This window comes from Schistocerca nitens, chromosome 1 (genome assembly GCF_023898315.1).
Source record: "Schistocerca nitens isolate TAMUIC-IGC-003100 chromosome 1, iqSchNite1.1, whole genome shotgun sequence".
Classification (NCBI taxonomy): domain Eukaryota; kingdom Metazoa; phylum Arthropoda; class Insecta; order Orthoptera; family Acrididae; genus Schistocerca; species Schistocerca nitens.
The window spans coordinates 117,051,002-117,195,180 of NC_064614.1; the positions used below are offsets into that span (position 1 = coordinate 117,051,002).

The 144,179-nt window shown below is 41.4% G+C and overlaps 1 protein-coding gene across 1 annotated transcript; it reads left to right on the forward strand.

The window, feature by feature from the left end:
* Positions 1-1,074: 1,074 nt before the first annotated feature.
* On the forward strand, positions 1,075-120,791 carry LOC126193160 (hypodermin-B-like). The gene is made up of 7 exons (XM_049932706.1): positions 1,075-1,132; positions 18,432-18,517; positions 38,490-38,578; positions 81,020-81,158; positions 92,807-92,923; positions 111,618-111,776; positions 120,614-120,791. Exons 1-7 carry the CDS (start codon positions 1,075-1,077, stop codon positions 120,767-120,769), a joined length of 804 nt encoding a protein of 267 aa, XP_049788663.1. The 3' UTR covers positions 120,770-120,791.
* The last annotated feature ends 23,388 nt before the right edge of the window (positions 120,792-144,179 follow it).

The following is a 144,179-nucleotide window of genomic DNA, read 5'->3' on the forward strand; positions in this document are numbered from 1 at the left end:
GCATGCCGCTTATATATATTTTCTCTACACTAGTCAACCACTCAGCAAAATGCAAATTAAAGGTCTTCTGTGAATGAACTGTGCTGAAAGAATGTACTAAATCCTTGAAGCAGTACTTGGCCGCCGGCCGTTGTGGCCGAGCGGTTCTAGGCACTGCAGTCTGGAACCGCGCGACCGCTACGGTCGCAGGTTCGAATCCTCTGCCTCGGGCGTGGATGTGTGTGTTGTCCTTAGGTTAGTTAGGTTTAAGTAGTTCTAAGTTCTAGGGGACTGATGACGTCAGACGTTAAGTCCCATAGTGCTCAGAGCCATTTGAACCAAGTACTTGGCTGCTGGCGATCTGCACGTGCAGTTGCTCCGTGAGAAGAAGAGAGTAGCGAAATGAAAAGCCCTCCAACCTGACTGAAGTAATTGTGCGTGTAACAATTCAGTGATTTCAGAGTGAGCTATGTATTTTGAGCGGCAACACTACTGGATGACCCAAGAAACGTGTGTGTGTGTGTGTGTGTGTGTGTGTGTATGTGTATGTGTGTGCGTTACCTATTTTAAGTTTTGTGCTGCAACAGACACTGCACCCTATCAAATAAGCATTCGGAGTTCTGCGGCCGCTTCGTGACATATCCCCTGGGAGATATGTTTCGCAGCAAGCGGCCGTTTGGCAACCTGATGTTTCTTCAGCACCAATGGATGGCGTTCTCAAAGCATTATCCTCTGTCACTACTCGTGGACTGCGTCGTCTGTCGTTATCAGCTTAAACACCGAGAAGCTTTACAGGGATGGAACGATACATGTCAGGAAAAGATGGATTAGCTACTTACTCTACTGATGGATGGATCTGATAACAGAACAAATCGCTAAATGTAGTTTTACACTGGTGATAAATGCACTTTTATTCAAGAATAAAATTACATGTTTGCTTGATCGATGAGAACTTTTTTACGCTCTTGTAAGGATAACTTAACAGTGATAAGACCCTTAATAAGACAATTTCATCTACGGTTCATATCTGGCTGTGGTGGTTGTCGTTATAAAAGACGCTGTTGGTGTCTGTGTTGTAGCCACGTTAAGAACACCATGCCGCAGACAGCGTTGCTACTGTTGCTCCTAGCAACGTCCGTGGCGTGTGCTCCAGGTGAGATCTGCATTTATTTACTTTCGTATGTAGTCCCTGTGACTCACTCTTAATGTGAGTAGAGGAAAATCCTTTCTTTATTGTTCTATGTATTAAGATTTCTTCGATTTACGTATGGGGTACGAACAATCAGGTGCGGATCCAAGAAGTGTGGGGGTGTGTGGTTGGAAACAAGGTCCCTCAACTGCAAACCCCACCCCTCCATCCCTCCCTACAAAAAGAAAGTTCACTAAAGGCATTCATGCTTTTATGTATAACCGTTTGCACATTTCTCAGCCAAGTTTCGGGGAGTAAAATAACATGAACACTAACAGTCTGTTCGAAGAGTCCACGGGTATACTGCCGGTCCATAGTCTCCAATGGGCACAATATTTCGGCGATCAGACGTGTCTCCATCGTCAGATGCGCTGACAAACTGAGCTCCCGAAATATTGTGCCCGTTGGACACTATGGACTCGCAGTAGACCAGTGGACTGTTCGAGCAAGAAATATGCCGGGAGAAACTATAGAATCACACTAACGCTCTATGTTTAACCCAGGGTACTCTGTATTCTATACAAACACGAGAGGCAATACTGGCCGTACGACTTATCTTAGAAAGCAGGCTGAGGACAGGCAAACCTACGTTTACAGCATTTGTAGATTTAGAGAAAGTTGTTGGTAATACTCACCAGAATACACTCTTTAAATTTCTGAAGGTAGCAGGCGTAAAATACAGGGAGCGAAACGCTATTTACCACTTGTACAGAAACCTGACGTCAGTTCTAAGAGTCGAGGGGCATGAAAGGGAAGCAGTGGTTGAGAGGGTAGTGATACAGGGTTGTAGCCTATCGCTGATGTTATTCAGTCTGTATATTGAGCAAGCAGTAAAGGATGCAAAAGAAAAATCTGAAGCTGAAATTAAAGTCCACGTAGAAGAAATAAAATCTTTGAGGTTTACCGAAGAGGTTGTAATTGTGTCAGAGACAGCAAAGGAGTTGGAAGTGCAGTTGAACGGAATGGACAGTGGCTTAAAAGCCGCATAAAAGATGAACATCACAAAAGGAAAACAAGGGAAATGGAATGTAGACGAAATAAACCAGGTTGTGCTGATGGAATTGGACTAGGTAGCGAGTAGTAGGTGAGTTAGCTATTTGGGAAACAAAATAACTGATGATGGCCGAAATAGAGAGAATATAAAATGTAGAAAAGAAAAGACTTTCTGAAGAACAGAAATTTCTTAACATCGAATGCAGAGTTAAGGGCTAGGAAGTCTTTTGTGAAGGTGTTTGTCTGGAATATAGCCTTGCACGAAAGTGAAATGTGAGCGATAAGCAATAAGAAGACAATTGAAGCATCTGAAATGTGCTGCTACAGAAGAACGATGAAGATTACTAAGGTAGATCTTGCAACTAATGTGGAAGTACTGAACAGAATTGGAACGAAGACAAATTTGTGGCACAACTTATCTAAGGGATCGATAGGTAGCTCACGTTCGAAGACTGCTGAGTTCCGTAATGCAGTTGCCTGCAACTCTAAGTGTCATCTGAAGGAATTTTGCAAACCGGACAGATCAGTCTGGCCAGTATAATCTGCTCCCTGTCGGGAAATGTTGTAATTTTGTCTGTGTGGATCTCGACTTTCCAGATTCTTTGTTCAGGCAGATACTGGCGAGCATTCGTTAAGAGTAGATGCCTAAGGTAGCCTTGAGATACCGTGGTGAGCAGCCAATGGTCGCGGCCCGGGCGCATCTTGAAAAATAACAGGCGAATATCACCTCGTGCGCTTTGTAAGGTACTATGGAGTAAAGTACTTTCACGTGAAGATTGTGTTCGTCTCATTATTGTGGAATGGAGATAAGGCGAGGGCAGTGAGTCCTCCAGAAGTAAGTTACCAGTGTAGGACCAGAGGCTTGCAATTGAACAGCGTACAGGGTAGCCCCAGATCGGTGATCGTGTTCGCTTCAAGGGGGATAACTTACCTAAATCGGTGTGGGGGCTGGGTGTCATCGATCAGCTGTTTCCCAGCCTCGACTAGTGAGTGCGTAGGGTGTCATTGAAAACTGCGATTGGCAGATTAGAAAGGCCTGTTAGTGAAAGTGTGTGCCCTGCCCAACAGATAACAAGTGATGGGTCCCTTCTCAATTGCGTGGTGGTACACGTTGAACGCCTATCGCCAGCTTGCTTTTTGAAGAAAAAAAATCTCAGCTCTTAATCGCAGCTTCAGAACTTGTATATGTTTTTTTGTATTGATTTCCTAAGTTTCATACGCAGTATGAGAGTAATATTTTTGTTTTTATGCACTAACATTTATGTTAGTACCCTCCATGTTTCATACGCAGTGTATCGATAACATTTTGTCGGTTTTGTGTATCCTAATTGTTAGTATATTTAATTTTAATATGCCTAAATATTGTGTTCAGTTCTATTTTTATTGTTTTCCCTGTTTGGAACTTATGCTTCCATTTGTTGCTTGTTAAATTCATGTTTAACTTGTAAAATGCGAAGACTCATTTTAGAGTGGGCGTATGTTAAGTTCCTTAACTCACGTGCCACTCCATGTGCCATCTAGCGGCATTTTGCAAACCGGACAGGTCAGTCTCTCCAGTATAATCTGCTCCCTGTCTGGAAATGTTGAAACTTTGTGTGTGGAAACCTGGACTTTCCAGGTGCTTTGTTGACGCGCTCGCAGGTACTGCCGAGCATCCGATGAGAACAGATGCTTCAGGCAGCCTGGAGACACTGCAGCAAGTAGTGTCAAGATGACGTTGTGTTCCGGCTGGAGACTCCAACATGAAAATCATTAATCACTACGCCACAAAAGTTTACGGAGTTACATCAAGAGCCTCTATGGGGAGATGTTTGAACTTGTAAGGAAGTTGGATAAACTTTATAATAAGGAGAACTTGGAAATTGGAAATTTCTGGTAAGGTCTTATGGGACCAAACTGCTGAGGTCATCGGTCCGTAATCTTACACACTATTTAATCTAACTTACGCTAAGGACGACCCACACACCCATGCCCGAAGAAGGGCTCGAACCTCCGACGGGGGAAGCCGCGCGGACAGTGACAAGGCGCCTAAGACCATGCGGCTGGGGGAAGTTGCTGAGCGCCCTCGCTTTTCTACTGAGATGCGGGAATGAAGGTATATTACCTAAATTGGCTAAAACTGTTCATTACCTCGGGGCAAAAATGGCCAACAACATTAAGAAGCGTGGTGTTTGAGGCCGCATTGTCAACTATGAAATTCCGACGTTTCGGCCACTGTTGCAAGACGCCTTCCTCAGGGTCTACTGCTAACAGCTGAGTGATCTTTTTTTTTTTTTTTCTTTATTGATTTCCAATTCCCCCCGAAGAGGGCGGGCTGGCAGCAGCTTACTACGCTGCTCTACAGCCTACACACTTTTTTTAAAAAAAAGAAAGGGAGAAGAAAGAAACAAGAAAAACAGGCGATAAAATGGTGATTTAAAGTGGAAAATGGCGTAAAAATGCGGAAAGTTAAAACAGAAAGCAAAAGGGGACAGTAATGTTGATAAAATACACAGGTATCAGACAAGTAACATAGTAGACACACAATTAAAAAACATGGCGACAGTCCGGTTTCTGTTCGCAAGTGATAAAAAGCACACCCAGCGACAGTATGAGGGCTGTTCGCTACACTTCCCAAAAGACACAACACGGAGCACGCACTGGAAAACACACTGTAAAACACTGCACGGAAAAGGCGGCACAAAGATGGCACTCCCGATCCACGGCAGATGGGGGGGGCGGGACCTGGAGTAGGGGGAAAAACAAGGAAGGAGGAGAGGAAAAAACGAAAAGGGGGGGGGGGAACCAAGGAGGGAGAGGACTAATAAATGGGGAGAAGGGCAGACGCGAGACGGAATGAGAGGAGGCAGAGGAGGGAAATGTAAAAGGACTCAGGGGAGGGAATGGGGCAAAGAGAGGGGAGGTGTGGAAGAAAGAGGATGGAAGGGGGGGAGAGGGAGCCCGGGAAAAGGACAGAGGAAAGGAGGGGCTGAGTGATCACTTGCTTCGTTACTTATATACTGTGCAGGAGTTCTGTCATTGGATATGAGGGTGAGGAGGAAGGGTATCAGGTGTTCTTTTATTGGTCTTTGCATTGAGTGTTGTCACTGGCAGAAATAGGCGTTTTCCATTGGAGCTTCCTTTACTGCTTGCCATTGGTGGAACTCGGCGAATGGGAAACAGAGCGACTATTGCAGCGTAGCGATGTTTACTGACTGCCTAGTATCGACTAGGGCACGTCAGCACTCTGTGTACGCTGTGGCCTACCGTGCGCCTGTTGCTTTGCGAGAGCTGTCCTTCCGCAAAGCTGTCACTGCTGGCAGCCAAGACGCTGAGAGTCGGTACCCGTCTTCTCTATTCATGTTGTCGGGTCGCCTGGTTATTTCTATAGCCTCTCTAATACTCCTCTTCAAACTAAACGGCTTTTTCACCAGTACGCGGGCCTCTCGAAATTCGATCTTCATCTTGCACTGTTCCTGGTGTTCTGCCACCGCTGATTTGTTGAATTGTTTGAGACGGATATATCTCTCGTGCTCAGATAACCTTGTAGTCATTGGACGCCTAAATACACCAATCCACATTCGCACCGGATGCCATAAACTCCGTCGGCATGAAACTTGTCAATTGTATCTTTCGTCGAGCCCAGAACGTCTTTAATTTTGTTGTTGCTACGAAAGATCGGCTTGATACCTGTTCTACGGAGAATTTTGACCAGACGTTCAGTAACCCCTTGTATGTATAGTACCAGGCCGGTGTTCCGTGCTTCGTTCTGCATTTCCCTGTTGCCCTCCTCCTTTGACGCCATAGTTTTATGTATCATCCTCATGTCTTAGCCATTGGCTCCAAAAATGGACCTGAGGTTCTGTAGTTCGGCATTAAGATTGTAGCCATCGCTGATCCTGTAGGCTCTCTTAGTTAAAGTTTGCAGGGCCGATTTCTTTTGCGTATGATGATGGTGGGAGGATGCATGCAGGTACGTATCCGTGTTCGTGGGCTTTCTATAAAGTTTGTGTCCAAGCTTCGTTCTTTTCCATCTCCATGGTAAAGTGAATTTTTCTATGCTGCTGATTGAGATAATGGTGGAAATTCAGAAGCTCTTCTTCTCCGTGTGGCCAGATGAGGAAGGTGTCGCCAACGTATCGTAGCCAGCATTCTGGGCGTAATGGTGCGGACTGGAGTGCTGTTTCTTCGAATGCCTTCATAAAAAGACGTGTTGCAACAGTCGCCGAAACGTTGGAATTTTATAGTTGACAATGCTGCCTCAAACCCAGAAGAATTTTATTGACTGTGACAACGGCCGCGGAAGCCTACGTATACATCAGACGCAGATTGTTTAAGATAAGAACTGGATCAACTGAAAGCTGTGTTCAAGCAGAATGGTTATACCGACAATCAGATTCGTCGTTCTCCAGATTGGACCTTCGCGGGAACCAACAGAAGACACAAGAAAATCGGTGGCATTTCTACCTTTGGCGGGAAATAGGAAGAATTTTAAAGATATTTGATATTAAAAGTGTATTCCGTCCACCAGTTAAGACTAGAACTCTGCTGGGATCAGTGAAGGATGGTTTGGGTTTGAGGAAGCCAGGTGTCTACAGAATTCCCTGCGTTTGCAGGAAAGCCTATATTGGACAAACGGTTCGTAAGGTCCAGGATCGATGGGCGGAGCACAATCGCCGCATGCGTTTGTATAAGCCAGAGAAATCTGGTCTTAGTGAAGGACATAAAATGTTGTACGACGAGACACAAGTGGTTTCCCTTGCATAGCGTTATTGGAACTGTGTAGTGAAAGAAACTATTGAAGTTCGGCTGTCTGACGATATTATAACAGAGGTACGGGGTATCCTTTAATTAAGAGATGGAAACCTGTTTTGTTTGACATTAAAAGACAATGGTCTTTGTTTCGGTCTTCAAAAGCAGTCAATAGTGTTCGTTACCGATTTATCGTTTCCGCGAGTTTTCACCACAGGAGCGTTGTTGTGTCTTGCGCTACAGGACAGATATGTTCGCGCACGCGCGGTGGACCTACGGGCGGTGTATGCAGGAGCTGCCGCGGCGTGTTTGATTTCAGTTCTGGCGAGATGTCAGCCAGGCGGACCGCCGAAATAATAATGACGTTACGTTACGGCAGGAGCCCGACATCAACATCATTATCCTCTGCACTTTTAAGGTAATAATTAATAAAGTATTTTCATGTAATGGTTGTTTTCGTCTCATCATTTTGGAGTGGAAATAACTGGGGAGTGGGGCAGGGGGGGGGGGGGGAGCAATGAGTTCTCTTGTACTACACACTCCAAACTTAAACGCACCAGTGCAGGACCAGAGGCCTGCAAGTGAACTGCGTAGTCCTGCTGCGTCACCGACTGCGGGAAACCTCCCACGCGATTAGAGGTGTTGACCTGGCCCCACCTGCTGCTGGCGACCAACCCAATACGCTTCCTGAGTCCGCAGGTAGGACCAACAGGTCAGAGCAGGCTGAATGTCAGGCAGAATGGGAGAGACCCCACACTGAGGAGGAAAATAACGGAGACTGAATTTCTCAAACGTAGACACAAAAAGACGGAGGGTAAAGGCGTTTCCCTTATTTAGTCACTCGCTAAATTGTAGACTGCTGATGTATGTTCAGTACAGTAGAGCTTAGTGAAACACTGATACTGAAGTAAAATTTAGGTCTTGACGTTGTCGCAGTGGTGAGGGTTTGTTGCTACTATAGTTCTTAAATTAATTGCACGACACATGGGAATTTCATGTTTTGGACGAATACTTTCTTCAAATTCCGTATGTCTCCGAATTGCAGTTTCTTAGAAGTCAATTTAAAGGAAAGTACTAAGCCCTGATCTAAATGAATTATTTATGTATGGACCATGTTGGCTCACACAGTGGTTTCGGGTTTTCCTGATCTTCCGTATCGCTGTCATTCTCTATGCATTACTGTTTACGTATGGACCACTTTGAATCACACAGTGCTTTTAGATTAGTTTTCCTCATCTTCAATATGGGTGTCATTCTCTATCCGTTTGCTGTGTGCTTCCTTCAGTCCACCTTGTTCCTGTTTTTCATTTTATTTTTTATTTTTTTTATTTATATTTTTGCAACCTTGTTCTCTGACTATACTGCCCAACAGTTTACATTCTGTCTCAAAAGTTTACTGTCTACTACTTCCACTCCTATCTCGGTCTTTTTAACTTGTTGAATCTATGGTACAATCTTCAGAAAACAGTGGTGTGTGTAAAAGTGTGCTGTGAAAAACATAAGAAATGCGTAGTGCTGCAGAACAACTAAACGTTAGATCAAAATTATCAGTGCCTAAATCATAAAAACACCAACGATGTGCTAGCAGACGGTATTTCCCGATGTAAAGCGTGAAATCTAGCGAAAATCACTACCACTGATGAGGCTTTACCTCATTAAAGCGAAACGCGTCTGGTGAAAAATATCACCCATTATTGTAGTTGCAACGACAGCACAAAAATACTCTCAAGAACGATTCTTTAATTTTCCTACATGTGATAAAATGTCGTGTGGAAACCTTGTTGTGGTCACTATTTCAAAATGGCCACAAAGTTCCAGTCTTTTATGTTCTAACGTCTGAATGCAGGTTTAGTAATTTGTCTGTTACTGCTTAAGATTTCAGTCTGTATGCACCCTTCGTTTCCTCCTGGGCTGAGAGTTGTCCTCATAATCCTTCCATCTTCCTTCAGGTTGTTTTCCAGATCGCTGTTTCTGTTGAGAATTGAAGTTCCACTTACATACAGAACTTCAAGTTTGGTCGCCGTGTTGTAGTGTCTAACCTTAGTATGTATAAACATACACTTCTTGTAGGCTTCACGTTTTCCCCCATACGCTCTCTTGAGTTCCTGCAGCCGATCATTTCGTGCTTGCTTCTCTAGTCCCATTGGTTCTACGATCTCACCGAAATAGTTGAAGTGTCTGAACGTCTTCATCTTCCCGTACTTCGTGTTTAATTTCTGAACGGTAAATTTGGTGCAAATGAACTCAGATCTGCAGGTCAGCCTTTCACCGCATTGTTTGAATTCCGTGAATTTACTGTGCGCTAGAATTACTTAATCGCCTGCGAAAGCTAAGCAGGCGATCTTCACCATTAATCCGTCCGACTTGATCAGTCATCGAGAAATCTTGCTTTTGGATTCTTTTTCGCTTCCTCTAAGAACTTTGTTTGGGATGAGCAATGGAGACAGTCCAACTGGTTGGCGAAAATAGGTTTTAATTGCAAAGAATATTCGACTTGGTGTCTGTGAGTGCTTACTTTGAGTCTGGTTCTTGCCCCTTTAGGATGTCTAAAAGAGACAGTGAACCTGTATTGTTACAGTTATTATTACCTCAAAAAATTTATGTATTCTACTGTTATTGTAATTAGAATCAGAGGCCTATGGGCCACGTTAAATAACGGACTGACGGAATGTTATATTGCGCAGAGGAGCGGGATGGGGCAAAAACCAGCCGCAAAATCTGAAGCCCACTATCTCCTCCCGCTCCTCCTATTCGTCCCTCGCCATAAACGGACACTGGAACCGCATCTGTGAAGATGAATTCTTCTATGTTTCTCTTAGAGATCATAATAGCGTCATTCATCTTCACAATCTCTACGAAATCGATACAGTTTGCGACGCATAGGGGCGCACGCACTTGCGTACGTGTGTGGGGATGGGTGTGTGTGTGTGTGTGGTGCGTGAGGCGTGGGACAGCATGCTGTAGTTTGTGTCAGGAAAAGCAATTCTTGCATACTTCAAAACTAGTACAGCAGAATATACAGCAACGTTTTGGCAATGTTCGTTGATAAAGGAGTCTTCAGGATTTTGTAATATTAAATGACAAAATTTAACTACGAGACACTTTTATATACCTTTGTTTCTGACAATACGTGTTTCGGGCTTTCGTCAGATATCTTCAACACTATATCGTTTTTCTTCGAATTCACTTTGAACTTTGCAGCTACCTTTTATTCTGTAAGTTTCCAGTTCATTTTCACGCATTTATATGGGTAGCATAGATTTTCAGTTCCACCGATGCAGTGCAGCCACAAGGCGAATGGAACAGTGGGTTGCAGTCTGCCATGCTTTGTTGGCACAATTTATTTAACCTGTTGGAACCTGCTTGAATCTTCCAAATGATAATAAGAGCAGTTAAGGAATGTCCCCAAGACATTAGAGAAAAAAAGTAACATTTACTGTGGATAGTGAGATAAGAAGATATTTTTGCTGTTTTTCATTGATTCTGTCGTTTTTAAATGATGAGAAAGTTAGGTGAACTTGACTTGTATGTTCTGGAGCAAAAGATGTGTATTGCTTTTATTGCAGATTGTTCAGTCCGAGAGCTGCCGCTATCACAAGAAATAGTTTAAGAGAATGGCAAAGCTTATCAAAAGTTCTCTCTAACCATGAACTGCCCCTCACTCATCTTACTGAAATGTCCAAGTGAAAACAGTTTTTGCAGAGAATTAAAGTCTCAACAGTAATTGGTCAGGCAAGCTATAATAAAATCAATCACGAATGAAGGAAGTGAAGATCGGTTTTTTAACATCAGTTTCCATAGTATGTTTCCTTGTCGAAATAAATCTACCATTAAGAGGCGACCCTGAAGTACTGGGAAATCCAGGTAATGGAAAATTTTTAGGGCAAGTAGAATTAATCTCCAAGTTCGATCCTGTATTAAATGATCATATTAATTGTGTGGCTAAGCCTGGAAGGTTGCTTACTTACTTAAGGACATACAAAATGAAATCATTACCATAATTCCTGATGAGATTGTGTTTGTCACTAAGGATACTATACTCAAAAATAAGTATTATTCAATAATATTGGACTGTACACCAGATTTAAGTCACAAGGAACAATTAAGCGTGGTTTTAAGAGTGGTAGACGTGTCTTCCAAACCAGTTGCAACTGAAGCATATTTTTTGATTTTTTGAAGTGAGTGATACCGCTGGAAAAGGTCTTACAGTAATGTTACTTCAGATACTACATAACCACGGCACATCGTTTGCGGAGTCTAGGACAATCTTATGACAACGGGAACAACATGAAGACCAAGAAGAGTGGTACTCACGCTCATATAATCGAAGAAAATCCAAGACCTCATTGTATCCCTTGCTGTTTTTATAGCTTGAATTTGGTTGTTAGTGACACAGTGAAATCATTTATAATTGCACTACATTTTTTGGTGTAGTTCAAAGATTCTTCACATTATTTTCTGCCTGTGTAATGCGGTGGGAAGCACTCAAAAACCACTTAGCCTGACTCTGAAACCACTGTGTTACACAAGATGGGAGGCCAGGAGCGAAAGCGTTCGGGTTGTAAGATCTGACCTTAATAACATAAGACTTGTATTAACAGAGTTAAAGAGCACATGCGAAAAATGATCCAATGTGTTTCACTGAAGTATCTTGCGCCTTGAAAGAAATGTCGGAATTTAAGTTTTCTTTGTGTGCTGTGATATGCAATAATGTTCTTTTCCACGTCAACAGAGCAGTTCAGCAAGAAGGTATACAAAACAGTCTACAATGAAATTAATAAAATCAACTCTTAGTGGTACTGAAGAATATATATCCAACAGTTTTGAAAAGGCTAAAAAAGAAGCAGAGGAACTGCTTACATCTTTAAGAAATGTTGCTGAGTTAACAGAATACACATCTGTAACTATTAAAATGCAATTTTCTTACCAAAGTAGAGATGAACTCATTACGGGGGGAGAGAAGAGTAAACTAGTTCTATGTTGTGGCAGACACCGCTGTTATGTCTTTGAAGGAAAGTTTTCAGCAGCTCAGTAACTGCTGTGTCGTGTTATTTTTGACATTACGAACTTAGCAACACAAAAATTCAGTCTCAACAAAGGGTGCAGAAGTCTTTTAGACGCTCTGAGACACCCTAAAATGCATTCAGGAGACATAAACTCGCAGGATCTAAAAAGAAGAAAAAAAAAAAGAAATGCTTCCACAACATGTTTAGAAGTACTTCCGTGCGTCTTGGAAATGAATTGAGGATACGTTTTCCTAAACATAACAACTGCGTTAAGAATATTTTTGTGCACGCATGTGTCTGTAGCTTCTGCAGAATGTAGCCTTTCCAAGTTAAAAATAGTTAAAAACTCAAGTCTTCAATGAGCAGCTAGCGGCTAAGCAGTGGAAATACATGAAGAAACTGGTGGAGATCTGTGCTGATGAAATAGCAAGAATAGTGAAGATTTAGATAATAATAATAATGAGCGTATGGGATTGGTGGCCGGGAGACCCCTCGCGGGGCGGTTCGGCCGCCGCTCCAAAAGTTCTTCAGCGCCACTGCGGCGACTTGCGAGTGAATGAGGATGAAAGACACACAACACCCAGTCATCTCGAGGCAGAGAAAATCCCTGACCCGCCGGGAATCGAACCCGGGACGCCGTGCGCGGGAAGCGAGAACGCTACCGCAAGACCACGAGCCGCGGACATGATTTAGATGAATAATTTTTAAAACAATATCTTTACAATTTAATAGACTTTTCCCCGTTTTATTTATCGTTACACAGAATCTATTAAATTTTATGCCTAATTTTGCATGGTTATAGCGGTTCATGTAAAAATTATTCCTACCAAGTCAGCCGGGCTTCGCTCGCAACTATTGTGAACTGTTAGTAGTTATGGTCATCAGTGACAAAGCACCAGGAAAAGAAAAATTAAGAATAAATAAAAATACAATTTAACTTTATGACAACTCTCACTGGCTCCTTCTCTTGAATGTAAAAACAGAACAATGTTTCATGCAATCTGGAAACCCAATGTTGAAACAGCCGCTATTGCTTCGTAAAAAAGTTAAAAATTACGACGAAACGCCCAGTTGTTACAGCCGCTATAATATCTGCGGTAATCTGTGATTCCCTCAATTTATATGAAATACTGTAAGTAAGTTTTTTTAGTACATTTAAGAATCGTCATATACTTACTTGCTGCTAAATTTTCGAGTTAAAGAAAACGGTATATTTACTTTTTTTTCTTACTGTCAGAAACGCCGAATAAATTTTTAGATTCATGTTTTTCCATTTGTTCAAAATGGCTCTGAGCACTATGGGACTCAACTGCTGTGGTCATCAGTCCCCTAGAACTTAGAACTACTTAAACCTAACTAACCTAACGACATCACACACAACCATGCCCGAGGCAGGATTCGAACCTGCGACCGTAGCAGTCGCACGGTTCCGGACTGCGCGCCTAGAACCGCGAGACCACCGCGGCCGGCCTTTCCATTTGTATTTGGTATTCGTTTTAATTGCAGGCTCGTTCATTTCAAGTGCTGATTAGTATATTTTTGGTGCATTTTCGTTGTTTTAATGTATATTTAGGGTATTTTTGTGCATATTTTAACCCACAAGAGCTTACATGTAACACAGAAAAACCAACTCGACCTAGCCAGGGCAGCAGCACCATTTGTTTACATTAAAATAAAAGGATGAACAGAGATATTGTGAAATATGCACTATCCGGTATTCTTACAGCTGGAGGTTAACACGCTACTCTCCATAAATACTGAATGTGTTTTGGGCAATAAGCCCTAGCTTACCAGGCGAAGTCCTGGGTAAGCTCCTGGCCCGTCAGTACATACACGATTCAAACAATCCCCAGTTCGTGAATTTCATCGAGACTCTTTGAGCTGAAAAAAAAAAAAAATAGAACACACACACACATTCATAACAGTCATATACGCTGAAGCGCCGAAGAAACTGGTTTAGGCATGCGTATTCAAATACAGATATATGTAAAAAGGCAGAATACGGCGCTGCGGTCGGCAAAGCCTATATAAGACAAGTGTCTAGCGCAGTTGTTAGATCGGTTACTGCTGCTACAATGGTACTTATCAAGATTTATGTTAGTTTGAACGTGGTGTTATAGTCAGCGCACGAGCGATGGGATACAATAGCTCTGAGGCAGCGATGAAATGTGGATTTTCCCGTATGACCATTTCACAAGTGTACCGTGAATATCAGGTATACGGTAAAACATCAAATCTCCGACATTGCTGCGCCCGGAAAAAGATCCTGCAAGAATCGGACTGAAGACATAAGTGCAACCCTTCCGCAAATTGCTGCAGATTTCATTGCTGGGCCATCAGTAAGTGTCAACATGTGAACCTTTCTACGAATGGGCTTTCGCAGCACAAGGCCCATTGGTGTACCCTTGATATGACACAAAGCTTTACGCCTCACCTGGGCCCGTCAACATCAACATTGGACTGTTGACGACTGGAAACATGTTGCCTGGAAACGTTACGGGTGTCGAGAGAACTTCATGAATCCATGGACCCTGCATGCCAGCAGGGGACTGTTCGAGCTGGTGGAGGCTGTGTAATGGTGTGGGGACACATTAGCATCCGGTCTGATCGCCTGTATCCATTCATGTCCATTGTGCATTCCGACCGACTTAGGCAACTCCAGGAAGAGACTGCGACACCCCACACGTCCAGAATTGCTACAGAGTGGCTTCACGAACACTCTTCTGGGTTTAACACTTCCACTGGCCACCAAGCTCCCCAGTTATGAATGCTATTGAGCATAACTGGGATGCCTTGCAACGAGCTGTTCAGAAGAGATATCCACCCATCGTACTCTTTCTGATTTATGGACAGCTCTGCTGTATTTATGGTGTCTCTTCCCTCCAGCACTACTTCAGACATTAGTCGAGTCCATGCCACGTCGCGTTGCGGCACTTCTGCGTGCTCGCGGGTGCCCTAACTGATATTAAGCAGGTGTACCAGTTCCTTTGGCTCTTCAGAGTCTTTCCTAACATAAAACGTTTTGTTTGTAGTTGACTTAATAGGCATTTAATATTGGTATTTCGTGAATTTTATTCCGTCGTGTTGTCTATGTAAATGAGGTAGAATAAAATAACCATTTGCGCCAAAACAGTCTCGCTTATTTGGCGCGTGTAACAATTGCTCCAATAATGGAAAGACCAATTTCGTTTTATGTAGCAGACAGTGACAAAATAGACATAAATCGAGATACCACACCACTCTTACGTACTATTCGTATTAATAGCTTTTTCACTATTAGATGACATTTTGATTTTCCATGTAGCAAAACGTTTGACCAACTTTATTGAGGTAATAGATTCTTTCGTGGAAAGCTGTAGTAAGCTAACACAGAAAAAACCGCTGGGACCTAAGGATGGAAGAAATTTGTTCTGTCTTGCTTGTATCTTGTCTTTACTGGTTTTATGTTTCCTATATTTAATTTTATGTTTCACAAAAAAGGAAATTATTAACTAATAGGCAATGAAGAGTGCAACTTTTCTCAAGATCTTTTATTATTCCGGTTACAATAATCCCAAGCAGTATTAATTGTGAGTTTTTCAAAAGGGGGGGGGGGGGTAGGATGTCAAAACGGTCGACTGGGAGCAGGAGAGGCAGCACAGGACACTGTAATTTCCACTGTCTGAATATAGGTTAGATGGGATTCATGGCGGGTAGTCTGGGTGAGCAGATCATTTGCTCAAATTGCCCAGAATGTTCTTCAAACCAATCGTGAACAGTTGTGGCCCAGTGACAGTCCGCATTGACAACCATAAAAATTAAAGCATTGTCGGGCAACTTAAGAGTCCATGAATGGCTGCAAATGGTCTCCAGGTAGCCGAACATAAGCATTTACTATCAATGATCGTTTCAGTTCGACCAGAAGAACCAGCCCATTCTTTGTAAACATAGCCCAGACCATTAGGAGGATCACCAGCTTGCACTGTGCGTTGCTCACATCTTGGGTTCATGGTTTAGAGGGCTCTGTGCCACACTCGAATCCTATCACCAGCTCTTACCAGCTGAAATCCGGACTCATCTAACTGAGCCGCGGTTTTCCAGCTGTCTACGGTCCAATTAATATGGTCACGAGCCGAGGGGAGGCGCTGTAGGCGATGTCGTGCTGTTAGCAAAGCCACTCGCTTCGGTCGTCTGCTGCCGTAGCCCATTAACGCTAAAATTTCGCCGCGCTCTCCTAACTGATACGTTCGTCCTACGTCTCACATTGATCTCCGCGGTTATTTCATTCAGGCATACTTGCCTGTTAGCACCGACAACTGTACGTAAACGCGGCTGGCCTCGGTCGTTACTTTGCGAGTGTATGAGTTACACACCATGTATGATGTAGTACAAACTAACTTCATGCTTCCATGCAGTTGTTAACGTGAAACTGCGTTATCCATGACGAGAAGTAATTTCTCAGATTTGGTATTACGAGGTGCATTCTAAGTTCTAAGGCCTCCGATTTTTTTTCTCCGGACTGGAAAGAGATAGAAACATGCGCATTGTTTTAAAATGAGGCCGCGTTCATTGTCAATACGTCCCAGAGATGGTAGCACCGACGGCAGATGGAATTTTACCGCCAGCGGCGAGAATGAGAACTGTTTTAAATACTTAAAATGGTGACGTTTTCCTTACTTGAACAGCGTGCAATCATTCGTTTTCTGAATTTGCGTGGTGTGAAACCAATTGAAATTCATCGACAGTTGAAGGAGACATGTGGTGATGGAGTTATGGATGTGTCGAAAGTGCGTTCGTGGGGGCGACAGTTTAATGAAGGTAGAACATCGTGTGACAACAAACCGAAACAACCTCCGGCTCGCACTAGCCGGTCTGATGACATGATCGAGAAAGTGGAGAGAATTGTTTTGGGGGATCGCCGAATGACTGTTGAACAGATCGCCTCCAGAGTTGGCATTTCTGTGGGTTCTGTGCACACAATCCTGCATGACGACCTAAAAATGCGAAAAGTGTCATCCAGGTGGGTGCCACGAATGCTGACGGACGACCACATGGCTGCCCGTGTGGCATGTTGCCGAGCAATGTTGACGCGCAACGACAGCATGAATGGGACTTTCTTTTCGTCGGTTGTGACAATGGATGAGACGTGGATGCCATTTTTCAATCCAGAAACAAAGCGCCAGTCAGCTCAATGGAAGCACACAGATTCACCGCCACCAAAAAAATGTCGGGTAACCGCCAGTGCTGAAAAAATGATGGTGTCCATGTTCTGGGACAGCGAGGGCGTAATCCTTACCCATTGCGTTCCAAAGGGCACTACGGTAACAGGTACATCCTACGAAAATGTTTTGAAGAACAAATTCCTTCCTGCACTGCAACAAAAACGTCCGGGAAGGGCTGCGCGTGTGCTGTTTCACCAAGACAACGCACCCGCACATCGAGCTAACGTTACGCAACAGTTTCTTCGTGATAACAACTTTGAAGTGATTCCTCATGCTCCCTACTCACCTGACCTGGCTCCTAGTGACTTTTGGCTTTTTCCAACAATGAAAGACACTCACCGTGGCCGCACATTCACCAGCCGTGCTGCTATTGCCTCAGCGATTTTCCAGTGGTCAAAACAGACTCCTAAAGAAGCCTTCCCCGCTGCCATGGAATCATGGCGTCAGCGTTGTGTAAAATGTGTACGTCTGCACGACGATTACGTCGAGAAGTAACGCCAGTTTCATCGATTTCGGATGAGTAGTTAATTAGAAAAAAAATCGGAGGCCTTAGAACTTGAATGCACCTCGTATTGGCACGCTCTTGACACTGTGAATCGCGGAATATTGAATTCCCTAACGATTTTCGAAACTGAAGGTCCGATGTGTCTAGCTCCAAGTGCCATATTGCAGTCAGAGTCTGCTGATTATCGTCGTGCGGCCATAAGTACGTCGGAAACCTGTTTATATGAATCACCTGATTGCAAAAGACAGCTCTTCCCAGTGCCCTGCCCTTTTGTACCCTGTGTGAATGATACTACCGGCACCTGTATATGTGCGCACGGCTGCCCCAAGACTTTCGTCACCTCAGTGTAATGAGTGCACCATAGGCACTGAACAACGATTTGCAAAATGCTTAATTAAAATTACCTGTGTACTTGTACCAGATATATCGCAGAGTGGAGCACTGGCAACAGTGTTGGGGAAATATGTTTAAAAAGGTGTGTCATTAACGTGACATAGTTGTCGCTGCACCGATGGACATTAATATGGCTCTGAGCACTATGGGACTTAACTTCTGAGGTCATCAGTCCCCTACAACTACTTAAAACTAACTAACCTAAGGACATCACACACATCCATGCCCGAGGCAGGATTCGAACCTGCGACCGTAGCGGCCGCGCGGTTCCAGACTGTAGCGCCTAGAACCGCTCGGCCACCCCGGCCGACGACATTAACGTACTACAGAATAAATATCCATTCTTAGTAACGTACGTTTACCCCTGTGATTGTCAATAATGCCTACACGTTTACTCTATGAAGTACACATTCTAAAGGTACAACACGTTGCAGGTGGAGCACTACCGCGGAAGGCTTCTGTACTACAGGGACGTATAGTCAATGGCGTCGAAGCGGAACCAGGGGAGTTCCCTTATCAAGTGAGTACTGATAACCAAATAGCCAGAAAAATGCTTTACAGTGTAGAATATGTGCGCTAAAAGAGGAAATTCATATGTTGGCCGTTACGTTTCCATTGCCAACGGAAACGGACGCTACTCCTACTTATTTTGTTGCAATATGACTACCTAGTAACACTACTACTGATTATTGAATCTCTTATTTACTGAGCAAGAAGTAAGAAATGATTGAGGTATCTTCAGCTATACAGGAGGAACACAAATAAAACCGACAAACTGCAGGGACGGATTGCTAACTGGAAACGTGTCCGGAAATGTATCGGTGTTCCGGTATAGATGACGCTGACGAATGAAAGATCTTCCGACCTCGTCCTGTGTGTTCCTTGTATGTTGCAGGCTGTGTGATTGACCCAGCGTACTGTAAGCAGCAGAATGGTTCGGTATTCTTGTCGGGAGCAACCCAAGGTCGAGAGGTTGCACGGCTGTAGCAATACAAGTACCCTCACACACACCAACCACATTATACAACATTTTAAGCCCTTTTTGGGCGTTTGCGTGATTATGGGACCTTTCAGTCAGACAAACGCACAGGGAGGAAGCGGACTAGGTGCACACCAGATTTGGAGGACCGTGTTCTATAGGATATTGAGACGAACCCTAGAGCAAGCTCCAGGCAAGTGGCCCGACAACATGGTGTAAACCAAAGTACAATTATGTGTAGCCTGCCCGCCCGGTTGACCGTGCGGTCTAACTCACGGCTTTCCGGGCGGGTAAGAGCGCCGGTCCCCTTCACGAATCCTCCCGGCGGATTTGTGTCGAGGTCCGGTGAGCCGGCCAGTCTGTGGACGGATTTTAGGCGCTTTTCCATCTGCCTCGCCAAATGCGGGCTGGTTGCCCTTACTCCGCCTCAGTTACACTATGTCGGCTATTGCAGCACAAACAAGTTCTCCACGTACGCGTACACCACCATTACTCTACCACGCAAACATAGGGGCTACACTCTTCTGGTGTGAGACGTTCCCTGGGGGGTCTACCGGGGGCCGAACCGCACAATAACCCTGGGTTCGGTGTGGGGCGGCGGAGCGGTGAAGTGGACTGCGGTAGTCGTTGTGGGGTTGCGGACCACTGCGGCTGCGTCGGGGACGGAGCCTCTCCGTCGTTTTATGGTCCCCGGTTAACATAACATAACATGTGTAGCCTGCATGACAGGTGTGCGTGTACGCGTGCAGTGCATCCCATGGAGACCGTGTACGCGTGCAGTGCATCCCATGGAGACCACTTTGAACAACTGTTGTGACGCGGATGCGATGCAGCTCTGTATGGTGTTCAGGGTCGATTTTTTGTTGTTGCACGCACACTGTCCATTTTCAGACACGTATCTATACGACAGTTTCTCCCCCATTTCCAGTCCCTGGATTTGTCGGTTTTATTAATATCCACCCTGTATATCTTTTACACCAAGATCTCCTTGGAACTTCAATATTGGGTGCCATGTTGATACACTCTGAAGATGGAAAAACAGAAGTATTTAGCAAAATAATTGGAAACTATTGGCAAAGACTTAGCTGCAATACATTCCGAAATTGAAGAGAAAGACGAATTCAAGGGTTCAAATGGCTCTGAGCACTATGGGGCTTAACATCTGAGGTCATCAGTCCCCTAGACTTAGAACTACTTGAACCTAAGTAACCCAAGGACATCACACACATCCATGCCCGAGGCAGGATTCGAAACTGCGACCGTAGCAGCAGCGCGGTTCCGGATTGAAGCGCCTAGAACCGCTCGGCCACTTCGGCCGGCAGAATTCAAGGGACCTGGAATTTTTTCTTGCTGACAGATGTTTGTCACATAAACAGATTCCAGAGAGGGAGAGAGAGAGGGCGAGAGAGAGAGAGAGTCTGTTGTTACTTTTCTGGCTTTCCCGACGGATCTGTTGCAAATGCACTTCCCGAGATTGCCATCGGATAATATAGTGCAAACCCCACATAACTTCGTGGATAAGACTGTTCGACAGGTTCAGGTGGTGGTAGCTGCTATCACTGCTGCAAGACGTGACTAATGATAATCGCTCGGCCAGGAGCAGGAAATACGCATACGCGTGCAGGCCCTCACAGTTGGATGGAAGCGGCACTCATGGTGCCTCCTATCGGGAGCCGTAGAGACTAGACAGGCTCTCCGCACGTACGCTGTGGGAATGATTGAACTGCCGGACGCCCCTGTGGATGAAAGATAAATTAAATCTCTGCAACGCGCTGCGCCGTGCCGTGAGTGACAGGTTTTCTGATTCTGTTTTAATTTAATAGCAGCCAGTGCTGCATTGTAGGTGGACCTTGATTGAAAACGTGTATCCCTATTAACGAGACTGTCCGCTATACGGATCTGTATCGCCTCCTACTTCGACTAATGCCATTAAGGACTTGCGCCAAAAACCTGAAGTTCCCTCAAGACTGTACGGCCTACGAAGATCAGTAAGGTTGGGTCTCCTCCTCTCCCAGTAGTGAGCTACGTTAGCGCACCTGTCTCTGTCCTGATTAAACATCTTCTTTCACTGTTTGGGCTTTCACGCAAGCAAATGTGACCATCATATCCAGAATTCAGAGGACTTCATAGGGCCGGCCGCCGTGGCCCTGCGATTCTAGGCGCTTCAGTCTGGAACCGCGTGACCGCTACGGTCGCAGGTTCGAATCCTGCCTCGGGCATGGATGTGTGTGATGTCCTTAGGCTAGTTAGGTTTAAGTAGTTCTAAGTTCTAGGGGACTGATGACCACAGATGTTAAGTCCCATAGTGCTCAGAGCCATTTTTGATTTCATAGGACGCCTGAAGACGCTTAAACTACAACCATCGGGTTTTATGGTTATCTTTGATGTTGTATCTTCATTTACGAAAGTACCTCTACAGGACTCATTACAGCTTATCAAGAGCAAGTCTGAGAAAGATATTGTGTTTTGAACATTTTCTGAACTCAACTTACTTCTTATTTAATAACTAGTATTTTGAACAACCCTCATTCTGGCAACGGCCTTGCCAAAGAGGGCGGAGGAGTGGATAGAGGTTCAGGGTACTCTCTTGCTCTTGGTGTGAAAAACTGCCTCTAAAAGGCGCATAATCAGCAATGGTCAACGGCATAACGATAAAGGACGCAATGGAAACCTCTGAACCGAAGATACATAAAGTGTAGCCACAGGACGTGCGACAGGAGGTGCCCCCTGTAGTTGAAAAACTGTCTTGATGATATCTCCGTTGGGAAAAGATTCCAGACTTGTCCTCCATTAGGATCTATGTAAGGATACTGCGATGCGGGAGGTGACAATGAGAAAAGATTGAATAACCAGCTGAAGGATAACGTTCTAATAATCGGGGCGTGGAATGACAGAAGTTTGAACGTGGTAGGGAAGCTAGAAAATCTGAAAGGGAAATGTTAAGGCTGAATAGATAAATTGGGGGCGAGTGAAGTGAAATGAAAAGAAGAAGGATTTCTGGTCAGATGAGTGTAGTGTAATATTAACAAGAGGAGAAAATGAAATAACGGGAGTAGGTTTCGATATGAACTGGAAAGTGGGGCAGAGAGTGAGTTATTACGAACAGTTCAGTCATAGGGTTGTTCTCATCAAAATCAACAGCAAACCAACAATGACAACAACTCTTGCACCCGTGGTCTAGAGGAAGCGTCTTTGATTCATAATCAAACCGTCTTCGGTCCCTCGCTCGAATACCGCCGCTGCTCAAATTTTGATTAATAATCAGCATTGGCAGTCGAAGGCTTCCGGCATAAGAAGTCATCCTCATTATGCCAACGGCCTTGTCAAAGAGGGCGGAGGAGCGGATAGAGGTTCAGGGCACGCTCTTGGCCTCTGTGTGGGAAACTGCCCATAAAGGCGGAAGAATCAGCAATGATCAACGGCATGAGGATGCAGCAGGCAATGGAAACAACTGCAGTAAAGGCACGTAACGTGTATCCACAGGACATGTGGCCTGTAATTGAAGAAGTGTCATGATGATCTCTCCATTGGCAAAAGATTCCGGAATAGTCCCCCATTCGGATCTCCGGGAGGGGACTGCCAAGGGGGAGGTTACCATGAGAAAAAACCTGAATAATCAACGAAAGAATAACGTTCTACGAATTGGGACATGGAATGCCAGAAGCGTGAAAGTGGTAGGGAAACTAGAAAATCTTAAAATGGAAATGCAGAGGCTCACTCTAGATATAGTAGGGGTAGTGAACTGAAGTGGATAGAAGACAAGGATTTCTGGTCAGATGTGTGTATAGGGTAATATCAACAGCAGCAGAAAATGGTATTACGGGAGTAGGATTCGTTATGAATGGGAAGATAGGGAAGAGAGTGTGTTACCGTGAACAGTTCAGTGACAGGGCTGTTCTTATCAGAATCGACAGCAAACCAACACCGACAACGATAGTTCAGGTATACATGCCGACGTCGCAAACTGAAGATGAAGGGTCAGAGAGAGTGTTTGAGGATGTTGAAAGGGTAATACAGTATGTAAAGGGGGATGAAAATCTAATAGTCATGGGGGACTGGAATGCAGTTGTAGGGGAAGGAGTACAAGAAATGGTTACAGGAAAATATGGGCTTGGGACAGGGAATGAGAGAGGAGAAAGATTAATTGAGTTTTGTTCAAATGGTTCAAATGGATCTGAGCACTATGGGACTTAACTGCTGAGGTCAGCAATCCCCTAGAACTTAGTACTACTTAAACCTAACTCACCTAAGGACATCACACACATCCATGCCCGAGGCAGGATTTGAACCTGCGACCGTAGTGGTCGCGCGGTTCCAGAGTGTAGCTCCTAGAACCGCTCGGCCACCCCAGCCGGCAATTGAGTTTTGTAACAAGTTTCAGCTACTAATAGCGAATAATCTGTTCAGGAATCACAGGAGGAGGAGAAGGTATACTTGGAAAATTCCGGGTGATACGGGAAGATTTCAGTTAGATAACATCATGGTCAGACAGAGATTCCGAAATCAGGTACTGGATTGTAAGGCGTACCCAGGCGCAGATAAAGACTCAGATCACAACATAGTAATGATGAAGAGTAGACTGAAGTTTAAGGCAATAGTCGGAAAGAGTCAATGCACAAAGAAGTGGGATATGGAAGTACTAAGGAATGTCAAGATGCTGTTGAAGTTCTCTAAAGCTATGGATACAGCAATAAAGAATAGCTCAGTAGGCAGTACAGTTAAAGAGGAATGGACATCTCTAAAAATGGCCATCACAAAAGTTGGGAAGGAAAACATCGATACAAAGAAGGTAGCTGTGAAGAAACCATGGGTCACAGAAGAAATACTTCAATTGATCGATGAAAGGAGGAAGTACAGAAATGTTCCTCCCGGTACATTTTTGTACTTCCTCCTTTAATCTAATACAGGAATACAGAAATGCAAGTCGCTGAGGAACGAAATAAATAGGAAGTGCTGGGAAGCTAAAACGAAATAGCTGCAGGAAAAAATGTGAAGACGTCAAACAAGCAATGAATGTTGGAAGGACAGACTCAGCATACAGAAAAGTCTAAACAACCTTCGGTGACATTAAAAGCAAGGGTGATAACATTAAGAGTGCAACGGAAATTCCACTGTTAAACGCAGAGAAGAGAGCGGATAGGTGGAAAGAATACATTGAAAGCCTCTATGAGGGGGAAGATATGTCTGATGTGATAGAAGAAGGAACAGGAGTCAATTTAGAAGAGTTGAGGATCCAGTATTAGAATCGGAATTTAAAAGAGCTTTGGAGGACTTAAGATCAAATAAAGCAGAAGGGATAGATAACATTCCCTAAGAATTTCTAAAATCATTGAGGGGGAAGTGGCAACAAACGATTATTCACGATGGTTTGTAGACTGTATGAGTCTGGCGACATACCATCTGACATTCAGAAAAGCATCATCCACACAATTCCGAAGACGGCAAGAGCTGATAAGTGCGGGAATTATCGCAAAATCAGCTTAACAGCTCATGCAGCCAAGTTGCTTACAAGGATAATATACAGAAGAATGGAAAAGAAAACTGAGGTTGTGCTATATGACGATCAGTTTGGCTTTAGGAAAGGTAAAAGCACCAGAGAGGTAATTCTGACGATGTGGTTAATAATGGAAGCAAGACTAAAGAAAAATCAAGATAAGTTCATAGGATTCGTCGACCTGGAAAAAGCGTTCGACAATGTAAAATGGTGCAATATGTTCGAAATTCTGAAAAAAGTAGGGGTAAGCTATAGGAAGAGAGGGTCACATACAATATGTACAATAGCCAAGAGGGAATAATAAGAGTGAACGAAAAGGATGTAGGCTTTCGCCCCTACTGTTCGATTTGTACATCAAGGTAGTAATGATGGAAATAAAAGAAAGGTTCAGGAGTGGAATTAAACTTCAAGGCGAAAGGATATCAATGACCCGTTTCGCTGATGACATTGGTATACTGAGTGAAAGTAAAAAAAAAAAAAAAAAAAAAAAAAAAAAAAAAAAAAAAAAAAAAAAAAAAATTACATGATCTGCTCAACCGGATGAACAGTCTAATGAGTACAGAGTATGGATTGAGAGTAAATCGAAGAAAGACAAGGTAACGAGAACAGCAAGAAGCTTAACATCAGTACTGATGGTCATGAAGTAGATGAAGCTAAGGAATTCTGCTACTCATGTAGTAAAATAACCAATGACGGACGGAGCAAGGAGGACATCAAATGCAGACTAGCAATGGAAAAAAGTGCATTCCTGGCCAAGAGAAATCTGCTAATATCAAATATCGCCCTTAATTCGAGGATTAAAAATTTCTGAGGATGTTCGTCTGGAATACAGCATTGTATGGTATTGAAACTTGGAATGTGGGAAAACCTGAACAAAAGAGAATCGAAGCATTTAAGATGTGGTGCTACAGACGAATGTTGAAAATTATGTGGACTGTTAAAGTATGGAATGAGGAGGTTCTGTGCAGAATCGGAGAGGAAAAGAATATGCGGAAAACCATGACAAGGAGGAGGGACAGCATGATAGGACATCTGTTAAGACATGAAAGAATGACTTCCACGGTACTAGAGGGAGCTGTAGAGGGTGAAAACTGTAGAGGAAGACAGAGACTGGAATACATTCAGCAAATAACTGATAACTGAGGACGTAGGTTACAGGTGCTACTCTGATTTGAAGAAGTTGGCACAGGACAGGAATTCGTGGCGGGCTGCATCAGACCAGTCAGAAGACTGATAACCAAAAAAAAAGAAGTTGTAGATACAGCAATAAGTAATAACTCAGTACACAGTGCAGTTGAAGAATGGACATATGAGAAAATGGCAATCATAGAGGTTGGAAAGGAAAACATTGGTACAAAGAAGAAATCATGGGTAACAGAAGAAATACTTCAGCTGCTCGATGAAAGAAGTAAGTACAAAAATGTTAAAATGTTCAGGGAAATTCAGGAATACAGAAATACTAGTCGATGAAGAATGAAATAAATAGGAAGCGCCTGGATGCTAAGATGTAATGGCTGCATGAAAAATGAGAAGAAATCTAAAAAGAAATGATTGTCAGTAGGACTGACTCAGCATATAGGAAAGTCAAAACAACCGTCGATGAAATTGAAAGCAATAGTCGTAACATTAAGAGTTCAATAGGAATTCCACAGTTAAGTGCAGAGGACAGAGCGGATAGGTGGAAAAAGTACACGTAGCCCTCTATGAGGGCTGATGCCTGATGTAATAGAAGATAAAAGAAGGAGCAGGAGTCCATATAGAACAGACAAGCGATCCAGTATTAGAATCAGAATTTAAAAGATCTTGGGAAGACTTAAGATTAAATAAGGCAGAAGAGATAGTTAACATTCCCTCAGAATTTCTAAAATCACTGGGGGAAGTGGCAACGAAACAGTTACTCACGTTGGCGTGTAGAATGTGTGAGTCCGGCGATATACCATCCGATTTTCGGAAAAATATCATCCACACAATTCCGAGGACTATAAGAGCTGATAAATACGATAATTGTCGCACAATCTCACAATCAGCTTAACAACTCATGCTTCCAAGTTACTGACAAGAATAATATACAGGAGAATGGGAAAGAAAATTGAGGCTGTGTTAGATGGCGATCGGTTTGGTTTCACGAAAGGCAAAGGCACTGGAGAGGCAATTCTAACGTTGCAGTTGATAATGGAAGTAAGTCTAAAACAAAAAAAGGACACGTTGATAAGATCTATCGACCCGGAAGAAGCGTTCGACACTGTCAAATGATGCAAGTTGTTCGAAATCCCGAGGAAACTAGGCATAAGTCATAGGGACAGACGTGTGACATACAATGTGTACAAGAGCCACGAGGGAATAGTAAGAGCGGACGACCAAGAACGAATCTCTCGGATTGAAAAGGGCGTAAGGCAGGAATGTAATCTTTCGCCCCCACTGTTCATATTATACATGGAAGAAGCAATGATGGAAATAAAAGAAAGCAAGATGGAATTAAAATTCAAGGTGAAAATATAGCAATGATACAATTCGGTGATGACATTGCTATCCTTACATGATCTACTGAATGGAATGAACGGTCTAATGAGTGCATAATATGTATTGAGAGTAAATCGAAGAAAGAAGAAAGTAATGAGAAGTAGCATAAATGGGAACAGCGAGAAATTTAATATTAGGGTTGGTGGTTGAAGTATTTGCGCTAGCAGAATAGAAATGCGAAAGACAACGTCCGAAAACAATTTATTGAACTCACCAAAACGAAACAATAATACAATATCCAAAAGAACAACCAACTCGATCCCAACTGCTTATCGGCACAAACGCAAAATAACAAATAACAATAATAATAGAAAAAGACCCGTCTTTTCACAGGGAGCGAACGCAAACAGTTCTACAACGTCCAGAGGTTCGTCGACTATACCAAAGAGATCGGCCAGCTAGAAGAGGCGTCTGGTCCGGGCTGCAGCTCTGCATCCTTCCGAGCGGTGCGTCTAACTGTCTTTTGCCGGCAGTGAACCGCCTTATAAAGCCAGCTGGAGGATGTATCTGCCGGAACTATTTACAATCACGTGCCTGGCGTAGCAAAGTAGTTCCTAGGCCAGCTGCGACCTCTGGTAAAGCTGTTCTGCAGGCTCTGCGAACCCAACACCTTCTCCAATCCCATCGTGACCGGTTCACAGCTTGGTGCAACCAGTGGTTGCTTAAGGTCAATCCTGCCAAATCCCAGGCGATCTTCCTTCCGTCTCCTCGATTTCTACATCACCATCTATGACCGTCCTATCGCCCTCACCCCCATCCTTAAGTACCTTGGTGTCACCCTTGACCGTCGCCTCTCCTGGACCCCCCACCTCCGGACGATCCAAGCCAAGGCACGCTCCCGCCTCTGTCTCTTCAAACTTCTCTCCAGCCGAACTTGGGGCCTGGACCCCTCTACCATCCTCCATACCTATAAATCCCTCATTCGCCCTATCCTTTGCTACGCCCACAGTGCCTGGATCTCCGCTCCCCCTACCTTTTACAAATACCTTCAGATCCTGGAAAGCCATGCTCTTCACCTCGCCTATCGCATCCGTCTCCCCTCCCCCACGCGGATCCTGTACGACCTAATTCCCTTCCCTCACCTCCTCCTTTTCCTCGAACAGATACGGATCCTCTACACCTCCCGCAAGCTCGATCCTCCTCACCCCCTGGTCTCTCCCATCCTCTCCCGCCCCCGTCTGCTGCCGCACCTGTACTTCCATGTCCCACTTGCTCTCCATCTCTCCGCTCTCCACACCCTCTCCCAAGGTGTCTTCCGTCAGCTTCCCCTCCCTGATGATGCCCTCCTCCCCTCCATCTAACCCTCCTACCAACTTTGATCCTCCCTCTTCCTATGTTTGTTTCCTTTGGGCACCCTCTCTCCCTTCTCTCCCCCTTCCCTCCCTCCTCCCTTTCTCCCCACTCCTCCCCCGGGCTTCCCCTACCCCCATCCCTCTACTCCTCCTCCCATCTCCTCTGCCATTGGCATCTTTGCTCTCCCCTCTCCCTCCCCCTCCCCCCTCTACCCCTCTTGGTAGGTCCCCGGACTCGCACACGTTACGTGGACATTCGTGTGCCGGAGATCATCGCCATCAGTTTCTCGTGTGTGTGCCGTCATGTTTTCTTTAATGTTCAGCGTCACACTCCTACGTTCACCTGTGCCATCGAATCATCAGTGTTTGTGCGCCGTGCCAACGTGTTTCAGTGTAATTTTCGTCGTGAACGGTTCCGTGTTTTGTATTCTTGTGTGTCTACTGTTTTTTACCCGTCACTCTACCTATTATGTATCTTCTTAATGTTTTTTCTCATTGGAAAATCGAAGGCTGAAGAGCAGCATACGATGCTGCTGCCAGCCTACCTATGTATCTGTACAGGTATGAAAATTACAATAAAGGAAAAAAAGAGAAAAAAGCTCTGCGAACGGGCAGAAGTCCCTAGCGGTCGTTGGTGGAAACCTGATGGTGTGTTGTGTTGTGGACACCGGTAAGTCTTTGTTTTGACAACACAGACGACGTAGGTTTTCCTGGTGAATAAACACACTGTGATGCTGGCAACCCGTGATGGTTGACGTAAAGTGTGATGCCGATGCATTAGGCGCTACGATGACCGAAGTGTGCGGCTACAGCAGTGGTCAGGAAGTAGATGAAGTTAAGGAATTATTCTTCCTAGGCAGTAAAATAACCAATGACTAACAGAGCAAGGAGGTCGTCAAAAAAGACTAACACTATCAAAAAGGGCAGTCCTGGCCTAGAGAAGTCTACTAGTATCAAACATTGGCCTTAGTTTGAAGAAGAATTTCTGAGAATGTACACTTGGAGTACAGCATTGTATGGTATTGAAACTTGGACTGTGGGAAAACCGGAACAGAAAAGAATCGCAGCATAAGAGATGTGGTGCTACAGACGAATGCTGAAAATTAGGCAGACTGATAAGGTAAGGAATGAGTAGGTTCTACGCCGAGTCGGAGAGGAAAGGAATATGTGGAAAACCATGACAATGAGAAGGGAGAGTATGATAGGACATCAGTTAAGACATGAGAGAATGACTTACATGGTACTAGAGGAAGCTGTAGAGGGTGAGAACTGTAGAGGAGGACAGAGACTGGAATAAATCCAGCAAATAACTGATAACTGAGGACGTAGGTTGCAGGTGCTATTCAGTTTGAAGAGGTTGGCACAGGACAGGAATCGGTGGCGGGCTGCATCAGACCAGTTAGAAGACTGATGACTCAAATATATACAGGGTGGTCCATTGACAGTGACTGGGCCAAATATCTCACGAAATAAGCATCAAACGAAAAAACTACAAAGAGCGAAACTCGTCTAGCTTGAAGGGGGAAACCAGATGGCGCTATGGTTGGCCCGCTAGATGGCGCTGCCATAGGTCAAACGGATATCAACTGCGTTTTTTAAAATAGGAACCCCCATTTTTTATTACATATTAGTGTAGTACGTAAAGAAATATGAATATTTTAGTTTGACCACTTTTTTCGCTTTGTGATAGATGATGCTGTAATAATCACAATCGTATAAGTAAGTGGTATCACGTAACATTCCCAGTGAAGACGGTATTTGCTTCGTGATACATTATCCGTGTTAAAATGGACCGTTTACCAATAGCGGATAAGGTCGATATCGTGTTGATGTATGGCTAATTGTGATCAAAACGTCCAACGGGCGTGTGCTATGTACGCTACTCGGTATCCTGGACGACATCATCCAAGTGTCCGACCCCTTCGCCGGATAGTTACGTTATTTAAGGAAACAGGAAGTGTACAGCCACATGTGAAACGTCAACCACGACCTGCAACAAATGATGATGACCAAGTAGGTGTTTTAGCTGCTGTGGCGGCTAACCCGCACATCAGTAGCAGACAAATTACGCGAGAATCGGGAACCTCAAAAACGTCGGTGTTGAGAATGCTACATCAACATCGACTGCAACCGTACCATATTTCTATGACCAGGAATTGCATGGCGACGACTTTGAACGTTGTGTACAGTTCTGCCACTAAGCACAAGAGAAATTACTGGACGATGACAGATTTTTTGCACGCGTTCTATTTAGCGACGAAGTGTCATTCACCAACAGCGGTAACGTAAACCGGCATAATATGCACTATTGGACAACGGAAAATCCACGATGGCTGCGACAAGTGGAACATCAGCGACCTTGGCGGGTTAATGTATGATGCGGCATTATGGGAGGAAGGATAATTGGTCCCCATTTTATCGATGACAATCTAAATGGTGCAATGTATGCTGATTTCCTACGTAATGTTCTACCGATGTTACTACAAGATGATTCACTGCATGACAGAATGACGATGTACTTCGAACATGATGGATGCCTGGCACATAGCTCGCGTGCGGTTGTAGCGGTATTGAATAGCATATTTCATGACAGGTGGATTGGTCGTCCAAGCATTGAGGTTGACGGACATCATTTTAAGCATTTATTGCATTAATGTGGTATTTACAGGTAATCACGCTGTAACAGCATGCGTTCTCAGAAATGATAAGTTCACAAAGGTTGTAACTAGGCTGTTTATGTTTTCTTATTGGCAACGTTACATGGTGCTCTGTATGAAAATCACTGGGTGTGCTGTGTGCAGTCTGTGGCTAGTTTGCATTGTTGTCTGCCATTGTAGTGTTGGGCAGCGGCAGCTGGATGTGAACAGCGCGTAGCGTTGCGTAGTTGGAGGTGAGCCGCCAGCAGTGGTGGATGTGGGGAGAGAAATGGCGGAGTTTTGATATTTGTAAGAATGGATGTTATGAACTCCTATATATATTATGACTTTTGATGACTATTAAGGTAAATACATTGTTTGTTCTCTATCAAAATCTTTCATTTGCTAACTATGCCTATCAGTAGTTAGTGCCATCCGTAGTTTGAATCTTTTATTTAGCTGGCATTAGTGGCGCTTGCTGTATTGCAGTAGTTCGAGTAACCAAGATTTTTGTGAGGTAAGTGATTTGTCTTCCCCCATGAACCATGGACCTTGCCGTTGGTGGGGAGGCTTGCGTGCCTCAGCGATACAGATGGCCGTACCGTAGGTGCAACCACAACGGAGGGGTACCTGTTGAGAGGCCAGACAAACATCTGGTTCCTGAAGAGGGGCAGCAGCCTTTTCAGTAGTCGCAGGGGCAACAGTCTGGAAGATTGACTGATCTGGCCTTGTAACATTAACCAAAACGGCCTTGCTGTGCTGGCACTGCGAACGGCTGAAAGCAAGGGGAAACTACAGCCGTAATTTTTCCCGAGGGCATGCAGCTTTACTGTATGATTAAATGATGATGGCGTCGTCTTGGGTAAAATATTCCGGAGGTAAAATAGTCCCCCATTCGGATCTCCGGGTGGGGACTACTCAAGAGGACGTCGTTATCAGGAGAAAGAAAACTGGCATTCTACGGATCGGAGCGTGGAATGTCAGATCCCTTAATCGGGCAGGTAGGTTAGAAAATTTAAAAAAGGAAATGGATAGGTTAAAGTTAGATATAGTGGGAATTAGTGAAGTTCGGTGGCAGGAGGAACAAGACTTTTGGTCAGGTGATTACAGGGTTATAAATACAAAATCAAATAGGGGTAATGCAGGAGTAGGTTTAATAATGAATAAAAAATAGGAGTGCGGGTTAGCTACTACAAACAGCATAGTGAACGCATTATTCTGGCCAAGATAGACACAAAGCCCATGCCTACTACAGTAGTACAAGTTTATATGCCAACTAGCTCTGCAGATGATGAATAAATTGATGAAATGTATGACGATATAAAAGAAATTATTCAGGTAATGAAGGGAGACGAAAATTTAATAGTCATGGGTGACTGGAATTCGTCAGTAGGAAAAGGGAGAGAAGGAAACATAGTAGGTGAATATGGATTGTGGGGAAGAAATGAAAGAGGAAGCCGCCTTGTAGAATTTTGCACAGAGCATAACTTAATCATAGCTAACACTTGGTTCAAGAATCATAAAAGAAGGTTGTATACCTGGAAGAATCCTGGAGATACTAAAAGGTATCAGATAGATTATATAATGGTAAGACAGAGATTTAGAAACCAGGTTTTAAATTGTAAGACATTTCCAGGGGCAGATGTGGATTCTGACCCTATCTATTGACTATGAACTGCAGATTGAAACTGAAGAAACTGCAAAAAGGTGGGAATTTAAGGAGATGGGACCTGGATAAACTGAAAGAACCAGAGGTTGTAGAGAGTTTCAGGGAGAGCATAAGGGAACAATTGACAGGAATGGGGGAAAGTAATACAGTAGAAGAAGAATGGGTAGCTCTGAGGGATGAAGTAGTGAAGGCAGCAGAGGATCAAGTAGGTAAAAAGACGAGGGCTAATAGAAATCCTTGGGTAACAGAAGAAATATTGAGTTTAAATGATGAAAGGAGAAAATATAAAAATGCAGTAAATGAGCAGGCAAAAAGGAATACAAACGTCTCAAAAATGAGATCGACAGATAGTGCAAAATGGCTAAGCAGGGATGGCTAGAGGACAAATGTAAGGATGTAGAGGCTTGTCTCACTGGGGATAAGATAGATACTGCCTACAGGAAAATTAAAGAGACCTTTGGAAAGAAGAAAACCGCTTGTATGAATATCAAGAGCTCAGATGGCAACCCAGTTCTAAGCAAAGAAGGGAAGGCAGAAAGGTGGAAGGAGTATATAGAGGGTTTATACAAGGGCGATGTACTTGAGGACAATACTATGGAAATGGAAGAGGATGTAGATGAAGATGAAATGGGAGATAAGACACTGCGTGAAGAGTTTGACTAAAAGACCTGAGTCGAAACAAGGCCCCGGGAATAGACAACTTTCCATTAGACCTACTGATGGCCTTGGGAGAGCCAGTCATGACAAAACTCTACCATCTGGTGAGCAAGATGTATGAGATAGGCGAAATACCCACAGACTTCAAGAAGAATATAATAATTCCAATCCCAAAGAAAGCAGGTGTTGACAGGTGTGAAAATTACCGAACTATCAGTTTAATAAGTCACAGCTGCAAAATACTAACGCGAATTCTTTACAGACGAATGGAAAAACTGGTAGAAGCGGACCTCGGGGAAGATCAGTTTGGATTCCGTAGAAATGTTGGAACACGTGAGGCAATACTAACCTTACGACTTATCTTAGAAGAAAGATTAAGAAACGGCAAACCCACGTTTCTAGCATTTGTAGACTTAGAGAAAGCTTTTGACAACGTTAACTGGAATACTCTCTTTCCAATTCTGAAGGTGGCAGGGGTAAAATACAGGGAGCGAAAGGCTATTTACAATTTGTACAGAAACCAGATGGTAGTTATAAGAGTCGAGGGACATGAAAGGGAAGCAGTGGTTGGGAAAGGAGTGAGACAGGGTTGTAGCCTCTCCCCGATGTTATTCAATCTGTATATTGAGCAAGCAGTAAAGGAAACAAAAGAAAAGTTCGGAGTCGGTATTAAAATTCATGGAGAAGAAGTAAAAACTTTGAGGTTCGCCGATGACATTGTAATTCTGTCAGAGACAGCAAAGGACTTGGAAGAGCAGTTGAACGGAATGGACAGTGTCTTGAAAGGAGGATATAAGATGAACATCAACAAAAGCAAAACGAGGATAATGGAATGCAGTCAAATTAAATCGGGTGATGCTGAGGGAATTAGATTAGGAAATGAGACACTTAAAGTAGTAAAGGAGTTTTGCTATTTAGGTAGTAAAATAACTGATGATGGTCGAAGTAGAGAGGATATAAAATGTAGACTGGCAATGGCAAGGAAATCGTTTCTGAAGAAGAGAAATTTGTTAACATCGAGTATAGATTTAAGTGTCAGGAAGTCGTTTCTGAAAGTATTTGTATGGAGTGTAGCCATGTAGGGAAGTGAAACATGGACGATAACCAGTTTGGACAAGAAGAGAATAGAAGCTTTCGAAATGTGGTGCTACAGAAGAATGCTGAAGATAAGGTGGGTAGATCACGTAACTAATGAGGAGGTATTGAATAGGATTGGGGAGAAGAGAAGTGTGTGGCACAACTTGACTAGAAGAAGGGATCGGTTGGTAGGACATGTTTTGAGGCATCAAGGGATCACAAATTTAGCATTGGAGGGCAGTGTGGAGGGTAAAAATCGTAGAGGGAGACCAAGAGATGAATACACTAAGCAGATTCAGAAGGATGTAGGTTGCAGTAGGTACTGGGAGATGAAGAAGCTTGCACAGGATAGAGTAGCATGGAGAGCTGCATCAAACCAGTCTCAGGACTGAAGACCACAACAACAACAACAAGTGATTTGTGAAACGCATAGGTTAATGTTAGTCAGGGCCATTTTTTTGTAGGGATTTTTGAAAGTCAGATTGCGTTGCGCTAAAAATATTGTGTCAGTTTAAGCATAGTCGTATATAAATTATTAAAAAGGGGACGTTTCATAAGGTACATGTATCACATTGGAACGACCGAAATAAATTGTTCAGACGTACCTACGTTCTGTATTTTAATTTAAAAAACGTACCTGTTACCAATAGTTCGTCTAAAATTGTGGGCCATATGTTTGTGACTATCACAGTGCCATCTATCACAAAGCGAAAAAAGTGGTCCAACTAAAACATTCGTATTTCTTTACGTACTTCACGAATATGTAATAAAAATGGGGGTTCCTATTTAAAAAAAGGCAGTTGATATCCGTTTGACCTATGGCAGCGCCATCTAGCGGGCCCACCATAGCGCCATCAAGCTAGACGAGTTTCGTTCTTCGTAGTTTTTTCGTTTGACGCACTGGGTATTTGACGCACTGAGTATTTCACAGAGAAAACCATAAACCATGAAGCTGGCGAAGGCAATACTTATTCCACTGTTCTCTGTTCGCTAGCTATTTCAGTTTCAAATCAAATCTCTGTGCGATTACAGGAAAAAGTGTAACACTCTCGAATTCGTTGAAGTTGACACGGTTGACTGTGTACTTATTAGAATATGATCAAAGTACTCCACCAAGCAGAGCAAAATCTATCACAAATGACATTAAAGGGTGTACTGTTTGACCCGCAACTGAGAAAACACGTTACTTTCTGCACGTTGCTAACTGCATCCCCCTGGCTGAGTCATTCTCCACAGTGAACGCTCAGAGTGCCTCTCTGCAGCTCCCGGCAGAGGGCACTGTGAACGCTACTATCATCCAACTGTGAGCACCCTCTCGCACATGCATATTTCGTGCTCCTGGCGTGAGAAATTCAACACCGCAACAACGATTATTATCAATCGCGTTTTGCAGAAGTGTCAACAGTAACTGTCACAATTAGCTCTACATCTACATCTACGTGAGACTCTTTATTTCACAATAAAGTGCCTGAGAGAGGGTTCAATGAACCACCTTCAAGCTGTCTCTCTACCGTTTCGCTCTCGAACGGGATGCGGGAAAAACGAGTACTTAAATTTTTCAGTGTGAGCCCTGATTTCTCTTATTTTATCGTGATGATTATTTCTCCCTGTGTAGGTGGGTGGCAATGGAATGTTTTCGCAATCGGAGGAGAAAACTGTTGATTGAAATTTCATGAGAAGATCCCGTCGCAACGAGAAACGCCTTTGTTTTAATTATTGCCACTCCAGTTCATGTATCATGTCTGTGACACTATCTCCACTATTTCGCGATAATACAAAACTAGCTGCCCCTCTTTGTACTTTTTCGATGTCATCCGTCAGTCCCACCTGATGCGGATCCCACACCGCACAGCAATACTCCAGAATAGGGCGGACAAGCGTGGTGTAAGCAGTCTCTTTAGTAGACCTGTTGCACCTTCTTAAGTGTTCCGTCAATGAGTCGCAGTCTTTGATTTGCTCTACCCACAATATTGTCTATGTAATCGTTCCAGTTTAGGTTATTTGTAATTGTAATCCCTAAGTATTTAGCTGAATGTACAGCCTTCAGATTTATGTGACTTATCGCGTAATCGAAATTTAGCTGATTTCTTTTAGTATTCATGTGAATAACTTCACACTTCTCGTTATTCAGGATCAACTGCCCCTTTTCGCACCATACAGATATCTTATCTAAATCATTTTGAAAGTTGTTTTGATCATCTGATGACTTTACAAGACGGTAAATGACAGCATCATCTGCAAACAATATAAGACGGCAACTGAGATTGTCTCCTATGTCGTTAATATAGATCAGGAACAATAGAGGGCCTATAACACTTCCTTGGGGAACGCCGGATATTACTTCTGTTTTACTCGATGACTTTGTGCCTATTACTACGAACTGTGACCTTTCTGACAGGAAATCACGAATCAAGTCATACAACTGAGGCGATACTCCGTAGGCACGCAGTTTGGTTAGAAGACGCTTGTGAGGAACGGTGTCGAAAGCCTTCTGGAAATCTAAAAATATGGAATCAATTTGACATCCTCTGTCAATAGCACTTATTACTTCATGAGTATAAAGAGGTAGTTGTGTTTCACAAGAACGATATTTCCTGAAAACGTGCTGACTATGTGTCAATAAATCGTTTTCTTCGAGGTACTTCATAATGTTCAAATACAGTGTATGTTCCAAAACCCTACTGCAAATCGACGTTAGTGATATGGGCCTGTAATTCAGCGGATTATTCCTACTTCCCTTTTTGGGTATTGGTGTGACTTAAGCAATTTTCCATTCTTTATGTACGGATCTTTCTGTAAGCGAGTGCTTGTATATAATTGCTAAATATGGAGCTATTGTATCAGCATACTCTGAGAGGAACCTGACTGGTATACAATCTGGACCGGAGGCCTTGCCTTTATTAAGCGCTTTAAGCTGCTTTGTTACACCGAGGATATCTACTTCTATGTTTCTCAACTTCGCAGTTGTTCTTGATTGGATTTCAGGAATATTTACTTCGTCTTCTTTGGTGAAGGAGTTTCGGAAAACCGTGTTTATTAATTCTGCTTTAGTGGCACTGTAATCAGTGACTTCCCCGTTGCGGTATTTGCACAATATTATTCATCGGCAAGCCTGAGAAGTATATTTGCAGATCCTCTATTACTTACAATGGATTTTATTACCATTAGTCGAGTGGCCACACGTCTCATGGGGAGAGTTAAGAAGCGAAGAAATATGGAAGAAATGTGTGAGAAATTAAGAAATAGTGTACAATGATACATTGTTAGACTGATGAGAGTATACCATCAACTAGGTAGAATCTCAGGTAGTCGTATTGTTTGGAACTATTGAAAGTGACCCATCTACGGGGTGCAGATGTTAAGTTCATGAACACCTTTGGTATTGTGCAGATGAGTAGGCTATGAGCTAGCACCAAATTTACGTCTCCCCATTCTTGCACTCCCTAAGTCTTCATATGAACACAAACCAAACGTCTACCACAGTCATAGAAACGACATGAGTCCGCAGCTCGTGGTCGTGCGGAAGCGTTCTCGCTTCCCGCGCCCGGGTTCCCGGGTTCGATTCCCGGCGGGGTCAGGGATTTTCTCTGCCTCGTGATGACCGGGTGTTGTGTGATGTCCTTAGGTTAGTTAGGTTTACGTAGTTCTAAGTTCTAGGGGACTGATGACCATTGATGTTAAGTCCCATAGTGCTCAGAGCCATAGAAACGACACAAAAGCACATTTCACGCTTGAGAACAGTTTGGTGGAAGGCCTACCTCAGGAACTGAGGTGGCAGTATGGCTGTTAGAAAACTTGGAGCACAAAACGAGTAAATTTCCTGATCAAACTATCGTAATACGAGGTGACATACATTTTCCAATTGTAAAATTGGAGAGTCATGGCATTAATACTAATGCGAGAGGCAGTGATTTTCGAATTTTTTTCGAGCGGATAGAGAACGATCTCGTGAAGATAACATTCGAGACGTCACGATATGACAAAATTGTTATGAACTCACCTCTCCCCATCCCACCTCACATCACGCAGTATAGGTGTAGATGTTGAAGGCAATGATACACCATCTGCACAGGGAATCTTGTCCTATATTACTTTTGGATTATGGGACTTCCTTATTTGTTCTACGCCGTTTCTGAATTCGGAGTAACTTCAGTTCTTTGTGTTTCAGCTGTCGCTGCAGAAGAACGCAGAACACTGGTGCGGCGCCGTCATCTTGAACGAAGACTGGGCACTCACTGCAGCTCAGTGTGTCGAAGAGTGAGTATCTCCCTACGAAAAGTACATGGAATAGTGGCACACTTTGCGTCTCACTGGGTGCCAATGCTTTTTACTAAATAAAATCCCTGAGACGATTTTAGCACTGAACACAGATGGGCGACGCAGTCCGCTATTCAGAACTGTGACTCGATATGCTAATAGGGTCGGATTGTACTCGATTGCTTTCACACCCAGTAGCTAAACTCGCTGATCCTTTAGTCTACTAACCCAATCATTCGCGTTTAATGCGAATTTTGTAACCTAAAACAAGTTCAAACGAAACAGAATAATAATGACAATAATAACTGAGTAACTGTTGTAGGTGGCTAGAGGGAGTTCGAGTGGAATGAACTAATAATTCATTCATTCAGTCAGAACTATGAAATCTTAAAAATGGTGGTCCTATAGCAATACACTTAAACGTGAAAATACTCAAATGCTATAAAGTTTGCTTCAATGCGTGATTAGAATGATAGCAGATTCCTCAAATACTATTCAAACAATACTAGTACACAGAAAACAGAGCCCTCTGTTTTTAAACTAAACACAAAATATTCTCCATCTTTTAAATACATGATATCTATTAGGGTGATCAACACATTCTCTAAATCATTTGTCGGTTCACACGCTGCATACAGTATTAATTCAAAAATGCATCTGAAAAAGTTCAGTGCTGAACCACATCTAATGCTCGCGAATGTTAAAATTCCAGCCAAAAAACGAATATTAAAGTGTTTTTTCCGACCACTCTTCGCCCAGAATCTATCACTTGTGCAAGTCTAAAACCACACCATGCACGCCCCAACAAGTTTCCTCAAGACTGATCCTTACAGACAGACTGCCAGATGCATCCTGCTTACAATGACCGCTCGACTCACAAAGACCAGAAGTGAAGGCTCGCTCGCGCTTTTAAGCTTTCCCCCTCCAAAATTCACGACGTACTTAAAACATAGAAAATGGATCATAACTTAGAAATGTGTCATATATGTTAAACGAAAGGTCTCTCTTTTTCAGTCCCCTAAGACCATATACATTGTTCTGCACGTAACAGTTTAGACATTATTAATTAAAACATGACTTTTACGCATGCATGGTTACGAGAAATAACGGAAAGAAAGTTGTTAAAGCATGGAAAGCACTAAAGTTGGACTGTCCAATAGCCGCGTCTTTTCACGGTCTATTCAGTGACGCTATCAGATCTTATATGCAAACTATCGCTTTCAAATGACGAGTGTTTTTAATATAATTGAGTTAAAGAAATTAGAAATTAAGTAATAACGTAGACTTCATTACATGATTAAGTAGGGAGAGGTATTCAAGTTATCATGTTGTGTTCATTTGCTGTGTTACTGTGGAGAAAACGATGAGCTGGCACATTTACATAATTAAAAGGACATAAAAACAGTAGTAACACAATAATAAAAAATGTACAAATGTGTGGCTATCAGGAATGACAGCAAGTGCTCTAAGCTATCATTCAATATCTGATTTGTCCAGTTCTCATGAAGCATAATGTTCTACTGTAAGATTATTCATTTACTGTGAGTATGTAGGGTCTATGGTTTTCGTGATATTCATGGTATTTATATCTCTACATATGCATTTCAGCCCCATGTATATGTGACGTGACTGTTTTTGTTCTACGATGAAACAGCGAGCTACTATTGAGTTTCGAAGTATTTCTGAATAAGCACATTCTGCCATGTTGCGAACGCCGCCATCTTTGGAGCCAATTACTCTCAGACCACGGTAGCCAGATAGCTAAACGTCATTCCCCATCGTCTGCGGCCTGGAGAGAACTGCCGATTACCTGTTGCTGGACGCTCGCTTGCCCCTAGCTGCATGGATTTCGGTCACACACCAGCTGTCTCCATTCGCACTGACCTCAGCAGCCGAACCAACACACACAGTACCAGGACTCGATAACTTTTGCTTGGCTAATTGCTCACCAGTTTATGTGTTACGTTACAATTTTCGTTAGGTATCGCCCACTGAAGACAAGTTGCTGTGGAACCACATTCTCTATTCCTCAACATTGTCATTACTTCACCAAACTGCTGAAGCAGATTAGTGTGCTCACCTACATAACTGGCTAATACTTCATCTTTCTCTTGCAGTACCACAACTCATCCTGGTGTACTTTCTACAAGGCTATTTTTGTTGAACAACTAAATGATTTAGACACACATGACTACTCTGCAATTCATAGTTCAGTGTTTGGCAAAGGGTGCATAAAACCAGTTTCAGACTATCTCTCTACTCTTCAGTCTGGAAAAGAACATGCAAAAATTAGCACTTAAATATATCTGTGCGAGCTACTATTTCTTTTACTTTATCATGCTAGTCATCCATCCTTACACCCTCATTAATGTGCATAAACAAATAGTCTGCGACTTGGGGGGGGGGGGGGGGGGGAAGCTGGTGATTGTAATATCGTAAACATATCACACCACAGCGAAAAACGTCTTCTTTTTAATGACTACCGTGCTAACATGATTCTCATATCCATGACAGTTTCCCCCTATTTTTGAACAATACAAAACAAGCTACCCTTCTTTGAACTTTTTCGGTGTCCTCCTTCAGTCCTGTGTGGTGAGGATCATATACTGTGCAGAAACTCTATAAAAGACGATGGACAAGTATATTGCAGAGAGTCCCTTTAGTAGATTTTCTGACAGTAAACCATGATGTAATTCCCAGAGATTTATTTAGTTGAACTGACAGCCTTTAAATTTGTGTGATTTACCGTGTAACCGAAATTTAACGGAATTTTTGTAATACTCATGTGGAGCACCTATGACAATTTATTGGTCAGGATTAGTTGTCGCTTTTCACATCAGACAGATAGCTTGTCTAAATTAATTTGTAGCTCGGTTTGATCTTCTGGTGACTCCATTACTCTGTAAAAGGTTGACATTTTCTACAAACAATCTACTAGGTATGCTCACATTGTCTCCTAAATTGTTTATATAAATTAAGACCATCAGAGAGCCTACAATGTTTCTTGAGGAACAACGGTTATGACTTTCTGATAATTAGATCACTCCTCATCAATTTCTATGATCTGAGATCTTTCTGACAGAGGACCACATATCCATTCACGCAGATGGGACGGTACGCAATAGGTATGCAACTTGAACAAAAGCTTCTTGTGAGGAATGGTGTCATATTCCTCCTGGATATCTAGTAATTTGTTACCCACTTGAGATCCACTGTCGATAGCACTCGTTACTCAGTGCGAATAAAGAGCCAGTTCTACTCCACAACAAAGATATTTTCTGAACTAGTGCAATTTATGTGTATACAGATAGTTTTTTTCGAAGTATTTCATATTGGTGGAACACAGTTTGTAACCAGTTTCAACTTGTCCATTACTGCTTATGCATCGATTTTTAACAGACAGAAGAGAAGGAAAAAAATCATACGACTCTGCAGCAGTAACTGGGAGGAATAACAGGCCCACACAATCTAACGCTAAACTGGAGCTATCTGATACTTTTACAGTTCGGTCCGAATGAGCATCACTACCTACCAGCACTTCTCGGGCGGCACTCGTATGTAACGTTGCTTTCCAGCTGGCTGGTCACATATGCACAGCCCTTGAATGAAATTATGTGCTTGGGCAGAGGCTGACTGAGCAGCAAATACAATAAAGAGCCAAAACATTATGACCACCTGATGAAGAGCTTGTTTGTCCTTCTTTAGAACGAAGTACAGCACTGATTATGTTTATCAGGGATCCGAAATTTTATTGGTAGGTTTGTGGAGGTATGTGGAATTAGATGTCTACGCAGAGGTCATGTAATTCGCGTAAGTAATGCGATGCTAATATGCGTACGTGGTGATGGCGCCCGATAGCGACCGACATTGGTTCCATGGTATTTACATAAGGGGAATATGTCTCCGAGAAATCAACGTGAGTTCACTACATTGCTCCTCAAACCACTGTAACACTGTTCTGGCTCTGAGACACGGACAATTGTACTGCTGGAAGATGACATGGCCGTCGGCAAAGGCATCAAACATGAAGGGATGCAGGTGGTTCGCAGATGTTGATTACTATCACAGGTCCGATGCAAGTACAGGAGAATGTCTCCCATAGCGTAATACTGCTCCCACCGGTCTGCGTCCGTGGAGCGCTGCACGTTTCGAGCCGCCTTTTACCTCGGTGACGGCGTTTGTGGAGAACCATCGACCTAGAGTAGCAAAAATGTGATTCACCTGAAGAGCCTGTAACCTCCCCCTCACTTTTCGACCTTAATGACAGTGAAAAATTAAACCGCATGCACCTAATGGTAATTTGGGAAAAGCAATCGTCATCGACGTTAATCTGTCGGTAAAGAGGGAGGAAAGGGTTACATCTAAATGAAAGGAAAAACGCAAATGAAATTGGTGGAAATTAATTTTGAAAAGGGGTAGTGTTAATAAAGAAAGTAAATGTGCGGTCGTTACGTTAACAATTAATTGACGTTAATTAGATATTTGAGATTGGGGAAAATTACGGTCGCCAGTCCAATGGACAACTACTATAATAACTGAAAATGAAAGATTAATGCACATATATTTAGCACTAAAAGGGTGGCAACTAAAGGTTGACACGTGTTGTGTGAAAACTGAATGTTTGTCAGAAGTAATAAATTTCGCTAAACTCTGACTTAAATTAGCAAAAGAATTAATAAAATCGGAAAATCGAAAGTTAATTTAGTGACTGAAATTAATAGTGAACTTTGTTTCTGAAGCACTACGAAATTCAATAAAATAAGGTTAGTCTTGGGCTACCTCGACAATCATTTCAAAAGCTACTTGAATCTACGCAATTTAGAAATAAGAGATTTAACTTTGAACTTGAATTATTTTATTTATTTATTTATTTATTTAACCTGGCAAGATTAGGGCCATCAGGCCCTCTCTTACATCTAACCAGGCATTCTACTTATTTTACATTCATATGTTTTAGTAGGCATGTTAAACTACATCTAGTATAAAAAGTGAAATAGACAATTTGAAAGGTACACCTGGAAAAATACATACATATAGAGTTTATATTCTTAGATCACAAGTACTGTTATAATTAGACATTATTGAAGAGACAGATTTTAGATAGGAGTGCTGGCAGCAGGGAGTATGAGGGAGACTCATGGTGACAGGAGGAGAAGAATAGAGAGACATGATGAAACATAATTAAGGAAATACAAAGGAAAAGAAGATTGCGTGGCTAATAGAGATAGATGAAGAGGAAGGCATCTCAGGAGCAAGATAGGAGACGCTAGCTTTGCTATTTGACGGATGAGAGGGTTGGCCATGTACATCAGTTTTGTGGAGAACTTTATCAGGATGATAGTAGGAAATGCTTCAGCTTCTTCTTAAAAGCAGCAGGAGATTGAATTTTGCGCAAGGTAAGGGGCAGTTTGTTCCAGAGGCGGACAGCGGCAACTGAGAAGGAGTTTGCAAAAGTTTTTGTTTTGTGAGTGGGCACAGTTAGGATACCAAATAAGAGTGACCTCGTGTTTCGATTATGATGACATGACAGGTTTTTAATCTCTGAAGCAAGGTACTGGGGTGCTTGCGCGACGAGGAGCCGGTGGAGTAGACATAGAGTGTGGTAGTCACGCAATTTGTCCGGCCGCAGCCACCCTAGCTCGGAGTATGAAGCACTAACATGATCATATCGGTGAATGTTGCAGGTGTAACGCACACAGGCATTCATGGTTAGCTCTAGCCGTCTTTTGTTTTCACTACTCATGCCTTGTTGAATCACATCACAATAGTGGAGGTTCGGTAGAACGAGTGCTTGCACGAGCTGGCGTTTCAAGTCCTGTGGAAATATGTTCCGAAACTTTTTGAGAGCATAGAGACAAGCAGACGTCTTTCGGCACACTGCGACTGTATTCTCCGCCCAGTTGAGATGCTCATCCAAAGTTACACCCAAGTTCTTCACTGTTTTCTGATATGGTATTGGAGTACCGTCGAGCAGAATAGGAGGTAGCCGTTCGCGGAAATCTGAACTTATTTATTTCTGATGGGCTATTAAGATTACTTGCGTCTTTTTTGCATTTAGTTTAAGCCCCAGGTTTTTCGCCCATGTCAGTACTGAAGACAGATCATCATTCATCTGAGCGATTGCAGAGTTTACATCTTCAGGTCTGACGCTTAGGTAGAGCTGGAGGTCGTCGGCATAGAAATGATATTTACAGGAGGACAGAACCGACGAAATATCGTTGACATATAAAGAAAACAAAAGTGGTCCTAAGACTGATCCTTGGGGCACTCCCGAGGAAACATGTTTCCAGGAAGATTTTTCATTTACGCAGACAACACATTGCTGTCTGTCTTTTAAGTAGCTTTCAAATCATCTCATTGCACTATCAGAGAAATTAAGCTGTTGCATTTTTCTGAGCAATATGTCAAAGCTAACAGTGTCAAAAGCTTTGCTGAAGTCCAGTAGCGTCAAAATTGTTGCCTTTCGATTGTCGATGGCATATTTCAGGTCATCAGTTACTTTAATTAGAGCAGTGTTTGTGCTGTGATGTTTACGGAAACCGGATTGAAATTTGTCATATAGGCTGAATTCATGCAAGTGTTCAGTGATTTGGTCATGAACAATATATTCAAGTGCTTTGGAAACAGCAGGCAGTATGCTAATTGGTCGGTAATCACTAGGCAGTTGCGGGTTTTCGATCTTAGGGATGGGTCGAATTAGGCTTCTTTTCCATGCAGTGGGATATATTCCGTTCACGAGGGAAAAATTAAATATGTCAGTTAAGACAGGTACTAAGATATCGGCGACATTCTTAATCATGGTTATACCGATACTGTCGTTGCCTATTGCATCAGAAGAGATTCTCATTATTGCTTTTCTTGCCGTATTTGTTGTTACATGTTTTAGATGGAAGGTATCGTTGTTAGTTATCCTGTTTGGGGATTCTTGTGGACGGTAAATATCAGCTGTGCTGGTATTCAGAGGTGCAGAGAAGAATTCATTTAATTCGTTAGCTGACACATGAAAAGTAGTTTCCGATTTTGCCTTTCCGACCCCCAAGCTACGGAGATTCTTCCATAGAGTCGTGGGCGTCAGATCGCTGCATACAAGGGAGCGAGCGTGCCTGATTTTAGCATTGCGAATGCATTGTTTCACTCTGTTCCGTAACTTTCTATATTCTTCGAAACGCTCGGGTTTCGGATCTGCCTTGAAACACCTGTGGGCAGCATCCCTATTAGTCATCATTTGACGTAATTCAGCTGTCAGCTATGGAGCAGGAGATTTTCTTACACGGATTGTGCGCACAGGTGCATGTTTATCATAGAGGGCAGTGAGTTTATCTCCAAGTTCATTAATTTTGCGTCGATTGTGGGTTTTCTGATTATTTGATGCCATGAGATTTCTGAGCAATCGGCTGTTAGAGCGTCAAGGTCAATACGTTTCATGTTCCTACAAGTTATGTAACGCGATTTGATCCTTGGGGGCTGCACAGAGTAGGCCAGGAATATTAAATCATGTGCTGAGAGGCCAGGGGCCGATGTTTGACCAACATCTCTTACTTTGTCAGTCTGTTTCGTTGCGATTACGTCTATAAGAGTATGACTGTGCGCCGTATGGTGTGTAGGTTGTAATGGAAGAATGTTCATGCTATTGCAACTAAACAGTCTTCTTAGGTTTATTGCGGAGGGAGTGTCTCTTAGCAGGTCTATGTTCAAGTCACCCATTACGATGACATGTTCGTATTGACACTGAAGTGAATGTAATTCCGACTGGAAGGAACTCACTGAGCTTATTTTTGGCGGCTTGTACACGACGCCAGTCAAGAATTTCCGACTTTGTATATTTATTTCAATGAACATGAATTCAGCCTCTTTTTCTTCAGCAGGATTTGACGTACATAAGACTTTCGCTTTGAGATCTGTTCGTATATACGCGCCGACCCCGCCACCTCGCTTTTTTGATCTGTCTGCCCTAAGAAATGTGTACCCTGGGAGATGAAAAGATGCAGAGGATATGTGTGGTTTCAACCACGTTTCGGATAGGAGGATTACGTGGTAGTTTAGTTGGTTGAAGAGGAGGCTAAGTTCTTCGTAATGTGCAGGTAAAGACTGGATGTTGCAGTGAGCTGCTAAAAGCTCTGACCCGTTCCGCTGAGCAGCCTGTAGTAGGGTGGCAGACTGGTTTGTCCCTTTGTTAGGCACTACCTGCCGCGAGGGGCACTGGCCGCTGCTTCCGCCAAGTGACATAACACAGGGATGTCCGAGATTTTGCGCGCCCTGTTTGTGACACAGCGAGTGCCGAAAGAAAGGCGACTGCTAGAGATTTCCTGAGGTTGCGGGAGTATAGAAAATGGATTAGTGGTATTCAGTGCAAGGAGAATATGACCAAAATAGTGACGGCTGTGTCTCACTGTGTATCCTCTGTCGTAAGAGGAGAAATGTAATTAGCGTATTTGAAACAGCTTAGGGTGGAAATAAGGGAAAAGGGAGTGATTTAAGAGGCCGATGCTGCCAGCAGAGAGAAGTAAGCTTAATAATTAATAGATTATCGTAGGAAGCTAGAATTAAATTGAAATTTACTAAAGTGATACTGGTAGTGATTATCGTAGGAAGCTACAATTAGATTAAAATTTGCTAAAGTGATACTGATAGTGATTTTTGTTATGAACAATTTAAACCGAAGAGATGGGTGATTAATGAACTAAAGGAGAGACTAATAATTGCAATAGAACTATTTCAGAACGGAAGAGAATAAACTGAGAAAATGAAAAAAGTATTAGCAGTAACTAAAATTAAGTAATGGTTAGAGCTACAGACACAAAAAAGTGAAAAGTTAATACAGTTACAAAAACAATTAGTTGAAGGTACAAATATGGGTATAATTAAAAAATTAATAAAATTACAAGACTATATCTGAGTATAGGGCTGTTACAATTTGCAAATGGTGTTAAGTTTGCACTTTTGGCTCGAGTAGCTTCACTTAATACTATTCAGTTCTGTCATGTTTGTGACTGTCTTCTTTCCAGCTGCTGTCTTAATGATTACTCTGCCATCCTGAGTCCACACATTCTGAAGACCGAAATGGGATATGGCACTGTTTAAAATCTTTAGCCGTTCGTGTGTCAGATCTTCCCTTATTGTAAGCCCTGTCCTTGCTAACTTCTTCTTCTGGGTAAAGATCTCTGCCCTTTTTCGGTACGAGACAAATTTAATTATTATTGGACGAGGTTTGGTGGCACCTGGTAGATTTCGTCCCACCCGATGGCTCCTGTCAATGTCTGCCTTGGTCACTTCAACGCCTAATTTTTCACGCGCAACCTGTATAAGCAGGTTGTCCGTGTCTTCTTCCTTATTTTCTACTACTCCAAACAGTCGTAGACTATTTCGCCTCTGGTACTGTTCTAGTTCGTCAGTTGCGGCAGATAGTTTCACTTCCAACTCTCGTGCCTTTTTCTCGTATTCAGACACAGACTTTTTTAGTGCTGTAATTTCGGCAGTATTGGCCTCAACAGTTTCACGCATTTTGGCCAATACTGCTGCCGTTACAGTATCTGATATCGTGCCTGCTATCAGATCGAGATTGTTTTTATCGCGAAGCGCAGCGTTTACCTCAGAGCGGACCAGCTCCGCTATACCGGGAGCCGCGACCGCACCTTCCGCCAAGAGCGGGCCCGCCGCACCTGCTGCTTCCCCGCTGCTGGACGCGCTGCTGTTGACTCTTCTGTTTACCATTTTCTCGAAGATATTGGCGGAGCACAGAAAAAAAATAGCACTACTGCACAGAACACTGTTGTTTACACGATTTCCACTTGTACTAGACAACACCACCTGCGAGAACACCTTCGAATTCGACTAAATTTCGCGAGCCGAACTTAACACGTGTTACACTGTAGCCGCCATAAATGGAAATATCAATTAAACGATTCTGAACAATTAACAATACAAAAATTTAGTACGTACCAAGCTGAGCTGCAGTCACAAGGTCCTCATCTCGTGGTCGTGCGGTAGCGTTCTCGCTTCCCACGCCCGGGTTCCCGGGTTCGATTCCCGGCGGGGTTAGGGATTTTCTCTGCCTCGTGATGACTGGGTGTTGTGTGATGTCCTTAGGTTAGTTAGGTTTAAGTAGTTCTAGGGGGCTGATGACCATAGATGTTAAGTCCCATAGTGCTCAGAGCCATTTGCAGTCACAGGTAAGCTAAAATATGGTAACAAAACTCGCACTCTTAATTTGTGCTTGTGTTATCTAAATAATGTAGCCAGCTATGAATACTCTAACTGAACTTTGAAATTAAAGCAGTGAAATGGAATGATATTACTTTAATGCTGGCGTTTGAATTTCAACGACACTCTGGTTCATTCCGGAAAAGGAAGGGACCCTGCTTGGTAATGCAATTGGGTCAATGAGCAACAAAGGTTCATGCTAAGTTGCTGTAATTTTGTGAGACAAATGGGACAATTTTAAAACCTGAGGTCTGCCATACAGTTCTAAAACTTTACGTGCTTCCAGTATTCCTTGTTGGTTGATTGAAGGTTTGAGGTCGTCGGTCGAGGAGGTGGCGACAGTCACTCATTGTCGGCCGTCGCTGTTGCAGAAGCTGGATGTTGGCGCGCCTTCTTCTCGACATTGTCACTAGGCGGAATGGGCTCTTGATGTGCGCGAGCTAATGCTTCCCGTCCGCGACACCGTGTCAGAAACTATGATAGCAGGTCGAACGCAATTACATGCTGCCAAACCCCGAAAGCGCGGCAACTCGTGGGATCGTCGCACAACACACCTGCTCCACCGCCCACTCCCGCCAGACTCTGCTCTGCCCGCGCTCCACGTAGCAGAGTTAACGCTACCAAAGATCCTAAACACTTTGGTTCTCCAAACGACCTATCGATGTAATCGTTCGATAGCATAGTTTTCCCAGCGTAAAAATACAAATAATATTTACAAAACAAACCAATTATACATCGACATAAATGTGTAAATATATATATACAAAAAGTAAAACAATTACAATATATAAAGACACAGAAATGTCATATCTTCAAGTAACAAAATAAGGAAAAAAATTATAGTACAATAGATGTAAATAAGAGGATATGCATTACCGGCGTTACTCGTGCCCCACATTGTCTGAGGATGTTCGTATAACCTAAACAGACTCAGAAAATGTCCGAAAAAGGAAAAAAAAACAGCAGAAATGCATTTGCTTAAAACATCAAGATAATTTAGCATTAGGCTAACTAACCATAAACCAATTTTTAGCCCATAATAATTGAGTGGAGACACTCCAAACCTTATTCCACTCTGTCATCTTACACAAAAGAAAACAGGTTGACAATATATTAAAATTTATAGAAAACAGAAAATGGTTTAGCTATTCTACAATCAGCAAAATTCCTAACAGTATCAAGAAATGGAATACTATTTACAAAATTAATCAGAGTACATGGACATAAAAACAGGTAGATCAAAATACGCAAATTAATAATTAATTACATAGAAAACACATTTTTATATAACCTTTTCATAATTAATATTCTTGTCATGAGAGTCCACTTAACACTGAACAAGAAAATGATATACAGCAGATCGAAAAAAACATACATATTGACAGCAGAATTCTTTCACATCAGCTGTCCGGGAAGAAAAACAACAACTCCGCCTTCCGTACTCGCAAGTAAAAGAATGCCGACAGCGGCACAAGAGCCGACAGCGGCTCCGCCTCGCCAGTACTGTTGCGCCCGCCTCTGCGGCACGCTTGATCTCACTCGCCTGTGTAACGGCATTTCCAGAACGTCCGTTTCACTGAGTTCTATCGGAACAACTCACTCCCGAGTAATCTCAAGGAGTCCATTAACACTATCACAGTGGATAACTCAACACTGTCCATCATCACACGCATCTACTAGCCTGAAACTTAAAACAGCGTCTAAGTACATCGGCAATGGCTAGTAAATCACATATTTATGATATCTTACAGCTATTTACAAAATCATATTTACATTCCTTAATCTACTGTGACTCAGCTGAAAACTTAAAATAGCAGCTTGGATTTTTCAATTGATTAATAGTCAGTTACTCTTAAATCATTTAGTCAAAATTAATTACTTATTAATTACAACTTTGTCATGTCCTCTTGGTCAGGCAAAAGCATGGCAATCTAGCAAATCGCTAAATCTTACACTCTATATTTACATACTGTAAAAATTACCCATTCTGTGGTATCAATCAATCCTAGGTTGGTACAATTTCAAGTCTACAATGTTCCGTATACCTAATAGTTTCCCAGAGATTGGATACTCTAAGCAATAAGCATTTGTGTGAGGTATACCAATGACTTTATATGGTCAATTATAAACAAACTTAAATTTAGAGATTTCATTGTCTATCTCGATCGATTTCTCATGAGCTTTTACAAGTACTAAGTCTCCGATAGCAAACTTAGCGTTTCGCGCTTTAGCGTAATGACGACGTATGCGAACATCGGCTTTCAGCTTCATTATTTCTCGCAAACAATCCTTTTTCACAACAATACTAATGTCAATCCGTGGATTCCTCATGCTACAGTAGTTCAAATTCATGCCTACGTCAATGGCATCCGGCCGGTTAACAATGTGTATAGGCTGGTATTGCCTATGCACACCGTCTCCTGCCTCGTCAAAACTAACTACTATTGTTTTACCTTGTGACGTACATGTCAAAGTTTTGCTTTCGCAACTAATCACTGCACGGTACTTTAATAGCCAATCTAACCCGATAATTACTTCCGTAGTTAAGTCTGGCACGACGACACACTCTTGTTCAAATCGTGCCCCACATATCTCGAAGTTGACAAAAATCTGTTTTGTGACCGGTTTACTGGCCTTCCCAGTAGCACCGATAATTTTCACTCCTGTTACTGGCATAACTACGATACTAGGTCTGTCTTTCAGTAACTCAAATATTTTCCCAGACACAGCACTCAATTCTGCACCTGTGTCAATCAACATGTATCTGTATACACTTATCCTCGACTGTTTCTTTATTTTCCCACAATAAATCCTCGTCTATATCCAGGTCATTCCAGAAAAACCATCCGGCTTTGATCCTAAATCCGGCTTATCTGGCGGCTTTCTCTGTAGTGGACTGTTACGGTAGCCAGTCCACAGAGACGGGTAGCCGAGAGGGCACACGTACACACACGCCGACTGGCGCGAAGTCTGGAACAGGATTCGTAATGAATGTGATAAAGAAAAGAACGTAGCTACTAGAACACTTAACTTTTATATCGTCCTTTGGTATACAGCATTCTTGATGATACAAGTGAGACTATCTTGAGATACATGCAATGGTACAAATGGTTAATGGCGCCTTGCTAGGTCGTAGCCATTAACTTAGCTGAAGGCTATTCTAACTGTCTCTCGGCAAATGAGAGAAAGGCTTCGATCAGTGTAGTCGCTAGCAATGTCGTCGTACAACTGGGCGAGTGCTAGTACGTCTCTCGAGACCTGCCTTGTGGTGGCGCTCGGTCTGCGATCCTGACAGTGGCGACACGCGGGTCCGACATGTACTAATGGACCGCGGCCGATTTAAGCTACCACCTAGCAAGTGTGGTGTCTGGCGGTGACACCACATTCTCAGCCTCTGTTCACATACAGTTTTAATTTCAACACGTTTGTCCTGAGGCTTAGTCTGTAGCTTCGCCTCCAATACCGAAACCTTTTCCTGTAACTCGTTAACTAGTGAGTGTTGCTTTGCTATCAATTCACTAATTGCACCATCGTTGATTCCTCTTTGGTCAGATTGATCTCATCCGCCAATCTACCTGGAGGAATGTGCCTAGTAGGATCTGCAATTTCTTCCTCTGGATTTGCGCAACCCACACTGCTACCGTCCGACCGTATAACGTCAGCTCTAACCTCATACACGCTGTAATCTACGTGCTTTTCTACCAATCGTGTCCGGCTATCACTAAAATTTTCGTAATCTTTTTCATTAGTACTCTCGCAATGTTTAAACTGGAGTTTTACGTCGGATGGGTCGGCTACTTCTACCACTATAACTTTCGGTAAGGTCTGCCGGTTAGGGCCAGAACTTTCCGTTACTACTTCGACATCCAACTCCTGCGGGACGAAACACGACATATCTTGCTCGTGCTCCCCATTAAAATCAACTATTTCTGATAAAGTCTGCCGGTTAGGGCCAGAACTTTCTATCACTTCACAAACACCTTCTTCCTGCGGGACGAGACGCGGCAAATCCTCCACGCGCTCCCCATAAACCCTTCTCCCGTACAGGCCCCTATAATCTCTTAGTTCGTCGTATAAGCGACCGAACTGCCTTAACCAGACCTCATCCCTCTCTGCATCCCCTCGCTCAATGACGGACGTGTTATCCGACATCTGATCTCCTCTCGACACTTGCGAATCATTCTTAAACTCAATCTCCAGTTCCGCTGTGAGTGTTACAGCAGCCACTTTACAATCGATTTCCGGAACACTACTTAAATTGTTCTCACTGGCAGCGAATGTATTTTCTACTGCCGTGTCTACAGCTGATCTACTACTTGTGGGCGCACTACTTTCTCTGAACACTGGCACACTCTCCCGCCGTTGATTATTCCATACCGAATTTTCATAACGACGACACCTGGGTTTTCTCCTGTTATTGGGCCGCCAAAATTTCTCCACGCCCTGTTGGCACCTCACCGGCGCGGCTAATGGTTTCCCTGTCTCATCCCAGCAGATCTGCTCCCCGAATGCTGCTGAGGCGGCTTATCACATCCTCTGGTGTTATTACTATTCTGTGAAGCCCGTATCACGTTAGTATGATACTGGTTTCCGTCATTCCTCTTATTATTTGCATTGTACCGATTGTCATTACGGTCCGAACCATTACTGTTATTGCTGCCATGGTTGCAGTATGCATTATTCCCATGGTTATCGTTGTTGTGGTTGTTGTGGTACCCGTTGTTGTTACCACGGCCTCTACCACTGTCGCGATTATTGCGCCAATTGTCCTCGTCCTCAACTCTTTCCAGGAAATCATTGATTGTCTTGTAATTGCTTCCTACGTAGCGTTTTGTATCATCTGAAAGCTTCTTGTAGAGTTCCCATGTTGCGGATCCAGCCCTCACAAAACTCCTTCATCGAGCAGCGCGAATTCGCATCGAAAGGCCTCGATACGACAAATTCGCGCCAGACCCTTTGTTGTTTTTGATCTGACCAGTATTCAGCCAGAAACAAATTTTTAAACTCGTCAAAAGTCAGGTTCGTAATGTTGAGGTTTAAGCCCCAACGCTTGGCATCACCAGCCAACACGTCAATAACAGCATTAATTTTTCTCTCATTAGTCCATGATCTGGGTAAAACTCTTTCACAATTTTTAATGAAATCCGTCGCGTGTATACCGCCTTTTTTCAAGGGGTCGAACCGCTCCTCTTTCGTCAACAATTCCGAACTATGTGCACAGATTGGCACATACCTCTGTTTTTCGTCAAGTTTCTTTTCTAATTCCGACACTCTCGTAATTACTTGGCAAGTGGTTGTCGCAAGTGTTCCCTCTTTTTCTCTTCGCAGGTATTAGCCTGCTTCCTCACTTTAGTATCTACTTCGGATACTAAAGCCTGTAAAGTTTCAACCTTCTGTTGATCCTCTTTTTTCACTAATTGAACTTGTTCCGTGACCTTATTCTCGATGATCGGAGCAACTGCTTCTCCTACAACTTTCTCGAATCTGCTAATTTCGGCCTGAACGCCTATCATTTCCTGTTTAAGATTACCGATTTCGGTATTAATCACAATATCTTCTTTGATTTTATGAACTTTTGTGTTAACAACACCAACATTGTTGTTAACAACATTAATAGCTTTGTTCTGATTGTCTAGCTTCCTGTCAATTTTTTCAGACTGAGCTTCTTGCTTGGCAGACTGAGCTTTAATTTCTGCCGATTGAGTTCCTATCTTGCTAGGCTGAGCCTTGATTTCGTTAATCAAAACATTCATTAAATCAGTTAAGTTCGCGGAAACCAGCGGTTATACTTCCGTAGCGGGTGCCTCTTTAATTGTCCCCCCGTATTCGTCATCAAGGGGTTCAGATTTGATTTTCACTTCCGATTCCGAAACATTTCCTAAGGTTTGGAATTCCATTTCTGCTCTTTGTTGCGTTTCGGCGGTCGCGTCTCTCATGCTAGCCGCCTGCCCCTGAACAATGGGTTCCGCGGTGCGCGTTTCCTACTACTGACCGATTGTTCCGTATCCAAGTCTACCAAATTTTGGTAATTGTTGTCTTCACTCATTTTAATAATTTTCAATATAAATGCCATATCTCAAATCTAATTAGGATTCCTCCCACTACTTATTCTCGCTGACGTAACGACCTGTTCGTAACCAGTACTTTGTTACGAGATTTGCACGATGCAAAATTCGTGTCCAGAACAACCTCAAATCCGAAGATTGTCCAGTCACCAGGTCGCCACGTGTAACCTCCCCCTCACTTTTCGGCCTTAATGACAGTGGAAATTTGGGAAAAGCAATCGTCACCGAAGTTAATCTACATCTACATCTACATGACTACTCTGCAATTCACATTTAAGTGCTTGGCAGAGGGTTCATCCAACCACAATCGTACTATCTCTCTTACCATTCCACTCCCGAACAGCGCGCGGGAAAAACGAACACCTAGACCTATCTGTTCGAGCTCTGATTCCTGTTATTTTATTTTGATGATCATTCCTACCTATGTAGGTTGGGCTCAACAAAATATTTTCGCATTCGGAAGAGAAAGTTGGTGACTGAAATTTCGTAAATAGATCTCGCCGCGACGAAAAACGTCTTTGCTTTAATGACTTCAATGCCAACTCTCGTATCATTACTACCACACTCCCCTATTACGTGATAATACAAAACGAGCTGCCCTTTTTTGCACCCTTTCGATGTCCTCCGTCAATCCCACCTGGTAAGGATCCCACACCGTGCAGCAATATTCTAACTGAGGATGGACGAGTGTAGTGTAAGCTGTCTCTTTAGTGGACTTGTTGCATCTTCTAAGTGTCCTGCCAATGAAACGCGACCTTTGGCTCGCCTTCCCCACAATATTATCTATGTGGTCTTTCCAACTGAAGTTGTTCGTGATTTTAACACCCAGGTACTTAGTTGAATTGACAGCCTTGAGAATTGTACTATTTATCGAGTAATCGAATTCCAACGGATTTCTTTTGGAACTCATGTGGATCACCTCACACTTTTCGTTATTTAGCGTCAACTGCCACCTGCCACAGCATATAGCAATCTTTTCTAAATCGCTTTGCAACTGATACTGGTCTTCGGATGACCTTACTAGACGGTAAATTACAGCATCATCTGCGAACAACCTAAGAGAACTGCTCAGATTGTCACCCAGGTCATTTACATAGATCAGGAACAGCAGAGGTCCCAGGACGATTCCCTGGGGAACACCTGATATCACTTCTGTTTTACTCGATGATTTGCCGTCTACTACTACGAACTGCGACCTTCCTGACAGGAAATCACGAATCCAGTAGCACAACTGAGACGATACCCCATAGGCCCGCAGCTTGATTAGAATTCGCTTGTGAGGAACGGTGTCAAAAGCTTTCCGGAAATCCAGAAATAAGGAATCAACCTGAGATCCCCTGTCGATAGCGGCGAATAAAGAGCTAGCTGCGTTGCACAAGAACGATGTTTTCTGAAACCATGCTGATTACGTATCAATAAATCGTTCCCTTCGAGGTGATTCATAATGTTTGAATACAGTATATCCTCCAAAATCCTACTGCAAAACGACGTCAATGATATAGGTCTGTAGTTCGATAGAATACTCCTATAACCCTTCTTAAACACTGGTGCGACCTGCGCAATTTTCCAATCTGTAGGTACAGATCTATCGGTGAGCGAGCGGTTGTATATGATTGCTAAGTAGGGAGCTATTGTGTCAGCGTAATCTGAAAGGAACCTAATCGGTATACAATCTGGATCTGAAGACTTGCCCGTATCATGCGATTTAGGTTGCTTCGCAACCCCTAAGCCCGCATCTCGTGGCCGTGCGGTAGCGTTCTCCCTTCCCACGCCCGGGTTCCCGGGTTCGATTCCCGGCGAGGTCAGGGATTTTCTCTGCCTCGTGATGGCTGGGTGTTGTATGATGTCCTTAGATTAGTTAGGTTTAAGTAGTTCTAAGTTCTAGGGGTCTGATGACCATAGATGTTAAGTCCCATAGTGCTCAGAGCCATTTGAACCATTTTTTTTTGCAACCCCTAAGGTATCTACTTCTAAGAAACTCATGCTATCAGCTGTTCGTGTTTCAAATTCTGGAATATTCCATTCGTCTTCCCTGGTGAAGGAATTTCGGAAAACTGCGTTCAATAACTCCGTTTCAGCGGCACAGTCGTCGGTAACAGTACCATCGGCAGTGCGCAGCGAAGGTATTGACTGCGTCTTGCCGCTTGTGTACTTTACATACGACCAGGATTTCTTCGGATTTTCTACCAAATTTCGAGACAATGTTTCGGCTTGATGCCGACTGACCTGTTGAGTGCGTGAACGCACAGATGGCGTCGCTACTCCCCCCACAACCCGCACTGTGACCAATCGGAGATTACTTTCTGAACCACCCTCGTACATCGATATATATATATATATATATATATATATATATATATATATATATATATATATATATATATATATATATATATGCATTTATGTCGATGTACGAGGGCGGTTCAGAAAGTAACCTCCGATTGGTCACAGTGCGGGCTGTGGGGGGAGTAGCGACGCCATCTGTGCATATATATATATATATATATATATATATATATATATATATATATATATATGCATTTATGTCGATATACAGATAGTAAGACAATTACAATATATAAAGACAAAGAACTGTCATATCTTCAGGTAACAAAACAAGGAAATAATTTATAGTACAATAGTTGGAAACAGGAGGATATGCATTACCGGCGTTACAAGCCGACACGTTTCTATTGATCGAAGATCGCATTCCGATAGTCTCGTGCCCACTGCAGTTATAACTGACTATGTCTTTGGGTGAAGATTGAAAGGTGGCTACACTGAGCCACAGTGCCAGAGATCGCGCTAGAGAGTATTGTTCCGCCGCCTCCACTGGCAGTGATTATTGAGATGTCGTAGTGGGCAGTGCTTGTCGAGGACTCGTAGTAGTCAGTTCCTGTTGAGAGTTCGTATTGAGATGTCGTAGCGGGCAGTGCTTGTCGAGATGTTGTAGTAAGGAGTGCTTGTTCCATGTTTTATGCAGTTGTTTGATGGGCTAGACAGCAGATGTTGTTCGAATGGAAATACTGTAATAATCAGAGTGATTTTGGTCAATATATGAAGGTAACGAAACTTGATTTATTTTTCATTATTTAATGTCGTAAATAATGCTTCATTACAGGTTCAGTCAACAAAGCATCTGGCTTGTGTTCTGGGATTAGAGTGTAATTCTGGTTTTCTTGAGTAATTATGGTATTTCTATTTCCTTTAATTAATTCAGTACAAATGATATTTAAAATTTCGTGTGTTGTTGAAGAAGAACCGTGCCAGATGCGTACGTTGAGTCATACTTCCACACACAGAACAGTTACACTTGTGCTTTGGTTTCGTAGGTTTTATAGTTGCTGGGGACTTAATTAATTAATTGTGTTAATGAAAATTTACATTTCATTCTTTGTTGTTGTTCTATGCAGTCAGATAGCGTAATAATACTAGTCAGGGCCAACCGTTTACGAGACTTCGTAATCGGACAGACAGCTACTAAAGCAAAAAATTTAAAATAATATTTGCATTTTATTTTAATTAAGCCCCCATGCACGTGGCGACCCTGCCAGGATCGTCCCTTGGAATTCTTCTGATTGTAGAAATAGTAGACAGTAGGTTTGTTGTAGTAATTTGTAGTTTAGTAATTGTAGTCTATTTTGCATGTGTAGATTTGGCAATTGTCATTCTTCTAATGGTATTTTTTTTGCAGAATTTAGTTTTGTTATCTTGTATACGGGTTTGACAATTTAGTGCAATTATTTCAATTGTTCGTCAATCGTGTTTGAGGGAAGCATTCTGTGTGAATGGTATTGTTAGAGACATTGTGTGTAATTTTCATATAGTGACGAGTTTTGTATGTTTTGTAATTGATTACGCGATCGATGAAACAGGCAAAAATGATGAATAGTCAGAATAACGAAATTGTTGACATGGCGAACTCGCCAACACAGGAGAAGAGGATGATGAATAATGAAGTGGAAAACAATATAATAAGTCGGGAAAATAGTCCGGAAACAGTTCAAAATTTTTCACAATCGAAAAATTCTCAGATTACGTGGTTAACGACAGAAGAAATGCAGCAGTTGATGAGTGCAATATTAAATTTGGGATCTGAATTAAAAACAGTGGTAACACGGTTAGACTCACAAAAGGGAACAATGGAATCACTGGGATCACAGATGGGAACTTTGGCAACACGATTAGAAACTAATAGGGAAACAATGGAAACACGGTTAGACTCACTGGGATCACAGTTAGGATCTGAATTAAAAGCAATGACAACACGGTTATGCTCACGAATAGGGACTTGTTTCAAAAATACGAAAGATGAATCAAAGAAAGAAATTAGAGAAGAAGAACAATCGATTTTGAATGCTCACAATAATAGTTTAATTTCAACAGAAATCAGACAAGAGGAACAGGACAGAGAACGGGAAGAGAAAGATCACGTGATAGTACAAAAATTTTCAGAATTAAATTTACAACGCACACACGATAAGGAAGAAGTATTTGAAAGAATCGAGGAATCCGTACCAAATGACTTAACGCAACAGTGTGAACAGTCAACTACTAAATGTGACAATACCGAAACCCGAGTTGCGACACTTACGGAAGACGTAAACTTATCGGAAAGAGTTGAGGAGATTTCAGATCAATTGACAAATCTTAGTTTATATGGGGACAGAGATTCAGATGATACAGCACCATTGCTATTTGCAGAAACCGAAGAGTACCAGAACATAAATAAACATGTTAAAAATCAGGGAAAATTTAATGAACGTGTTAAAAGGGAAGTTGAGGCATTACGAAAGCAAGTCAAACAAATTGAAGGGGAAATTGTAGGAAAAGACAGCAAAAGAAATTTGGAATCACAGATAGCAGAGGGGTTTGAAGAAAATAATTTGTTTCATTTACGGGATGCAACAAGAGAGCGCCAGGCGCGTGAATTTAACAATAATCGACATTCAAACTGGGACAGACGCGGTAGGTCTTTATCGCCACGAGGCGAAAACTTTGACTATAAACACTTTTTGACTGTTCGGAAATTTAAGATCTTCCGCAATTCTAAGAACGACATACATCCATGTTCATGGTTAGATCAGTTTATGTACGCACTTCCACCAAAATTGCCACTAAGTCACAAACTGAAATTTATGTGCAGCTATTATAGTCCTCAGGGGATTCACTACACTAAGTGAATATGTGTCGTAGCGCTCACAGGGCCCCGAGCTGTAGTGGTGCTATTTCCCTTTTAGTTTTCTGCACCGCTGCTTCTCTTTCTCTATTCTTTGCATCTATAAAAAACAATTCTTCTACTATCTATCTATCTAGACAGTAGGTAAAGAATAACCGGATTTGACTGTTTTACCCAAAAGTGACTTTGGAAATAACCGTTTGGACTTACTATATTTTCTGCAGCATTCATTCGTAGTTTAAACGAAATTTTACCTGTTTATCTTCGTGACTATATTACTTCTTATGTTGACGATATTCTTATTGCTAAACGTTCCTGGAGTGAGCATAACAAAATTTTGGATTCATTATTACGTATTTTTGCAGGAGTTGGCATTACTGTGAACTTGGAAAAATCTGAATTTGGTCGATATCAGGTGAAATTTCTCGGTCACATTATTTCTACAGACGGTATTCTTCCTGATCCAGAGAAATTAGACGCTATTCGTAATTATGCTGTTCCTTCCACAAAACGTGATGTTCGTAGTTTCCTTGGTGTCTGTAATTTTCTTAGACGCTTTGTTAGATTGAATGATTTGGCCACACCTCGTTTATACATTTCAGCTATGCACACTTTGGTCCCAGAAAATGCTTTTATAAATTACGAGAAAATTGCTACTTCAGTAATATGGAAAAACGTATTCGATCTGTTCTTGCCAAATGCAAATTATGTCAACAGGCAACGTTAAAATTTTTGTGGAATGACATACTTTTGAGAAATCAACAGCTATACGTAAACATGCAGAGCATACAAGGATACCGCGCCGTGTTCCGGCGGCGGCAGATACTCAAAGCAACAGTGAAGTCTGCGCGCCGCATAAGGCAGTCGTTGACCGCAAACAATTACTTCCTACGTCACGCGTTCCTACAGCTGATCGAGCGTTCAGTGTGAATGCACTGACAGACGTAAACAAATACACAGTCTAATTTCTCCGAATAAATTCAGTATAAAGCTATAGTGACTTGATGAATTATGTTATTAACGTTCAGTATTTTTCAGGATACGGTTCTATAAAATATTTAAGACCTTCAGGTAAATTCTGTGCGTGTCCGACGTTAAGACGACTTGCTATGGAGAAAATTTCAGGAAGAATGTAATTTCGAAGAAAAAAGTAATAAACTGAAAAAGGTAACTGTTAATTGAGTTTATTTTTCAGGTAACATAATTCCACCTAGGTACGTACTTTAGACGTAATTTGCTGCTCGCGATTACGTGATTCAGACTTTGTGCTAAATTTCATGTTCCATGAATTTACTTGTGAAGCGACGTGCTTGCGTACATTAACTGATTTTGACAATGACTGATTAATGAATTGGGTTGTTACTTGTGTATATTATGCATCGCTTGGCTGCACTGCTTTTTCACTGATGTTATATTTTTTTATTATGTGCCTGCTGTGCTTATTTATTTAAATTGTAATTGTCAACTGATTAATTGTGCTGACTGTGGTTATGTATGTAAGTTATACTTTGTGATTTATCTGCTTGCGCCTTCATGTTTACTTATTAAGATTACGTATGGACATTTATTTGCTTATGCTGATATGATGCTAATGACCTGTTTATTATGTAAGATACATATTGGCTGCTTTGCGTATGGATTGCATATTTACACATTTCTGTTTGTTGTCATAACTATTCTTTAATTTGCTATATATAGAAATGCTGATATGAGGTGTACGTACATGGAGTTTAGGTCACACTATGGTATTAATTATAGATTGTTCGCTTGGCAGAGACTCGTTATAGGGATTGTGCTGCATCCACTTGTTGACATTCTGTTCTCTACTGGTATATTGTCGCGCTATTGCATGTTTTGCTTACGCTCAGTGCCTTATATTTTTAAGATAAGAAAATGAACTGCTATAATTCTACGAACGACATTGGTACAAGAAACTGCATAGAAGTCACATGAGCTGGAGGTTTTATGGAAGCTGTATAAATTTATGCTAATAGGAAGGAAGTAACGACATGACATACCAACACTAGGTTAGACCATTGACAGTTATTACACTGCATGTTTCGTGAGTAATTGAAATAGGAAGTGACACTTGACACAAGAAATACTCCACATGTTTGCTTCTGTTTGCCATAATTTTTGAAGTGGTGTACACACTGAAAAATCACGATCATTAACACTTCGTAATCGTACTTAATTACTGAGAGTTATTCGAACTAAGTCTGTTAGAGGTCATGTATGCATTTCTTTTATTTAATGATGGACAAGGAACCAAAATGTATCTTATAATTTATAATGAGTAGAAGATTTGGGTCAGATGGATTACACAGAGGTTGTTTGTGCACACCGTGTCTTCGGATTGTATGGGATGATGAACTGAAGTTGCACTAGGATTTTGTCTGTACTTGTTCGAGGAGACTGACTAGAGGAAAGAGTTGTTATGGAAGTGAAATGATATTGGTGCTGAGGTTTATATATATCGATGTAGTGAAGAGGTATTATTGAAGTATTAAGATTAAGTGATGATGATTGGAGTTTTCGTGGACAAGAGGTAAGGTAAATGATATTGATGATAAGGTTTATATGAATCGACGTATTGAAGAGGTATTAGTGAAGTATTGAGATTATGTGATGCTGATGATTATTGGAGTTTTGGTGGATAAGAGGTGAAGTAAGTGAGGAGCATATTTTTTTTGTTGGTCTATATGGAACAAGGAGGATGAAGATGGCAGACTAGAACACTCAAGTAGAAAGAATATTGTCTACAAACACACTTCGTTAAATCACTAAGCAGTATATACTTGTTTTTGGAGAGAGGAAGTAATTGCATATCTTGGCTCACTGACAGTTGTTCAGCAACCGTACATTTTGATCTGGCTTGGCAAACATTGGTCTTGACATGATGACTATGACGTTGACTAACTATTATCGACTTTTATACATTGCTGCCACTACTACTTGATACACATGATGAACATAAAATTTTGACAGAATTGCATTTACACAGTTAACACTATTCAATTACACAGTAGCACTAATGTGGATGAAAGATGAGTGAGTGTGTTTTGTGTGTTTTCGTTTTATAATCCCAGAGAAGTGATCCCAACCTATCTCCTAAATATTATTTTACTTGTTTGTTGTGGCTTGCACTGACACCCATAAATATTATAGGTTTACTGGTATTTGTGTATTGTAATAGTTAATAGGACAATTATCTGATATCATTTGTGTGTTTGTTATGATTTGTATGTTTAGTGTAAAAGCATTGTATGTGTGTTCAAACTATTGTTCATGCCTGAACTGTCTGATTAGTGATGGTGCTGCACTTTTCAACATGATGTGTGCCATTTAGTCATGTTTAATTTCTGCTGATGAATTGTGTGATTAGTGATAGGGAATATTATGGACTGTTATTTGCACTTTTTCTACATGATTGGTGCCACTAGAACATGTTTAATTTCTGCTGATGAACAGTGTGATTAGTGAAAGTGAATATTATGGACTGCGGTCTGCACCTATTCAACATTGCTGGGTGCCACTGATGGACTGCTTCTACTGAAAAGATGTCACCTGTTGCTGTGTGCACCTGCTCAACATTGCTGGTGCCACTAATGGAACTGCTTATACTGAAATGGTGTTACTTGTTGATGTCTGCACCTGCTCAACATTGCTGGGTGCCACTGATGGACTGCTTCTACGGAAAAGATGTCACCTGTTGATGTCTGCACCTGCTCAACATTGCTGGGTGCCACTGATGGATTGCTTCTACTGAAAAGATGTCACCTGTTGATATCTGCACCTATTCAACATTGCTGGTGCCACTAATGGAACTGCTTATACTGAAATGGTGTTACTTGTTGGTGTTTGCACCTGTTCAACATTACTGGGTGCCACTTATGGACTGTTTCTACTGAAAAGATGTTACTTGTTGGTGTCTGCACCTGTTCAACATTGCTGGGTGCCACTGATGGACTGCTTCTATTGAAATAATGTTACTTGTTGGTATTTGCACCTGTTGACCATTGCTGGGTGCTACTGCTGGAACTGTCAACTGCTTATTCTTGAGCTATGGAAAGCGTTTATGTGAATATTTGTATAAACTGATTTTTTGTGTATTACTGTTGTGAAAAGTTATGAGACTCTTACCTGCACATATTCGTCATTGCTGACGCTATTGATTGAATTGTTTAACCACATAATACTTGTGTAAACTATTATGTAAAGTCACATGTATGAAAGAATTTGTATTGCTTACTGTATTTTATATATTAGCTTATTGAAAGGTCAGTGCAAAGCCAAAATTTTATCTGGTTATATGATATTTACGCATTAATATTATCTTTTATTTTTGTCTGTATTTTTTTGACGAATTTGGTGGTATTTTCACCACCAATGCTGGCAAAAATACCATCAAATTCTAACCCGTGGAGGAAGGGCATATGAAAGGTGGCTACACTGAGCCACAGCGCCAGAGATCGCGCTAGAGAGTATTGTTCCGCCGCCTCCACTGGCAGTGATTATTGAGATGTCGTAGTGGGCAGTGCTTGTCGAGGACTCGTAGTAGTCAGTTCCTGTCGAGAGTTCGTATTGAGATGTCGTAGCGGGCAGTGCTTGTCGAGATGTTGTAGTAAGGAGTGCTTGTTCCATGTTTTATGCAGTTGTTTGATGGGCTAGACAGCAGATGTTGTTCGAATGGAAATACTGTAATAATCAGAGTGATTTTGGTCAATATATGAAGGTAACGAAACTTGATTTATTTTTCATTATTTAATGTCGTAAATAATGCTTCATTACAGGTTCAGTCAACAAAGCATCTGGCTTGTGTTCTGGGATTAGAGTGTAATTCTGGTTTTCTTGAGTAATTATAGTATTTCTATTTCCTTTAATTAATTCAGTATATATGATATTTAAAATTTCTTGTGTTGTTGAAGAAGAACCGTGCCAGATGCGTACGTTGAGTCATACTTCCACACACAGAACAGTTACACTTGTGCTTTGGTTTCGTAGGTTTTATAGTTGCTGGGGACTTAATTAATTAATTGTGTTAATGAAAATTTACATTTCATTCTTTGTTGTTGTTCTATGCAGTCAGATAGCGTAATAATACTAGTCAGGGCCAACCGTTTACGAGACTTCGTAATCGGACAGACAGCTACTAAAGCAAAAAATTTAAAATAATATTTGCATTTTATTTTAATTAAGCCCCCATGCAAGATGTGAATAAGTAGGTGTGGTCAGCTGTGGAGCTCCATGTTCAACAATGTGTGATGAACGGTGTGCTCCAAAACACTTGTGCGTGCACCAGCACTGTGCTCTTTCGGCAGAGCTGCCACAGATCACCATTTATCCTACTTTACACAGCAGACAAGGCCTTTAACCCTGCGTTCTCTGAAGAGTTATGGACGTCCAAACATTTAGCGTCTAGTGGTAGTTTTACTGTCCTTCTACCTGTCTCCCTAGACGATGCCCATGACAGTAGCACATAAACATTCGACCGGCTTCGCCGTTTTCGATATACTCGTTCGCAGTCTCTGCGTGATAATAATTTGCCCTTTATAAAGTCACTTATCTCAATGTATTTCCCCATTTGCAGCCCATATCTTTGCAATGATGATCCCTCGTCCGTGTATATCCTGCTTACATACTTTTGTGACTACGTCACGTGCCAGCAGTACCACTAGGCGGCATCCAACGTCGCCATTGTCAGTGGTCATAATGTTTTGGCTCATCACTGTAAATATTCAATTCGTCTGCTAAAAACAGACTACTCTGTCGAGGGCATGTGTCATGCAATTCAGTTGGTGTACATCAATAGCAATTCCAAACCAAAGACGAAAGCGCCTTGAAAGGAAATTCATGGAGGCTGCATGGATGCCACGAATGCCAGATAATCTTCAAAACGTAGCTTTGGAGATTTAGCGACCACAGTCCGACACAAAACAAAATATGCTTCATGAAGAACTTTATAATAGAAGCGCCATGATACTTATAATACTGCTTAGCATGTCGATGTAGAAGATTCTCCACTAATACTAAAGTATCTACCACGACACTAAGATAAAAAGCAGAGTCGTGCTTATTAGTTCCAATCTGAGATGCTATGTATCAGCCTGACATAACTTTTGTTCATCTGATTTATCCATGTCTAAAACTGTAGCGACTGTCACAGTGAAAAATACCACTTTTGAGTCCAATTACAGTCACTTACCATGTGACTGTCTCTAGTTCTTCATTGCGAAGGTCGTATGATCTAACAAAAAGCTTAATGCTTCGCTAAACTTGAGAAGCTATCAGCTACAGTTCTGTCCTCAGTCAACACGTGTCATGACCTGCTGAGTACAAGGGACGCTACCCATATTTGTACCCTTTTAACAGAATGTGATGTCAGAAACGTCACTTTTCCTAAAATCCATACTTTTATTACTTTGATGAGCCACAACAGTAACTTAGGCATCAACTCACAGCTACAGGTCTGTCTTGAGTCAACACGTGTCATGACCTTCTGGGTACAAGGGGACGCTACCCCTATTTGTACCTTTTTAACAGAATGTGATGTCAGAAACGTCACTTTTCCTAATATCCATAGTTTAATTACTTTGATGAGCCACAGCAGTAACTTAGGCATCAACTCACTCGGGAACCCTCCTTGATCAGTTTTTTCAGGGCCAGGGCCAAGGTCCTCCAACTGATGCTGACGGGTGTCCTCCCACTAAAACTGCGTCTTACTTTTAAGTTTTGGCGGAAATATTCCTTCACGAAGCATCCATAATGTTTCAGACGCCTCAGCTTCGACCATCTATGGGACTCAAGCAGCGCCTCGCCACCCTTGCCCGATTGTGATCGAACATGGCTGCCACTTCCCTCCCTGAATTTTGATGCACTACTTGATTGAAATTCACATAACCCATCAGATATAGATGCAGTTTGCATCAGTCAAATCAAAAATCTACAGAACATATGTCTGCGCTATGATTCACAAAGTGTTCTGTTCTTCCCGTTAAGTGTTTTCATAATGCTGTGTTCAGAAATGAAAGTCGTCCAGAAAACAGCATGTCAGTGATACAACTCACCCTACATCCATTGCTTTTAAAATAGAGATAGTCTTGGAAATTAAGACACAAGTACAAACTAATTGTTCAAACTGAAATCTTTTAAAGTGTCCGTAAGTTTTATTCTCAAACAACTTCTTTCACCTCATATTGATGTCATATTTCATGTTTTACCATAATTTAAATTTCATGAGAGTTCTCCGGTATAATCTTCAGCTGTGTGACCGTTTACATTCTCGCAGCCGACTCATTTTCTCTGAGCCTACCAAGGCACTGCCGGGCCATGACGACAAAGCTTAATCAAACCTCCCCAGCGATTGGGACTTGCTCTCGCTGTCGTGGTAGCTTCCGCACCCCATCTGCACTTACGTTAAGCCAAAACATGCCCAATGGGATGCTCCAATCTTAAAAACTACCTTAACGACGTTTTGAAATTTCACAAGCATTTTTCATTGGCTTAAAAGGATAAAATACCATAGAAATTCCACGTTACACCACACTACTAGCACCAAACAAAAACCATATCAAATACACAAACTTGAAATACAAGATAATTCTTTACCTCTAAGACTCCCTTTTCCTCACTTCACTGATAATTTTCCTTGGATACCACTGACACACTTGTACTTCTTCTTATTGCAGGGATATTACAGCTGTCGCCCCATCCTGCATCCCTCCGCCAAATACCTCGACCTCACCATTCATCCTCCTCTGGTGTTTTTCTTCTCTCCATAGCTTCTTGGATACCGCTTAGTCACCCTTTCTGTGGTCTTCACCTTCTTTCCCTTCCAGGAGGTTGCCATGAAAGTACATTCGTCGTGCACCTGCCTTATTCCATTCTTTTGCCATGCCCTAACCATCCCTGCTGTCTTTCTTTTATTCTATCCACAATACTGTAATGACTTACTGCGTTTATCTTATTCCTCATTTCTTATGTGGTGAAGTCGGAAAATTCTACTTGCTCTTCTCAAGAGGTCCATTACTGAAGCTCTAAGTCTTCTTTTACTTCTTTCTGTGAATTTGCGGAACTCAGTCCCATACCTTGTTATTGGTTCCACAATGGATTTCTATGAAACCATTTTAATATTTAAACTAATTTTTGAAGACCAAACTACGGGATTTAATTTGTGGATAGCTGTCCTTCCCTGCCTGATCCATTGTTAGATATATCTGTTACATCTTCCATCACGTGATAGGCTACTACTCAGGTATTCAAACTCTTAAATTAATTTTTAAACCCTACTTTTTATACTCTTCCAACAACTTCCTATGCATATAAGATTACTATATCATCTTTATCATTTGCTACAACAAACTGGTCAGCATAGAAAAGTGTGTACATATGGTGGTTTGCTACTTCAGTGTCCACGTCCATGCACTTTCTATACCATAGATCAGCGCCTTCTTCACATACGTCTTAAAGAATGTGGGGATAGACAGCACCCTTGTTACAGTCCTTAAGTTATTCTCAAAACCTCCCTATAAATTTCTGTCCCCACTTTAAGGACACATTCTGCCTACTTGTAGAAGTTTATGATATTTCTTACACAATTTTTTGGCAGTTCCCTGGATCACAGCACCTCGAAGAATAGCTTTAGAGACATTGCGTTTTCTCAAGATATATGAAAACCAAATAACTGCTTGTATTCCTTTCCTATATCTTCTCCATGATCTGTCTCAGGGTAAAGGTGTTACCTACACATAAACTGTCTCTTCCGAAGTCACTTTGTTCTTGCGCTTGATTGACAATCTACTCCATCCCTACCTCCCGCCGGAGGTTCGAGCCCCCCTCAGGCATGGGTGTGTGTGTTGTTCTTAGCATAAGTTAGTTTAAGTATCGGTAGTGTGTAAGTCTAGGGGCCGATGAACTCAGCAGTTTGGTCCCTTAGGAATTCACACACATTTGAACATTTTTCTTCATTCCTGTTTTTAATATCCTTCCTTACAGCCAGCTAATTGTACTTGTGACACTTTATTTTACTTTATTTTGTTTACACGTCTAGTTCCGTAGGACCAAATTGAGGAAGAAATCTCCGAGGTCATGGAACGTGTCAGTATAAGAAATTACTACATAAAAGTAATAACACACAAAATAAAATGTTTATGAACCAAAAAAATTCAAGTCATAAGTTTAAGTAAACGCAATCAACAATGTAACATCAGAATCAGCTTAATTTTTCGAGGAACTCCTCAACAGAATAGAAGGAGTGACCCCTGAGGAAACTCTTCAGTTTTGATTTGAAAGCGCGTGGATTGCTGCTAAGATTTTTGAGTTCTTGTGGTAGCTTATTGAAAATGGATGCAGCAGTATACTGCACACCTTTCTGTGTGGACGTGTGATATAAATGCAGATTGGATTTCTGCCGAGTATTAACTGAGTGAAAGCTGCTAATTCTTGGGAATAAGCTGATATTGTCAACAAGAAACGACAGTAAAATATATATATATATATTGAGAGGGCATCTAGTGAACAGGGGTCGACAAAAGGTTCGAGAACTTTTACACCACTTATTGCCCGAACTGCCCATTTCTGAGCCAAAAATATCCCTTTAAATAGGAACAGTTACCCCAAAATATAACACCATACGACATAAGAGAATGAAAATAAGTGAAGTAGACTAATTGCCGTGTCGAACGATCACTTACTTCAGATAGCGTTCGAATAGTAAAAATGCCAGCATTAAATCTTTGAACAAGATCCTGAACGTGGAAAGTCCACGACAGTTTATTAGCTATCTGGACACCTAGAAGTTTGAACTCTTCAGTTTCACTAATCATATACCCATTCTGTGCAATTAAAACGTCGGGTTTTGTTGAATTCCGTATTAGAAACTGTGATTCGGCGTTAATTTATTTTCTACAGGTAATGAACTTGTGTTCTACACTGTTTGAAACAGAGCCAATGTTGCACATAACATCCTTTACTACCAACTTAGTCTCATCAACAAACAGAAATGTTTTAGAATTACCCTTAATATTAGAGGGCATATCATTCACGTAAATAAGGAACAGGAGTAGCTCCAACAATGATCCCTGCCCCCCCCCTCCCCATTTGACTGTACCCCACCCAGACCCTACATCACAGCCTCTCTCAACACTGTGAATAATGACCTTTTGCTGTTTGTTGTTAACGTAAGAGGTGAACCAATTGTGAGCTACTCCCTGTATTCTGGAATGGTCCAACTGCTGGAGCAATTTTTTGTGATCAACACAATCAAACGCTTTAGTTAAATCAAAAAATAGGCCTAGCACTAGAAACCTTTTTTTTTATCCATCCAGTACCTCACAGAGAAAAGAGAATATAGCATTTTCAGTTGTTAAACGAATTCCAAAGCCGAACTGTACATTTGATAGCAAATTATGTGATGTAAAATGATCGATTATCCTTACATTCACAGCCTTTTCAATAACTGTAGCAATCACTGTTGGCACAGAAATAGGTCTAAAACCGTCCACATTATCCCATTTTCTCTTTTGAGAAAGTGGCTTTACTACTGAGTACTTAAATCGTTCATAAAACTGATCATTCTCAAAGGAAAAATTACAAATATGGTTAAGTACAGGGCTAACAGGTGCAGCACATGACTTTAATATTCTGCTAGGCAGTCCATCATATCAATGAGTCTTTAGTCTTCAGTGATTTAATTATTAACTCAGTCTCCCCCTTGTCACTATCACAGAGGAGTATTTCAGACATCAGCCTCAGAAAGGGATTTTTCAGAAGAGTTAAATGATTCCCTCTAGAAAATAAGTTTTTATTTAATTCACGAGCAATGCTCAGAAAATGATTGTTAAATACTGTACATCTATCTGACTTATCAGTAACAGAAATATTTTTACTACTAACTGACTTTATATCGTCGATCTTGTAGTGCTGACCAGGCACTTCCTTCACAACTGGCCACATGGTTTTAATTTTATCCTGTGTATTAGCTATTCTATTTGCGTACCACATACTATTTGCCTTCCTAATAACATTTTTAAGCACCTTACAATACTGTTTGTAATGGGCTACTGTAGGTTGTTGATTGTGACTAGTTCTAACATTTTGATATAATTCCCGCTTTTTTCTACATGATATCCTTATCCCACTAATAAGCCACACAGGTTGCCTTTTATTGCTAGTACCCCGTTAGGGAACGTTCTAATGGAAAGCAACTCTCAAAGAAGATGAGAAATGTGTTAAGGAAAGAATTATATTAGCCATCTACGTTGTTGTGGTCTTCAGTCCTGAGACTGATTTGATGCAGCTCTCCATGCTACTCTGTCCTGTGCCAGCTTCTTCATCTCCCAGTACCTACTGCAACCTACATCCTTCTGAATCTGCTTAGTGTATTCATCTCTTGGTCTCCATCTAAGATTTTTACCCTCCACGCTGCCCTCCAATACTAAATTGGTGATTCCTTGATGCCTCAGAACATGTCCTACCAACCGATCCCTTCTTCTGGTCAAGTTGTGCCACAAACTTCTCTTCTCCCCAATCCTATTCAATACTTCCTCATTAGTTATGTGATCTACCCATCTAATCTTCAGCATTATTCTGTAGCACCACATTTCGAAAGCTTCTATTCTCTTCTTGTCCAAACTATTTATCGTCCATGTTTCACTTCCATACATGGCTACATTCCATAGAAAAACTTTCAGAAAAGACTTCCTGACACTTAAATCTATACTCGATGTTAACAAATTTCTCTTCTTTAGAAACGCTTTCCTTGCCATTGCTAGTCTACATTTTATATCCTCTCTACTTCGACCATCATCAGTTATTTTGCTCCCCAAATAGCAAAATTCCTTTACTACTTTAAGTGTCTCATTTCCTAATCTAATTCCCTCAGCGTCACCCGACTTAATTCGACTACATTCCATTATCCTCGTTTTGCTTTTGTTGATGTTCATCTTATATCCTCCTTTCAAGACGCTATCCATTCCATTCAACTGCTCTTCCAAGTCCTTTGCTGTCTCTGACAATGTCATCGGCGAACCTCAAAGATTTTATTTCTTCTCCATGGATTTTAATACCTACTCTGAATTTTTCTTTTGTTTCCTTTACTGCTTGCTCAATATACAGATTGAATAACATCGGGGAGACGCTACAACCCTGTCTCGCTCGCTTCCCAACAACTGCTTCCCTTTCATGTCCCTCGACTCTTATATCTGCCATCTGGTTTCTGTACAAATTGTAAATAGCCTTTCGCTGCCAGTATTTTACCCCTACTACCTTTATAATTGGAAAGAGAGTATTCCAGTCAACATTGTCAAAAGCTTTCTCTAAGTCTACAAATGCTAGAAACGTCGGTTTGCCTTTCCTTAATCTAAGATAAGTCGTAAGGTCAGTATTGCCTCACGTGTTCCAGTATTTCTACGGGATCCAAACTGATCTTCCCCGAGGTCGGCTTCTACTAGTTTTTCCATTCGTCTGTAAAAAATTCGTGTTAGTATTTTGCAGCTGTGGCTTATTAAACTGATAGTTCGGTAATTTTCACATCTGTCAACACCTGCTTTCTTTGGGATTGGAATTATTATATTCTTCTTGAAGTCTGAGGGTATTTCGCCTGTTTCAAACATCTTGCTCACCAGATGGTAGAGTTTTGTCAGGACTGGCTCTCCCAAGGCCGTCAGTGGTTCTAATGGAATGTTGTGTACTCCGGGGGCCTTGTTTCGACTCAGGTCTTTCAGTGCTCTGTCAAACTCATCACGCAGTATCGTATCTCCCATTTCATCTTCATATACATCCTCTACAATTTCCATAATATTGTCCTCAAGTATCGCCCTTATATAGACCCTCTATATACTCCTTCCATCTTTCTGCTTTCCCTTCTTTGCTTAGAACTGGGTTTCCATCTGAGGTCTTGATGTTCATAAAAGTGGTTCTCTTATCTCCAAAGGTCTCTTTAATTTTCCTGTAGGCAGTATCTATCTTATCCCTAGTCAGATAAGCCTCTACATCCTTACATTTGTCCTCTAGCCATCCCTGCTTAGCTATTTTGCACTTCCTGTCGATCTCATTTTTGAGACGTTTGTATTCCTTTTTGCCTGCTTCATTTACTGCATTTTTATATTTTCTCCTTTCATCAATTAAATTCAATATTTCTTCTGTTACCCAAGGATTCCTACTAGCCCTCGTCTTTTTACCTACTTGATCCTCTGCTGCCTTCACTACTTCATCCCTCAAAGCTACCCATTCTCCTTCTACTGTATTTTTTCCCCCATTCCTGTCAATTGTTACCTTATGCTCTCCATGAAACCCTGTACAACCTCTGGTTCTTTCAGTTTATCCAGGTCCCATCTCCTTAAGTTCCCACATTTTTGCAGTTTCTTCAGTTTTAATCTACTGGTCATAACCAATAGATTGTGGTCAGAGTCCACATCTGCCCCTGGAAATGTCTTACAATTTAAAACCTGGTTCCTAAATCTCTAAATCTCTGTCTTACCATTATATAAACTATCTGATACCTTTTAGTATCTCCAGCGTTCTTCCATGTATACAACCTTCTTTCATGATTCTTAAACCAAGTGTAAGCTATGATTAAGTTGTGCTCTGTGCAGAATTCTACTAGGCGGCTTCCTCTTTCATTTCTTAGCCCCAATCCATATTCACCTACTAAGTTTCCTTCTCTCCCTTTTCCTACTACCGAATTCCAGTCACCCATGACTATTAAATTTTCGTCACCCTTCACTATCTGAATAATTTCTTTTATTTCATCATATACTTCTTCAATTTCTTCGTCATCTGCAGAGCTAGTTAGCATATAAACTTGTACTACTGTAGTAGGTGTGGGCTTCGTATCTATCTTGGCCACAATAATGCGTTCACTATGCTGTTTGTAGTAGCTTACCCGCATTCCTATTTTCCTATTCATTATTAAACGCCGGCCGAAGTGGCCGTGCGGTTAAAGGCGCTGCAGTCTGGAACCGCAAGACCGCTACGGTCGCAGGTTCGAATCCTGCCTCGGGCATGGATGTTTCTGATGTCCTTAGGTTAGTTAGGTTTAACTAGTTCTAAGTTCTAGGGGACTAATGACCTCAGCAGTTGAGTCCCATAGTGCTCAGAGCCATTTGAACCATTTGAACCATTATTAAACCTACTCCTGCATTACCCCTATTTGATTTTGTGTTTATAACCCTGTAGTCACCTGACCAGAAGTCTTGTTCCTCCTGCCACCGAACTTCGCTAATTCCCACTATATCTAACTTTAACCTATGCATTTCCCTTTTTAAATTTTCTAACCTACCTGCCCGATTAAGTAATCTGACATTCCACGCTCCGATCCGTAGAACGCCAGTTTTCTTTCTCCTGATAACGACATCCTCTTGAGTAGTCCCCGCCCGCAGATGCGAATGGGGGACTATTTTACCTCCGGACTATTTTACCCAAGAGGACGCCATCATCATTTAATCATACAGTAAAGCTGCATGTCCTCGGGAAAAATTACGGCCGTAGTTTCCCCTTGCTTTCAGCCGTTCGCAGTACCAGCACAGCAAGGCCGTTTTGGTTATTGTTACAAGGCCAGATTAGTCAATCATCCAGACTGTTGCCCTTGAAACTACTGAAAAGGCTGCTGCCCCTCTTCAGGAACCACACGTTTGTCTGGCCTCTCAATAGATACCCCTCCGTTGTGGTTGCACCTACAGTACGGCTATCTGTATCGCTGAGGCACGCAAGCCTCCCCACCAACGGCAAGGTCCATGGTTCATGGGGGGAACGTTATCGGCATTATAAACATCGTGCCACTCTTGTTCCTTAACGAGGTTTAAAAAACTCTCTATTGCCGTTGGATTAGCTTTCCTACATAGTTTGTAATTATATGTGACATTTGTTTGAGTACAAAAGCCTTTTAGTGTTAAATTTTGTGCACCATGGTCTGAAAAGACATTCACCCTTTTGCTAACAGAATGCCAACCCAGTAACGAAGAATGAATAAAAATATGGTCTATGGCTGTGCTACCGTTCCTCTGCACTCTAGTTGGAAAAACGTATCTTCAGATCATTGCTACACACTTTCTTTCTTTCTTTCATTTTTATGTATGGGGCTTAGATACGCAGCGTTTCATTCTGCTGGAGTTTCCTATCCATACCATGTACATTTATTAAATAACATGCTTAGATTTTCATAGAGACTGCCTGGGGTCATACCTTACTAACTCTGCTGGTAGATTTTCAGATCTTGATGATTACCCAAATTTGTTTTGTGTAGCCGCATTCTGTAGCTCTTTCATGGTTGTTCCGGCGCTTTTATACCATCCTGGTTCACCCATATATCCTGTTTTATTTCCTTGCACTCTGTCCTTTATTTTGTTAGCTGGCCTTTAAAATGATTCTCCCACTCTACCATGGTAATAACTGGCGGGTGTGGCAGGAGGGGACAGTTCAGGCTAGTGGAAGGTCTGTAATGGTGTGTGGCGTCTGATACGTCTAGGTACGACTATGACTGGTGGCACATACTTAAGCATCCTGTTTGATTACCTGCATCCATTCATGTCCACTGTGCATGCCGACGGACTTGGGCAATTCCAGCAGGACAATGCGACACCCCACACGTCCAGAATTGTTTCGAGTGGCTCCACGATCACTCTTTGAGCTTAAACACTTCCTCTGGCCGCCAAACTCATCAGATATGAACATTATTGAGCATATCTACGATGCCTTGTAACATGCTGTTCAGAAGAATTCTAGACCTACTCGTACTCTTAGGGATTTATGGACAGTCCTACAGGATTCATGGTGTCATTTCCCTCTAACACTACTTCAGACGTTAGTCGAGTCCATGCCATGTCGTGATGCGGCACTTCTGCGTGCTCGCGTGGTCCTTACACGATATTTTGCAGGTGTACCAGTTTCTTTGGCTCTTCAGTGTAGTTCAAGCGACGCGGGCGTCTGCGTGTTATCTCTCCGACCTCACCCGCTGCCCTCTTTTGGCTGCCAATCAGTTGGCTCTTATAGCAAAAATTTCAAAAGAGCAGCGCGAGGTCCTCGAAATCTGATTGTGAGCTGCGTTAATCAGTACTGTGAGATGACGTACTCGTACTGAAGATCTGGAAAAAACCATTCCTCTGTCTTATTCAGATTACGAAAAACCTAAGTACTTGTTTGATAAGCTGTCCTTGGCTTCACAATGCCTCATTCGCATGAGTTGTATAATCTCTTTGAAATACCTTCGTTAATTAACAACCGTTTAATATTATCTTTGTGGTTGGATATTCTTCTTCACTGTTATAGTGATCAGTTAACTTAACAAGAATAGATCAGACGCTACGAGTCACCGATTTCTATGAACTTCAGTATACTATCCGGGGGCAGACGAAAGTAGGTCCTGTGAAACGGCTTAGGTCATTACGATCCAGGTAATTTCTCTTGAGCCCAGTGGCAGAACTGTACACAACGTTCAAAGTCGTCGCCATGCAATTCCTGGTGCACAGAAATATGGTACGGTTGGAATCGATGTTGATGTAGTATTCTCAACACCGACGTTTTTGAGATTCCCGATTCTCGCGCAATTTGTCTGCTACTGATGTGCGGATTAGCTGCGACAGCAGCTAAAACACCTACTTGATTATCATCATTTGTTGCAGGTCGTCGTTTACATTTCGCATGTGGCTGAACACTTTCTGTTTCCTTAAATAACGTTACTATCCCGCGAACGCTCCGGACACTTGGATGATCCAGGATACCGAGCAGCATACATAGCACACGCCCGTTGGGCATTTTGATCGCAATAGCCATACATCAACACGATATCGACCTTTTCCGCAATGGGTACGTTTACCATTTTAACACGGATAATGTATCAGGAAGCAAATACCGTCCGCACTGGGAATGTTACGTGATACCACTTACTTATATGTTTGTGACTATTAGAACATCATCTATCACAAAGCGAAAAAGTGGTCCAACTAAAAGATTCATATTTCTTTAGGTACTACACGAATATGTAATAAAAAATGGGGGTTCCTATTAAAAAAAAACGCAGTTGATATCCATTTGACCTATGGCAGCGCATCTAGCGGGCCAACCATAGAGCCATCTGGTTTCCCCCTTCAAGTTAGACGAGTTTCGTTCTTTGTAGTTTTTTCGTTTGATGCTTATTTCGTGAGATATTTAGCCCGGTCACTATCAATGGACCAGTCTGTATACAGGGTGACAATTATTGAACTATACGAAAAAATTAGTTACAAACTACGGTGTGCACACACTTCATTCACTACAGGCATTCAGATTTAGGTTATGACATGTTCGATGTGTCTGCCATCTTTGGTCACGATGTGGCGCAGACGAATAGCGAAATTCTACGTGACCCGCTGAAGTGACGGAACATCGATGCTCCCGATGTACTCCTCATTGGCTGTTTTCAGCTCCGCAATGGTTTTGGGCTTATTGCTCTACACCTTTTCTTTAATATAGCCCCACAAAAGAGTCGAATGTGTTCAGATCCGGAGAAAATGGCGACCAATCGAGGCCTACGCCAGTGGCCTCTGGATCCCCCAGAGCTAGAATGCGGTTCCTAAAGTGCTCCTCCAGGACATCAGACACTCTCCTGTTTCGATGGGGTCGAGATCCATCTTGCATGTACCACGTGTTGTCGAAATCAGGGTCACTTTGTACAATGGAGATGATTTCATCATCCCAAACCTTCACATACCGTTCGGTGGTCACCACACCATCAACGAATATCGCACAGTCATTCCGTGACTGGACATTGCACACCACACAGTCCTTGTTGAGGGTGAAGAGACTTCTCGATCACGAAATGCGGATTCTCAGTCCCCCATATGCGCCAATTTTGCTTTTTAACAAACCCATCGAAATGAAAGTGGACTTCGTCGCTAAAACAAACCATATTAACATCGAAGTCCTGTTTGTCACTTCTATGGCAAGAGATGCAGGCATTCAAGAACAATTTGTCGCAGTGCCTCCCGGTTGATTCCTACCTGTTGTGCAACTCGTCTGATCGATTCCTGAGGCTGGTTTGAAATACAGCGCATGTCTTCTCGATGTTTTCAGGCGTTTTCACCCTTTTTAGACGACCTACATCGCAAACACTCTCATCACGAACACTACCCATTCTCTCAAACCTGCGAATCAAATTCTTGATTGTTAGCACACTTGGACCGGTTGTCTTCAGCTTGAATTCAGTCGCAAACTTACTTTGGGCCGCAGTTGGGCTGTTATTGCTTGCATAACAAGCCTTCACAAACGCAAAACTCTCACCTACGCTATACCTTTACATTTTCGCTCTGAAATGGCCGACAGCAAGAAGGTGCGTGGGCTTGCATCATGCTCCGCGGCCAACCATGCACTTTTTAACACCCTAACGCAAACCGTTCAGAAGTTATGACGATATTATTTCATGTAGGGCAATAATTGTCAACCTGTAGATCAGATAACTGAGACCAATTGGTGCAGGCGTTGCAATTAGATGGAGAGATTGGCACAGGAGTTGCTGATGGAAAATACTGGTTAAAAATCAAATTTTTTGTATCTTCACCTAAAATGTGCCATTATGATACAGTTCATGAAAGCCCTACCAAAGATGGTGTCAAGTATTAGACAATTAAGTTTCCGTAGATATTAGGAGCTAAGCGAAAGGGACTTTTCGTCGGCTTCGACATTTGGAAACTGATGAAAGACGAAACATTTGAAGACAGAATAAAAGACATTGGAATGTCTGCTTGGAGGTTTTTAAAGCAGTCAACAAGTTTTTCAGCAACTAAAAAGGCCCCAATTACGAGGACATAGTAAGAAGAGGAGGAAAGATTATGATTTAAGGTTACATTGACAACGAGGTCATTAGAGACGAGGGGAGAATGGGGACCAAAATCGGCCACGTCCTGTCAAATGAACTATTCCGGCGTTTAAGGTAATCGCGGAAAATCTACATAAGGATTCCCGGACGCGGGTTTGAACCGTCGTCCTGCTGAAAGGCTGTCCAGGGTGGTAGCCAGGGTGGACAACTGCAAAGTGCTGGGTGCCTCAAAGAGCTGCGTTTCCTGGACTCCCAGGCCAGCTTTTCCAATACAGTATATGTACTGTGAGTGAGAGACAGAGCGAATGGATCCATGAAAACACTAAAGAAATGAAACAGATCTTCCAGACCCGTTGGGATGACGGCATGACATATGACTATTGAAGATTGCTACACAGACAGTATCCTCAGGCGCCGGCCGTGGTGGCCGAGCGATTCTAGGCACTTCAGTCCGGAACCGCGCGACTGCTACGGTCGTAGGTTCGAATCCTGCCCCGGGCATGGATGTGTGTGGTGTCCTTAAGTTAATTAGGTTTACGTAGTTCTAAGTTCTAGGGGACTAATGCCCTAAGATGTTAAGTCCCATAGTTCTCAGAGCCATTTGAACCATTTATCCTCAGGCAGAAAAAAAGGAAAAGTTCGAAATAGAAACATTCTTCTTAGAACTGAAGAATGATACTTCTTTATAATCTTAGGAGTACCTTACATTATAACTGTTTTTAAATATCTTTTTTGATGTACGCGTTTTTTGTATAAATTCTGTGGTTCTTCAACATCACTTTGTAAAAAAGAAGAATCTTATGTTGTTGACCTACCTGACCGATTAAAGGATCTGACATTCCACGCTCCGATCCGTAGAACGCCAGTTTTCTTTCTCCTGATAGCGACGTCCTCCTGAGTAGTCCCCGCCCGGAGATCCGAATGGGGGACTATTTTACCTCCGGAATATTTTACCAAAGAGGACGCCATCATCATTTAACCGTACAGTAAAGCTGCATGCCCTCGGGAAAAATTACGGCTGTAGTTTCCCCTTGCTTTCAGCCGTTCGCAGTACCAGCACAGCAAGGCCGTTTCGGTTATTGTTACAAGGCCAGATCAGTCAATCATCAAGACTGTTGCCGCTGCAACAACTGAAAAGGCTGCTGCCCCTCTTCAGGAACCTTACAATTGTCTGGCCTCTCAACAGATACCCCTCCGTTGTGGTTGCACCTACGGTACGGCTATCTGTATCGCTGAGGCACGCAAACCTACCCGCCAACGGCACGGTCTATGGTTCATGGGGGGGTTTCTGAACTTAGCATATGAAAAATATTACGATTAATTAAAAGAATTTAAGGATTGCTAAGTATATATCTGTAAATTTGTCAAAGGCTGTCTGAGACAGGGAGTGGTTTGTGAGGTGTATGAGCTGGATTTTTGCCAGTCCTTGCGGTGCCCTTGCAGATGATCAGAGTCGTCAAGAAATCTCAAAGACAAAGACGTTGTGCTATTACGGTTTCACTTCTCTAGTTTCCAAAATATCGTTGTGCTTATTACTAGTAGTTTATTTACTCGTATGTGAACCTATGGAGAATACAAAACAGAAACACCTCCTTCCAAGAATGGAGGGGTTTGCTTCAGATTTAGCAGTTTATAAATCCAACCGCAATAATGAAAACTGTCATACAGTTCTTCATTTGTTTGCAGGTTGAACAATTGATCCATTATAACTGACAAGGTCAATATCAATAGTCGCAGGAATGTAAAGGCATAGGCCGGCCGGAGTGGCCGAGCGGTTCTAAGCGCTATAGTCTGGAGCCGCGCGACCGCTACGGTCGCAGGTTCGAATCCTGCCTCGGGCATGGATGTGTGTGTTGTCCTTAGGTTAGTTAGGTTTAAGTAGTTCTAAGTTCTAGGCGACTGATGACCTCAGCAGTTAAGTCCCATAGTACTCAGAGCCATTTTTTATGTAAAGGCATAGTACCTCGAATAGAACCTTGCCTAGTAAATGTCTATGTCATTCAAACGAAGTGTCGAGCTACGGATTACTTTAGTTTTACTGACTTTTTGTGTAATACATTTTCATTAAATCCTGTACGTTTTATAATCCGATAACACATCTCACTAAGCGCTAAGCGCAGTCTAAGTGAAAATAGCTCTGTCTAACTGTAACAAGTTACACGTAGTTCTCTTCTGCAGAGATGTGACGCACTCTTCATCTCTTTTGGCAGCAGCGACGACACGTACGAGGTGTTAGCTGGTACCAACACCCTCAGTGAAGGCGGCACCCGACACACGGTGACATTCATAAGCTCTCATGAGGGTTATGACGCCAGTGATTCCTGGGTCAACGACATCGCCGTGCTCAAGGTCAGTATTGCTAGTATTTCGTAATGTGGATTCGTATCGAGAGAGTCCAATAATAATCGATAATATTTCAACTGCACTGAATCTTTGAAGTGAGAAGGAAAACGGTGGAATCTAAGAAGATGACTGTGGCCCGCCAGTGGAGACAACAGAAAGAAGAACGGTGAAACTACTGAAAAGACTCCAGAAGTTTCAATGTAGTAGGAGACAGCCGCGAACAGGGTTGAAAGCATACCAAAATAATGTTACTTTCAATAACATCGATACAATTCTCCTTCCAAAAACATGAATTCATGTTTACCGAACTCGATATCCAGAAACTGTCCGCAAAGTAGGTCAAAGCGAGAGAATCCGTATTTCAAGTACCTATGTGAGATTATCGAATCTACTGACAGGGAAAACTCACCTACAGAAATTCAAGAGAGCCTACGGAAGAACTCCCTGTATCTACGAACAAAAATATCTTCTGACGCAAACAAACATCAGACACAACAACACTGTCATAAAACCAGGAGCCCTGTGTGCAAGTGAAAATCCCATACTTCAGATAAAAGGAGACGTGCAAAACATCCTAAAAGAGGAACTCAAGATTACGAGAAAGGTTCTCTGTACAAACGGAAAGGAAGTTAGCTACAGTCTAAATTCCCAGTGAACAACAGAAAAATTATCCAACTTTGTGGCACATGTTCAAAAAATAAGATTAAAAAGTAGTGGATATCTCATCTGCAAGATGTAAAACTTTAACATGGCCGAAACGACTTTAATTTTCTTCCTGGATTCAATTTTATTTGTTATTGTAGTCAGAAACTCGTATAGAAAAAAAAAAAAAAAAAGAAAGAAACCACCCAAGTGGAAAGTTCTGTCGGAGAACGAAACTGTGAAAAAATGGGAACAGAATGGACTGAAGAAATTACAGATATTTGTGCCTATTTGGAGTCCCATCAACAAAATAGCGACCATTAATACGCCTCTTGAAAAGCACGTTCCACGCGTTGCCGGACAAAAAGCGTTGTTTTTCCACTTCTCTCGGCGAGCGTGGGTTTCTCAGCTGACCAATAGTGAGTATTACGAAGGCTGATTTGTCTATGGTTGGTAAACGTTGCTTCATCCTGTTCGGTTCTCTCTTTAAAATTTTTAGCTTTTAGTGCGCAACTTTAACTCAGCAATCCAACAGGGTATAAGCTTTGTGGGTGTACTCGGTCAGTGAATGTTAGACAATAGGTACAAATCCCTACTGGTGTAAATATGTTTGATATGCTAAAGGCACAAATCAGGGGACCTTTATTTTTATTAACGTTAAGGATTGATGGCCAGTTTTCTCCTTAATCGTCAATATGCACTATCTGATCAAAACTACCTGGACAACTATTAATGTACACTAATGTACGGTGTATTCAAAAATATTCACTATTCACCGTTATGACGGCTTGAACTTTGCGGAAGACCTTTTCAATGAGATGTCTTAATGTCTATGAAGCGATGGCAGCCCATATTTCCTCAAGTAGTGAAGCTGTACGCTGAGAATAAACGTGTTCCATTATTTCATGTAGGGAATATGGACAGGCCCGTCCGTGCATTGTCTTGCTGAAATAAACAATCATCATCCCTGAGATGTTCCTCTGCACTCAACAATGCTGAAACATGTGTTCATATCGCCCTGCATTTATTTTCTTCTTAAATTCAATAAGTAGACCATATACTAACAACGAAAAATACTCCTGCACCATGCACCAAGTCCTTTACACTTCACTGTTGGCACCGCACACGGTGACAGATAAAGGCCTCTCGGTATTCACTAAATCCAAACCGATCGATCAAATTGACACAGGGTACAGGTGGTTCATCACTACAACTCTCTCATTTTCAGTCTTCCACTCAGTAGTGGAGTCCCTCGTTACGCTACCTGAAGTTTCACTTAGCACTGGCTATAGAAACACATGGCTTGTGAGGAGCTACTCGGCTATTGAAACTCATTCATTTTAACTTTCTATGCATCGTCATTGAGCTAACCGGACTACTCGTAGGACTTTGGAACTCACTGGTTATTCCATCCGCTGATTTTACGCTATTTTTTGTAGAGGTTGTTACTAATGTTTACATGAAAGTTATTCTGCTCTTAGAATGTGAAATATGCTGTTTTTTCAAGGGTCCTCCAGAACAGAATTTCATCACGTATTTTATAAAATTTTGAAAATTAATTGTTCATCTTTACCCTCAAATTTTGTCTTACTGATTTACATATATCAACCATATTTTGCTACTTCTTCCTGTTCTTGTATGCAACTATAATTTTCATTCCATCAGGGATTCGATTCAAAATTTATACGAGAGGATATTCTTCCATATCGTCCCCATCCTCTCTGACTGGTAATCTGGGCAATGTATCTAATCCCTTATTATGAATTCCTTAAATACATTTGATCTCAGGTTTAAACTGTTGCAGGTACAGTATCCACTGTGTTAGTTATGCGTTCCTTTAATATATTTGATCTGAAATTGAAACTGTTGTGGGTACAGTGACCACTGTGTTATCCTCCCATGAGATAATCTGAATTTCTTCAGGAACAGTAATGCTCAGTGGTCAGTGTCCACATATGTCATATGCCCTTACAGATATATTCTCAGATTTTGGAAGCCCAAAGCTAAGGCCTCGCACTCTGAGACACTTTAATTATTTGCATTCCAAGTCAAAGTGTGATTTGCGAATGCAATTGACTGAATATTCTCAACACCAAAAAGCCTCACTCCTAAACTGTGCCCAGTCATGTCTGACTCATACAGAACGGCCTGCTCCACCTTGGGTGATATAATATTCCATCTTCACTAAATGCTTCCTTCAGATTCTTGAATGCTCCCTGAAATTTTTCATTCCATTCATATGTTCCGTTTGGACTCAGTAATAGGTTCATATTTGGATCATGGAATAGTTGCTCTGGCGCGAAATTTCTATAAAACCTACATATCTCTAAAATGACTTCAGCTGTTTTCTATTCCTTGGTTTGGAACATCCTTTCATGGCCTCCATTATTTTGGCAGGTATGATACTTTCAGTTATCAGAACTTGAAATTTGGCAGTGGTATGTCATCTCACTGTAAACATTCATTTCAGAGTTATTAAGTTTGCCATTATCACAGTAGTGGTACGTGAGATTGGTGAAAGCCATACTGTGATCTGGGGTTGCAATCGCAAGATATTTAAATTTTGTTTGAGTGTAATAATCAGAACTCATAGTAGCTGGCAGGGACAACGAAGAGTCATGATTGCACAGTAGTGAGAAGATATGCACAAAAAAATGAGACATCATGGCTGGTGTTCTAAGTGCACTGCCGAGAACTTTGGAGGAAAACGTTCTAATGTGTGTGAAATCTTATGGGACTTAACTGCTAAGGTCATCAGCCCTTCAGCTTACACACTATTTAACCTAAATTATCCTAAGGACAAACACACACATCCATGCCCGAGGGAGGACTCGAAGCTCTGCCAGGACCAGCTGCACAGCTGCAGCGCCCCAGACCGCTCGGCTAATCCTGCGTGGCAACTCTGGAGGACTGACGAAGAATACCAACAAGGGAAAAAATGTAAAAAAAAACCATAGTTTACAGGGACAGACTTTCCCTCAGCTACAACCAGGTGAAACAGTTCAAAGCATGCACCATAGAAAAAATAGTCTAACATAAAATAATTTATTGTTCGAGTTGAAAGGTAAGGGTAATTATTTCATGTAATATTCTGCGAGTGTCTCGACGGAGCAATTGAATTAACTCATTATATTATGAGAAATATTCACACTTTGATTGATGATATTTTGATTGAGACTTAGGTGACAACAGAAAATGAGCAAAGCATTTGCCATACAATAAACCATCACTCCAACTCATGGCAGTAAGTGTGACGATATGGACTACCCAGTTGTTTACTGCCTCAGTCTTGTGACTATTTTGGCACTGATACCTCCTGGTCTCAATGGCGCGTTTGCACGATTTTGTGTCTTTGAAAATATTGTGTTACTTATTGTCAGCAGATCCAAAACTATCCTGGGAGAGTGGCTGTAAGTCCTGCATTGTCGTGTTAGAATAATTCATCACTCGAGTACATATGTTGGAGTGAATAACTGCTATAAAAGTAATGGCAGTGAGGTTAACAGACCGAGGAAATCGACGTCGAGGACACAAGTGGTTCAAGTGACTCTAAACGCTATGGGACTTAACATCTGAGGTCATCAGTCCCCTGGACTTAGAACTACTTAAAGCTAACTAACCTAAGGACATCACACACATCCATGCCCGAGGCAGGATTCGAACATGCGATCGTAGCAGTCGCGCAGTTCTGGACTGAAGCGACTAGAACCGCTCGGTCACAGCGGCCGGCTTCGAGGACACAGTACCAAGAGTTAGGCCTGTACTACGACTCAGTAACACATTTTGGTTAGGGTTGAACCTTTACTTCTTTTTGATGTAAGCCAATGTATTTTGTTCAGATTAGTACTGAAAGAAGATAAGACCAGTTATTTTCTATCATGAGAGGATTTAACATGTTCCACACTCACCTGAAAACTTAAATTCCCCGTTCATAAATTCCGATTTCTTGCAGTCTCAGTGTCACACCTTCCTTCCTTAATGGTTGAAACACCTCCACAATGCTTCCTCCAGTTAGATGTGGCAGTTAGTAAGTCATCAACATACACAGTAATTTCTGGACCCAACTTAGGCCCAAGTACTCTGGGCAATGCACCATTGGGTAACCCAAATGGCAATACATTGAATTGTTAGGTCTTGTCCCAAAGAAAAATGTGGTGTACCTTCTATATGCTTCACCAGTTTTCCAATGAACAGCAGTCAAATCCAGGTTTATTAAACATTTTACAAATTCATATTTCTGAAGAATCTCCTCCATGTTCTCAGTTCCACTCTTTATTTTGCTAAAATTGTGTTCAATTTCCTTGCATTTTTCATTCTGCATACTGCGTGATCCTGTTTCGTTACCACCAATGAATTACATATTCATTAGTACCTCTCTCTATTACACTCCAACTCAAAAATCTCTTAATTCCCTATATACTGACCCCCTTCCTTTGAACAATGTAGGACACTGTTTTCCAGCAAATGGTTCATGTGGTATTACATCAAACATGCGCTCAAAACTCTTAACTCTTCCTGCTTTCTTTGAAAATATTTCTGTATTCACCAATAGCACTTCTCTCAACTCTTGCCTCTGACACTGACTTATATCTTGCACTTAACTATTCTTTCCAACACTTCATGTATCACTTGACCTATTTTTCCTGAATCCCTGGGCCATTCTTATCTTCTTTCCCTACTTCTCCTTCTACAGACATGGTCGACACTTTTCATATACCTATAGTATTGTTTCAAGCCATTAACATTACGACAAATTGTTTGTTGGCCCACCTGTATTCTGCTTTCATGATCAGGATATATATTGTAGTTCACAGTCTCTATAAGTTCTACATTCTTTGAACAAGTCCATTCCAATAATTATGTGTACATATAGGTCAAGAATTACAAAAAATATATCTATTGCTCAAACATCATCTACCTGCAGCTTGATTATCAGTTGGCTCTTAATAATTTTCCCTACAAATTTCAACCCTAGTACTGACATAGCCATTACTTGTTCTTCTTGCTTTATCATCTCACAAAATGACTCTGAAATAGCACAGATCTGCTTTCCCATGTCTAGTAAAGCTCATTCTCCGATCCCATATACCTTTACAAGCACTAAAGGTTGTTGTCTACCATCATTACCATCACCACTGCGATTCCTCTTCTAAAGATCGTCTTCATTTCCCTCCTGTCCTGAGTCTACTTCTCTAAATTTTCCTCCACCCCTTCAGCACCAACTTCATGTAGTTTCATCTCAGGCTCATCATTGTTTTCTATAATCTTTTCATCAACTTGTAAAAGGGACAGCTTAATTCCTTATTCCTTATCTAGTTCTTCATTACCATTTTCCACACTCTATAATGGATACATATTGTTCATGACAATCAACTCCTTGTCTCACAAGGCACTTTCACCTACATCTTCTCCCTTAAATACATGTACCTCAGATTCCACTCTATCAGATTCGCTCTCAGTGCTATTATCGTAACTGCTATAGCACTCACTATATTCCCCACTGCTCATTTCATTTCTATCTCCCCCCACTTAACATTATTCAATATTTTCTACTGGGCACCTTCATAATCTTGCAGCCTCTTGTGTGTCAGATACACTACATCAACATATTGCTTTCTCATCTCTATCCCATTTTGCGTACCAGCCCTGACTAGCATCTTACATTTTGGTTATTGAGTAAACAAACTTACAGGCACGTTTCAACTCCAGATTTTCTTTCATCATTCTTATTATAATTTGAAATTAGGCAATCAAACCCTTTGTTCCCAAATCATTCACAGTTATTCAAGTTAGACCCTCTTTATTACATACCTTGCCTTTTAAAAATGGAACTATGTAATTATGTGAAGACTCAGTATGATGATAATCCTGACAGCAAACTTGTCATTCCCAACCAAATGTGACAAGGCATACCATCGCTGTTGTGGCATGTTGTTTCCTATTTGAGTACCTGATCTCCTGTGGTTGTAGTAATATTCATAAAATTACCACAAACTCTCCCTCATCTCATTCTTTATGAACTCATATGATTCACAGATATTCTATCCTCCTGTGAAACTTAATTAAATCTGGAATTATAATCTCTTTGCCACTCATCGATTTCTCCTACTCCTTCCAAAAATTCTCCTAGATTATGGTTACCATCTATCAGACTTGCTCTCTTGTTATAGGGTACTTTTTCTATAAATAAATTTATGCTATCCTTTCCTGTCCAAGAACTGTACAAGAGTATTAGTTTTCTGGCCTGTTCTTCACAATTTTCCTTTAGGGCTTTTCCTGACTGATTGCAATATGTTTCCTTCTTACAGCTTCTGTTACTTCTTCTTACTTGAATTTGGAACAGCACCTACCAAAAAACTTTTTGTAAAAGTTTTCAAATGTACAATCCTTTCTGGAATATCTGCACCCCAGTCTAAACTTTCCCTTTTAAGTAATGTACTTGTTCGCCTAAACTTATCCTCCTCTGACCAGCCTGCATTGAATTGCTTTTGTAAACTATTTGTCAAAGACATTGGATGAAATGACACATTTAACTCAAAACTGATGTTACTGAAACTGTTCCTGTCTTTTATGTGTATTATCATAGACAGAATATTTCCTTCCCAAACTTTCTTTTCAGGTAACTCCATTCTGTCCTATTTTCTCATCTTCTCTCTAGCCTCTTTCTTGAACGCTTGAAAAATCTTACCATCATAAATTTTAACCTCATGCCTGCCTTCCCTACATTAACTGACTTGGTCTTCAACAATTTTATGCAAGTCTTGTATCTGTGCGTCAGCTCTCAGTTCTAATGAACTTGTTTGTCCTCGATATTACCTATATCCTCAGAAACTATGTCCCTCACATCTTTTTGAAAGTTAAGACTTCCACTTTAAATATTTCAAGGTTTCTTGAACCTTTCAACCTCTTTCTTTGTCTATAACCTAAGCTTTGCCCCTTTCTTTTCGATTCCTATCAACTGCTCACATAATGCCTTCATAGATTTATTTTCAGCCTACAATACCTTGATAACTTTCGATTCAGTTATAGATTCAACATCCTTACTTTACCTGCAACTTTAAATTTAAACTCCTGATTCAGATTCAACGCTCTGAATCACATTAGCAGTGTTTTCATCATATCATCTGTATTGTTTTTCTCATCAAAATTATTATTGTTATCTGATCCCATTTCTCTTTCCTTCTTGCTACTTGCTTTGTGATACCCTGCTGCTTTATCCCCTGCCACTTGAAATCTGTGTCAGCTCTCTTCTCCACTCATAGTAGTTTTGAAAAATCAATGTAAAATCTAACAGGAATATCCACTACAGAATATTTGACATCTGGCCACTAACTACAGGCTTAGGACCCTCAAAAACAAAGTTCTGTCATACTCAGCACTACGTACAGTGAAACCAGATCCCGCTCATAATTAATCTTCCTATCAGTAATGTCCATGTTCATGCAAAAAATCTAACACCATTTTTAATTGATCTGTTAAGTAAAAGTCAAATCTGATTGTTAACATTAAAGAATGGGGAAGAATAACAATATTTGATTGTGTTAAGAATTTATCCACTGGTGCCCTCACTTGTAATGGAATAGGTATAGCAGCCATGTACATAGCTGACAAGTGCCCAAAATGGCTCTGTAATATTGCAGTTTGGTGAGTTGTTAGATGCAAAAAAACTTGATTCAGCAGAAAACTATCCGCTGTCTGAACATTCTACCAAAGAAAATATAGGTACTTTGGTGTATTTGGTCGACCCTAACTGGCCTAATGGCGCCCACTTTACGACGAGAACATGTCAGTTGCACTTCAGATATTGCGTAATCCACTGCAAAATCTCACTAAACGTACGCAAGAGAGTGCAACAAATATAGACACTGCCAATACCAGGTTACATATAAGAAGACAAAAAACAAAAAATTAATAGAACATATCTTCTAGAATAAATTTTTCAGGCTTCAGTGGAATGTGTGCTGATATGAAACTTCCTGGGAGATTAAAATCGTGTGCTGGACCAAGACTCGAACTCGGGACCTTTGCCTTTCGCGGGCAAGTACTCTACCGACTGAGCACGCAAGAACGACTCACCACCCTTCAGAACAGCTGTACTTCCGCCAGTATTTCATCTCCTGCCATCCCAACTTCACAGAAGCTCATCTGCGAAACTTACGAGACTAGCAAGGATACTGCGAAGAAACGGCTTAGTAATAGCCGGTGGGATGTTTCCAGAACGAAATTTTCACTCTGCAGTGAAGTGTGCGCAGATACGAAACTCAGTGAGTAAAGCACTTGCTCGCGAAAGACCAATGTCTCGAGACCGGCAGAGACAGGAAGTTTCAGAACATTTCGTAATAGTGTAGGAAGTCAACAAAGTGTAACGCATGCAATTGATAAAGGAATTTAACGAAAACAGATACCATTTGCATTGACATATTTCTGTGGTAAAGCACTGTACAGCGACTTTAGTTTTAGTTCAGTGCTTGAAATTATGGGAAAATTATTTAAATAAATGTGTCACAAAGCAATATGAGATGGACGACAACAATATGAAAACCAAGAAAATCAGCATACAAACTCATCAAAGCCAAGTTAAGGTTCATGTAATAAATCATTAAACAACATAATTGCGAGAGGAGATTTGTCTAATCATTACAATGTTCAGAGAAAGAAACTTAGCTGTGAGAGAAACGGTGCTTATATGTGCTGGAACGCCGCTGCGAGTTTGCTCTTGAAGACGGTAGTATGAAGGTACAGTAAAAGATACATATCGTCTTCTTTTTTGTGGAAGCATTGGTGGTCAACGATGCGAAACAAATTTAATCTGTCAATAAAATTCTTCTGAGCTGTTTACCGCATTGTCAATATATAAAACGTTTTGGCCAATATTGCAAGTGGCCCTCCTCTGGGCTATGTGCCGAGCTGATTCGAAACTGTACTGAAAAATGAAATTTTTGGCGCCAGCGCAGGGTGTAACAGCAGTTGTAACCACTGTTCGAAAGTAGTAGCTTTTGTATACTGTATACAGTTCGGAATATATACTCAATATTGAAATCATTTCACTGAATTGATCTGCCCTTTTACAGACACTGCTTTTATTCTTCTACCTGATTCATTGGTTCATGATAAGAACGAGTAACCCTCATCTCACAAGACTTCGTGAAAACCTGACGTCATTTTGACGTCAGACCCTGTAACGAAGACGAGAAAGGCTGTCAATCGATTTTCGGAATCGCTCAGTTCACAACACATGATGTGACGTTCAAAACAATAACATTTGCCTCGATTAGAGAGGTTACTGCAGAGTACGTTAACACCGAAGTTACATTGTTTATAACCTTGTTAAGATCTGCATTCATGTGGACTACACTGTGGATAAGGGAGAGATTAAAGTGTTTGCAAGAATTGATTCCGAAACTTACTGAAAAGCTGTACTAAATACTTTTTCTGGTACGTGTTCAACCCTGAATATGAAACGAGTAGCAAAAAAGCTGGAGCCAGCCAGCATTGAATCCGTTTAAAGTATTTGTGAAAAATCGTTCATTAAGGTGTCTCAACAATGTAAGTAAATTTTTGGAACTCTTGAAAACTAATTCTGAACACTAGTTTCACGAGTCGGACTGCAATTAAAATGGGTGGGTAGCCACTCTAGTAGACAAATTATTCTATGAATAAATGCGTTTTCAAAACATGGGTGCCTTGAGTATCTTTCGAAAGCGCGTCGATGTTGGTACATTTTGCTGCAGTAAAATGAAGTAGAACCTCAGATTGATGGCTAATATAATTTAATTGAAGAGAATCTTCTTCGACAAGAAGTGTCCTAAGAGAATTAGTTCATAATGATGTCGAGTTCGCAGGGAACTTGTGAACTGAGTGTTACCCAATAAGAATCATGTTGTCACTGGTACACAGTTCGTAATACTGTATGTGCTCAATGCTGATATTAAATCACTCTGTAAAACTGTCTTTCTAAACTCATTGCTTTCAAATTTCTCCACAATATCTCAGATCACGATAAAAGCCACACCGACACTTCGGAATTTTGTCCCGGCAGTTCGCGATGTGTTTCGAAAATCATCCTGACAATAAACGTGTCTCTGCACTACTCCTGCGTCGCACTCTCTATACCATTGCGTGGAAGATCAATACAGGGAAGAGGAGGAGATTAGTGTTAAACGTCCGTCGACACCGAAGTTGTTAAAGACGGAGCAGAAGCTCGGATTAGGGAAGGATGGAGAAGGAAAGCGGCCATGCCGTTTCGAAGGAACCATTCCGGCCTTTTCCTTAAGCGATTTGGGGAAATCACACAAAACCTAAATCAGGATCAGTCTAAGAGAAGTAACATTAGAATACAGTTTACCCACTATTTATCCAGTCCATAATGAAGGGTAAAAAGCTGTATGTTGGTGTTATAAACTCGATATCCATACCGGCGTACACGTCGACAACCAACCCACGCATAACTGCCGTCCACTCTTTGTTGTATCGAAAACCGCTACCTATCGATACACATTCTAGATTCTCGCTCTCGCTGAATACCACAGTTAAATTTTGTTAAACATTTTAGAACTGAGACAGATACAAATGATTTTAAAGATAAACGAACAGCATTAAATAAAAGAAGAGTAAATACTTCAAAACCCATTAAGTTTCTGACAATTATAAAAGATACACAAACTGTGATGCATTACAGTGTATACAAATAGTCTGTTGTATATTATAGTATATGGCTATACACAAGTATAGCATACAGATATTTATTTCCACAGTCTTATCTTCACAACATAAATTTATGTTACATGTCAGAGTATTTTTCTTTTTCAGAGGGCTTTCCTTGCCATTGCAAGCCTTAATTTTATATCTACCCTACTTCCACAGCCGTCAGTTATTTTGCTGCCCAGACAGCAAAACTTATCGATTACTTTTTGTGTCTCATTACCTAGTCTAATTTGATTCAACTAAATACAATTACCCTTTTATACAAAAAAATCTATGTTACGAAATAAGAAATGTTCATGCCTTTGCAGGTATCCCCAGCTTTCCCGATTGACAGCGTCACAGTGGCGCCAATACAGCTGCCAGAAAAGGATGAGGAGGTTCCAGACAATGCCAACGTCACGACCATCGGCTGGGGAAAACATTGGGTAAGATCCCTCTTTCTATATTGTAATTTCTGAAATCAACTTCCTATAGAGACAAATACTTTCCATGCTTAAACTGTCACTTTGAGGATGTGGTTACTCAGCTTGAGCTGTATTCTTCTTGCAAACGATGTATGCATACCAGCAGTTTGGATTACGAAAGTCTTTCGACGTTGAGCCACATTCCAACTAACTACCAAGATACAATGTCTCAGATCTCCTTAGATAAGATTTTGGTTCTAGAAATATTTCACTAATAAAACCCAGCTCTATATACTGGGTGCCGAATGTTCAGCAGAAAAGTGTGCAGTGCAAAGAGGTGTAATAGGACCGTTAGTGATCTCAGTATTTGGAAGCAATTTATTAGAGAGAGCTAGCACTGATATCAGGTTATCCACTGACAATTGTGTTGTCTTCAGGAAAATATTGTCATTGGGCGATAGCAGGAGAACGCAGAGAGAAGGTATAACACTTCAACTACTACGTTGTTAGCAATAGACCGATAATGTTACTCCTGTGAAAGGATTTTAATTTGACTGTACTCGTGCTTGATGGAAAGCTATCAGAATGTTTTCGTTTCTCGAAACCTTGCTGTTGAAAGGAAGCAGTAGCAGAACTAAATGAATTTGAACCAAGATTCTATTATTTATATGTAAACTGCAATTACATAAAAGACAATGGTCACCAGCCTAATCACGCAAAGTTATACCAAGCACTAGCACTGTTCATGAAGAAATTTAACTATTAATACTGACGTTACTTGATTCTGAAATTCTCATTTTGCAGATAGGATAGACGACAGTAGCACACTTCAGCAACCAATGATTCAGTAGTTTGGCAAGAACAACATAAGAGGAAATAAAATGTTTTTGTTACAACATGTATGAAAGAACAAACACCACAGATATATATTATGTAAATTGAGACTGAATATTATGTATGTTGAAGCTGAAAGGGGCAGAAAGAAAATCAGAATGCAAGGATCATTGATATCAGATGCATCTGTGTTTTACATAGAATCAGCAGCGATGAGTGAAAGCAGAAATGAAATGAGACCTTCAGCACACTATATGTGTGTGGCTCTCATTTTACCTGGCTCCAACTGATAAATCTTTTTATTCAAAAATGTGCAAATATTAATCTATTTTATTCATTACATCAATAAATATGTCAATTAAAACTGATAATTTTAACAGAACATAAAACATTAAAAACACTCCCAAACAAAAAAACCTTTTTTGAGACTAAATATTAAATATGAAAACGAGTTTTTTTAAATCTAATAAATTTTTTATTATTCATTTTTAAAAACCTAATAGCTTTTTTAGTTTTTAAAAACTAACAATTTTTTTATTTTTTAAATCTGCCACATCCTGGCACAGCCTCACTATACCAGAATGAAGTAAGTGCAAACTGCGTAGCGCAATCGGGACGTTAACGACAATGGGTTAGTTATAAATAGCTATCAACCTTTATATCAGAGATGAGAGGGAGAGAATCTCCTTGATTTGAAGCAAATCAGTTTCCTGAAAATAGGTTACAGAATTGTAATAGGCAGAAAAGATTGCTTGGTTTCTATCAAGTTTATTCTCACATATACTTATGTGAGGTGTTGGACCATAAACCCCTTAGTAAGATTCAGTCTATTTATTCAGACTTGCTACTTCAAAGCTAATCGCCAGTACATATAAGAAACAAGTACAGAGCAATCACTTTTTCTTGGTTAGCACTGAAATCTCTCTAAGTAATTGATACAAAGACTGACAGCCTCTGTTCAACACTATTCCAATGAAACTCTAAAAACCCTACTTGACCTGCAGTTCCTGAGTGTCCATCAGAGTGTATCACCGTCTTCTCATAGTTTAAGTCTTTATCAGCTATATCGGTTGCTATGGGCCCACTCTGCCCCACTGGCGTCTCGCTGCAGTATCTCCAAACTGCCGGCAGTGGCTCTGAATCTGCATCTGAATCTCTGCTTCTAGCTATTCCACTGACTGGCCTTTTATTTCGTTTCTTATGTACTTGGATGCACACGAGTTAATTTGATTCACACAACCCTTTCATTTCTAAGTGATTGGACTGCACAAGAATGCCTAGGGTTCCACATGACACTCTCGTCTCTAATTGGATGGATTGCACAAGAATGAATTCGGTTCCACATGGCACTTTCGTTTCTAGCTGCACATAACTTAATTTGTTTCCACATGAGTCTTTTCCGCACGTGACTGACACTCTCTCTTGCTGTATTATTGCCCTGGTGTTTGCGTCTTCGATTGCCCAAGTTTGAGTCATGCTGCTTCCTCTGGCAGGAAGTCAAACACTAAGTTATTTGATCAACAAGCCATACTTGGCAGCCTCCACTGCTTATCTTGTCCCTACATCCTGGTGGACTATTTCTTAATGTCGGCTGGCTGTTTGCCAATGGGGGCCTGGACTCTTATTATGGTCACAAAAGCAAGAATAAAAATTAAAATTTTTTGTGGTCACAACAAATCTATAATTTTTAATTTTTAAAATCTAATAGTTTTCATTTTTCGTTTTTAAAAATCTAATACATTTTTATTTTTAATATCTAATCCTTTTTCATTTTTCATTTTTAAATTCAAATAAAATTTTTCCTTATAAATTCTAACAAAATAATTTTTGCAGTTTCAAGAAATCTAATTTAGAAATATGACCTATGCTTTTGATGAATTTAAATTTCAGAAAAATATTTTAGTTACGAGAAATAAAAAGCCAAGAGAGGAACAAGTTAAATGATATATTTGCAAATATTGTTTTAAAGCATCTTTAATTATAGAGCATTTGAGCACTGTAGAACATAATAATATTATCGTTAATATCAAAGGAATTGATGGTGAAAATATATATGAATTTGAATTGTATGGTTACAATAAAGATTTGTCAGAAATGTGGGAAGAAATAGAAAAGTTAAATTTCTCTTTTCTACAAAATTAAAAGAATTTGTGAAATATCATATAAAAATATGTATTGACCATACAATTTATTTTATTTATGATGATACATTCAAAGAGTTTAACAATGAACCAAGAATATTAAAAGATTATATTTTTGTTCTAATATTATTTTTAAACATCTCTAATTAAATAAACAAAAAATATAAATATTTAAAAAAATCTGAATTAACATTTTCTGTCGAATAGTGTAAGTTTAATTCTTTTTCTCATAAAAAATTACAGTGTGTGATTTCAAGTAGCTTAAGGAATTTTATCATTAAAAAAGCAGTTAATTTCACTTTTGTTTCTCGATTTGTACCAATATTTGTCCTTTGAGTAATACGGGTTGTTTGAAAAAGAACTCCTTAGTTTTAAATATAAATTTAATAGGGGAAATTAATGAAAAATTACACCAATGAGTACACTTAACGAAAGGAAATTCCTTCAAGTTTTATTTAATGTTAGTATACGCTAACGTGGGATCCATTTGTTGCCCTGCACATGTTGAGACATTATTCCACTTCTCACACCAAACTTATGTCTTTTATGCACAACATCATACTCAGTACCTTTAGGCACTCCAAATTGTAGACTATGCCTGGCCAATGACTTCTTTGGGCTCCAAAACACGAAAATGCATCTGTTCAATAACATCTTCAAAAGTTCTTGGTCTACCTGGTGATTTTTGCTTTCAAAACACTACTGGTTTCCTTGAAAGAATTTCGCCAATGATAGATAGTTTTGCTGTTGGTGGTTCACCAACATGCTGGTATCTAAAATTACATTGCTCTTTTGAAACTGACACAGTTTTCATGAGCCAAATAACATACTGCACTTTCTATTTTGGAGTACACATTGTTGCTGAGTTGCCCTGCACTGCACTGCACACCCACCTTGACTGTACTGAGGGAACAGAGGAGAAAACCAGCACTGGTACTGTCTCAAGGTTAAGCAGATCTGCCAACTGCAGGGGAGCCAATCTTAGAGAGGTGATGAATCAAACACCACCAACTAGAATAGTGTATGCCACTTTTTACATATTCTAGTACACATTAAAACTATGGAGTTTTCTTTCAAACATCCTGTATTACAACACAAATATCATAATTCATAATGAAATTATATGGATTTATATGATTATCTCCTTTTAATTGTGTTAGAAATTTAAAATCATAAAATGATTCATAAGCTTTTGAAGAATTGTTTCGTGGATCTAAATTCCACAATCCACAATACATCCAAATAGAATAACAGCAAACTTATAAGAAACATTTGAATGTGTTTGTTCAGTCTGTACAACTAAGAAAAGTAGGTTAATTAAAAAGTATTGTGGGTGCTGGAGAAGTCTGATAATAATTTTCGAGAAGAAATAATTAATGTATTACATAAATGGGTGAGTAAAAATTTTACAAAGAGAAAATTTATTTCTTTTGCTATAGATCATTTGTGGGCACTGGATTTTGTAGAAATGTATCAAAGAAATTTAAAAGGAATTTCAAAAATAAATAAGGTATAAAATATTTATCAACCTTTACAAAGGCGTAATGGAAAAAAATTTTATATTAAAAGTTTTCGAGAACTTATGAAAAAATATAAAATTATTCATTATTCAACTTACACAGAAATAAAAGCATTGTATTTGATAGATTTAATAGGATTTAAAGAAAGAAAAGATATTAATTTGACTTACACAGTAATTATAAATGGATGGAAATAGTTAAAAAGGAAGTTGATGAATATAATAACATGAAATATTCAACAATGAAAATTAAACCAAACATGTAAACAAAGAAAATCAAGAACGATTATTACAAACTGTTTATGTTACAAATTTTGAAGAGTCTAAGCTTTGTAGGCGATAAAGTAAGAGTCAGGAAATTAATAGGCATTTTTCAAAGAGGCTATGTAGTTAATTGGTCGACAGAAATTTTCGAAAATCGAAAAGTCATTCGTTCTAATCCAAACATATAAAAAGAAAATAGTTTGGATAGAGAAAGAAACTTTTTATATTTAAGAATTGTAAAAGACAAAATTTTCAGATATTATCTTATACAAAAATTATATAAACAAAAGATGATACAGCTTTCGTAAAATGGATTAGTTTCGATAATTCTCTTAATAGTTTGGAATCCAAGAATAATGTTATAATATACAATTAAGATTTTATATATTCTCTTTGTAATTGTGCTTTGGCGAAACTCTAATTATCCTTTTATGGAAATTACATGAGCTACTTGAGACACAACGCTCAGTGAATAATTATGAAATTTGCTACTCCACAATGTTTATTAACTATAGTGCAATAAACTTCCTGTAGATTAAAACTGTGTGCCATACTTGGGACCTTTGCCTTTCGCAGCAAGTACTCTACTGGCGGAAGTAAAGCTGTGGGGACCCATCGTAAGCACTTGCCCATAAAAGAAAGGTCTCGATTTCGAGTCCCGGTCTGGCAGACAGTTTTAATCTGATAGGGAATTTCACATCAGCGCACACTCCGCTGCAAAGTAAAAATTTCATTCTATAGTCAAAGAAAATTGTTTTTCAGTTCAATAAAATTGGATACTCAGAAATATCACATCACTTGGAACAGGACCCTATCCAAGTAAATGACTAAGCATAAAATACAGGTGTTGAACACAAAGTTTCAGCTCTTACTGTGCTCACTTCAGTGGGTTTCATTTACTTCCTTTCTGAAAATTAATGTTACATATTAACAACTTGTTGAGGTTATGTGGATTTCAGCTTATACATATTTATGAACATAAAGTACTGATAATTATAAATTGCAATTGTTTCAAAGAAAATGCCTTTTTGCATGCTGCACATCGAAATTTTTATTTTTATTTATGCACCCAGACATGTTTCACAATTTTTACTAGGCATCTTCAGTGGGTGCCCTGAAATACTACACGATTTGTCCGTTTTTACACATAGGTTATGGTTTCACATCTATGCTACAGATTTAAAAACAGCTCTTTAACCTTTTTTATGAAATAGAAAGGTACTTACAGGTAACTTCTAATTCACTGTATTTAAGCAAACTGCTTTTTCTCATTTGGCAACCAGGTGGACATCTTACACATCACTGTAACTGCCATCTTTTAAATACAGAGTTTCATTTCTTTTTCTAGGTGTTACCAAAATTCTCACTTTTCTGCTTTCAACTGATTTGTGAATGTGTGTGTGTGTGTGTGTGTGTGTGTGTGTGTGTGTGTATGTGTGTGTATTAGAGAGCGAGACAGACTTTCTTTTAATAAGATAAAAATTATTTATTTTATTTTTATTACTACTTTTTATTCATTTATTTATTCTTAATAACAATAGTAATAATAATTATAATTATATTTTCCTCTACATACTTATGAGAGGAATCAGATGTGTAATCATTTGTTGGGTTTTCTGTATAGTATATGATTAATAAGTGTAAACAGTGAGTTCTTAGTCATATTTACTTGACCGTTTAGTAGTTATTTCTTTTCAGCCTTTGTTTTGTATATATAATAATTTTCTTATAATGATAAGAGATGTTTTTCATTATTTATTCTAATTATTTTCATATCATTTTCTCTTGTAGTAGGTTTGTGGTTATTTTCTCTCAAATGTTCTGCAAAAGTTGAGTGGCTCATTGCATATTTCCATGCTCTGATATGTTCTTTGTGCCAGGTGTCAAATGTTCTGCTGGTTTATCCTATACACCTTCTATCACATGTGCTGTACTGTAGTTGGTAGGTTCCTGCTTTTTGGTAGATATCTGAGGTTTTTGTTACTTTTGGAATGTACCTTTGGATTGAATTGTCTGTTTTGCATGCTATGTTTATCCCTTGTCTTTTGAAAATGTTCGTTATCTTATGTGTGAATTTGTGCTTCTATGTCATTGCGTACCATCTTGAATCTTCTTTCTTGTTTTCCTGTATTCTTTGTGTTGTTATTGTTCTGTCTCTGTGGCTGTTTGTAGAGTGTTTTGTTGTACTGTTGTTTGTGGGTGTCTATGTACTGTGTTCACTGACTGTATTTGTTATTTAATTTTTTTGTTTAATTTCGTGACTAGATCCATATTGTATCCATTCTTTGTTGCTATTTGTGTGGTGATGTCTAGTTCTTTCTGGTAATTTTCTGTGCTGAGTGGTACTGTGTTGAGCTTCCAAAGCATGTGTCTGAGTGTTGATTGTTTCTGTGAGTGTGACTGATTAAAAGTCTGATGTAGGATTGTGTCAGTTGTTGTAGGTTTACGGTAGATTTCAAAGCTATGCTGATTGTTTTCTTTTTTAATAGTTGTATATAAAAGGTTTAATTGGTTGTTCTGTTCTTTTTACATTGTGAATCTTATCTTTCTGTGTATTGTGTTTATAACTGTATGCAACTGGTCAATTTTTGCCTGAGGTTCATCTATTAAACAAAGGATCTCATCTATGTATCTGACCCAATGAAGTATGTTGTAATTCTTTTTGATAACATTTTTGAAAATTAAGTTTCCTACATAGTTTATGAAAATGTTTGCTAGGGCACCTGGTACTGGTGATCCCATTGGTAGCCCATCTTCTTGTAAATAGTATTCATTATTGAAATTAAATTAGTTTTGTTCAGTTATCAGTTCCAGAAACTTGTGTATTTCTTTGATGTGTTCATCAGGTAGCTGGCTGTTGTCCTTCAGGTTTTGTTCTATGATATTTATTGTTTCTGCTATTGGAATGTTAGAGTACATGTTTTCTATGTCAAAAGAGAGTACAGTAGCTGTGTCTGGGATTTTTATATCGTTTATAAGTTGTATTAATTGTGAGTTGTTGCTTGTAGTACTGTCATCTTCTATTTTATAAGTTTCTGTTAGTTATATCAACATGATTCCTTTAAGTTTGTAAGTGGGAACTTCTTTTAAGTTTTAAATATGTTATACTCGGATATTTGGTTTATGGATTTTTGGTTGGCATTAGAGAGTGGGTGCCGTAGGATTGTTCTGTATAAATTTACCTTTTTCTCTGTCATCCAGTGTGTAGTCTATATTTTTAACATATTGTTTACCTTGGCCTAAAATCTGTTTGTTGAGTCTGATTTCAATTTTTTAATATTATTTTGTGAAATTAACTCTTGTGCATTGTCAATGTATTGCTGTTTGGGCATAAGAACTACTATATTTCCTTTGTATGCTTTAGTAATAATGATGTTTTCATTTTGGAGTTTGTTTCTGAGTTTTATGAGAGTTTCGGATTCTGTGTTTTTACTTTTTATGTCAGTTTGCGTTTTTGTATCTGTAATATTTTTAAGTATTTCTTTTTTTATCAATTCCCTTGTTAGCCCAATGTTTACATTGCTGTTTTCACTTTTCTCCTCTCGCTTTAGGATGGCTTCTTATTGTATTATGAGGTTTTCTGTATATTCTTCATCTACTTTTGTATTCATGTTGTATTTCAGTCCTTTTTCTAAGAGCTCTTTTCCTTCATTGTTCAGTTGTGTGTCTGTGAGATTCATCAAACGTGGATAAAATTTGTGTGTGTGTTTTGGTTGTTTATTGTTAAGTTTCTTTGTTGTATTTGTTGTCTCATCAGCTGTGTTATCTTTTTTTTCCTTATGTTTTTCTTCATTTTCTTTCAAGACAGTGTCAGTGTAACTTTCAACCTTTCTGACCAGATCAGAAGAAACAGCAGGATTGTTAATGTTATTTGCAAAGTTGTACATCAGTATTATATAGTTTTCGAGATAAAGTTTGTTTTTACGAGTGTAGAGCTTTGATTTCGTATTTTAGCCAAACTTTCTGAGCTGTTTCTTTCGTTTTTATAGAACTAGACGAACTGTTTTTAATCTTTACATGGATATAGTTAGGTAGAAGGTTATTGGATTTACAAATATTGTTGAACGTTATGTGTTCCATGGTTTTACGGATGTTGAGATGTAGTCTTCTGAATCTGTGGAAGAGACCAACTGGAAATGCTTCGCAAGGCTTATATAACACGTTTCTTGTAATCGTCTTTTTCGCAGCAGCTGTATATAAATTGCAGTTGTTTCAAAGAAAATGCCTTTTTTGCATGCTGCACATCGAAATTTTTATTTTTACTTGTGCACCCAGACGCGTTTCGCCTTTTTTATAAGGCATCTTCAGTGGGTATCCTGAAATATTACATGATTTGTCCATTTTTACACATAGATTATGGTTTCGCATCTAGGTTATAGATTTAAAAACAGTTCCTTCACGTTTTTTATAAAATGGAAAGGTACTTACAGGTAACTTCTAATTCATTCTATCCAAGCAAACTGCTTTTTCTCATCTGGCAACCAGGTGGACATCTTACAGTTCACTTTCAGTTCACTCTTTACGTTACACATCACTGTAACTGCCATCTTTTTAATACAGAGTTTCATTTATTTTTCTGAGTGTTACCAACATTCTCAGTTTCCTGATAAAACAGGACAGCCGCGAGCTGTGACAGAAGTGACATCAGGCTTTAATGCTGGGCAGAATACAAGTGTGTCTGAACACACAATGCGCCAAACACTCCAAACGACGGGTCTCTGCAGCCGATGACCCATGCATGTGCCAATTTTAACACCACAACATCGCACCTGCGACTGAAATGAGAACATGACTATAGGCTCTGGACGTTGGCGCAGTGGCAGAGTGTTGCATGGTCTAATGAAACCCGATATCTTCTTCATCGTGTCTTCATCGTGTCTTCCAGGGGAACAGCTTCTTGACTCTCATATTGCAGGACAGACATCATCTGCCGGTGGCTCTATTATGTTCCGGCGAATATTCATGTGTACATCCATGGGTCCACTGGAGCTCGCGCAGGACCCCATGACGGCCAAGCAGTATCGTACACTAGTTGCAGACCACGTACAACCCTTCATGACGATCATGTTTCTCGAGGGCAATGGCATTTTTCAGTAAGATAATGAGCCTTGTCACAAAGCAAGGAATGTAACGCAGTCGTTCGAGCAACACTATGGCGAGTTCCAATTGATGTGCTCCCTCCCCCAAATCACCAGATCTTAGCCTGATCGAGCACATTTGGGATGTGATTGAAAGTAGCGTCAGAGGTCATCGTGCACGTCCTCGGAATTTACGGGAATTAGGTGATTGGCTGTGCAAATGAGGTGCAACTCCCCCCAGCCACTTACTAAGGTCTCATTGCTTCGATGCCACTAGCGTCGCCGCTGTTATCCATGCCAAAGGTGAACTTACCAGGTATTAAGGAGGTGTCTTAATGTCCTGACTGATCAGTGGTAATCATAGGACGACATTAATTGTTTACGTTGACAGTTTTATATCTACCATCTATTCTACAGCTTGTCATTGGCAAACAGCGAAACGTATTATTCTTTTCTATTTTTCACCTACTTTAGATCTGAAGCCTTCCATTATTTAGCGTTTTACTTTCGGTTCTTTTAGAGGCTGTTGTCTTGATACTCTTATTTTTACAAATGTGACGTAAAGTAATGCAGGAGGCAGGCGACCATTATTATAATTATCAGTAGTCCGCTAATGTTTGTTTCACATACTACTGGAACACTGTATCTACTTGTCTGTATACTTAGCTGGGTGGTAACATGCTTGCCTTCCCTGCAATCGGTCCCGGGTTCGATTCCCGGCCTGGTTGGAGATTTTCTCCGCTCGTGGACTGGGTGTTGTGTTCTCCTCATCATCATTTCATCGTCATCACCGGCACACGCCGCCCAATGTGGCGTCGACTGCAATAAGACTTGCACTTGGCGGCCGAACTTCCCAGGATGGGGCCTCCCGGCCAACAATGTCATACACTCATTTCATTTCATACTGTATCTACGCGCAATAATAGCTCCTGCATATCTGATGATGGACAAATTCCAAAACGCGTCATATGAGCAATATCTGATGTCTGACTTTCACCATGGCGACCCAGTTAGCCTGAATCCAGAACTATTGATTATTACTCTTACTTTCGCTCTTTTCAAACTCTAATTTCTTTTGCTATTGCGGTTTTGCTGTTATGGACGTATTTAATGTACTTTATCAGACAAACTCCAGATTTCTCTCCCCATTGTATGTACGTGTTGTTGTCGCTACATTATTTATTTCGTTGCCTACTTGTTTAGACTGGCGCGCAGTTCGACGCAACGATCACAGTCCAACACAGATCTTTAATCTGCCAGGAAGTTTCACTACAGAGAGCTATACCGACGGAAAAAATCTGAAGTACCAAGGAGTTGTGCAAAATGAACGAAAGTTGGCAGGTGTGTTTCTACATCTGAAAGATAGTGTCTATTCAAATTTCGCCTCAGTCGCGTAAGAAGGCGCTAGTAGTACCACTATGAGGATGCAAATCAGGTTTGCTCTAAACACATGCTGTAACGATTGTGAGCGTTAGTTACCTTTGAGACTGGACATGGTGTCATGATGTTAGGAAAGAATGCCTTCAAGACGACAAAGAAACCATTATCAACGTCTCACTGAGCCTGAAAGAGGCCGCGTAATAGGGCTATGAGAAGCTGAATGTTTCTTCTTCGATATTGCAAATGTTCAAATGTGTGTGAAATCTTATGGGACTTAACTTCTAAGGTCATCAGTCCCTAAGCTTACACACTACTTAACCTAAATTATCCGAAGGACGAACACACACACCTATGCCCGAGGGAGGACTCGAACCTCCGCCGCGACCAGCCGCACTCGATATTGCAGAAAGACTTGGCAGGAATGTGGCCATTGTACATGGTTGTTGGTAGCGATGGTCACGAGAATGTTTGGTCGCAAGACGACCAGGCTTCAGCGGCCACGTGGGAAGACTATCGTGTTCAGCGTATGTTTCTTACGCATCGTAGTGCATCTGCTGCAGCAATTTGTGCAGAATTTGGTACCACAGTGATGCAACGAACTGTTACAAATCGATTACTTCAAGAACAGTTCAGAGCCAGATAATCTGTATCGGGCATTCCACTGACCCCTGAGCACCTCCATTTGCGGCTAGAATGGTGTTAAGTGAGATCTCATTGAAGGGCAGGGTGGAGGTCAGTTGTGCTTTCTGATGAAAGCTGGTTCTATCTTAGTGCCAGTGATGATAGTAGGTTGGTTAAAAGGAAGGCAATTGAGGGCCTCCAACCAACCTATCTGCATGCTGGATATACTGGACCTACACCTGGAGTTATGGTCTGGGGTGCAATTTCGCATGACAGCAGGAGCATTTTCGTGGTTATCCCACGAACCCTTATTGCACTTACGTCAGTCTGGTCATTCGAGTAGTTGTGTTGCCATTTATGAAGAACATTCCAGGGGGTGTTTTACAACAGGATAACGCTCGTCCACAGACAGCCGTTGTAACCCAGCATGCTCTACAGTGTCGGCATGTTGCCTTGTCCTGCTCGATCACCTGATCTTTCTACGATCGAGCACATAAGGGACATCATTGGATGACAACTCCAGCCTCATCCATAAACAGCTTTAAACGTCCTTGTACTGACTGACGAAGTGCAACAGTCATGGAAATTCGTCCCATATACTGACATCCGCCGCCTGTAAAACACAATGCATGCACCTTTGCACGCTTGCATTCAACATTCTGGCGTTTAAACCAGTTACTAATGTACCGGCCTTTCACATTTACAATGGTTTATCTAGCGCTTATGTTAACCTGTGATCTTGCAATGTAAATCACATAAGTATGTTACCTAGAGAAATGTTTTACAGAAATATTATTTCTCTACATTAATTACATTTTGGTGTTGCGATTTTTTTTTTCGCCAGTGCGTTTACCTCCTTCAGTTAGATCATTACGAGTATCCCTCAGTCATGTGAATACGTCTTCGTCACATAGACGGGATGTGTGTAATAGGTTTGTCAGTGATGTCTCAAATATACAAAAATGATTTTGTCCACTCTGTGTGCAGGTATCTGCAAAGAATGCAGATTTAAAATACTTTGGTAAAAGACTGATGATGCCAGCTGAATGACTGGGAATCAGTTCCACAGAAAAAGTGTAGAGCGTTGGATGTTGAAATTTTGCTGTCAAAGAACAAAGCATCTATCCTAAGTAGACGAATACCATTGTAACCACTGTTAAGAATGAGGTATTTATTATAGAAACATAGCTTATTCGAGAAGCTGACCTTCAAACGTGCTTGCCACCAAAACTGAGCAGGTCTATATTTCATAAGCAACTTTTGTTTAAAGAAATGAACACACCGCCAGTTGGCTGCATTGTTCATTATTTAATTACGACCCATGTTTCTGTCTTTTATGCCATTTTCAAGTGACTGAGTTTATTTCATTAACATATATTGTAGGACGTCAAGCTCAAAATTGGCCATAAATTAAGAAAAATATTCACTCCCCGCGAATGATATCGAAGTGACATCGTGGACAAGTTATAGTGCATTACAGAAAACGGAACTCAGCGGCAGCTAATACTATTTTCGATTAGGAAAGGTTGGTGGGTACAACTGAAGCTTGAGAAGCATAGTTACATTAGCCAAGCTTCTTCTTACATACTTCAGAAGAGTCGAACAGAAGCTTTCTTGTCATTTTGACATATGTCCTGTAGAAAGAAAGTAGTGTAGATATATACATCGATGAGCAGTTATACGGCCTATGATTATTACTAAAGACATCATTAAAGCACTGAACGGCTGGGCTACGGCGATCATTACCGTGTAGTTCGTACATGGTGGAGAAGGAGTTACCCGTAATTTTCTGAGAGAAACTTGAGAAAGATTAGAAAAGATGAAAATGTGAAAGTCGATAGCCAGAACTAAGCTTGAACCCCCTCCCCCCACAGCCCCCACCCCCTTACATATCTAGATTCAAAATGGTTCAAATGGCTCTGAGCACTATGAGACTTAACTTCTGAGGTCATCATTCAACTAGAACTTAATTTTTTTGGTCATCAGTCTACTGACTGGTTTCATGCGGCCCGCCACGAATTCCTTTCCTGTGCTAACCATTTCATCTCAGAGTAGCACTTGCAACCTACGTCCTCAGTTATTTGCTTGACGTATTCCAATCTCTGTCTTCCTCTACAGTTTTTGCCCTCTACAGCTCCCTCTAGTACCATGGAAGTCATTCCCTCATGTCTTAGCAGATGTCCTATCATCCTGTCCCTTCTCCTTATCAGTGTTTTCCACATATTCCTTTCCTCTCCGATTCTGCGTAGAACCTCCTCATACTTTACCTTATCAGTCCACCTAATTTTCAACATTCGTCTATAGCACCACATCTCAAATGCTTCGATTCTCTTCTGTTCCGGTTTTCCCACAGTCCATGTTTCACTACCATACAATGCTATACTCCAGACGTACATCCTCAGAAATTTCTTCCTCAAATTAAGGCCGGTATTTGATATTAGTAGACTTCTCTTGGCCAGAAATGCCTTTTTTGCCATAGCGAGTCTGCTTTTGATGTCCTCCTTGCTCCGTCCGTCATTGGTTATTTTACTGCCTAGGTAGCAGAATTTCGTAACTTCATTGACTTCGTGACCATCAATCCTGATGTTAAGTTTCTCGCTGTTCTCATTTCTACTACTTCTCATTATCTTCGTCTTTCTCCGATTTACTCTCAAACCATACTGTGTACTCATTAAACTGTTCATTCCGTTCAGCAGATCATTTAATTCCTCTTCACTTTCACTCAGGATAGCAATGTCATCAGCGAATCGTATCACTGATATCCTTTCACCTTGTATTTTAATTCCACTCCTGAACCTTTCTTTTATTTCCATCATTGCTTCCTCGATGTACAGATTGAAGAGTAGGGGCGAAAGGCTACAACCTTGTCTTACACCCTTCTTAATACGAGCACTTCGTTCTTGATAGTCCACTCTTATTATTTCCTCTTGGTTGTTGTACATATTGTATATGATCCCGTCTCTCCCTATAGCTTACCCCTACTTTTTTCAGAATCTCGAACAGCTTGCACCATTTTATATTGTCGAACGCTTTTTCCAGGTCGACAAATCCTATGAAAGTGTCTTGATTTTTCTTTAGCCTTGCTTCCATTATTAGCCGAAACGTCAGAATTGCCTCTCTCGTCCCTTTACTTTCCCTAAAGCCAAACTGATCGTCACCTAGCGCATTCTCAATTTTCTTTTCCATTCTTCTGTATATTATTCTTGTAAGCAGCTTCGATGCATGAGCTGTTAAGCTGATTGTGCGATAATTCTCGCACTTGTCAGCTCTTGCCGTCTTCGGAATTGTGTGGATGATGCTTTTCCGAAAGTCAGATGGTATATCGCCAGACTCATATATTCTACACACCAACGTGAATAGTCGTTTTGTTCCCACTTCCCCCAATGATTTTAGAAATTCTGATGGAATGTTATCGATCCCTTCTGCCTTATTTGACCGTAAGTCCTCCAAAGCTCTTTTAAATTCCGATTCTAATACTGGATCCCCTATCTCTTCTAAATCGACTCCTGTTTCTTCTTCTATCACATCAGACAAATCTTCACCCTCATAGAGGCTTTCAATGTATTCTTTCCACCTATCTGCTCTCTCCTCTGCATTTAACAATGCAATTCCCGTTGCACTCTTAATGTTACCACCGTTGCTTTTAATGTCACCAAAGGTTGTTTTGACTTTCCTGTATGCTGAGTCTGTCCTTCCGACAATCATATCTTTTTCGATGTCTTCACATTTTTCCTGCAGCCATTTCGTCTTAGCTTCCCTGCACTTCCTATTTATTTCATACCTCAGCGACTTGTATTTCTGTATTCCTGATTTTCCCGGAACTTGTTTGTACTTCCTCCTTTCATCAATCAACTGAAGTATTTCTTCTGTTACCCATGGTTTCTTCGCAGCTACCTTCTTTGTACCTATGTTTTCCTTCCCAACTTCTGTGATGGCCCTTTTCAGAGATGTCCATTCCTCTTCAACTGTACTGCCTACTGCGCTATTCCTTATTGCTGTATCTATAGCGTTAGAGAACTTCAAACGTATCTCGTCATTCCTTAGTACTTCCGTATCCCACTTCTTTGAGTATTGATTCTTCCTGACTAATGTCTTGAACTTAGCCTACTCTTCATCACTACTATATTGTGATCTGATTCTATATCTGCTCCTGGGTACGCCTTACAATCCAGTATCTGATTTCGGAATCTCTGTCTGACCATGATTTAATCTAATTGAAATCTTCCCGTATCTCCCGGCCTTTTCCAAGTATACCTCCTCCTCTTGTGATTCTTGAACAGGGTATTCGTTATTACTAGCTGAAACTTGTTACAGGACTCAATTAGTCTTTCTCCTCTTTCATTCCTTGTCCCAAGCACATATTCTCCTGTAACCTTTTCTTCTACTCCTTCCCCTACAACTGCATTCCAGTCGCCCATGACTTAGATTTTCGTCCCCCTTTACATACTGTATTACCCTTTCAATATCCTCATACACTTTCTCTATCTGTTCATCTTCAGCTTGCGACGTCGGCATGTGTACCTGAACTATCGCTGTCGGTGTTGGTCTGCTGTCGATTCTGATTAGAACAACCCGGTCACTGAACTGTTCACAGTAACATACCCTCTGCCCTACCTTCCTATTCATAACGAATCCTACACCTGTTATACCATTTTCTGCTGCTGTTGATATTACCCGATACTCATCTGACCAGAAATTCTTGTCTTTCTTCCACTTCACTGACCACTACTATATCTAGATTGAGCCTTTGCATTTCCCTTTTCAGATTTTCTAGTTTCCCTACCACGTTCAAGCTTCTGACATTCCACGCCCCGACTCGTAGAACGTTATCCTTTCGTTGATTATTCAATCTTTTTCTCATGGTAAGCTCCCCCTTGGCAGTCCCCTCCCGGAGACCCGAATGGGGGACTATTCCGGAATCTTTTGCCAATGGAGAGATCATCATGACACTTCTTCAATTACAGGCCACATGTCCTGTGGGTACACGTTACGTGTCTTTAATGCAGTGGTTTCCATTGCCTTCTGCATCCTCATGTCGTTGATCATTGCTGATTCTTCCGCCTTTAGGGGCAATTTCCCACCCCTAGGACAAGAGAGTGCCCTGAACCTCTATCCGCTCCTCCGCCCTCTTTGACAAGGCCGTTGGCAGAATGAGGCTAACTTCTTATGCCGGAAGTCTTTGGCCGCCAATGCTGATTATTTGTCGAAATTTAGGCAGTGGCGGGGATCGATCCGGGACCGAAGACGTTTTGATTATGAATCAAATACGCTACCCGTAGACCACGGGTCCTAGAACTTACAACTACTTAAACCTAACTAACCTAAGGACATCCCACATATCCATGCCCGAGGCAGGATTCGAACCTGCGACCGTAGCGGTCGCGCGGTTCCAGACTGTAGCGCCTAGAACCGCTCGCCCACTCCGGCCGGTTCAAAAAATGGCTCTGAGCACTATGGGATTTAACATCTGAGGTCATCAGTCCTCTAGAACTGAGAACTACGTAAACCTAACTAACCTAAGGACATCACACACATCCATGCCCGAGGCAGGATTCGTACCTGCGACTGTAGCGGTCGCGCGGTTCCAGACTGACGCACCTAGAACCGCTCGGCCACACCGGCCGGCACTCCGGCCAGCTTGCACCTGTAGGTGCAACATTCCCAACCAATGGTGAAATTGCGGTACTATTGCAACTCCCTTGTCATCGACTACTTTGCGGTATTGTTTAAATTTGCTGGCATTTTACAGCCGAACTGACTGGACTACTTCCGTTAACATTATGCCAATGACATTGTTATCTCACTCTGTGTCGTTACTTCCTCTGCTCAAAGCACTGCGCCTGGTATTTCTCAAATAGGATACTTTCTGGGAGCGAAAATTTCTCTAATTTCTCCACCCTGCCCTTCAATGAGAAAATTTCTCAAGGAAAAAGCGTAACTCAGGCGCTAATTGAAATAAAGAACAGACTTTAGACATGTCTGCAGACTTTACAGAAAAAATCTATGCCACGTTTGAATTTCATAATTTGTACGTGGTTACTGTAGGAGGTAAGACTTTAAACTTCATACAAATGTGGGTTAAATACTGACCAAAAAAATTTGGAGCTTTGCATAGTAAACGAAAATGCGGTATGAAATTTAAGAGCACCCAGTCGCCGAGGAAGATATTTTGGTACTCAACGAAAATAAAAACTATTTCAACGAGTTCAATAACTTTTGAAATTACTTCCTGTGTTTCAGATTGTTTCTGGATGCAAAACTTTCGTCCTGTTTCGAAAACATTCACCTAACTCTGATTCTAATAAAAATTAGAAACAGCTACTTCCTATACTTAGAGAAATTATATACAAGTATTACATACATGGAGTGTCAGTGATAGACTTTAAAGCTATTTTCTGTCACTGTGGAGAGTGGAGCACTCTCTGCAGAGGTACAACAATGTTGCAGCTTCAGACCTTAAATGTGAGATGAGTCCTAATTTAAATTAGATTGTAATTCATGATGTTGGTTCAAATGGCTCTGAGCACTATGCGACTTAACTTCTAAGGTCATCAGTCGCCTAGAACTTAGAACTAATTAAACCTAACTAACCTAAAGACATCACACACATCCATGCCCGAGGCAGGATTCGAACCTGCGACCGCAGCGGTCGCGCGGTTCCAGACTGTAGCGCCTTTAACCGCTTGGCCACCACGGCCGGCAATTCATGATGTTCTTATTATTTATTTCTATGTTGTGTTAGAATATTGAGCTCTTCTAATGGTGGGCCTATTATAGAAGATTCACATCATACATTTTTGTGCTTAAATACTGGGTTTTGAAAACTGGAACATACTAGCGTAACTCTAGTGTAAGAAAAGACTGTTCTTTTTTCACAGTACTTCGGACAGATTCAAGATGGCCTGCGCAAAGTGGACATACACATATGGCAGCAGTGGCTGTGTGAGTCCGTGTGGCAAGACATCAATTACAACGTCCACCCTACGCAGATCTGTGCAATTCGTTTCAAGAACAACAAGCACTACGACGCCTGCACTGTAAGTAAACGGCGAGCTGGTGGTGAAAAGTATGCCGGGGCGAGGAAGGGCCATTTTCCTGCCTCTTACAGAGTGGGGGAGTTGTTGTACCTGGAGGATAGTGTGCCTAGGAACATATGATGTTTCCTAATGTATCTAGGAACACTTGATGTTTCCTGGTCAGTGTTTCAATCTCGCGACTGATTTTAGAATCACGTGAAGGAACGGGCTCTAGAAACTGCCACAAGCAGTTTGTGGGACTGGCTACCGTTTTATTGTTGAGAGACGTGAGGTTCTGTTTTGTGCAGCTTTTGTAAATTATACGAGTTGTGCATATTCAAGTGTTCTTTAGTATATTAAAGCTATCTGGAGGATACTGTAAATTCTTCTGTTACAGAGTTTCATGGTGAGTAAAATTCCTTACTTATTTAATACTAGTTGCATGACGTGTGGATCGTTAAGCCACACTTTGTCAGTTGTGCACCGTCTTGTTTCCTGAAAAAGAAGAAGGTCTTCAAACATGGATCACGTGTTATTTGCAAACGGGTCGACGCCCAACACTGCACTTCCCTCATCATCGCACTAGGTCTGTACCCGGAGGCGCCGAGTGGAGATGCTGGAAGGGGGAGGGGAGAGAGGATATAAAGGCAGCACCCAACAGGTAGCTCGTGGGTTGCATGCACCTGGAAAACCCATTGTGTTTGTTGTTTTAACAGTGGAAGCAAACTGTTGTGTCAGTGTGCACACACTGTGAGAAAACAGGGATGTGGGAACCTGAAGAGGGCAACTGTGACTGGAGGCACAGCAGCGATGTGGCCCGAGGAGCTGGCTGAGGATAAAAATCTTGCAACAAGAACTGGGTAGCACCGACAGCAACCACATCATAGTCGTTAACTCTGCCAGCTGTGATAAGATGGACGAAGACCGACTGCCACACAGTCAGAGAGCAGACCATGTGTGACTGAGATGCTTTGACACCACCTATATTTGTCCGGTATCAGGCTGAAGACTAGTTGGGCTTCCTTTGCGCACTCAAAGACACTGTGAAATAAAACATCATCATCAAATGCCTTGACAATGACGCTCTACTAGAGGTTCGAATGGACTCTGCGCTGACTATGAGGCTCTCAAGCCTCTCTGCAGCCAATACATTGTTCTAGGACGAGAGAAGATGCAACCAAAGAAGAAAATGGCAGCAATCAAGGTGCTCTTCAGAGGAATACCATGGCTTTGAAATAGATACACAGTCTGCGGAGGTACGCTACCTGCTGGGTTCAGAGATGTGGCTGTCAGTCTACATAACAGAACCGATAAGAAGAAAAACATGTCTGGATAAAAAAAAAACCTACAGCAGGACCGCCAAAAGAAGAAGCTGCCACGCTTGTGCTTGTCTTGGCTGTAGACATAGCTGACATCCATAAAAGAAGAAAGGAAGCCAAACCGGTCTATGAACTGAACAAGTTCATGAGCGTTGACGTGAAAGTGGAGCCTCTCCCGGTGGGACTCGTCACTTAGTCGCAGTGCTATAAGTACCAAGAAGAGGAGTATGTAACAAAATACTGCTGCAATCAACCAGTGTGTGCCGAGTGGTCTGTCAAGCACGACAGTCAAGCTTTCCGAGAGCAAATAAGACCAACTGGCATGCGCCCACTGTGGTGGTTCACATGTCGCAAGATGGTGTGGCTGCAGAGTCTTTGCTGGCCGAAACCACGCCAGCGAAATGCAACAGTGGATGACGTTCCAAGCGACGAAGAAGACGTTCCAGGCGAGTTCGGCACGCACCGACCACGTCAAAAAGAGGCGTCGAAGGAGGTGAAGGCGCAGCAAGGACGCAACTTCACCCATAGAGCAGACCAGAGGCGAGACGGAAGTGGTCCCCTTCCTGCATCGTCAGCTGCCCCCAACGTCGGTGAGGATGGTGGAGGGAGTAACCAGCAGGACACCGTACAATGAAGGCACTGGGCACCAGATCGCCGAGAAGTCTAAGGCACTGCAGTGGCAGAAAATGGCACACCAACAGGCTGTGAGAAGGACGATACACGTGCCGACATCGACGCCGCTCTGTAAGAGGCTGACTCTCACTTTAGTATGACGCTCCATACAGGAATGGAAGTGGCTTGCCTCCTGCTGAGAGATATCTAGTATTGTCGGCCATAATTAGATTCAGAAGTGGTGCAGATGGGCGCATGGTGGCCTCATGCTGCAACACTGAGAGATGCAGACCTGCCCTGCTAGATCATAGAGCAAGAAGCCGATGATGAGCAAATGCACAACACAATGGTTCAAAATGGTTCAAATGGCTCTGAGCACTATGGGACTCAACATCTTAGGTCATAAGTCCCCTAGAACTTAGAACTACTTAAACCTAACTAACCTAAGGACATCACACACATCCATGCCCGAGGCAGGATTCGAACCTGCGACCGTAGCAGTCCCGCGGTTCCGGACTGCAGCGCCAGAACCGCTAGACCACCGCGGCCGGCACACAACACAATGCCAGAGATCAACAGAAAAGACAGCATCTCAGTCATCTGAACAGAAAGAACTGACCAAGTAGTGCAAACCATCGAATTCTTCAACAGCTGTAATTAAGTAATAAACACAGAATGGCAGGAAAGGTCTATCCCAAACGAAGACGAACAGGACTACAAATGGCAACGTAACTGGCTGTTCTACCGCCACTGTGTGGAGAAGGTCAACGCCCAGTGTCCAAAACCCACCACCAAGAAGAAGACTTCACTGACCCAAGGTGATGACCCTTGGACCCTTAGAAAAAAAAGCACTACAAAACAAGGGGAAGCCACCAACAGTTCTGGGGAATGGTTTTGGAATTTTCCCTGCAGCTGCAAGTTGAATGACTGAACTACCCCTTGAGACTCCTACTACAATGCAGGGGTCGACGACAGGGTCGGCAAGAGCTCCAATTGCGAGACGCTAGCAAATATTCCCTACCCCCTTCCCAAAAATAACTCCTCTTGGCATAATCACAAACAAAATAAAGATGGAAACAGAACGATCTTAGTTTAAGACATTGGCTGGGAAAGTGCGACTATGTATCACTAGTTAAGACAAGAATGAAATGCGCTGGAAAAAAAATATCACTCAGAGTTTCGCACTGGCAGCAGTATCACTGGCTTCACCCGATCGTCGGTGCTGAAGACACCTGAGGCTATGTGTCTCTTTTGAGATGCGAAAGCAGAATGGTCATATCATGGCCAGGCAGGGCTGTCGATGACAGTGTCTTCACTGACATACACACCACCGCCGTCAGCATTACCACAGGTGTAGCGCTTGCCGACTCTGTCTTCCACCCCTGCATTCAGCGCCATCTGTCGCATGTATGCTGAACTAGGTGGTCTGGATTAGGTCTCGTATTTCGAGTTACTCTGATCGAGAAAACTGTCTTTAAAAGCAAAATACCATGTTTCTGCTAGTGTCTATGCCAGACAATAAGAGGCATAGGCAACGCCGATGCAAATGACAGGTAAAGATGATTACAGGCCAGGAAAATGTGTCCCATACGGCCACAGCCAGCATGATCAACTCCATATACTTAGAGAAAATCCAGTTGCAAGAAAGTGAAACAAGTGCCTCCACCACTCGTGAACTCACCTCAGACGAATCCAAAAACTGTGTTATTGCCCTGCCTCTGGCACTCTTGGAAAATGCGCAGGGTATAAGTCGTAGGAAGAACTAGACGCCGCCATCGCCAAAGTCATACGAGGAGATTAATGTGCAAGGCGAGGAACAATGGGAGTTTACTGACGTTGTCCTTTGCATCTCAATAAGTACATGACGACGCCAAGGAGCTTCTGACTGAATACCTTGTCACAGAGACTGTACCCAGGGATCCCAGAAGGCGCGAGACTGTGAAGGCGACTATGCATGGCCTACCCCTGGCTTGTGACGACACGGTTCTACTGAGTCATAGACCTGCATCAGGTGATAAACAGGGAATGGCAGCCGGTCAACCAGTTTGTCGGCTCAGCCTGGCACAAGAAGAACAAAGACATCATTCATGTCTGGAGGCTGACGTAATTAGAGGTCGAAGTCGCACCATCGTTGCTGGAAAGGAGTGAGCAAGGCTTCTGCTGCCAGCAGCTGGGTCATGTGGCAAATATTGGTGAAACGCTGAGGTGCGTGCAAAATGTTCACAAACTCATGTAAGGACCACACGCTCCTGTCCAAATGTCACTGCACTAACACATGTCAACTGCGGCGGTTCAAATGGTTCAAATGGCTCTGAGCACTATGGGACTCAACTGCTGAGGTCATTAGTCCCCTAGAACTCAGAACTAGTTAAACCTAACTAACCTAAGGACATCACAAACATCCATGCCCGAGGCAGGATTCGAACCTGCGACCGTAGCGGTCTTGCGGTTCCAGACTGCAGCGCCTGTAACCGCACGGCCACTTCGGCCGGCAACTGCGGCGGCAACCATGTGGCTAGCTTTCGGGGCTACCCACACATAATGGGTTGGCGCCACGAAAAGAAGCCAAAACGCAGGCGCGGAAAGAAGGCCCACACGACTGAACCTCCCATCCCTGCTCCACCAAGAAGACAATGAGCACCTGCTGCCCAACCAGGGGACGCCAACAAGTCGACAGAGTACGCAGAAATCTGCGAGAGGATGGCGGAAAGAATCTGACTACTGTCGAAACAGTACTTAGCTGTCCTGACGGCAGCCGTGGAGGAAACCCTCCAACTGATCCCTTCCACAACCATCGTGATAGCACCACACACCGTTGCCATTTGAAGGAAGCCAGAACCTGGGGATAGTAGAAGAATGCAGCCAGCAACCTCAGACACTGCTAAATCGCAACGAACTGACAGGGATGCTGCAAAGGAGCCGACGGATGCGGCTGCACCTGCCCGCCCCAAAAGCCAACAGGTCATCCGCCGCTAGACGACTGCACCACAGAGCTACAACTCGCCTCACGCGACGCGATACCCAGCAAGGCAGTGCTAGAAAGACAAGCCATTCAGATGGAGCCCACGATACCTGTAGAACAGCGTACAGATGGAATCCTGTACAGATTCAATACCAGCCAGGTCTTCCCTCAGGCAATGGTAGGGGCTGCCACACCAGAGACACCTGCTTCCTCAGCCATACCGCACTAGGCTGCTGGGATGAACGACAGAATCAAGAAAAGCATACAGGGCCAGATGGGCAGCATCTGTGGATGGGTCCAACAATCGCTTCCGAAATATGCCCATACTTGCCAGTGTAAAGCAACCCCATACTGGCGCAGAGCCCCACCTAGAGGCGGGCTGGCCGCTGTGGCTGAGCGATTCTAGGCGCTTCAGTCTGGAACCGCGTGTAATGGTACTTTGACTTACGCAAAGTTATAATTTACGATCGCGCACGCAGAAGAGCGCTGCGCCAGCGACCGATTTTATAAATAATTTTGTTCTTTTTTTTACTTTTGCGTAGTTTTTTGTTTTTTAAGAACTAATGAAGATCTCTCTCTTGTCTTGATACGAAAGACGTGTATTTTTCCGTGATGTGTTGAATGTGCTTTTGGTGAAAATTAAAATTACATAACAAAGCGATGTTGTCTCAATAGCTAATGAGGAGGAGATAAAATAAAAAGGTAACACTACACGCGCGACCGCTACGGTCGCAGGTTCGAATGCTGCCTCAGGCATGGATGTGTGTGATGTCCTTAGGTTAGTTAGTTGTAAGTAGTTCTAAGTTCTAGGTGACTGATGACCTCAGATGTTAAGTCCCATAGTGCTCAGAGCCGTTTGCACCATTTGAACCTGGTGGTGGCTGGCTGGGGAACTTCCAAGTTCGAATAAAATCACGGACATTTCTTCAAATGCCAAATAACCTGTGTTCAGCACCAACATACACACCAATACATTGAAAATCAGCTAAGGTGATTGGCCCTGTTCAGCAATGTATGTAAAAAAAAGTTATCATTCAGTCACCAGGAACGCCTGAAGATGGCAAGAAGTCGACTTGCCGTAATATCTGGCCTTTTAGACGACACCACCCGCCTGAATAACCGAGAACTATTCAGAATTAAAAATATAATAAAAACAGTCTCCACCACATAAAATACACTGCCAGAAAAGAATATTAATACGTCCTTTTAGACACTTCCACTTCACTTAAGATTTATTGGTGCAGCAGTGCATATTGGAGTATACGAAATGATTACATTTACATGTCACTAGCACAGGTGGTTCTGAGGTACAAAGTATAGACCCATGCTGAAACACGCATATTAGTACATGGTGCAGCTTCCACAGCCACCAGGGCAACCACTGACTCTAGCATCCAGTCGATAGTACAAATGATGAATACATTCCTGGTATATGTAATACCACGCCTGCTCGAACTCTTCAGATAGTTCTGTAAGAGTTGTTCGTTGAAGAGTCGCATGAGTCACTTCTTAATTCGTCACATCCCACATGTGCTCGATTGGAGACAAGTCCAGAAATCGTGCGGCCCAGGGAAACTGCGTGTGTGTGTGTGTGTGTGTGTGTGCGCTCACTATCTTGTTGGAACAACTCTTTAGCGCCCCCCCCCCCCCCCCCCGCCCTCAGAAACACTAAAGGCGAAGAAGAATTGTAGCTTATTGCACCTTCATAATGCCTTGGGTGGAGCCAGTGTATCTTGGACGAATGCACTCTCCAGGAAATGCTCACCAGGTCTATGTCGTACAACAGATGACCATGACCTGCATGCAGGCAGAACCTGATTTTATTGCTAAAGATTGCGGTGCGCCATTCCATCGTCCAAGTGATCCTCTGGCGGCACCAGTCGAGCTGTGCACGTCGATGCTGTGGCGTGAGTGGAAGACGGGCTGGAAGTGTGTGTGGCTGCAGTCCCACTGCTAACAACTTGTTTGCCACAGTTTCGTGTGTATGTCTGTAGTCACACTGGTAACAACCAGTTCTCAACATTTCGTGTTGATATGTCGGGGCTCACAAGCCCTCTTATCTGTGCCATGGCAGCTGTACAATCTGCCATTGCTGCTCTCATAATACGACGATCCTGGTGGGCATCTGTGCTGTGGGGACGTCCAGAATCTCGTCTGCCTACAGTAGTGAGAATGTTCACGTGGCTACTGATACGAGCATCGTTGCACAATCGACACAGCATGTCCAACTTGTGTGGCAATTCTCCGAAAGGACCATGCCACCACTCTGAGAGGCACAATTTGATCTATTTCAAACTCGCTCAGTTGTGTGCAGAAAGCATGAGTGCTTCTCTGTGGCATGGTTGCCTCCTTGCTTTACACATTTGCACTACTGTGGGACATCAGGCTGTGAACATTCCCTATTAAAGGGCAGACACAGATGGCTCTCTGTAGCTTTGCCAATATGCTATCAACTATCCCCCCCAGCCGGCATATGCTATCAGTGGATCAAAATCGACATAGTCTTTCCAAGTATACTAATTTTTTTCTGGCAGTGTATTTCATTTAAAAAAACTGCAATTGATTTCGATTAATGTCTCATAATCTGCAGACCATTATGTGCTGACTGCTGGAGCTGGTGGCATTGAGCACTAACTGCTCTAGGCTGGAGTGAAGAGCACATGTTTCATAATCACATTGGAGTATAGGAAGAAACTGATTATTTAACTAGCATATTTCATTTGATGTCTTTAGTTCATCTCTATTTCTCAGTTATGTTTGTACATATGTTGAAGATATGAAAACCATTAAAATGTATAAATGCTCCTTATATATATCTGGCAGGGCAGACACAGATTGCTCTCTGTAGCTATGCCAATATGCTATCTACTATCACCCCATATATATATATATAGGCTCTTTATAAATGAATATTGGGGTTTTAACGCATTATAATATTTAGCATATTAAACTTACAGTTATAAATGTTATGTCAAATGAAAGAGCAACTCAAACAGTTTTACCAAGAAACTTATAAATGTTCAGTGTGAGCACCATTTGTCACACAGCACACATCAAGTCTATAGCTGAGTTCTTCCCAAATGTTGGTAAGTGTGTCTTCAGTGATTGTAGAAACAGCTGCTTCAGTCCGGTTTCTTAATTCAGGGAGGTCTGCTGGTAGCGGAGGCATGTACACACGATCCTTGATGAAGCCCCAAAGGAAAAAATCGCATGGCGTTAGGTCGGGTGAACGTGGAGACCATGCAAAGCAAGCCCTGCCATTGGGCCCCTTGTGGCCTATCCAGCACTTGGGTACAGTGAAGTTCAACCAACCGCATACTTCGCTATGCCAGTGAACATTTATAAGGTTCTTGGTAAAACTGTTTGAGTTGCTCTTTCATTTGACGTATAATTTGTAACTGTAAGTTTAATGTAATAAATATTATAAAGCATTAAAACCACGATATTCATTTATAAACAACCTGTATTCACTGGAGCAGTGTGTTTAAGTAGGACTTACTGGTATATAGAAACAGGTTAATAATTCGAAAGCTAGAGTATCAAGTTCCCTTTCAAACGTGGTAAACGAAAATTTCAATATGTATAAAACAGAATTATCATCAGTCGAAGTATACGAAGTAAATATCATGAATTTATTTAAGAAATGAATTTTTGTAGAGTTAAGTTCACATTTCATTCGGAAAGGTAAAGATTAGCAGTTTTATTCGAACCCCTAATATTAGTTGCTTGTGATGTTGTTTCATAATATGTTTCGATAAATAACATGGTGTAAATTTCGATTGCAATCAATATCTTAATTAAAATACTGAGATTTATGTTTAGAGATGTGAATAACAGTTTATCCTGATAATTAATATTTTTAAGTTGAGTGAAAATAAACATGTATAACGTTAAGAATAATCAGAATTTATCTTTCTAAAGTATGATGTTCTACACATACTACAAGCAACTTTATCACTTTGCAGGGTGATGAAGGGGGTCCGCTGCTATACGAGGGAAAGGTTGTGGGGCTGGTGTCGTGGGGACACTTTTGTGGTGAGCCCCCCTACCCCTCAGTCTACACACGTGTCTCCAGTTATCTGGACTGGATCACTGAGAAGACCAGTGGATCACGGGTGTAGTACTACAGACGGTGACTTTGTATTTGCTACAGGCCTTAAATATCTATAAAATTAGTATTGTGGGTTATAAGAATATGTTATCGATATTAACCTCTGTCTAGAAGTGACAATAAAATTCCGGCCAAAACATTATTTGGTGGCAATCTTGTACTCAATCTGTGACACTGGGTCAAGCTCGCTCTCATTCGTAAAACTTATTCATAAATTATAATAAATGTAATTCAGCGCTCATCTTACACTTATAAATCACTTTTCTACTTTTCCATATTTTACAAAAAACAAATGTTATCCCGTAGTTTAAACAATGTTAAAATATGTAGTAAGAGCTAATGCATTACATTTGCGGATACATAATGCTTTTCTTGCAAAGTTGGTCTCAGTGTCAGGGTTTGATCCTTTGTTCCTGTGTAACCTATTGAAAAATTTCGTCCACGATCGTTTAAATGACAAGCAGCTGGAATATTATGTTGCTTTCAACCATATTGTTCTTTTATTTGGATGTTCTTAAACCCAAACTTACCGTCACATGTTTGACACTTTCCAAACATAGCTTGTGCAATTTTCTTGAGCCATAGAAAGAACACAATCCATCAGAACACAACATTTACCAAATTAAGCAAATGCTAAACCCACTCTATTCTATTTTATCCAACTGTAAGGCTATCGCCGGCCTGAGTGGCCGAGCGGTTCTCGGCGCTACAGTCTGGAACCGCGCGACCGCTACGGTCGCAGGTTCGAATCTTGCCTCCGGCATGGATGTGTGTGATGTCCTTAGGTTACTTAGGTTTAAGTAATTCTAAGTTCTAGGGGACTGATGACCTCAGAAGTTAAGTCCCATAGTGCTCAGAGCCATTTGAATCATTTTGTAACGCTATCTGACGCATCTCTGACGCACTTGGCACCAAAAATGCATTACACATTGCACGTCCAGCTTCATGTACGTTCTAGAATAGGATATAGTAAAAATTTGTATTAACGGTACTGTCTTTGTTTCTGAAATTTCATTTATACAGTATTTTCTGAAAAATAATTATTTAAGTAATGAATTATAAGATCTATTACCAATAACAAATGTTACAGATTTTGACGATATGAAAAATAGGATCTTCCTGTTACTTTATAAAATGTATTTCATTTTCGATGGCAAAATAAGAAAAATTATGAATGAAAACAGAAATTTTGTTTACAAGACAGTTTAAGAGTAACAATATTGTATTTACTGTAAATTTGTTTTGGATTGGTTAAGTTGATAATTGTGGTTACTTATTTTCATGGAAGAAGATTGATATTAGAAAATATGTCGATATAAATAATAAAAATATTGTAAAAGAATTATTATTTGGTAATCAGATATCTTCAGAAATATCTAATTTAAGAAATATGTCATTTAAGTAAGAAAATTAACCCAGGTGTTAATGTGTGAAAATTCCGAGGAGGCTAGGTTCGTTACACAGTGCAAGGTGAAAAAATGCAATTAAGTGGGTTAGTCATCAAGTTATAATTACCACATCGAATAATTCAAGATGAACATTCACCCTTCAATACGAGACATTTTTCACGACAATGGATGACGTGGTGGGGGCCTTGGTTGTAGATGTATGCGTTTGAGCTCTACAGGAGACGTTTCGAAAATCGAGTATCATTGTGGCTACATCTGCCACGCAATTCTTTCCTCGACTGTGGAGAGAGGGACAAATTATTGCGTACCACGTTAGGAGAATACAGTGAGTAGGGCAACATGTGACAGCACAAAGAATCAGAGTGCGTGAGTGAGTCTTGCGTGGCATGAGCTCGGGTGTTGTCGTCGATCGATAACACTACCTTAGTGTGCCTCGCCGCTTCGTACCGTCAGTGTCCAGCAACTCTGTATAGATATTTCAGAAGAATGCTCCTGTGACTGTTTACGGGCATAATGTTATACTGAATAGGTGTGAGCAGTCGTTGGAAGCTCCGAGCGGCGACGACCTGTTTATAATTGATCCAGGGATGATTCAGCTTTCTCCTCGCTTGTGACAGGCCGGCCTTCGAGCAGTAGTGGCCTCCATTTCTGAAGCAACTGCCGGTTCTTCAGAGAGAGATGGTCCGTCGCTTTCTGCTAACGAAAAGAACACAGCAAGTGCCATAACGCGATTTCCCGGAAACTCGGTAGAATAAATGCAAAAAATAAGCGAACACACGTCTCGTCTTATCCGTACCGTAGATAAGCAGCCGTTTCTGAGAAACTGGCCGTCCAAGTTTCCGATATAAATTAGACCTCTTTTAGCGCGCGATAACTTCAGCGTAAGTGGGGGCATAGAGGCTACCACACCGCTTCTAACTTTTGCGTCCCCTGTTCGAAACCAAATTATTATTTTTATTTTATTATTTTTTTTTCATTTATGACCCATTTCCGTAGAAAGTTACTACGAGAATGCTTTTTATCAAGTCAGGAGATACAAGGGCGTCATATGAAATTACAAGTGGGTTTCTCAAAAGGGTCATACATTTATTGTGTATTTGTATGGAATTTTCAGGAGCTGCAGTCTTTTTAAATTGTCATATTCTTACTAATATCAGTTCTTCATTCATGCATTTTATTCTTATTCTTATTCACCAGGAAGATTTGATGCATTCTCTTGGACGATACCAACCGTAGAAGCATTCTAAACAAAAATTCCGAACGCCATGAGCATCGAGCGAAGGCAGCATTTCTTCTTGTGAATCTCGTTCTGGAAACAAACGTCGTTAAGATTGCTGAAGATATCACACGTTGGCAATAACGTCGCAGCAAATCACACATAACGAATTACTTTTCCCAAAACTGGTGCTTCCATTTGATTATGAGTCAAGATACACGATAAGAGTTTCACTGAAAATAATTTCAAATAATTTTCCATTCATTTTTTTAATTCATTCACCAAAGAAACGATTAATAGATGAATAAGCGTAACGTTATTTCAATATACGCCCTAAAACATTCATGTAGTAGTAATCTTCCATGCATGTGAGTGGCTAAATGAGAAACAATAATGAAAATAATAGTCGGTTTTCGAACACGGACACGAAAGCGTGAAACCATGACGCGAGACACATTTTTTAAAATTTATGATTTATTGTGGTTAAATACATGAAATAAATCCTTCTTCTCGATGAGAGGAAAAGAAAAGTATAACTTCCACTCAATAGTGAAAAATTTAATGATGCTAAAATAAACTGTGCCTGAGGGCTTTCATCTTCATTTGAGGAGATCGAAAAATCCTTCTTCCACTAACAATTTAAAATTTAACGTTGAACATAAAACTTTTTTCTTCTAAAATGAAGTACAAGTTAAAAGAAAAAAGTGTGTCTTTTGCTCTTCATGCGTAATCATTAATGGCTAATATCTATGATGTCCGTATCGGGTTTTTCTATTTCAAGGTTCTAAAACAGTTAACATTATGCACATTTTTGTTGTTGTTATTGGTTCTTGTGAGGAGTTGACGCTGAGTCGTTAGGTATACTCAGTAATCTTCATTACTCATCTTTTCTTCCTTTAAGATGTAATACACTGCGTGCCCTCTTATCCAGTTAACAGCATTCCATTCCGTTGTTGGATATGGCACTGTGTCTGGAGTTCGAAAATCTGCGGCGGTGAACATGTTAGGAGAGGTTCTGTTGCCGGTAACTAACTTCTACTTAACCGTACGCCAAATGTCTTTCACACTCAAACCAGTCTTCGTCGGTGTGCTGAAGGTTGCACGCCGCGCACATAGGCGACTTTGCGAGATGGACTGTGTGCAGTTTGGAATTAGCTGATACTTTCCTGTTGGCAGCTTTACACCATGTCGCCTTCGCCTTGAAGCGTAAGTTCCTATCATGGATGTTTCTCCAAATAGCAGGCCAGTCGTTGCTGGGATATTTCTTTTCAATGAAAATCGCCTTCTTTCGTGTCCATCAGACATGTATACACGTTCTTTACTTTCATCACCTCCTGTTCTGAGAGCCTCGGTGAGATGTAACCGAATTCAACGAGGAAGTATTTCAAACGATAAAGAACGTTGGTGTATATCTATAGGTGGTTGAAGGCTGGAAAGAGCAATGGGCTGTCAAGTTGTTTGGAGACTTTTTCCACATCTTGTATGTTCGCACACATATAACCTCGTAATTTGTGTGATAAAACACCCACAGCCATCCTTACGATGTCATTTGCTATATGGCTACCAGTTTCGGTGCTTCAGTGCACCATTTTCAGACCTTATCTGACATTGAGGGGGTTAACTCCATCCGTATACACGATTCAACAGTGACCAACATCAATAGTTTGTGGTTGGAGAGACAACATCGTTGTTACAGGTAGTCTGAAAAAAACCAGTTACTGATATTGGCCAATATATATATCAGTGTGGTTTTCTATATCTCTTCAAGTTGCCTCAGACTGTTTGCTGGTACAGACGCTCCCATGCTTACAAAAAGCTTTTTCTAATTAACCGAAATGGTATGTCGGACGTTGCTTCTAAATTCAGTACCCACGGATTTTAATTTGGGTACTTCCGTCAGTTCTCCTAGATACTGCAAGCATATCCTCTGCCTACGTACATGATGCCTCATTTCTTTTTGTTCAGCTGGGCACCAGATGCAAGTTCGTACGTGAGTACAATCTGAAGTGCTTGCGCTACTTCACCTTCATTCGTGGCCAGGACGCCCACATTGTCTGCATAGGCGTTGCACAGTATTTTCTTGCCATTAATATGCCGTTCTGGAGCTGTTGTACGAGTGTCGAGAGAAGAGCTTCTATTGCAATTGCGAAGAGGACCATTGGCATGAGGCAGCCGTGTCTTACGGTAATGGGCATCTCAATCTCCTTACTTAGCTGTACATTAATGATTATTCGTCCTGTGCTGGTTTTGATAACCTGTTGAGTAATCCGCTTGATTCATGATAAGAATCCCATTGCTCCCGTTGATGATCAATTCTGTCAAACTCCTTCTCGACGTCTAATGACACTAATGCACATTTTATGCGGCCGACTTCTGAGGTTGATATTAGATCCCTATAGTCCCATGTTCCTAATGGATGTTATTGTATTTACCTGCACATGTCTGGTAAGGCCGGCTGGAGTGGCCGTGCGGTTCTAGGCGCTACAGTTTGGAGCCGAGCGACCGCTACGGTTCGAATCCTGCCTCGGGCATGGATGTGTGTGATTTCCTTAGGTTAGTTAGGTTTACTTAGTTCTAAGTTCTAGGCGACTGATGACCTCAGAAGTTAAGTCGCATGGTGCTCAGAGCCATTTGTCTGGTAAGTACCGCTGATGGAGTTCATTACCCTATTCGTTATGCTACCTAAAACGCGGACCATGTTCTTGCAATCGCCGTTGAGCAATGTGATTGGGTGCAGATTTTCAGCTCCTTTGCTTACTGAATTTCTAGAATTTAGAACTAATAGTCCTTCAGACAACTCTTTGGGGATGTCGGAATCTCCGTTTATGAGCTCGTTGAACTTGCATAGCCACTTGCTTTTCATTTGTGGCCAGAAAACGTGGCAGAATTCTACTGGAATGACATCAGGTCCTGGAGATGTAGCTTTAGGATACAACGCCATCAGTGACATTGTAGCGAGAAGGAAGTGCTTCTCTGGGCGGTATCACTAATCTCGTCTCTTACTGCTTTGGTAAGTCCCTCGTAGCACAGTAGTAGCGCTGTCGCAAGGTTCCATGTAGTTGGTGATCCTGCTGAAGTGGAGTGCCAGTTGTTAATTGTCAACAACGTTTGTACCATACTTGTTTTAATACAGAAATTGCTTTGTCACACACGTCACAGAATTAGAATTTGCAATATGGCGGCTCCGGGCTACGCCGTTATATTCGACGCTTTACAAACATTAACACCGTATTCTGACTTTACATAATGATAGACACAGTCCACGACACGTGGCGTTCTGATAACTAATGGGCCGGCCGAAGTGGCCGTGCGGTTAAAGGCGCTGCAGTCTGGAACCGCAAGACCGCAACGGTCGCAGGTTCGAATCCTGCCTCGGGCATGGATGTTTGTGATGTCCTTAGGTTAGTTAGGTTTAACTAGTTCTAAGTTCTAGGGGACTAATGACCTCAGCAGTTGAGTCCCATAGTGCTCAGAGCCATTTGAACCATTTGATAACTAATGACTTCACTTTATATCTTGTTTAACAGGTGAAATATGCACTTGCGACCGTTCTTTTAGAGCCGCCCCGGTTACTCGACCGTGCGTTGTGAGTGGCTCCTCGCGACTAACTCGCCTTGTCTTCCCGAAGGACAAGAGAGACCCCCCCCCCTTCCTCCCTCAGCCAATACGGACACTTCTCTCGTTTCCTACATACATATATATATATATATATATATATATATATATATATATATATATATATATATATATCCAAACTTTCAGCCAATGGGCGTTCAGATCGCTGTTGCTAGGCGGATTTGACGTCACGTTTGTGGACATTGTGACGGAAGTTTGTCTCGGAACACTGTCTCAGATTGTAAGATCCCAATCCCGAATAGTCGGATCTTATCCCTACTAAGGTTGCACAACATTGCCTCCTATGATTTCATCACTAATACTCCTTGCTGACGCTTAATTGTCAAATGTACATGTAGCCTAGCTCCTACTGAGCGTTCCCGATGGCATAAATATGCCTAATACTTGGCTTAAACACATGAGGGGAATGCACATATGCATTACAGGGACTCTGTGTTGTGGCTTCTTTCAGCTCGTCCTCCTCTATCTTACCCGAGAGATTTTCCGTTTATTCTGTGCTAATTCTGCCTTGTAAGCTCCTAAAGATATCTTGCCACACGTTGTCGTCAGTATGTTTGTTAGACCTTAGCTCTTGGATATGTCTGTGAACTGCATCCTTTATTTCATTCTCTTTTATAGAAGTTGTTTCGTCATTTTGGACTTTAGGTCTGAGATAGGTCTGTGAACTGCGTTCTTTATTTCATTCTCTTTTATAAATGTTGTTTCATAATTTCACTTAATTTCTGTCAGTATTTTTCTGTCTCTTCTCTTATTCTCACGAATCACGTGGTACATAGCTGTTTCTTCCCCCTTTTATGATATTCTGCACTCTCGCCCATATTTTAGTAGCTTCCGCCTGCTGCCGTTTCAAAGCTAAAACGTTTGCTTTGATTTTTCCGGATACTTTTATAACTGTCGATTATTCGTGCGTCAAAGGTGTACAAATTTCTAGGAGAGTTAAAATAAAACTCAGTCTCTTTTTTGTACCAAAAACTTTACTGTCATGAGTATTCAGAGTTTCTCTTTTCTTTAGCTTCCACCAAGCTATGGAAGAATTATATAAAACAATTCTGCTTTCGCATTATTTCCATATGTTGGTAAATACCACACCACATTCCTTATCGTTCAGATGTGAAATATTTATTTTCCATTAAGTCCCTAGATTAATAAGTATTTTGCTTTTACAAATTACGTATAACTATGTACTCGTATGCAACATGATTAGAAAAAATAGTGGGCCCACTCTTCGAACTGGAGGACGCGCTTCTTTAAATAAATTGATACATAAATCCTGTCCAGTTTGCTTGCTAGGTGACTGGCACAGAAAGTAAAACCAGGCGCTGCACCATGGGTATGTTGTCACGAATCAGTTAGCTGCAACTGATAGACTACACGCTCCAGTTCTAAGCATTTACTTAAGTTCGGTATTTGATCTTTTGGACTGAGAACAGAATTAAAGTCGCTAGCTAAGACTACGTGGTCTAGATGATTACTGAAAAGAGGAACAATCTCAGTTTTAAACAATCCAACTCAAGCGTGCCTGTTATTGCTGCCAGATGGTACATAGACTATGGTAATCGGAGCGCTATTAACAGTTGCCGCAGTTCCTCTTCTATAGGGTGTTCGATGCGATTCCTGTAGAGGAATATATGCTGATATTCTGGTACGAACTCTGGCCGCTACACTCGAAATTGAATACACACCAGGTCAGATGTAAAGTATATACCAGAACTTGCCTATAACAACTTTGGTGGCTACCACATTGAACAGTGTTGTATTATTACTGTTCTCTACGTACGGTGTGCTAGGTTCTTCTTTGTTTTGGAACAATATAAATACGTAATGTTCAAGTGTAAATACAAACAAATGTGCTTAAGTGATAAATGGATATTTCTTTATGTTTCCTGTGATGGTACAGTTGATGGTGGAGTACTTACTGCTGTCAGAAGTAGTTTGCCTTGTAGTGAAATTGAAGTAGATAGTTCCTGTGAACAGTATGGGTAGAGGTTATACTTGACAATCTGACCTAACTATTAACTTGGTCCTTTACCAACCCCCCCCCCCCCACCTCCCCGACTCAGATGTATAGTTGCTGAAGAACAGTTCAAAGAAAATTTGAATCTTACTTCAAATAGGGACCCCACTTTACAGACGAATGGAAAAACTGATAGAAGCCGACCTCGGGGAAGATCAGTTTGGATTCCGTAGAAATATTGGAACACGTGAGGCAATACTGACCTTACGACTTATCTTAGAAGAAAGATTAAGGAAAGGCAAACCTACGTTTCTAGCATTTGTAGACTTATAGAAAGATTTTGACAATGTTGACTGGAATACTCTCTTTCGAATTCTAAAGGTAGCAGGGGTAAAATACAGGGAGCAAAAGGCTATTTACAATTTGTACAGAAACCAGATGGCAGTTATAAGAGTCGAGGGGCATGAAAGGGAAGTAGTGGTTGGGAAGGGAGTGAGACAGGGTTGTAGCCTCTCCCCAATGTTATTCAATCTGTATATTGAGCAAGCAGTAAAGGAAACAAAAGAAAAATTCGGAGTAGGTATTAAAATCGATGGAGAAGAAATAAAAACTTTGAGGTTCGCCGATGACATTGTAATTCTGTCAGAGACAGCAAAGGACTTGGAAGAGCAGTTGAACGGAATGGATGGTGTCTTGAAGGGAGGATATAAGATGAACATCAACAAAAGCAAAACGAGGATAATGGAATGTAGTCGAATTAAGTCGGGTGATGCTGAGAGAATTAGATTAGGAAATGAGAGGCTTAAAGTAGTAAATGAGTTTTGCTATTTGGGGAGCAAAATAACTGATGATGGTCGATGTAGAGAGGATATAAAATGTAGACTGGCAATGGCAAGGAAAGCGTTTCTGAAGAAGAGAAATTTGTTAACATCGAGTATAGATTTAAGTGTCAGGAAGTCGTTTCTGAAAGTATTTGTATGGAGTGTAGCCATGTATGGAAGTGAAACATGGACGATAAATAGTTTGGACAAGAAGAGAATAGAAGCTTTCGAAATGTGGTGCTACAGAAGAATGCTAAAGATTAGATGGGTAGATCACATAACTAATGAGGAGGTATTGAATAGAATTGGGGAGGAGTTTGTGGCACAACTTGACGAGAAGAAGGGACTGGTTGGTAGGACATATTCTGAGGCATCAAGGGATCACAAATATAGCATTGGAGGGCAGCGTGGAGGGTAAAAATCGTAGAGGGAGACCAAGAGATGAATACACTAAGCAGATTCAGAAGGATGTAGGTTGCAGTAGGTACTGGGAGATGAAGAAACTTGCACAGGATAGGGTAGCATGGAGAGCTGCATCAAACCAATCTCAGGACTGAAGACCACAACAACAACCCCACTCATACAATTATAGTCGGTGGTAACTTTAATCTAGCCTCGATATACTGGAAAAGTTATAAGTTTAAAGCTGGCGGCAGGCATAAAACGTCATCCGAAATTATAATGAATGCTTTCTCAGAAAGTTATTTTGAACAATTAGTTCATGAGCCCACTCGAAGCGTAAATGGTTGCGAAAGCATACTTGACCTCTTAGCAACAAATAATCCTGGACGAATAGTGAGTATTGTGTCTAATACACGGATTAGGGACCACGAGGTAGTTGCTGCTAGGCTGAATACCATAGCTCTTACAACCATCAAAAAGAAACGCAAAGTACATCTATTTAAAAAAGTTGATAAAAATGCTGTTAACGCCTTTTTAAGAGACAGTCTTCACTCTTTCCGATCTGATCATGTAAGCGTAGAAAAATTGTGGGATGATATCAAAGAGATAGTATCGACAGCAATTGAGAGACATATACCACATAAAGTAATAAGTGATGGTACTGATCCCCCATGGTACACAAAATGGGTCAGTTCGCTGTTGCAGGAGCAGCGAAAAAAGCATGCCAAATTTAAAAGAACTCAAAATCCCAAAGAGTGGCAATGTTTTGCAGAAGTTCGAATATATAGCACTTACTTCAATGCGAGATGCTTTCAATAATTTCCACAACGAAACTTGTCTTGGAGTCTGTCAGAAAATCCAAAGAGATTCTGGTCATACTGTTGAGTGGTACTTAAGTAAACAAATTAGCGAAATCAAAGTGAAGTAGAAATTAGAATATAAATGAAAAACTTGGTTTAGTTTAGAGAGTTACATACTGGCAAACAGTGGGCAGAACAGCAGAGCAGAAGAGACAATGACCGTGAAGTCAGCAAGTCCCACATAAGCGGACGCTGTCGATTCAGCCGTCAGGGCATCGCCCGACCGGCTCACGTCTTTCTCAGTTGTCACACTTGAGCAAAGGCCCTCGCCTACTTTCCAAGAGCCAATGACCGACGTTAAGAAGACTCTTCGAGAAGCTTTTCAACGTGACAGAAGAGGCAATGACCAGCTCACGTGTTTCTCAGTTGTCACATGTGATCAAAGGCCCTCGCCTACATTCCAAGAGCAAATAACCGACGTTAAGAAGATTATTCGAGAAGCTTTTCAACGTGACAGACGAGGCAATGACCGTGAAGTCGTTCACCTCCAGTGGACTGAAGTGAATAAATACGCAAGATGCAGTGGGCCCGATGGAGGAAGAGAGAAGAAAAGAGAGAAGAGTAGCAGTAGTTTTCAGGCAGTTTCGGTGCTGAAGACCGTCATGCAAGAAGAGACTACATCATGCACAGACGCACCAAGTCCGCCGCTGTAATGGAATAGCAAGCAGCAGCCTCGGCGCCAGAAGACAGAAGTTAAAAGGTATTTGAAGTCTGATTTTTACATACCTGGGTGACTCGTGAGGACGGGAAGGAGACGGCCTCACGTCAGCAGTCACCTGTGAGCTGGGATGAAGACCTGACAGCGGAAGACTGGCAAGCGGGAGTCCGTTGTTCGAGTCCGGGACACTGGCCTTCCCCCGCCGCGCCGCCCCGCTGGCCGACGCACAATACATGCGGCCGCTTAGAGAAGAGAAACACTGGGACGCCACATCCAAGGTATCACCATCCGATGCACGACTTCGCTCGCAATAATTAAACAGGCCACCTCGCGCTGCGTGTCTCCAGTCAGCTGGGCGAGACGGCGACACGAGATACACACTGCCAAGCGTAATCAGACGCCGCCGCTGCCGCAGCAGAAGGCTTCGCAAACGACACAGCTACCGTTCTCCGAGCCAGAACATTGAGTAAGGAAACAGTTGTACAAATCTTCAATAAAAGTTATCTTACGTAAAAATGCTGTTTCATTCTACCTCATACCCGAGCCAAGGAAGAACCCACCCTGCCCACATGTTAAGAGAGAAAAATTAATTAATTTAGTATTTTCACCCTGACATAATGCTTTAGAATGCTCATCCTGACAATTGACTAGCATCAAAAGAGAAAACCCAGTTACATTTAGTAGCAGAAGTGTTACATTTAGTGACACAACTGTTACATTTGGTGTCAGAGAAAAATCCCTTGGCTCAATATGAGGTGTGAATGACGGTCACTAAAGGTCCGCAGTTAGTATTGTTTAATGTGTGAAAGGATAGGGGTTTGCATAGCAGTCGTAATATTTTCTTTATTTAGAAGTGTATTTTCTCACATAATTTTAAGAGTTTGCCGCAAATATTCAAACATCTTTTTAATTCAGCGTAGTAAGATTGTGTAACTAATAGTTTTTTGTAAAATGATGACACGAAATCGTACAAAGTCAGAGTCAGCACCACAAGCGGTTTCTACTGAGGAAGCTATTCAGAACTTAGTTAATCAGATAGCACAGCTTAAAAGTGATAATAATGCATTATTTAAACAGTTGTGTGAGGTTAGGCAAACCAGTGTAATCCCTCTCACCCTAGATTACTCAGCAGCAGCCTTGGTAACTCCTTTTTCAGGTAAACCTGGCGAAGACATAACAGCCTTTCTTGATGATTTAGTAGCAGCTGCAAAGTTAGGATCATGCTCAGATGAACAGCTCTTACAAATGACAAAGTTAAGATTGCTAGGAGTTGCTAAAGCACAGTATTATATCATGAAGAATTACGGAATGCTCTAACATTTGAGGAATTGAAGAAGGGATTACATAAACGTTTTCAAAAACAGAACAGCTGTAGATTTTATAGGGAAAAATTAAACACTATCACTCAGAGGCAAAACGAGTCGTTAGAAAGCTTTGTAAATATGATTAGAAAATTTAATATTAACACCTATCAGTTGACAGCTAGTGATGAAGCAAATACAGTAATTTTACAAGAGGCAGAAGATAGAGCTCTGGATACATTTTTACGTGGGTTACCTCCTGAAACGTCCCGTCGTGTCAGGGCAGAGTTTCCTAAAAATTTTGCGGAAGCTGTATCTGTGGCGACGACTTTCGAAGAAATTGACATTGCCATCAGATACAAGGAGAAGCTAAATGTATTTTCAGCAGGAGTACGATGTTTTAGGTGCGATCGACAGGGCCATATAGCAAAAAATTGCAGACAACCTAATTGAACTAATTGTCAAAGAATCGGTCGCACATTCAAGGAATGCAGGTCTAAGTAAGTTTTTGGAAACATAAATCAGTTAAACGGCAATGTCGGAGCCGCCGCAAGGCGTTCCCAATATAATTTCATGCCATTAAGGCGAATGTGAAGGCAGAATGCTGGTTATCTGCTACCATACAGGATAAAGAGGCAAGGATACTGGTGGATACAGGCGCAAACGTATCAATAGTGAATAATGAATGAATTGGAGAAAAGAAATATGACCCTCCAAGGTATAGATTGAGTGGGGTAGGAGGAGGTACAGTGAAGTCATTGAGATGTACATAATTGATTTTCTATATTCACGGTGTACAATTTCAAGAAGATGTAGAAGTGGTAACAAAGGTAACTGACGGGTACGACGTGATCCTAGGGTTGGATTTCCTGAATAAACATCACGCTAAAATCGACCTCAGACAGCAAATTGTAGAACTTAGCGGAATAGTGTTTCAGCTAGGTGACACCGCTGCAAAGGGCCCGTTGCCGCAAGATTTCTCCAACTGGAAGGCGAAATCAACTACACTGCGTGCAACGTCCTTGAAGGTTGATTCGCGGGATAAGATACCATTTGGCTCAGGAAAACTTTTCTGGATGATCGTTGACCCCGAGGTACCTACAGATACAGTATGTCTAATAGAGCCATTAGATGAAAATGAGGAATTAGATGTATCACATTGTTTTGTACGTAGAAGTGTTGTACGGGTTCAAGACGTTGAGGGTGAAAGAAAAGTACCGGTACATATTGACAATTTCGGAGTGGAGGACAAAGAATTGCATAAGGGAATATTAGTAGCTACAGTCAGTACTTTTGAAGAAGAAGATTTCATGTGGTCAGATATTGATGATGGTCAGAAACCAGACGCCTACAAAACCGCATTACGCCAGAAGATTGAGCATTTGAAAGGAAATGATAGAGACACGATAGAAGCAGTTTTCGTTGAGTTCCAAGATTTATTTAATGCAGAAGGTCCACTGACAGCAACAGATATTACACAGCATAGGATCCCAACAGGAAATAACCCCCCAGTTTATAGGAAGCCTTATAGAGTTCCGCATCACTTACAGCCAGTACTAGATGAATTTTTAGAACAGCATCTAAAAGATGGAATTATAGAATATTCTGATTCACCTTATAATTCAAATATTGTAATTATTCCAAAGAAGTCTCCCAACGCTACGAAACGATATAGATTTTGTTGTGACTACAGACACCTTAACAAACAAATTATCTCAGATGTTTATCCTCTTCCAAACATTACAGATATCATTGACAGTTTGGGTAACAGTAAATACTTTTCAACAACCGATTTACGTAGCGGATATCATAAATTGGAAGTTGCACCTGAAGATAGGCACAAAACAGCATTTTATACCACTGGAGGCCACTGGCAATGTAAAAGAATGCCTTTCGGTTTGAAAAATGCACCAGCAACTTTTCAAAGACTACTCGATGGAGTATTGCGAGGACTCAAAACTCAGCAATGTTGTTTATATCTAGACGATATTATTGTATTCTCCAAAGACATTAATGAACATGATGTTCGTTTGCATAATGTTTTTCAGAGACTTAGAAAAGCTAAATTAACATTAAATATGGAAAAATGTAGTTTTGCATTGACAGAGGTTACATACCTAGGGCATGGCATTAGTGAAAAAGGAATTAAAACAGATCCTTGATTAATTTCGGCAGTTAAGGACTTCCCAACACCACAACGCGTTAAGGAAGTACAAAGTTTCATTGGTCTCGCATCGTATTACCGAAAATATGTTCAAAATATTGCTGAAATTGCCCGACCCTTAACCCAGTTATTGAAAAAGGGTGCAAAATTTCATTGGTCTGAAGATCGTGAATCAGCATTTCAAACCCTTAAAGATAAGTTAACACACAGTCCAGTATTAGCCTACCCAGATTATAATAAAGAATTTATTTTATCCTGTGACGCAAGTGGTCATTCAGTAGGAGTTGTTTTGAGGCAGAATATTAATGGCGCGGAACACCCCATTGCATACACTTTGAGACAACTAACAACGGCAGAAAGAAATTATTCCACAACGGAGAAAGAATTGTTAAGTGCTATTTATGGCATCAAATACTTTAAATGCTACTTGTATGATAGGAAATTCAAGGTTATTACAGACCACGCAGCTTTAAAATGGTTGCTTGGATTAAAGGATCTATCTAGTCGTCTCACCCGTTGGGCCCTATGTCTTTCCGAAATGGATTTCGAAGTTATCCATAAACCAGGCAAAAAACACATGAACGCAGATTGTCTAAATTGGAAAATAGCACTTTTGGAAGCAACAGGCCGAGATACTGAGGACTGGAGAAAGGCACAAGATGGGGATACAGAATGCAAAAAATACGCAACTCAAAACAATTTTGCTTCGAAGATGGTGTATTATGCCGTAAAACAAAACTTGGACAGCGAATTGTTGTTCCCCAACACCTTAGACAAGAAATAATGGCAGAGGCCCACGATCATATCCTTGCAGGACACGGTGGACAGCGGACAACCGAAAGACGTGTAGCAGAGCGATTTTGGTGGCAAACCAGAAAGCAGGATGTTGCGCAGTACGTTCGTAATTGCATTGCGTGCTCACAACGAGCTGAACTTTCTCGTTCAAAAATACCCTTACAGAGGCTCCCTGAGGCTTCATGTCCATTTCAAATCTGTGGACTGGATCTCTACAGGCCATTTCATAAAACACCTGCTGGTAATAAGTATGTTCTTACGATTATATATCACTTTTCACGCTATCTAGCTATGGTGAGTCTCCCAGATCAGCAAGCAAATACAGTTGCCCAAGCTTTAGTTAACAACTGGATACTTGAATTTGGCGTACCTGAAGCTATTATCACAGATCAGGGATCTAATTTTATGTCTGAATTAATGAAACAGCTATGCCACTTACTAAAAATACGCAAATTACGCACAACTCCGTTACACCCTCAGTACAACGGGCGCACAGAAAGAGTTCATCGGACAATTGGCGAGATGCTTAGTTATTATATTAATGAACAACATTCTAATTGGGATACGTATTTACCAATAATCATGTCGGTATACAACGCCAAAACGCATGAAGCAACTGGAATGTCACCTTATGAAGTAGTCTATGGGAGAAAAATGCCGTCCCCTTTTGATGCAATCAGGCAGAAAAACGGAAAAGTTGGAGAAACAGTAAGAGATTTCAGTCGAATGATGAAGGATGTATGGAAAAAGGTTCAAAAATCTAATACAAAGGCTCTGGAACGACAGGAAAAATTAGGTAATGCCCTAGCTAAATATCCAAATTACAAAATCGGTCAGTGGGTGATGCTGTCAACCCCATACATTGCGAAAGGAAAAACGAAGAAATTTGTAACAAACTACAGAGGTCCTTATCAAATTATTGAGATCACGTCACCAGTCAACGTTAAACTGCAACTGCCCACCCGAACTACTATTGCCCATGCAAGTCGTTTAAAACCTTTTAAGGGCGCTCCAGATGTAATTCCTTCAACAATAGTGTCTGTTTTTCAGAAGGGTGGAGGAAGTTCCCGAAAAGGAAAAAGAGTGGCCACGCCAGCACAACATACAGACATGGCACCATACAATCTTTGACCAAGGGTGCGAATGTCCTAGTGGAATCTTAGTAGACTGTGGATAATATACAAATGTAAATAATTAATAAATGATAATGGTTTATTTTTTAAGAAAAAAAGTTGAACGTAGAAACATGTAGATCTTGTAGTTAACAAAGTATTCCTTCTTTTCTTTGTTTTTGTTTTTGTTTTTACTAGGTTGGTAGGTCCATAACCATGTTGTTTGCTTTTTTCAGAAGACGCCATGCAAGCATTTCCTACATAAAACCTATCCTACCTCAATGACTCCCTTGACAGTTCCCTTCTGAAGTCATTAGATATGTTCATAAACTCAGAGCAAGGCAAAATTGATGCCAATGTTATGATGCAACATGTCTTAAAATTAAAAAGTGAACACAAAACTGAAATTATAATGCTAGGAACAGGTATATCTGGAACCTTTGTGTTGGTGTTTCTGCTTTGTACTGTTTTGTTTTATTTAAGACGAAAAAATAAGCCAAATAATAATATACCACTTCATCAAATCTCTGTTAACTGGATACCACACTCTTAACTGGTGTACTTCAGTGGTTACTTTTGAGCATTAGTGTATTAATTTTGTTTATTGCACTTCAATCTTTATTAAACTGTCTCATGTTAAAATAAACAATACTGTAGAATAGATATTCTTGCATTAGTATAGGGTAGATTAAACAGGTGTTGCTATGTAATTTTCTAAGTGAAAAATCTATTCTTGTTTATTCATTGTCATCAAGATTTGTTACACTTATTACAACGATTTATGTGTGAACTATGTGATTCATGAGCGTACAGTGCTTTAGCAAAGTGATAAAGTATTTTCAACATACTTAATGTGAAGCGTGTGTAATCTTCTAAGTCGAGAATTTTCATTGCTTGTGTTAGTGCTTTCGCCGTGTGAAGAGTGGAGGAATGTTGAGTGGTAAATTCGAGGGTGAATTTCTCCGAAGTGTGGAGGAATGTTGAGTGGTACTTAAGTAAATAAATTAGTGAAACCAAAGTGAAGTAGAAATTAGAATATAAATGAAAAACTTGGTTCAGTTTAGAAAGTTACATACTGGCAAACAGCGGGCAGAACAGTAGAGCAGAAGAGACAATGAACGTGAAGTCAGCAAGTCCCACATAAGCGGACGCTGTCGATTCAGCCGTCAGGGCATCGCCTGACCGGCTCACGTGTTTCTCAGTTGTCACATGTGAGCAAAGGCCCTCGCCTACATTCCAAGAGCCAATGACCGACATTAAGAAGACTCTTCGAGAAACTTTTCAACGTGACAGAAGAGGCAATGACCAGCTCACGTGTTTCTCAGTTGTCACATGTGATCAAAGGCCCTCGCCTACATTCCAAGAGCCAATGATCGACGTTAAGAAGATTATTCGAGAAGCTTTTCAACGTGACAGACGAGGCAATGACCGTGAAGTCGTTCACATCCAGGGGACTGAAGTGAATAAATACGCGAAATGCAGTGGGCCTGATGGAGGAAGAGAGAAGAAAAGAGAGAAGAGTAGCAGTAGTTTTCAGGCAGTTTCGGTGCTGAAGGCCGTCATGCAAGAAGAGACTACATCATGCACAGACGCACCAAGTCAGCCGCTGTAATGGAATAGCAAGCAGCAGCCTCGGCGCCAGAAGACAGAAGTTAAACATCGAGTAAGGAAACACTTGTACAAATCTTCAATAAAAGTTATCTTATGTAAAAATGCTGTTTCATTCTACCTCATACCTGAGCCAAGGAAGAGCCCACCCTGCCCACATGTTGTTAAGAGAGAAAAATTAATTAATTTAGTATTTTCACCCTGACATAATGCTTTAGAATGTTCATCCTGACAATTGACTAGCATCAAAAGAGAAAACCCAGTTACATTTAGTAGCAGAAGTGTTACATTTAGTGACAGAACTGTTACAATACATAAAGCATACCAGTGGAAAGACGCAATCAATACCTTACTGCGCGATAATAACGGTGAAGTCACTGAGTGCTACTAAAGCAGAGTTATTAAACACGGTTTTCCGAAACTCCTTCACCAAAGAAGACAAAGTAGATATTCCTGAGTTCCAATCAAGAACAACTGAGAAGATGAGAAACATATAAGTAGATATCCTTGGTGTAGCAAAGCAGCTTAAATCACTTAATAAAAGCAGGGCTCCCCAGCCAGATTGTATACCAGTCATGATCCTCTCAGAGTATGCTGATACAATAGCTCCATATTTAGCAGTTATATACAACCGCTCGCTCACAGAAAGATCTGTACCTAAGACTGGAAAATTGCTCAAGTCACACCAGTACCCAAAGAGGGAATTAGGAGTAATCCGTTGAATTACAGGCCCACATCACTAACGTCGATTTGCAGTAGGGTTTTGGAGCATATACTGTATTCGAAAATTATGAAGTACCTCGAAGAAAACGATTTATTGACACGTAGTCAGCACAGGTTCAGAAAATATCGTTCTTGCGAAACACAACTAGCTCTCTATACTCATGAAGTAATGAGTGCTATCGACAGGGGATGTCAAACTGATTCCATATTTTTAGATTTCCAGTAGGCTTTCGACACCGTTCCTCACAAGCGTCTTCTAACCAAAGTGCGTGCCTATGGAATGTCGCCTCTGTTTTACTACTGGATTCGTCATTTCCTGTCAGAAATGTCACAGTTCGTAGTAGTACACGGAAAGTCATCGAGTAAAACAGAAATAATATCCTGCATTAACCAAGGAAGTGTTATAGGCCCTCTATTGTTCGTGATCTATATTAACGACATAGGAGACAATCTCAGTAGCCGTATTAGACTGTTTGCACATGATGCTGTCATTTACCGTCTTGTAAAGTCATCAGATGACCAAAATGAATTGCAAAATGATTTCGATAAGATATCTGTATGGTGCGAGAAGTGGCAAATGAATAAAGAAAAATGTGAAGTTATTCACATGTGTACTAAAAGAAATCCGCTAAATTCCGATTACTAGAGAAGTCACACAAGTAGGAAGGCTGTAAATTCAACTAAATATTTAGGTGATTACAATTATAAATACCCTAAATGGGAACGATCACATAGATAATGTTGTGGGTAGAGGCAAGCAAAGACTGCGATTCATTGGTAGAACGCTTAGAAGGTGCAACAGGTCTACTAAAGAGACTGCTTACACCACGCTTATCCGCCCTATTCTGGAGTATTGCTGTGCGGTGTGGGATCCGCATCAGATGGGACTGACGCCTGACATCGAAAAAGTACAAAGAAGGGTGGCTCGTTTTGTATTATCGCGTAAAGGGAAGATAGTGCCATAGACATAATACGTGAATTGGTGTGGCAATCATTAAAACAAAGACGTTTTTCGTTGCGAGGGGATCTTCTCATGAAAGTTCAATCACCAGTTTTCTCCTCCGATTGCGAAAACATTCTGTTGGCACCCACCTACATAGGGAGAAATGATATCACGATAAAATAAGAGAAATCAGGGCTCTCACAAAAAAATTTAAGTGCTCGTTTTTGCCGCATGCCCTTCGAGAGTCGAACTGTAGACAGACAGCTTAAAGGTGGTTTATTGAACCCTCTGCCAGGCACTTTATTGTGCATAGGAGAGTAATCACTTAGATGTAGATGTAGATGTTAGCTAATAATTGTACTGTGTCACGCCTAATTCAGTTCCTCAAGCTGAGCTGAAACCGTCGTAAAATGGAAGCAGTACGTTTTCGGACATTGGTTCCTATCCAAAATATTATGTACTCATTCCCCGCTACAATTGCTAGAAGTTTGTAAAGGGAATTTGCCAGTTTTTGTATCTATTGACGTGGGTGCCTTCTTTCGTGAGGAAGGCAGTTCCCTAATCTAACGTCTGCTACTTCCTGTAACCTCAGTACACTGAGGTGACGAAAATCATGCGATAGCACATGTGCCGATGCCGGCAGTATCACTTACACAATGTACGAAAGGGCATCTGCATTGGCGGAGCTGTCATTTGTACTCAGGGTGATACATATGAAAAGGTGTCCGATGTGATTATGGCCACACGAATGGAATTAACAGATTCTGAACGCGGAATGGTAGTTGCAGACGCATGGGACATCCCATTTCGGAAATCGCTAGAAGATTCAATATTCCAAATTCCACAGTATCATGAGTGTGCGGAGAATTCCAAACTCCAGGCATTACCTCTCACCGCGGACGACGCAGAAGTCGACGCCTTCACTCAACGACTTCGAGGAGCGTTTGAGTAGAGCTGTCAGTTCTGCCCGCAAGCAACACTGAAGTAACCGTAGAAATCAATGTGCGATGTACGACGAAGTTACACGTTAGAGAAGTGTGAAGAAATACGGCATTAATGGGCTATGTTAGCCGACAACCGACGCGAGTGCCTTTGCTCACAGCACGATATCCCCTACACCGCCTCTCTTGGGCTCGTGACCATACTGGTTGGACCCTACACGACTGGAAAACCGTGGCCTGGTCGGACGAGACCCTATTGTTAATGCGTCAGGATTGGCCTAGAGGGGAAAGCTGTAGACACCCGTAAAGAAAACATATTTTTATGCGCATGGAAGTTTAATGCCTTAAACAGGCAGGCCTGGAGAAGTAGCCGGGACTGAATGGGCTACCGCTCAAGAGAGCAGGAGAGGAGGGCGCCTGGTCGGTTTGGAAGCTGCCAGCCGGTTTGGAAGCTCCCAGCAGCTGGCCGCGGTTCCACCCCCACCTGACCGCCTCCAAGCCTCCCTATTGGTCGGTCAGATCGTAAGACGCGCAGTTCTGTAGCGTTAACTCGTCAGCAACACGTGAGTTTAGCTGCTGATGGTCCAACGCGTGAGTTTCAGGGTGGTTCTATCTGGTTTTGGGCAACGTGACTGTGACACTGTAACTTACCGCCAGGCAGAAGGCACTGACGAACATCAAGTGAAAAAAAAAATCAAATTTTTCTACTAGTAAATCTATTCAGCAACGGCCTTCACTGTACACCATTTCTGTTGTTAAGAGCTGATGGTAGGGTTCCAGTGAGGCGTAGACGCCACGATGCCATGAATCCAAGTTGTCAATAAGGCACTCTACAAGCTGACAGTTGCTCCATAATGCTGTTGGCAATGTTTACATGGAATAGACTGACTCCTCTTGTCCGTCTGAGCTGATAATTGACCATAAGCACCCAGTCATGGACTTTATGTTCCCAAACATGACGGAACTTTTATGGATGACAATGCGCCAGATCACCGCTCCACAATTGTTCGCGTTTGGTTTGAAGAACATTCTGGACAATTCGAACGAGTGGTTTGGCCACGCAGATCGCCCGATGTGAATCCCATATTCGAGGGATCAGTTCGTACAAAAAGTCCTGCAGTGGCAACTCTTTCGCAATTGTGAACAAGCATAGTGGCAGCAAGGCTCAGTATTTCTGCAGGGGGCTTGCAACGACTTGTTAAGTCCTTGTCACGTCGAGCTGCTGCGTTACACCGGACAAAAGTGGGTCCGACTCGATATTAGCTGGTGTCCCATGATTTTCTCACTTTACTGTACACGGTGATTCAAAAAGAATACCACAACTTTAAAAATGTGTATTTAATGAAAGAAACATAATATAACCTTCTGTTATACATCATTACAAAGAGTATTTAAAAAGGTTTTTTTTCACTCAAAAACAAGTTCAGAGATGTTCAATATGGCCCCCTCCAGACACTCGAGCTATATCAACCCGATACTCCAACTCGTTCCACACTCTCTGTAGCATATCAGGCGTAACAGTTTGGATAGCTGCTGTTATTTCTCGTTTCAAAGCATCAATGGTGGCTGGGAGAGGTGGCCGAAACACCATATCCTTAACATACCCCCATAAGAAAAAATCGCAGGGGGTAAGATCAGGGCTTCTTGGAGGCCAGTGATGAAGTGCTCTGTCACGGGCTGCCTGGCGGCCGATCCATCGCCTCGGGTAGTTGACGTTCAGGTAGTTACGGACAGATAAGTGCCAATGTGGTGGCGCTCCATCCTGCTGAAATATGAATTGTTGTGCTTCTTGTTCGAGCTGAGGGAACAGCCAATTCTCTAACATCTCCAGATACTGTAGTCCAGTTACAGTAGCACCTCTCGTTCTCGGCCGTCCAGAACTTTTCCCTTTGCACAAACACCCATTCTCTGTAAACTGTTTATACCAACGTTTAATACACCACCTATCAGGAGGTTTAACACCATACTTCGTTCGAAATGCACGCTGAACAACTGTTGTCGATTCACTTCTGCCGTACTCAATAACACAAAAAGCTTTCTGTTGAGCGGTCGCCACTTAGCATCAACTGACGCTGACGCCTAGTCAACAGCGCCTCAAGCGAACAAATGTACAACTAAATTAAACTTTATAGCTCCCTTAATTCGCCGACAGATAGTGCTTAGCTCTGCCTTTTGTCGTTGCAGAGTTTTAAATTCCTAAAGTTGTGGTATTCTTTTTGAATCACCCTGTATATCGACGCCGGCTGTATGTAGGAAGTCTTGCGAGTGTTGTAGTGCAAAGACGAGCGTGTCTTACTAGTGTTCAGCTAGGTGATTTTGAATGCTCGTATTGCGTTCATCTGGCTATATTTATTATCACTGCTAATATTCGTTATAAGATGTGCTCCCGGAAACATATCATTCCAGATGTTTGTTCCAGCAGAGTAGTTTCCAGATTGATCTCGTTGGGCAGGATCTACCCCGTACCTTCAGTTTCAGCCATTTAACAGTCTTCTTTCAATTCATCCGATTCATCTGCCCAGTTTTTGTGTTGAATAATGCTTGATGTGTCGTTGTCTGCACGTTGTAACGCCGCTTCCTTTGGACGCAAAGATTAAAATATAAAAATAGTACTCAAAACCCAATACAAGCCCCAAATCCAATATCCAAATTTAATAAAAACAGAAAACAAAGTCCCACTGTGATAGCATTACTTGAATAGTAGCAAGTATACTGAAGAGAAACAATGTAAAAAGAAATAGAAAAGAAATCCAGTATAAAGTAACTTAGTATTTTTGCAAAGGAAGGTAAAATAGAATCCATTTTGTATCAAAGTAAAGTAAAAGTAGATTGCAAAGTAGTGTACTTATAGATCACGGAACAGAACAAGTGACCTCA

What these genes read in the sequence shown, in the direction of transcription:
- LOC126193160 (XM_049932706.1), top strand. Translation starts at nt 1,075, where the DNA reads ATGCCGCAGACAGCGTTGCTACTGTTGCTCCTAGCAACGTCCGTGGCG. An exon ending in CAGGGGAGTTCCCTTATCAA is followed by an intron (nt 18,518 to 38,489) that starts GTGAGTACTGAT and finishes TTTGTGTTTCAG; the next exon opens with CTGTCGCTGCAGAAGAACGC. An exon ending in ACGACATCGCCGTGCTCAAG is followed by an intron (nt 81,159 to 92,806) that starts GTCAGTATTGCT and finishes ATGCCTTTGCAG; the next exon opens with GTATCCCCAGCTTTCCCGAT.